The sequence below is a fragment of the Esox lucius genome, chromosome 7 (genome assembly GCF_011004845.1).
Source record: "Esox lucius isolate fEsoLuc1 chromosome 7, fEsoLuc1.pri, whole genome shotgun sequence".
NCBI classification, from domain to species: domain Eukaryota; kingdom Metazoa; phylum Chordata; class Actinopteri; order Esociformes; family Esocidae; genus Esox; species Esox lucius.
Genome location: NC_047575.1, coordinates 39,386,765 through 39,530,943, shown reverse-complemented (window position 1 = coordinate 39,530,943; position 144,179 = coordinate 39,386,765). Strand labels below are relative to the sequence as shown.

The 144,179-nt window shown below is 42.3% G+C and overlaps 2 protein-coding genes across 2 annotated transcripts; both read right to left on the bottom strand.

Moving 5' to 3' along the window:
- Positions 1-19,951: 19,951 nt before the first annotated feature.
- On the bottom strand, positions 19,952-50,381 carry LOC105011162 (periostin). The gene is made up of 22 exons (XM_010871000.4): positions 50,147-50,381; positions 48,408-48,506; positions 40,036-40,100; positions 39,603-39,760; positions 38,846-39,010; positions 38,327-38,473; positions 38,002-38,143; positions 36,319-36,531; positions 35,572-35,706; positions 35,066-35,214; positions 34,375-34,511; positions 33,985-34,115; positions 33,649-33,779; positions 29,537-29,639; positions 29,264-29,331; positions 28,872-28,917; positions 28,687-28,743; positions 26,409-26,831; positions 25,874-25,939; positions 22,511-22,597; positions 22,205-22,243; positions 19,952-21,162 (listed from the first exon to the last, which is right to left on the bottom strand). The coding sequence occupies exons 1-22, from the start codon at positions 50,290-50,292 to the stop codon at positions 21,047-21,049; spliced, it is 2,823 nt and encodes a 940-aa protein (XP_010869302.3). The 5' UTR covers positions 50,293-50,381; the 3' UTR covers positions 19,952-21,046.
- Positions 50,382-66,847: 16,466 nt separating this feature from the next.
- LOC105011169 (short transient receptor potential channel 4) lies at positions 66,848-112,545 on the bottom strand. The gene is made up of 17 exons (XM_013134654.4): positions 111,899-112,545; positions 101,374-101,589; positions 100,837-101,055; positions 89,775-89,915; positions 89,227-89,403; positions 88,773-88,973; positions 80,744-80,925; positions 80,424-80,578; positions 79,546-79,685; positions 78,073-78,216; positions 77,622-77,678; positions 77,392-77,513; positions 75,121-75,316; positions 73,547-73,741; positions 73,077-73,118; positions 71,177-71,266; positions 66,848-70,488 (listed from the first exon to the last, which is right to left on the bottom strand). The coding sequence occupies exons 2-17, from the start codon at positions 101,530-101,532 to the stop codon at positions 69,733-69,735; spliced, it is 2,976 nt and encodes a 991-aa protein (XP_012990108.2). The 5' UTR covers positions 101,533-101,589; positions 111,899-112,545; the 3' UTR covers positions 66,848-69,732.
- Positions 112,546-144,179: the final 31,634 nt, after the last annotated feature.

The following is a 144,179-nucleotide window of genomic DNA, read 5'->3' as shown; positions in this document are numbered from 1 at the left end:
TTGGCGGCGGAATGCCGATGACATGGCCCGCAGCGAGAGCCTTTGGCAGCCTGATTAAGTCCATGCTGAGGACTCATTTGCCCAGACATCATCTGTAACCGCCTCTTGAAGAGAGGAGCCAAACAAGAACACAAAGAGACAGCAGTGTGACTGATATTGTTTTTCAATGCAGTCTCTGTGTCTTAACAGAATGGAAAGTGTGCCATTTGTAGACACAGTACAGGATGTATCGGACTTTGCAATAGTCTTAGGCAAGGTCTACTTTCAGATGCCTAAGACTTTTGCACAGTTGTGTAGATCTGTTCTGTTTTATCTCTCCAAATATCATACTGTACATGCTTTTTCAGGTGAGGGGGGAAACAGAAGAGAGGATTTCTTATCTTAGTAGAGTTGAAGAGATCATCACTCACTGTGAAGAGCAACCTGCCAAGGTAATAATCGGCCCAGAGGGAGCCAGATGGCTGGCAAGGAAGCATGCTGATGTCCATACATGGCAGGTGATACATGACCCAGAAGGGAAAATGTACTGTATATATACCCAGTCATTTACTGAGTGCGTCAATTTGGATAGTTATGTTTGGTAAAATCTCTCTGTGGTCTTATTGGAGAACAAAAGTAACTTTGTTCGTAGCTTTGATGTGTAGCTGCTGGGACACTGCTGTCAGCTTTTGGCTATAATTGTTCCGTTTCCGCCTTGTAAAATAAAGTAAAAATTCCTGTGAGATGGTATGGCATAAGAAGGTGAATCTTGGCAGAATTGTAAATGGCACTGGTCTTAAAAACACACTTCCCTTCTCTTCTGGGATGGAATGTCCAATCAGCAAGTAACTTGGCATGTAGCATCTATGAACAAGATGCTCACAAGTTTATATTTCACTGAGTACAACATCTGAAAACCTGCTCACTACTGACCAATACATTTTCACATGTGGGGTCTAAGACATAAATGCCTATAAATGAGGAATTTTTTCACAATCAGAACAGCAAAAAATATATGTGAAGCCCGCCTTACTTCAAGGTATTCAAGTTTAAACCGCCCCACATAGAACAGAAATGTACTTTTTTACAGGCAGTGGGTTTGTATGCAATTCAGGGTCTGTCTAAATCTTGTTCTCCGGACATGAAATCTTGCAAATGCTACGATTCATTGTGAATATTCTACTCAGTTATTATGTCTGGAGTTTACATTCCACTGAAAACCTGCATGTTCACATTGGAATGCCTGCATAATTCACCAACAACAGCCTCTCGCCTGTCTGGAAACCCCAACTAGCTTTACTGCAGACTCACAAAGGCCCCTCAATCAACACATTGCCATCTTTAGCAACCAATAAATATTTTTGGTTCTACAGAAGTGTTTTATGGTCGGATAATATTTTTTGTGGCTAACAGTTTTATTTGTGACATTTTGAATACAGCACTTATATCAACACGTTACACATTTGATATTCCCTTAACAAAAAAACATGTTCCCCCAGACCTCCTGCCATGCATCATCTCATCCAGTTTTCATTCCCCCCAACCAGCAGGCCTTCATCCCCTGACGGCAGTGCCTGGAGCATGTACCCCTTCCTCAGGCCCCCTCCTTTGTGCCTGCCAAGGAAAAGTATGTTTACTTGGGAATGGTAATTATGTTATATTGAAAACAAGTGTCACAGGGGTTTCTCAGATTTTTGCCAACTTCAAACATTTGCATTTAGTAATATTTATTCCTGGCAAGTCAAGACATGTTGCAACATTTCTCTAACATATGTTAGTCGCATAGGAGTTTTTATATGCAAGGAATTTGGTGGGGCACAAACCATTTCAAAATATAGGATACATACCAGTAAAGCCACAAAACTCCCTCTTACTACTGATGTGTTTATTTAACAAATCAAGAAACAGCGTGGCTTCACAAAACACTTTTAACGACAGAGCGGCTTGCTTCTACCAGGTGTTGTACTACACATACAGGAGTGAGAGAGAAAGAGACCTTCTTGTGTAATTGCTCTCCTTCTCTCTCACACACATGTAAAATTACCACTGTCCCATTTACAAACCTAAATTAGGAATGCAGCCAAGCTCAGAACCAATGTGCCTACAGGGCCATAGGCGAACAGCAATGAGCTCAACACCACTGAAGGCCACAAAGAAGCGCAAAGACAACATTTTAGGGATACAGTTCCATTCTATGACAACAACATTAATAGCCAAGCATGGACACACTGACACCCGTCACCATCTATATCAATCGATCCAGCACAAAAATATGACCAACGCACAGACCTGCACCACAAAGGCAGGATGATAAAATATGCTTTCACTCACCATGGCTGAGGGCTCACTTGAAGAGAAGGGTGGCATGGCGGTTCTTCCTCTGGGCAAACTTTTCGATGACTTTGGGATTGAAGTCATTTAGCTGCTGAATCAGCTGGCTTTCGATGGACAACATGGCCAATGCATTGAGTCGCGGCTGTCCCATGGCATTGCGAGTGAAGGTTTTTACCCTCTTCAAGGTGGAAAAGTTCCTCTCTGACTCAGCTGGTGAGCATAGCAGTGAACTAACTGGGCATGTGGGTATGTCTCTTTCATTAGCATCTGTACCCCTCGGACATTTCCACTCATTACAGCCGCACCATCATAAGTCTGAGCGATCAGCTTTTCTCCCAGCTTCAGTGGTTCCAGCACACCCTTCATGCTATTAGAGAGGCCGAGTCCAGTTTTATCTTTGACTTCCACAAACTCCAAAAATCTTTCTGTCACTGTATTGTCAGGCAACATGTATCACAACACAACCACTATTTGTGATTTACAGGAGACATCAGTTGTCTCATCTGCCTGTATGGCAACAAATGATGTCTCATCCACTTGCTTGGCTATATCCTCCCTGTACACTTCATACATACAGTCTAACAGTTTGTTTTGTACAGTGCTAGATGTCCTTTTGAAGATGGGCTGAGCGTCATAGTTCCTCTGAAGTCTCGAATTGCCCTCACACATCGTCTTGAAAATGCATGTGAATATTCCAGGATTCAGACTCATCGTCGTGTTTATTAAATGTTATGATCCGACTGAGAACGTACCTGTTTGCCTCCACCTGTTTGTTATGCTGATCAATGGAGCGCCTGTATGCACTGTCAACTTGGGCTGCAACATTTACCCTTCCAAGTAAGCCCAATTTCACAGCATTGTCCAGATGACTCCCGCTGCTCTCATGTTTTACAATCCTCTCAGAAAGATGTTTCAAATCTTTGTAACCCGTCCTCGACCAAGTACCATCTCCACCAAATAGCAGACATGGAAAACAGAAGAGTGCATTCTTTTGTATGCTAACCGTTAGCCACTTTTTCTTCAAAAACCACTCCACGTTAAACCCGCGGTTACTTTTACCAGCAGTTTGAGTGATTACAATATCCCATGGCTGATGGGCACCAAATCGCTTTACTTCAAGTTTCTCCTCCATATTATGGGTTTCAAATCGGTGCTCGAGTATGAAATCCACTTTATTCATTTTCTCAAGTTATCTGGCGTTTGTGAAGCTAACAAGCAAGTTAAGACAATCTACTCTCCTTGCTCTTCTTACCGACTAATGTTGGCGACAGACAGACAGCCAATCAGCTGTCAGCCCCACTTGGCATCACATTTGTTTGATCTACATTCAATTTACTCACATTCTGAGCATGCATATTCATCTTTTCACACGTACAATGTAAATTATATTGTGAGAGAAGGGCTAGCCCCACATTCACGCTTAGCCTATGGCCTCCTATTGTGAACTCGAATCGGCAGAACGCAGTCTGAAGCAGCAAGGCAGGGACCAATGAACATAAAGTAAAATCCTAACACAAATGATATGCAATTTAGGAAGATGCTATATTCATAGATAATACATTATAGGAATAATCTTAGAGAAAAAATAAAGAAAAATGTTTTGTAGTTCTTTCTGTTGACAACAGGCTATGCCCCTGTGACCAGTTGCCCCTGGTCGTTTTTATGACAGACATAATTTTTCCACTTCAGGATTAATGATTCAAACATTAAACATAGAAATTGAATCATGCAGTTGACTGAACTGAACTTAATGAAGACCGCAATGGTGGCTTTGATGTCCAAAGTTGATTTTATGGAAAACATTTAATCATTTTGTTTTGATACATTCACACATACCAGTAATTTTATATGGTGTAATGGTTCTGTGAGTGGTAAAACATTTTTGGGGAAAAAACACCAACGTTTCTCATCTTTGACACAATTATATACAATTTGTGGTAACTGTTCAGGGTACAAAAGCCACATGCCAGGGCACAAAGACGATTGAGTGAAATTAGAGGATTTGGAGCTTACGTTAGCTGTTACACAAACGTAAACTGCCAAGTATCCTTTAACATCACAATCACATGCTAATAAGTACAACCTAAATAAACAAATGACATATACTCACCTAAAGGATTATTAGGAACACCTGTTCAATTTCTCATTAATGCAATTATCTAATCAACCAATCACATGGCAGTTGCTTCAATGCATTTACGGGTGTGGTCCTGGTCAAGACAATCTCCTGAACTCCAAACTGAATGTCAGAATGGGAAAGAAAGGTGATTTAAGCCATTTTGAGCGTGGCATGGTTTTTGGTGCCAGATGGGCCGGTCTGAGTATTTCACAATCTGCTCAGTTACTGGGATTTTCACACAGATTTTTACTGGGATTTTCACGCATTCTGTGCGAATTACGATGTACCTTTTAAGTTTAGTTTAAGACACTTAACACCCAAACGTACAAACAAAGAAACCAACTGCTGACCGCAATATTTTGACAGTAACAGGGGCACAAAGGCCATGGTGGCCGTAGGGTGTACAATGGGGGGCAACCTGGCCAGAGCGAGGCGCAACGATGGCCATGGAGGTCGTGGTAGTCGTGAAATTCCTACGCTGGTGATAACCATATCAAACATTGGGATAAGAGTATTTAGTTCATAATGTACTTCAATTCAAATTATATGTACACGTGTACAATGAGATGAACAGTTCTCCCTGCAGAACAGCTGTTGGACTATTCACATATGGTGAGTGCAACATCGAGCTGACTGATCTACAAATATTGACAAGCCTTTATTTCTAACGCATGGCGACTCAGATGACAGCCTGGACCCTCTCAATCCCAGCCACTGAGTCAGCTGTGGGGGGGAAGGGGGACGTCCAGAGAAGTGTGTGTTGAGGGAGTGCTGAAGGCTGTGGTGGCAGTGAACATGCTGCAGGGTTAGGCTGAGAGAAGAGTTGCTCTTTTATATCTCAGTAGCTGGAACTTGCACCCATCAAAACAAGTGACTCGTCTTTGTAAATTTGCTAAGTGCTTCTGTCAAGTGGTTTGCTTGACCTGGCTTCCTTGATTTATTCCCACACTTCAAAATTAGATTCATGAAGTACCAAGACAAATTACGACATACTTCCTCTTTCGCCCTCATTAATCTCTGTGCATTTGTGGTTGAGAGCATGCGGTTTTTTCTAATGTGGAAATAGTTCAAATGTGTATTCATTCGAGTAGCTTGTTATGTATTGCCTTTTTGACTGCTAAGAAAACACAATCCTTGTATTCTTGCTTCCAATCGTACCATCTAACATGCGGACCGGCTGACTTTTCTACAGGAAACATCTGTGTCTTTGGATTTATAACTGCCAGTTTGTTCTGATGTCTTCTTCTGAGGCTGGCTCCAAGTGCTAGTTGGAAAGAAGAGCTAGGATATGAAACGTCCGAGATGAACTGTGCTTTTGACTTCAGAGTATTTCTTGAACAATTCGATTTTAGCTTGATACGTTTGCGAGCTCATAAAACCTTGCTCACGGTTAGTCAAACAAAATTTTCCACATTGATGTGGTTGGAATTTAGAACCAGAAATGGAACCAGGTAAGCCTATTCCAGCTGGCTCACGAGTAGAAGTGATGAATGTTTTCACCCTCACTGGATTTGAACCTGGGTCTCCCACATAAGAGGCTTTTGCCACTGGCCATTAAAACAGCTTATTAGCCAGTAATAGTCATACTAGTATCTACTAACTTACTACTTGGAATAGTTGTTGTGCCTCAGATGGATAACCTTTTCAAACACTTGTTTCTCCAAGTCACCTGTTTACTTTTGCATGCACTTTAAATGAACAGTATTAATTTGTTTCAATATGCTGAGGGGGGCTGAGATGGGGTAGAGCCTGGCCCAACAAACTAGGGAAAAGGTCTATTATTTATAAATAGATTGCCAGCTGATCAAAACAAGGCCCAAAATCTGTTTAGGTACACAAATCAATTAGACTTCTGTAGATGTGGAATTGAATCACAAAGCTGGCCAAGTTACTCAATATGTCGGTTTTGGTAACCAAGACAATAATCATCTATAACGCAAAGTTTGTAGTGTGTAAATACATTTTGACATTTTACTTAATTTAGAAGACATTCTCATCTACAGCGACATACTTATTAGTACTTTCTTAGTGATTGCATACTGCTCCCCCTGGGGATATTGAGCCCACATCCCTAACATTGTAAATGCCTTGATCAACCATCTGAGCAAAACCGAATGAAGATGAACGTGTTAGACAAAGACAACACCTAGATACTAGATAAGTCACATCAACCAAATCACCTGAACTAAATCACCTCAATCAAATGACTGGAACCAAACCACATGAACCAAATCACCTGAACTAAATCACCTGAACCAAATCATATGAATTAAATAATCTGAATCAAGTCACCTGAAGCAAATCACCTCAATCCAATCACCCCAACTAAAACCATGAAGAAAATACACATTTCCCAAAGATGATTGATGGAGAGGCACTAACAGTATTTTGCTTTTTTTTTTTATTCATATCGGCTCTCTTCTTAATCACATTATATTGCTTCTTTCTCCAGTTTGGCTTTTACTTGCCTTCTACTTGCCAAAGCTGTCCTCCTCGTGATCATCATCATTATTGTCAACTTACTCCACTCCACTTGCTGTGATGTATAAAATGTTTTCCTACATCTGCAAATCATTTGCAACAGTCTAGTTGTTGGGCAGGCAGGGTAGCTTAGTGGTTTGAGCATCTGACCAGTTACGGAAAGGTTGATTTAATGCCGCGCTGATGAGGTGAAAAATCTATCACCCCACTTGCTTAGAGGTCATTGCTGTATATATGATATGCTGTATATATAGTATATATACCAACCCTGTTTCCAAAAAAATTTTAAATATAAAGAGAAACAGAATGCCATTATATGCAAATCATTTATCCCTATATTTAATTGAAAACAGTACAAATACAGCATAGTGAATGTTGAAACTGAGGTATTTTATTGTTTTTGGAAAAAATAAATGTGGTTTTTGAGCAATATGTTTCAAAAGTTGGGACAGGGGCATGTTTACCACTATGTTGCATCACCTCTTCTTTTAACAATACTTTGTAAGAGTTTGGCAACTCAGGAGACCACATGCTGTAGTTTTGAAAGTGAAATGTTTTCCCATTCTTGCTTGATGTAGGATTTTAGCTGCTCAACAGTTCGGGGCCTACTTTCTCGTATTTTCTGTTTCATAATGTTTTTAATGCAGTGCCGCCTGAGGGCCCGAAGATCACTGCCAACCAGGGCCAGCCCTAGGCACAAGCAATATAGGCATTTGTGTAGGGCCCGCGACCGCTAGGGGAGAAGGGGCCCCAAATAAAATGTTTCTTAGATTCTCTGAATCTTTTAATGATATTATGTACCATAGATCACCAAAATCTTTTTATGTTGAGATCTTAAATTGTTGCACTATTTGCCTGCACAATCTTTCAGTAAAGACGAGGAGTGGTGAACCCCTCCTCATCTTTACTTCTAAAAGACCCATTCTCTCTGTGATGCTCTTTTCATACCTAATCATGTTTCTAACTTCTTGTTAATTAACCAGATTAGTTGTGAGATTTATTTTTTTGCATTACGCAATGTTTCCAGTCTTTTGTTGCCCCGTCCCAGGTTTTTAAAAACATGTTACTGGCTTCAAATTCAAAGTGGGAATATCTTTTTCAAGAAACAATAGTATTTCTCAGTTTCACATTTTCTATTGAATAGAGTTTACAGGATTTGCACATCATTGCATTCTATCAATCAGTCAAATTTATTTATAAATCCCTTTTTACATCAGCATTCACATAGTGCTTTTAAAAAAAAACACCTAGACTGAAAACATTCTGTTTTTATTTAAATTTTACGCAGCGTCCAAACTTTTTGGGAAACAGGGTTGTATATGAACTGAGACAAAATTCACACAAAGTACGAGAAAGTTTAGTAATGCTCAAATTCTGCTTTACAGTAAATGTTGGCTGTATGTGGGGGGAAATGCCTTTTCTCATCCAATACAGTCATCTCTGGAGAAAGACATTTGCAACTGAATGTTTGGTGTGGCCACACATAATAGGGAACACATGTTAAGGTACTAAGATCTCACATTCTTCTATTACCTATAAATATGCCTTTAAAGCAAAACAATCTAATATAATTCATAAAGCCCTTTTTACATCAGCGGTTCTCACAAACTGCTTTAACAATTAAGTAAAAGTAACTTAACATTTAACGTACTATGTAATTGTCTTAATAAAACAATATAATAATGTATGCCTGATACCACACAATATTAGTCTTATTAGCTAAGTCTAGACTTATGCAATACGAATTACTGACCAACATGTGGACCTACAGCTTATAATGAACACAATGTAGCATACAGTGGATATACAAAGTCTACACACCCCTATTAAAATGCCAGGTTTTTGTGATGTAAAAGACATTATTTATCTTTGTCTCATTCTTTTACATCACAAGAACCTGGCATTTTAACAGGGGTGTGTAGACTTTTTATATCCACTGTACATACACAGGCTGCTAATTGCATTTTTTTTTTAAACATGGCAACCAGGGAATACTGATTAATCTGTGTTAGTGAACAGTTCTATTATTACAGATAACCATCCAAGTTTTTTGTTTTTGTTGCTATAATCACAGTCTGTTGTTAGAACCATTGATGTTTGGGACCGACAGAAATCAACATCTGGAATTCCATTTTCTCGGTTTGGCCTGATACCTGATGACGAGACACATTTAGAACAATACCTTTCCACAGTCCTTACCGAAATATAATTTTGTTCAGGGGACATCATTACAATAACAATCGCCAGAAAGCATTGCAAGGGTTTCATTTAACCTTCTCTTTTTGGTATTCTAATAAGATTGTTAGAGTTAGTGTAAAGACACAACATAGGTACACATCCATGTATCACAGTGATAACTCTGCGTAATATGATGTATTTTGCTTTTTTAAAATACATGACATTTGTAGAAGTCCTTTGCCAAAAAACCTGTATTTTCAAATGATATTTGTTATATTTTAGGGTAAATTATAATTTGTAATTGAACTGAGTTTTGCGGGATTAGGAAATATGGTAAGTGACATTTGACCCTGGCAGACTTGTGTCTGTGACATTCCTACAGGTTTTTCCAATAACACTTTTACATCTTGACAAGACAAATGGCTCTTTATGTGTCTTTAGCTGAAGGGCCCAGGGGTTCAAAGCTGCAGGAGTCTCTAGTTAAAACACTAGTTAATTACAGCAACAACAGATTAACAACAATCAAGCCCTTGGTTAGGGAGGAAGGGTCCGTCCTTAAATACAGCCCAGTTGCCCAACAAACGCTCCGCTGAGAAGAGTGACGTCGCATTGACACATGCAGAACTTCTAAAATGGCCAGTGTTCAAGGAGATCACGTTCAAGGAGATGACCAGAAAGGCTTGTTACTGCCCACCCTTGCTGTCTTGCCAGGTGGGCTCTCATTGAAACTGGGATGCCCTCCCTCCAATGCCATTCGAGGGCGGAGTTACTGGCTGTTGTTGTCTCTCTGTTGCGCACTTGTTCAAATGGGCTGTACTCTGCTGGCAATACACGGCCCACTTTCAGGGTGGTTGCAGTTGGTGGGTGTCCCTTTGGTTGATGCTTGGCAATGTAGGTGGATTGATTTCCAGCATGTTGGCCCCTGTATCGGGGGATTCCCTGGAGCAGATCTCTATCACCAGCATAGCCAGTGTGGTGAACTCTCAGCTCATTGGAGGATACTGTGTGTCATAATGTATTTTAGCACCTCCCCTTCTTCTATATTGTTGGAATGTATACGAACACACCAGTGGCCAACACATCAAGGATATATGGACTGTAGGTTGGAGAAATCCTGTATTGAATCACCTTACCGCCACAATTATCTACTTTATTGCTATAACACCTGTGATTATCTGAATTGAAGGACTGGATAAGTGAAGCCTTCCTGTATCATAATTATGGATTACAGAACAGGAAATAATGTTTTTCAACTTTTAATAATTCACTCTGTCTGAATGAGCTGTGTGTGTGCCTGCGGGTGTGTGTGTGCCTGCGGGTGTGTGTGTGTGCCTGTGTGTGTGTGTGTGTGTGTGTGTGTGTGTCATAATGATGTTTTAATGCTGCTGCAGTGTATTGATGTGAATTCACAAATGTCTACATGAGGCACACGCATTCCAATACTGTTGGAACTGAAGAAAAGCAGTTTAGAGTTTCAATCTGTCTACGTATTCATTTTTTATTTACACATTTTTGCTTCTCTCACTAATCACCAATTCGTTCTCATTTTGCCTCAGAGTCACTTGAGCAACAAGACCAGCGGGCTGACAGTAAGTCTTTCAGAGTCCCTCTCAACAATGCAAAAGAAATAACAATGCAAAATAAATAACAATGCAAAAGAAACAAAATGAAAGAATACACAAAAATGGCGCGGGTGAGTGTCTGAATGCACGTGTGTCCAGTTGAACAGTGCGGGTGGTCAGGCCAGGCCAAGTGTCAACAGTCCAATGGCAGATTGAAACTGATGGCCTCCTAGTACAAGACCCAAGGCTTCGGTTCCCCCGACTGTTTGGAGAAGACCCAGGGAGCCGGGCCCAATGTCTTCAGGGACTGCTGTCTGTCCTCTGTGCCTTCTGGATGACGCTAGTGGTCTCAACGGTCCATGGCTTTGTGGACCCAAACCTGCTGTCTGTCTCTACTGAGGCCCTGTTTATGTGGACTCTGCTCCCTCCATTGCTTCCTAGAGTCAACAGTCATTTCTTCTGTTTTGCTGACATTGAGAGGCAGGTTTTTATCCTGGCACCGCAGTGCCAGTTTGTAAACTGCCACCCTGTCAATCATTGTTTTTGCAGCCTGCAGACAGTTTGTTAAAAAGAAAATAATTATTGCGTCAGTCTAGTTTGGATCCCAGTCCTTTGAACATAGACAAATAATCCCATTGAAAGGTCCATTTCATATCACCACTAGTGGAGCGTTTTTCTGCTCAGTTTATTTGCGATTCAAAGTCACTCCCAGAAAAAAAAAAAAATGAATACCATGACTACAATGTAATTGCTGGCAAACTGGTGACTATTAAGCTTGTTTAGACAAAGTGCAATGACCATCATCTGGGCACAGCAGAGACAAATAGAAACAATCAGTCAGGAAATATATGGGGGTTTTGTCTGGTTTGTCCCAGTCAACCACACAAACTGTCTAATGCTGTGCTGGTCAGTCAGCGTCCTGGCGAGATGTCCGTTACACAAGCCTGGTTCAAGTTCAATATTCAATTTAACACACCGGATACAGCTTGTATCAGCTTGTCATAGTTACCTTCCAATTCTATCCCTTACACAGCACCTTTGGTCCCGCAGACCTCCACATGTGGTTTGTTGTTGAAGATGTTAGAGCGCCTCCAATGGCTGTTAAGGGTCATAGGTCACAAACCAGGCCACATTCTTTTTAAGATCCCAGATTCATCTATCATAAACTAAATTATTATTGGAGTAGATGGAATATCTGTGTGTTTGTGTGTGTGTGTGTTTTGCACCTCGATCGCCTCCACACAATCCATGATCTTAGTGTACAATTGTGCTCAAAAGTTTGCATACCCTTGGAGAATTGGTAATATACACTCACCTAAAGGATTATTAGGAACACCATACTAATAGTGTGTTTGACCCCCTTTCGCCTTCAGAACTGCCTTAATTCTACGTGGCATTGATTCAACAAGGTGCTGAAAGCATTCTTTAGAAATGTTGGCCCATATTGATAAGATAGCATCTTGCAGTTGATAGAGATTTGTGGGATGCACATCCAGGGCACGATGCTCCCGTTCCACTACATCCCAAAGATGCTCTATTGGGTTGAGATCTGGTGACTGTGGGGGCCATTTTAGTACAGTGAACTCATTGTCATGTTCAAGAAACCAATTTGAAATGATTCGAGCTTTGTGACATGGTGCATTATCCTGCTGGAAGTAGCCATCAGAGGATGGGTACATGGTGGTCATAAAGGGATGGACATGGTCAGAAACAATGCTCAGGTAGGCCATGGCATTTAAACGATGCCCAATTGGCACTAAGGTACCTAAAGTGTGCCAAGAAAACATCCCCCAAACCATTACACTACCACCACCAGCCTGCACAGTGGTAACAAGGCATGATGGATCCATGTTCTCATTCTGTTTACGCCAAATTCTGACTCTACCATCTGAATGTCTCAACCGAAATCGAGACTCATCAGACCAGGCAACATTCTTCCAGTCTTTAACTGTCCAATTTTGGTGAGCTCGTGCAAATTGTAGCCTCTTTTTCAGCTGCCCTATTTGTAGTGGAGATGAGTGGTACCCGGTGGGGTCTTCTGCTGTTGTAACCCATCCACCTCAAGGTTGTGCGTGTTGTGGGATCACAAATGCTTTGCTGCATACCTCGGTTGTAACGAGTGGTTATTTCAGTCAAAGTTGCTCTTCTATCAGCTTGAATCAGTCGGCCCATTCTCCTCTGACCTCTAGCATCAACAAGGCATTTTTGCCCACAGGACTGCCGCATACTGGATGTTTTTCCCTTTTCACACCATTCTTTGTAAACCCTAGAAATGGTTGTGCGTGAAAATCCCAGTAACTGAGCAGATTTTGAAATACTCAGACTGGCCCGTCTGGCACCAACAACCATGCCACGCTCAAAATTGTTTAAATCACCTTTCTTTCCCATTCTGACATTCAGTTTGGAGTTCAGGAGATTGTCTTGACCAGGACCACACCCCTAAATGCATTGAAGCAACTGCCATGTGATTGGGTGGTTAGATAATTGCATTAATGAGAAATTTAACAGGTGTTCCTAATAATCCTTTAGGTGAGTGTATGTACCATTTGTAAAGAAAACATGAGTGAGTAGGCAAAACACATTTCTTTTATTTCTTATGGAATACACATTCAACTGTAGGTCATAAAAGAATGGCACAATCATAAAACAAAACATGGCAACAAAGAAAAAAATGACTGACCCCTGTTCAAAAGTTTGCAAACCCTTAGTTCTTAATCCTGTGTATCGCCCCCTTTAGCATCAATGACAGCGTGCAGTCTTTTGCAATAGTTGTCTATGAGGCCCGATATTCTTGCAGGTGGTATAGCTCCAGGTCATGTAAAGTCTTTAGTCGTCTTGCTTCAACCTCACGTTTGAGATCTTCCCTTGGCTGGATAATATTGAGGTCAGGAAACTGTGATGGCCACCCCAGAACCTTCCCCTTTTTCTGCTGTAACCACTAGAGAGTGAACTTGGCCTTGTGCTTAGAGTCATTGTCGTGCTGGAAAGTTCAAGAGCGTCCAATACGCAGCTTTCGTGCAATAGAATGTATTTTCTGATAACATGCTGCATTCATCTTGCCATCATTTACCGCAAGATTCCCTGTACCTTTAGAGCTCACACATCCCCAAAACATCAATGAGCCTCCACAATGCTTCATAGTGGGGATGGTATTCTGTTCACTATAGACCTTGTTGACCCCTCTCCAAACATATCGCTTATGATTGTGACCATAAAGCTCTATTTTGGTGTGCCAGAAGCGTGTTAAGGTTTTGTCGGGCATATTGTAACCAGGCTCTTTTGTGGCTTTGGCGCATTAAAGGCTTCTTTCTGGCAACTCGACGAGGCAGCTAATTCTTTTCAAGTATCTTCGTATTGTGCTCCTTGAAACAACCACACTGTATTTTTCCAGAGCAGCCTGTATTTCTCCAGAGGCTACCTGTGGGGTTTTCTTTGTATCCTGAACAATACTTGTGGCAGTTTTGCCTGAAATCTTTCTTGGTCTACCTGACCTTGGCTTGGTTTCAAGAGATCCCCAAACTTTCTACTTCTTAATAAGTGATTGAACAGTACTGACTGGCATTTGCAAGGCTTTGGATATCTTTTTATGTCCTTTTCCTTTTTTATAATGTTCCATTACCTTATTATGCAGGGGTTTTGACAGTTATTTTCTGTTCCCCATGACTCAGTATCTAGCCTGCTCAGTGCATGCATGTGAGAGCTAACAAACTCATTGACTATTTATTCACAGACACTAACTGCAATTTAAAAAGCAACAGTTGTGGGAAATTCACCTTTAATTGCCATTTTCAACTGTGTGTGTGTGTGTCACCTTGTACGTCTGTAACAAGGCCAAACGTTCAAGGTTATGTAAACTTTTGATCAGGACCATTTGGGTGATTTCTGTTATTATTATGATTTAAAAAGGAACCAAACAACTATATGACTATCCTTAAATTAAAGGTCATATTTTCAAAATAAATGCCAAAACGTCACCATTTCTGACAGGTTATGCAAACGTATGAGCACATCTGTACGTTCCTCAGAAAACGTATGTGCACTTCCTGGATCTACTCACCATTACGGTAGCTACAAGCCATCGCTTCCTGGATCTACTCACCATTACGGTAGCTACATGCCATCGCTTCCTGGATCTAATCACCATTACGGTAGCTACAGGCTGTCGCTTTCTGGATCTAATCACCATTACGGCAGCTACAGGCCGTCACTTCCTGGATCTACTCACCATTACGGAAGCTACAGGCCATCGCTTCCTGGATCTACTCACCATTACGGTAGCTACAGGCCGACACTTCACACAAGAAGTCTTATTAGAAGGGTTAAAATTAAGAGACCACTGCAAATTGAACGCATCTGTTCCTCACTCAAAACTTACCTTTTCAACTTTTTTGGAAAGGAAAGAAAAAGGTGCAGTGATCTCTTAATTTTTTCTCAGGATTGAGCCTGGGTGGCTTATTGTAGTGATTCCACCGGGGACATTGGCTCAAGCACGTATCTGTTCATTTCTTGCAAACAAAACCTGTCTGAATGCCCTCTCTCTGAATCAGATGAGCCACTCCTAATGATAGATTTCATGCATTCCTAAATTAGCAGACACTCGTATCAAGAGCTTACAGAATTCCTGAAGTTGACTGTCACATCACATTCTGTTACCCATAGTTCCCTGTGCGTTTGTGCTAGCAACACCATTTACATGTGTCTGTCAGACTCTTGTCCATCTATGATAATCACTGGAATTTCATTGCAGGAATACCTTGTCTTAACATGTTTTGTCTGAGTTTATAGTGAAAGAAATATCTGTAATTTTCCAAACATTTCAAAACAGAGGAGAAATAGGTTACTTCATTTCAATGGGAAAGGCCAGAGAAACATGTTGATTCAAACCACCTGCAAATCATGTATTTGGGAACAAAACTAAATGTACGGAATCAGAAAAAACATTCTCTTGGAAAACACGTTTTCAAAGCCTCTTTTGAAATCATTCGTTTTCAGGTTACAGTGTATTTCCAAGCCATGTATGGGCAGAATGGGAGTAGCTTTCCATTATCACCGCCAACCCCTGAGGCATGAACACAGACTGTAGCAAAAAGGGAGTTTATCCATCTGTAAACTGAACAGTTTGGGGAAGAGGGCCTGCATTTGTCAATCATCAACTCAAGAGCTGAAAGTAAAAAAATTCAGACAGAAATGTAAGCTGACTACCCTGCACATTAATCCATTCATTCAATCATTTCTAATCAACAGTGCTGGAGTAGAGACCCAAACAAAATTATACTATTGTAAACTTAGTTGTGTAAAATATTGTATGAATACATATTTAACATATCAGTGAAATACATTATAAGATATTAGTATAGCTAGCTAGTTTCTGAATTTGGCAATCTTTATTTTAGTAGGCAACATTTAGCTGTCACATTCTTCTGGCCTCAAAACAGGATTTGTTACGACTGGTTAGTTTAACTAATTTGGCATAGGACTATCAGACAGATGCCATTTGGCAGTGAACAGTTTGGTTGATTGGTTGGTCGTAAATATTGACAATTTTCTATTGATTTCTTTGATTTGACATTATTTGGAGGTTATGTCGACACTCCCAACTGCTCTACTGTGTCACCTGGCAGCTGTACAGTAGCTGTGTGTGAGAGTGTGCACTTAAATGTATGTCATAAATTGCATGCTATTAATGACAATCTTTAGATACTAACCACGAGACATTAGGGGGGGAAATATTACACGTTATTCAAAAAATGAACAAAGTCATCAAGACACGTGAACAAAACACACGACAAACAGCAAGAACCGATGAGACACAAATACAAACCATCTGCTTGTGAAGTCATGGTTATTATGTTTCGATGACCTTCTGCCATTTCCCTCAAAGTCCTTGCATACTAATTGGTGTTTACTGTGCGTTCTGTTCACGTGTCTTGGTAAGTTTGTTCATTTTTAAACACAGCGTAATAGTCCCCCCCCCCCTTGTCTGATGATCGGTATAAGGCTCAACGCCATCTAATTGAATTATTATGAGACATGTTTTGGCCCAGTGATGTCGCGAGAGGATTCCAAGGCCATATGAAGTGTAGCTATTGACTAACATAGAGGATGTTGTTCCCCATGGACTGTGGCGCCTCGGAAGTCTGTCAGTTAGGACATTGTACTGGAAGGCTCGCGACGGCTTCTTGAATGTCGATGCGAAAACCTTGTCCTGAAGAGTCACCAAGTCTATCACTAGATATTTGAAGACATTTCTGTAATTGCTAACTCAGGGGCTAGGTCCTGTCTACTGTGGTTAGTTGTTTTTTAACTTTAACAGCATCTTATATGAAATCCTTATAGAAGTGTTTCTACCTCATCATTCGTGAATACACAATGAACCATTCATAAACAGATTTATTATATCCGTCAAGAAGGTTAATGTTTGCCAAATAATGCTTGCTAAATAGTGAGCTTATACAGTATCTCAAAAAAGTGAGTACACCCCTCACATTTTTGTAAATATTTGATTATATCTGTTCCTGTGACAACACTGAAGAAATGAAACTTTGCTACAATGTAAAGTAGTGATTGTACAGCTTGGATGACAGTGTAAATTTGCTGTCCCCTCAAAATAACTCAACACACAGCCATTAATGTCTAAACTGCGTGCAACAAAAGTGAGTACACCCCTAAGTGAAAATGTTCAAATTGGGCTCAGTGTCAATATTTTGTGTGGCCACCATCATTTTTCAGCACTGCTTTAACCCTCTTGGGCATGGAGTTCACCAGAGCTTCACAGGTTGCCACTGGAGTCCTATTCCACACCTCCATGACGACATCACGGAGCTGGTGGATGTTAGAGACCTTGCGCTCCTCCACCTTCCGTTTGAGGATTCCCCACAGATGCTCAATAGGGTTTAGGTCTGGAGACATGCTTGGCCAGTCCATCACCTTTATCCTCAGCTTCTTTAGCAAGGCTGCGGTCGTCTTGGAGGTGTGTTTGGGGTCGTTATCATGTTGGAATACTGCCCTGTGGCTCAGTCTCCGAAGGGAAGGGATCATGATCTGCTTCAGTATCTCACAGTACATGTTGGCATTCATGGTTCCCTCAATGAACTGTAGCTCCCCAGTGCCGGCAGCACTCATGCAGCCCCAGAACATGACACTCCCACCACCATGCTTGACTGTAGGCAAGACACACTTGTCTTTGTACTTCTCACCTATTTGCCGCCACACACGCTTGACACCATCTGAACCAAATAAGTTTATCTTAGTCTCATCAGACCACTGGACATGGTTCAAGTAATCCATGTCCTTAGTCTGCTTGTCTTCAGCAAACTGTTTGCGGGCTTTCTTGTGCATCATCTTTAGAAGAGGCTTCTTTCTGGCATGACAGCCATGCAGATCAATTTGATGCAGTATGCGGCGTATGGTCTGAGCAGTGACTGACCCCCCACCCCTTCCATCTCTGCAGCAATGCTGGCAGCACTCATACGTCTATTTCCCAAAGACAACCTCTGGATATGACGCTGAGGTTGGTGGGTGTCCCTTTGGTTGATGCCTGGCAATGTGGGTGGATTGATTTCCTGCCTGTTGGGCCCTGTCCGGGGCCTCCGCCGGGTAGGGCCACAGTGTCACCGGACCCCCCCATCTCAGTTCCAAGGTGTTACGCTGCTATATTATTGTGCTGGGGGATATCAGGAATGCACTACTAACTTTTTTTCAGTCTCCTCCAGTTTTAAATTTTAGGATGAGATGAGGTCCTGGTCCACACCTGCGGAGTACCTGGTTTGGGGGGCCCGTTGCTGTCCCTGTCCTTGTCCATCTGGTCATACTTTTGACCTAGTCTAAAATCAAATAGACTCTGGATTTAGCCCAGAGAAATTCATTTATTATTCCAATTGGACTCTTAATATCTCACCCGGCACAGCCAGAAGAGGACTGGTCACTTCTCTGAGCCTGGGTCCTCTCTAGGTTTCTTCCGAAAATTCGACCTTCTTAGGGAGTTTTTCCTAGCCACTGAAATTCAACACTACTGTTGTTTGCTCCTTGGGGTTTAAGGCCGGGTGTTTCTGTAAAGCACTTTGTGACAACTGCTGTTGTAAAAAGGGCTTTGTAAATACATTTGATTGATTTGATTGACTGAGCACGTGCACTCAATTTCTTTGGACGACCATGGCGAGGCCTGTTCTGAGTGGAACCTGTCCTGTTAAACTGCTGTATGGTCTTTGCCACCGTGCTGCAGCTCAGTTTCAGGGTCTTGGCAATCTTCTTATAGCCTAGGCCATCTTTATGTAGAGCAACAATATTTTTTTTCAGATCCTCATTGAGTTCTTTGCCATGAGGTGCCATGTGGAAATTCCAGTCGCCAGTATAAGTGGGTGTGAGAGCGATGACACTAAATTTAACACACCTGCTCCCCATTCACACCTAAGACCTTGTAACACTAACAAGTCACATGACACTGGGGAGGGAAAATTGTTAATTGGGCCCAATTTGGACATTTTAACATAGTGGTGTACTCACTTTTGTTGCCAGCGGTTTAGACAATAATTTTGAGGGGACAGCAAATGTACACTGTTATACAAGCTGTCACATGAAAAGATATACTCAAATATTTACAAAAATGTAAGGGGTGTGCTCATTTTTGTGAGATACTGTATTTACCTCTAGTGGTTAGCCCTTTACAAAGCCACATGCAAGTGCTAGTAAGATCATTGCCTACATCATGTATCATGTTGTAGTTTTCGCTTCTTATTCTTTCATCCCTGATTTTATCATTTCAAATAGTATCTATGACCACTTCTCCCCGTAGCAATACTCAGACAGATGCATAAAGATTGTTACGCCCATATACAAATGACTCATTTGCTAAATATGCAGTGATATACATACATTGCCATGCTTTTTTGAATCAGCATTTGCACAGTATAGATAATCACACTTCCAAGCAAAATTATTTATTATAAGAAAGTGTTTTGATGTTCCTTAAAACCTGGCTTAAGCTGAGGTAATATCTGAAAATTCTGAATAATGGGTATGGCCTTGGAATGTAAAGAATTATTAACTGGTTTTCATAGCATTTTTTGGTCAAAATTCAGGCCATTGGTGTGGGTAATGTACGTTGCGTGTAGATACAGAGACTGATCAAGTCTCATTGTATTTCATTGCGGGGTACAGATATGACCAACATGTTTTGTTTGAGAGAAGGAATATATTCACCCTAAACTAGAAGGTTTATTAAACATTTTATTTCCAAAACAATACAGAGGTAAAACCGTTTTGCTTGGGTTTGGTGGGCCTGTTAAATTAACATCAACAGTTCCAACATCAAAATATCTTTATTAAAATCCACAAACAAACCAACAATTATAAATCAAATGAATTGTAGAATAAAACTTTAGAAACTGGAAAAACTTAAAAAGAACAAAAATAAGAACAACAATGTGGTCGTTGTAAATTGTAAATACATTTCCACAAAGGTACAGCACCTTTACCAGAGAGAATAACTGAAAGATGCATCCATATTAAGGATAGTTCATTTCTTTAGGTTGGGATGCACATTACTGAATGCCAGCACCATAATAAAACGAGCCTAATGTATTCCCAAACAATCTTCAACAATGAGAAGAAAAAACAGCACAGAATGTATTCTTTCCAGAGTCAAAATATTATTTTGAACGTTCTCCCGATCTATACCACAGTAAAAGTTCAGAAAAGTTACTGAAGGTTGATTTCCTTGCATACACACACCTCCTGTACATTACTTACATGTAAAGTATTTGATTCTCTTCGCGTTCTTATACATGACATAACTCATGCAAGTCACCATTAGCCCATCTGTTTCACTTTGGATTTCATTGTTCATCAATCAACGCTGCCCAGTATGTATTTTTGCTTTTAAAAGAAATATAAAATATAATACCTTACTAACAAGTGATTGCCTGATTGTTGTAGATCTTCCTATTTCTTTCAGCCCATCAGTGTTCCATTACGGGAGAGCTGAGAGTGTTATTGTGTTGTTGCACATGTTGTTGTGCTCCTGGCCTAATGTCTATACTACAGCAACCAGATTTAAAGGGGGACACATTTTTTTCTCTTTTAAGCTTACTTGTATTCTAGTGAAGAGCTATTCAACTCCAGTCCTGGTGGTACAAAACAACTCCAGTCCTGGTGGTACAAAACACCTCCCATGTGTGCTTGTGAATAGTAGTTAATTGCGGTCACCTGTTGTCACATTTTTAAATAAGTTCCTGATTAGAGGGTTGTAAAGAAAAAATTGAGTGGAAGTGGCTTGGAGGTCCAGATTTGAATAACATGCATCTAAACGGTGACTTTTACTAGTTTTAACTGGTCTTCAGTGGCTTGGAATGGTCTGGACTAGCGTTAGCTGGTTTGGACTGGTAGGGACTGGTCTTTACTGGCTTGAATTGGTTTGGACTGGTCTGTGCTGGTTTGGATTGGTCAAAGCTGCACGAGGCCTTTGGTTGTTGTGGCGTCTCACCAGCCTTGTCTTCCTCCTCCTTACCCCAACTGCCGAAAAAAGAAAATGAATGAAACAGGAAAATAAATAAGTGAAAGACAGGTAGTAGGGAGTAAAAAAGAGTGAAGAGAGTGAAAGAAAGAATGACAGTACAACAGAAAAATGCAATGACGAAGGAGAGAGTGGAAACAGAGAGTGGTTGATAGAGAGTTTGAGAACAGGGAAGACAGACATACAATAAGAATCACAAGGAGGATTTCCAACCATAACAAATCACTGTTTGATCGCTGAATGGCTTATGTCTGCATATTTTCAGTGTGTGTATGTCTGTGTACTCAGGGTGGATGTTGACAGACAGAGAGCTTGAGAACAAGGAAAAATCACAGGGAGTTTCTCCAAAGATAACAAATCACTTTGATCAGATACTTATTGACTGATGAATGCATTTTTTCCTGCAGCGTTAGTGCTCATCATTTAACAGGCTGTTCTCCATCAGTGCTAAGTGGGGCTGTTGATGAATGCATTGATTTCTGGAACCCAAATTGCCGGGGACAAGGACACAAAGGACTTTTAAGCATGTGGCCATAATACACAAAATGGATCATCGACTTGTTTGTATAAACTTCCTTTTTGGTAGTTTAAACATCAGCACAAGACAAAAGCAGGGCAAAACTTTTTTTACTCCAGGCACACAGTCAGCTACTGTATTTTGGTGGAACTCAGCCAGACCAAGACTTATTAAGTTATTTTTCCATAATCATCAGAAACATTGACTGAAGGTACAGATAAGAGGTCAGCGTAGGCCCTAAACTGCTCAGCTGATAGAGCGTGGTATCTGTCAAACCAGCATTGTGGATTTGACTTCTCATGGGAAGCAGTGTGGGAATAAAAAGGTAAGTGCAAAAATGTTGTCATTCAAAATAAAGGGGTTCTTTTCTCTGGAACTACGCTTTGGCAGAAACTATAAATATTACACAAAATGTTGTTTTTACACCAAATGCTGTTTATCAAGACTGAGTCCTGCTCGTGGAACTACAATATTCCACCGCCCAACAGGCAGACGTGTGTGCCCGGTTAAGTCCTTTCAGTTACCTGGGGGTCTGTTGGCCTGGGCTCCTCTATGGCCCCCGGCTGCAGAGAGACATAACAAACCATGAGTCAGACGGAAAGCAGACTGAAGCACAACCTACACTGCGTGCAAATACCCAAGCTTTTAGACCCCGCACCCCAACTACATAAGCAGCTACGGAAAACATTTGGCATAACTCATTTTTTCACTTAGGATGCTTAAATTAGCCTATACTCATTAGGTTTAACGGAGAGCAAATAATATTCATGTAACTTGTACAAACTGTTTCTCCAAAAGGAATTTTGACTTAAGAGGTTCCAGGTTCTAACCTTGGATTAGTTTGGTGATCTTCTCCGACTCCTGGTCGATCAATTCTGTGTTGCCCTGGTAGGTGGTGATCCTAGAGAAATCCGGTCCTGTAGGTGGAAATTTGAGCAGTTACACACAAGATTGTGGACTCAACGGATCCACAGACGATGTCTCATAATGTAGAATACAGATGCCTGGAATCAGCCTCTAGCCCCTGCTTCTAAACTCTGTTAATAACCCCTTCGTGTTTGAAGATCTGAAAGACTCAGGTAGTCGTGGGCAAAATGGACACAACTCCACCACTCAATCCAACATGGAGGCTTTCGCCATTGTGGTTGCCCCGAATATTACTTCCTTCAGATCTGGAAACACTGCAGGGTTAGGGGCTATGGGTTGTCTCCAGACCAGGCAATGCAGAACTTAGGAGACGTCATAGAAATAAGAGGTTCATTTAAGGCGGGCCTACCCTCAATGATCTGAGGCTCGATGGACTTGGTGACCGTTGAGTATCCGGTTCCACCTTAAGAGCGGCAACGGAGAAGGGTGGAGTGTTGTAGCCATTTAACGACTTGACAACATAGACTGACAGACTGACTGACAGAGTGACGGACTGACAGACTAACAAACTGACAGACTGATACACTGATGGATTGACAGACTGACTGACTGACTAACAAACTGACAGACTGACAGAGTGAAGGACTGACAGACTGACAGACTGACTGACAGACTGATACACTGATGGATTGACAGACTGACTGACTAACTAACAAACTGACAGACTGACAGAGTCAAGGACTGACAGATTGACAGACTGACAGATTGACAGACAGACTAACAAACTGATTGACTGATGGACTGACAGATAGACTGACTGACAGAGTGACAACTGACTGACAGACTGACAGAGTGACGGACTGACAGACTGATACACTGATGGACTGACAGATAGACAGACTGACTGACAGACAGACTGACAGAGTGTCAGAGACTGCAAAAACGCAGGCAAACACACACACCAACTTGCAATGCAACAGAAGTGGACCAATCCAGTCACAATTTACACCAAACACCATAACCAATCAGTGCAAACAGAAGGACCGATATACTGAGGGACAGGCAGACAGATAGGCATAGAAACAAATAGACAGAGGGACAGGCAGACAGACAGATAGAGGGAAAGGCAGAAGGACAGACAGATGGACAGAAAGAGGCAAAGACAGACAGCCGCCCATAAACCTCCATGTTTCACATTAATCTTGGTTCGCTCTCAAACTGATGAAAAGAACATGCTCGACAGAATAATTAGGTGTTGGAAAATAGAGCTCAGACAAGTGATTTGGATTTTGGGCCATAACACCCCAAATGCATCTATTTCCTGTACACAATCAACCCAGGAAGGAGTTGTGATGGAGACTGGTCAAGTCACGGCCTAACACAGGGACAGGCCTGAGTTTAAAAACTCATATGCCCACTCTGAACCTTTAAAACTCACCCCAACCCACTCAACTATGATCTACAACTACGTCCAATGTTTGCAGAAATGGTCTTGGACCTATAAAGGTTTTAATGTCTGCCCCAGTAATAGATTTTGACAAACAAATCATACACTAAAAGACAATATGCAGCCCTGCAGTTCCTGATCTAACAAGAGGTCCATGGATACAAGCTTGGTGTGAGGGATCTGAATACTGAGGCTGAATGCTAAATGTCACCCCCACTCCCAGTCGTCCATTATTGTGGAGTAGCTTGGTTAGGGAATAGGGTGTGATTTGGGAAACACCTTAAACATTGTTGTATGTTAACCTGCCGGTAACGGTGAGCCAGCATCGTCTTAAGTGTTGTTGTGGTACGATCCCCAACACCGTAAAACACCATCACTTCTTTGAGAATATTTTGGCATAAACATGTATGGATGATTGGCATCCATTCATGAAAATTGCACAAACTAAAAATTACAGGGCTGTACGGTAACATTAAAAGTACACTTACTAAGGCGATGACCTGCACAACAAGAAATGCAGTTACACCCTGGCACACATTTTTTTGGATTCCAACATTAGTTTCAAAAGTCAAATGAACTTGAGAGAATATTCAGAATATACATAATTTGGATGGTCTAACCCTATCCTAAGCTGACATCAGTAGAGTTGCCATGAAATCCAATGGTTGTTTGTTTCCATCGTGAAAGAAATATCGACTTCATAGTCCAGAATGATCTTTCACATAAGAAATTCAGCACAGAACTCGCAGTCGCTTACGCTAGACAAAGAGTGTTCAATCTGTTCCAAAAAAAACACCAGCTAATCCATGTATTTGTAAGATTCACTAAAAGAAGCTAATTCAAATATCAAACATTTATCACAAATCCTTTCCGAGGTGAATCATTGAGGGCTACAACAAAGACCTCCAGGATGATGAAACTCATGAAGTCAAATTTCAGTTTAGTAATTGCATTTATTTTTGATGACTTTGAAATCATGTGAAACATACAGTATGTAGCTATTGATTTATTTTGTTTAAATGCAGTTTTCTTCAGGAATTTACTGTCATTTGAATCCCCAAAGTCGTCATCACATGCCCTTCTAAGAGCTCTAAGAGATAGATGACAGGGTATTGTTAACTGATTTGAAAGTAGCCCAACATCAAGCAAACATGAGGTTTTTAAAAACGAATCAATTTTTTCAGTCGATACGCTTTTAATGTGTCACAGACACAGACACAACACGATGGATGACATGCAACATACGTGACACCTAGAGTTGGTGCATGTATGTAAGCTCCATCACCAACAGACATTCACATGTTTAAAAGCTAAGACGATATTTGCTTCAATACAACGTCTTTGCATCGAAAACGTTGAAGTTCCCTTGCAGTCTTTTTGTAACAGATTTTGCAGTATTCACCGTATGCCTAATAAATCAATGGATTTCTGAATATAGTTTTACATAATACATTTCCCTCAGCCATCTTGTAACTGAGGATGCCCAATCAATCGTTTAGAACTTCTTATAGTGGAGAATTCTCTTAAGAAAACTGCACTAGGCCTTTAAACAACATACATTTATTCCTCATTTACTCAACTGTTTCCTATGTTGTGGGAAATTCCCGTACATAATACCAAAATATATTTAACACTTAAGTAAATGTGGGATATTTTAAATGTATATCAATATTGTTGGCATACACTGATGTCTATAGAATAATATTAATAATACAATACATTATCATGTCTTTACTAATATGTGGATGAGTATGAGTTAAAATTGACTGATATTTGACAGGTGTCATGATTGATTGATAAAAAAACATGAATCATTATTGAATTGTTCAAATACTACACGTGAACAATGACAATAAAATAATATTACATCTTTACTGACCTTCTACCAGAATCCTCTTAATTTCTTCATCAGTCTCTGCCCCTCCGTCTGAGAAACCACTGTGAGCTGAGGGGAGGAGAAAGAGGAACCGTTTGTCTTCTAGCGTAAGTTGGCAAGTGTGGGTACATTATACCTGTTCAGGTTTCACTTTCCTCAGTGTGAGGTCACATAGCCAGCAGAACGCTGTGTCGTCCTGCATTGAAATGCTGTCGGGATGGGAGGTACAGATGCAGCTGTAAGTGGCATTGGAGGGCCAGTAGGAGGCGCTCTTTTCCCGTCACAAGATCTAAAGTATCCTGAGCAGGGATAGGGGACATTGACCTGTGTATGGAGATGTTTGTGGGATCTCCTGACATGGTGTCACTAAAGATACCATGAAACGTCTCACAAAATGTGCACCTAGTCATCCCCAGCTTTCAACTGGTTCAAAATGATGCAAGGCTTACCATTTTTCAAAAATATGATTCCCAAAATGTTTGTTTGATCAAGCAAGTTAATCCAAAATACAGACCCACCATTTCGAAAACACACTTACTCTCAATTACTCTGGTGACCTTTGTGATGGAAGGCACTCCATCGATGACCCTGGTAACCTTGGTGATGCTTGGTTCACCCTCGATCAGCCTTGTCACCTTGTTGAAGGTCGGCTCACCCTCGATAACCCTGGTGACCTTGGTGACAGATGGTTCTCCCTCAATAACCCTGGTGACCTTGGTGATGGATGGTTCTCCCTCAATAACCCTGGTGACCTTGGTGATGGATGGTTCTCCCTCAATAACCCTGGTGACCTTGGTGATGGATGGTTCTCCCTCAATAACCCTGGTGACCTTGGTGATGGATGGTTCTCCCTCAATGACCCTGGTAACCTTGGTGATGGATGGTTCCCCTTCAATGACCCTGGTAACCTTGGTGATTGGCTGTCCTTCAATTATTCTGGTCACATGAGTGACATCAGGTCCTGGAGAGGAGGAAAGAAAATATAATTTTTATTGGTGTCATTATGAATCCACTTTGTCTTCAGGGCTGGCACCAATGCAAATATTCTATGCTAGTTATTCTTACTCTTGATTGAATAGAAATCTGAGAAATACAGTGGTTAAGAAACAGTCAGAGAACTCACTACTATCCAACTTTTGTAGTTTCTGCCTTCCAAGAACCACACAAACCAGTCAATATTATTAGTACTAAACTAAAATCAGATGTGAGCAACCAGACATTTGGAGTGAAGCATGTTAGTCATGCCCTGGCACCATAGATTCCGAGGCTCTCCACCCCTCTGAGGTTGTAACCTGGTGCCATAGTTAAAAATACTTCATCACCAGGTGGCTTTTATGCTAGAAAAATGGATCACACTGCTTATATACGAGAGAAATGGATTATACTGCTTATACACCAGAGAAACGGATTACACTGCTTATACAGTAGAGAAACAGATTACACTACTTAAACACTAGAGAAACAGATTGCACTGCTTATACACTAGAGAAACAGATTACACTGCTTATACACTAGAAAAACGGATTACACTGCTTATACAGTAGAGAAACAGATTACACTGCTTATACGTGGGTAGAGAAATGGATTACACTGCTTATACAGTAGAGAAACAGATTAATCTGCTTATACGTGGGTAGAGAAATGGATTACACTGCTTATACACGAGAGAAACAGATTAAACTGCTTATAGACTAACAGTAGAGAAAGAAATAACACTGCATATACACTAGAGAAATAGATTACACTGCTTAAACCCAGGAAAATAGAATTATAGCCGGAGTTTAATAACACTAATGAGCATCATAAAACAGTGAGTAATAGGATGGTGTCGGCCTGTGTTTCTTTGGGAGCTTCTGTGTCGGTGTGTTTCTGTGTGTACCGGTGGGTGCCAGTTAGACACTAATAATGGAGTAATATGGTGATGTAGCAGAAATGAGAAGTTCCTGCTGGAGTCTGCCAAAGAAAGCCTGTTCTGACTGGATGGAGAAGAAGAGAGGTTGACTGGCGTGTGTGTTACACTGAGTTAGTGGTCGGTGTGTGCGTGTCTCTATGTGTGCGCAATAATTCCTTCATTCTGGATTTGGAATACAGACATGCTGAAACCTAAAAAGCGTACTTAAGCATGGGCAAATTAGTTTAATTTGTCTATAATTTTCATTGCTTTCTCTGTAGAACCAGTATGTTGCTGAAAATCATGGATGAGGAAATGAGCACATATATAAAAGTAAAACAACACATAATTCACTAGCTAATACTAGCATTCCAACACAACTTCCGAGACTAAAAGTCTCATAGTCAGCTAGCTAACAGAATCTTAGAACGCAACTTCTAGATACCCTCAGACTTCAAAATAAATCCACATGGTAAGCGAACTAATGCAATTCTAGCATTTGAACACATCTTCCGGGTACTCCCAGAACAGTACTGGCTGAAGCCCCTTCCACATCCAGCAATGTCCCGGTGATGGCATCATTAACTCACTCACTAACTCGGAACCCCCATGAACAAGGGATATTAATGGGAATTACAACTGGGAAATAAGGAACAGTTAACTGGAACCTCCCTCCCTGTCGTTGCATGACATCACGGAGACATTACAGCAAATTCACAAAAGCAGAGACATACAACCAGTACTCACTGTTGTACCTGACTGATATTATTCTAAAAAAATGGAATAATCACTTTTAAGTACCCAAGCTGTTACACGAGAGACCCAAAACCCATTACAAAGATGACAGGTATCTGATTTTCATCAATGTTATTGGACTCCATACACTTGAAGGATGTAGGGGAGTCTGTGCTCCACATCTGTTTACCTGATTCTGAATGGGATTCTAGTGTAACGTGGGTTGTTGTCTTGGTGACTGTCCTCTCTGGCAAAAACAATAAAAAACACCAAGGTTTGCATTACATTACATTATAAAAAGTGCTTTCAAGATGACAATGATAATTGTATTGTTGACATTGATGATGGAGGTAACAGTGAAGATGAATAACTTACTCATGAAGGTCAGTGGTATTTCTCTGTAGGTGTATCCAGAAACATACTATAACACACAAACCAACAGAACATGAGAGGTTCTGATAAACATAATCCAGGTGCATCAAATCTAGAACGCTGATTGTTTAAAGGCTATGATATATGAGACTATAAACCACAGGTATGACAAATGTTTGTTCAAATTATGTTGATTCGTTGTTTATTTTAGCATCTCTGGTATTTGTGGTATATACTGTATGGCCAATATACCACAGCTAAGTGCTGTAATATATAGGCACGCTGTGGTGTTCTCCCTACAAACAGCTGTAAGCCATGGTATATTGTTCATATAGCACACCCCTCATTACTTACTGCTTCCACACACTGAGACACACACACATACAAACACACACCTTGATCTGGAGGTACTTGATAAGCCTCTTAAGCAGTGCCAGCAGGTCCTCACGACCTACAGGCAGGTCTGGGGAGGACAGAGACATTGTCAAAAACACACACACACACATCCACACAAACATACCAATACACACACACACATACACAGACAAACCCACACAAACATCCCAACACACATACACTAACACACACACACACACACACAAACATACCAACACACATACACAACCACACAAGCATACCAACACACACACACACACACAGGTCCTCACCCCCAGGGTAAAGTATGTTCTTCACCACGTGGATCACTCCGTTGGTGGCCATCAGATCAAAGTCTGGCACGTTCAGTGAGTTCACATGGATGGAGTTGTTCACCTGTAACACCGGGTGTCATATCAGTATTATAACAAGTATTAATGTCAGTTAGTTTAGTTGTGCACCTCTAACACCAGGTGTCATAACATAATAATAACAAGTATTAATGTCAGTTAATGTATAGGTGCCCCTGTAACGCCAGGTGTAATAACAGTGTTACAACTAGTATTAAGGTCCATTAATTTAGGTGTGCCCCTGGGGCAAATGCATAATTATTACACAAATCATGATTATAATACCATCACCCAATCCCAATAACTGCATTACAACAGAAGTGCATACAGTGGTTGCAGTTAATGACCTCTGCCATCAGAACTGCATCTCTGTGTGTTAACTGGAAGACACACAACGTTCGATCTTTATTGGCTGAGCTCTTTAGGAACCTGATTTCTTACCCAACCCATTGTGTCAACTGTCAACACTCATGGGAATTCCAGACTTCAGGGCTGCAGATCGAGTCCAGCCCTCGTTGATTAAGCTGTCCGCTTGGGAGATGTAATAGCTGCAACTGCCATCAGCGATCAAGGCACTTACAGATAATGACTGTATGACTGTACGATGATGGCAGAGGGTTTTTATTCATCTCCGTACAGGAACATCTGCCTTAGTACTCCGTTGATAGGACAATCTAAGTGTTAAAATGTGTGTGCGCGTGTTTGTGAATGTGTGTGTGTGTGGGTGTAAATAGGTGTGTGTGTGTGCAAGTGTGAAATTCGTCATAGTTTTAAAACGTGAACTGGGGGCTTGGAGGGCCGATACTGGGTCCCATTGTTTGAGGTTCTGGTTCTGGAACATTCCACGTCACCAGGGATACTAGTTTCCTGTAATTGAACTGTCTCTGTGTGGGTCTCTGGAGACAGACATGTCCAGTAAGAGCCAAAACAGACTCTCACCTTGTTTCTCTTACACATGCCATGCACACACACACACACTTTCACTGTTCTTCTCAGTGTGTGTTAGGTCATTCCTTACCCCGCTATCTGAACACATCCTCATTTAGACAATAGCCTGTGACCAAGAAAGCTATTCCTTATCAGGTCTTTCAGGGCTTGTGCCTGTGGAGTTTTGCCAAAATGAATGAATGCTGGCTTCCTGGCGATTACCTGATTTCTCTACTTTGGTCTCTCCACCCTTTTCCTTTCACTCTCCAGCACTTTTCCTAAAGTCTATCCTCCCTTCTCCCCTGGAACAGCTATCCTCTCTCTAATCTTCCTAACGTCTATCCTCCCTTCTCCCCTGGATCAGCTATCCTCTCTCTACTCTTCCTAACGTCTATCCTCCCTTCTCCCCTGGAACAGCTATCCTCTCTCTACTCTTCCTAACTTCTATCCTCCCTTCTCCCCTGGAACAGCTATCCTCTCTCTAATCTTCCTAACGTCTATCCTCCCTTCTCCCCTGGAACAGCTATCCTCTCTCTAATCTTCCTAACGTCTATCCTCCCTTCTCCCCTGGAACAGCTATCCTCTCTCTACTCTTCCTAACGTCTATCCTCCCTTCTCCCCTGGAACAGCTATCCTCTCTCTAATCTTCCTAACGTCTATCCTCCCTTCTCCCCTGGAACAGCTATCCTCTCTCTACTCTTCCTAACTTCTATCCTCCCCTCTCCCCTGGAACAGCTATCCTCTCTCTACTCTTCCTAACGTCTATCCTCCCTTCTCCCCTGGAACAGCTATCCTCTCTCTACTCTTCCTAACGTCTATCCTCCCTTCTCCCCTGGAACAGCTATCCTCTCTCTAATCTTCCTAACATCTATCCTCCCTTCTCCCCTGGAACAGCTATCCTCTCTCTACTCTTCCTAACGTCTATCCTCCCTTCTCCCCTGGAACAGCTATCCTCTCTCTAATCTTCCTAACGTCTATCCTCCCTTCTCCCCTGGAACAGCTATCCTGTCTCCACTAATCTTCCTTCTCTCTTACCCACCCTCCCCATCCATCCTCTCTCTCTCTCATTGCACAAATGCACTGTTAACTCTTCCCTCAACTCTACCTATTTTGCTCCGTATTTTGTTAGACCCGGTAGTAGGTACGAACTTCTGATTCTAGCTGCCGTCTGATTACGGCAGCTCCCAACAGGCACCAGAAATCAGACATGCATCCTCTGAGACATTTCTAAGATTGTCCAGATAAATAGAGACAGAAAAATTGCCATTTTTGTTGCTTATACAACGGGAGGGGAACTGGGGGTCTGGAGAAAATGATGAAGAGTCCCAAAATGTTTGACCTTATTGGGAACTATGGTAACTAGTTTTGCCACAGTAAACAAGACTTAACAAGAGTTCCTGTTTGAGAAAAGCCCTTTATCTGTAGCCCTGTCGCTTAGGAAGTGGAGGGAGTTTCTAAAAGGAAGTGTTCTCCTCGTGTTAATGACGTAATTGGAAAGGAATAGGAAATGTTCCCTACCAAGTTTCTGTCGGTTCTGCCTGCGGAACAGAAGAACACTATGCTTTGTCCACAGTAAATTTTTGGGAAAATTACCCTTATTAACTCTAGTAATATTTCTGTCGACATATCTAATTATGGATTGACCTACTCCACCAGTACTTTTTAATAGGAATGGTAAACCAGATTAAGTAAAATGAGGATATTCGATTAATGAATGCGAGAATGGAGGGATATATTTGTAAATATGAAGGCGTTAAACATCTGGTTAAATGCGTCCATAATACACATTTCATTGTAATCCAAGCTGGTTTGCCAGAAGGCTAATAATAAGAGGAAGGTGTTATTGTTATTAATTATTTAGTTGAATAATGACTGTGAAATATAGTCACATAAACAATTTACAGATTCAATACAACTCACTGTAGCTTTGCCACGAACATGGAAAAGGCAGTTGTTAAAAAGAAAGTGGAAGGAAGTGTCTGACACTGGTACAAATCCTACATTGCTGAATAATACTAGTGTAAACTGTAGTTTAATTTAAGCTCATTCTATTCAGGATAATTGGGAACAGTTCCTTGCTATTCTACATTAATAAATATACAAAACAACATCCAACATATCAATTTGTACACTGAAATATAAAATATTAGAAAAATTCTCAAAATATTGGGTATTGGAATGTCAGTTGAAATGATCAACATACAAAGATTTAAGAAAATTACAGTCTAACTGAAGGACTTATCGCAAAAAGAAATACTTGACTGGTGATGTATTGGGAAATTATTATTGGACACAAGTTGAACTGGTTTCTGCCCACTTGTGCTCGGAGGGCTGTGGCAATTCCCACCCCCGGCAAATCCCTTTGGGTCATGGACTGGGGCCTCGTCTGACCGATGTCTTGGATGGGTGGAGCTGGTTGCACCCACTGAAAGAACCGCAGTTTGTAATATAATGGCCAACTGTGTTGACTTTGTGTTGTCCTCGTGTTATATATGCATTGATATATTATTAAATAAAAAGTAAAACGAGTTACGTACACTAAGAGATTTAGAGGAGGCAGTGTAGAAACAAGCATGTTTCGAAAAGGCAGTGTAGAAACAGACATCGTTTGGAGAAGACAGTTCAGAAACTGACAATTTGGAGAAGATAGTGTAGAACCACATCATTTGAGGAGGAAGTGTAGAAACAGACATTGTACAGACAATGTAGAAAAACAGACATGGTACAGACAATGTAGAAAAACAGACATGGTACAGACAGTGTAGAAGCAGACATGGTACTGAGAGTGTAGAAGCAGACATTGTACAGAGAGTGTAGAAGCAGACATTGTACAGAGTGTAGAAGCAGACATTGTACAGAGAGTGTAGAAGCAGACATTGTACAGAGTGTAGAAGCAGACATTGTACAGAGTGTAGAAGCAGACATTGTACAGAGAGTGTAGAAGCAGACATTGTACAGAGAGTGTAGAAGCAGACATTGTACAGAGAGTGTTGAAGCAGACATTGTACAGAGTGTAGAAGCAGACATTGTACAGAGAGTGTTGAAGCAGACATTGTACAGAGAGTGTAGAAGCAGACATTGTACAGAGAGTGTAGAAGCAGACATTGTACAGAGAGTGTAATACGTACAGACAGCAATTGCAGGTTGTGACCCTGGATGGTCTTGAGCAGGTTGGTGACCCCTCCCTCCAGTCCCTGGTTGATAAACACTCCGTTGCTGAAGTGATAGAGCAGGATCGTCCGCAGGGCGTTCACGTCACCTGGTGATGAAATCACAACTGTGATGAAGAGGACCTGAAGGGGAGCTTCCTGTACTCATGTTGCCTGTCGTGTACTGCTCTCAAAGGTGAAAGTAATTCCCCCTCGGGCATCTTCTTTTTTTGCTTTCTACAGTCCAATGTTATGATTCACACTGGATGTCATGTGAGAGAACGGAAGATCGGCGTTTTTCGACAGATGACGTACTGGTGAGCAGGGCCAGGTCCTTGGGTGTAAGCCCTTGGAAAGCATCATTTGTGGGGGCAAACACGGTGTAAGACCCCTCCTGTTTCAAAAGCTCCAACAAATCGGCACTCTCCATCAGAGAAAGGAATATTCTACAGATAGGGAACACAGACAGACAGAGAATCAATACCAGGAAATACAATCAATGAATCAATCAATGCTGTATGTCAATCAACAAAAAGGTTTGATCCTATGAAGAGTAACATTTTACTTACATAATTCTATTAACCAATCAACAAACAAAAACCAACACATCAAGATAATACTAACAACTGTTAATATTTGGATCAGTACAAATTTAGGGAAAAAAAACATTGTTACAGATCTTCACAATAGTCTTTAAGTTATCACCTGAAGCGTCCGTCATTCTTGAGAACCTGGTACATGGTGGTCTTGGCTGGTTTAATGAGAGACTTCATTGGGTGAAGAGCTCCATTGCTGCCCTCTTTGCTGCCGCGCAACATGCAGGCATTCTCTATGCACACAGCCTACGGAAAAAGACGCGTCATTCAATGGATCAACAAGTCAATCAATCAAGTAATCAATCAATCAGCAAACACAACACATTATTCAATCAATTCCATTCATCCATCAGAGAGAGAGAGAGAGGGATGAAGACAGGAGGGTTGTTGGGATCAATTACATTAACCCTGGTCTTCCCAGTGAAGACACTGCCCATACAAGATGGAACTGGTTTGGCTTGGAAGCATCATCGGCAGTTGACATTACTGTGCTCCCCCACTATGCTGGTTATCCATGCTGGTTTAATAGCCTTTAGGTATTCATGAGATTTTACTGTCCAGCAGACTTCCCATGGGAACTTTTCAACTGTTAAAACTTAGTAATGTTATTGATGTTTCACTGTGGGAACTTACTTTTCTCTTGACTCTCGTCTTCTGTTCTCTTTGATTTGTTTTCTGTCTCATTCCCTTTCTGTTTTTCATTTTCTTTGTGTCTGTCACACATCCAAGTACATTTACATAAAGAGACACACGCATGCACACACACGCATGCACACACACGCACCCTCTCTCTTACTCACTGTGCGGTAAATGAAGGCTCGAACAACGTTCCCAGAGATGGTATTCAACCGCTGTCCATGGTAGAGGTCGCTCAGCGTGATTTTGGATAACAGGATGTGGTTCTCCAAAATCCTCTTCAGCTGACTCTGATCCATAGACAGCACCTCATCTGGAACACACACACACGTGCACACACACACACATATACATCTCAGGCTCTGGTCTACTGACATACATTTATGTGGAACAGAAGAGAAAAGTTTACACTAATGTAATGCTCCTCTGATCCTACAGCAAAAAAAATCCTTCAGGTAACACTAAAAATGAATTACTAACACAAAAGTTGAGTATTTACTTGGCTAAGGCTCTTGGACTAATCTCTCTTCCAAAAAATATATTTTATGAACTGTGTCAGTTGATTTAAGCCAATACATGTACTCACTGGGGAATGCACCTTTGATATAAGCCAATAGCGTGTACTCAATAGAGAAGGCATGGTTGTGAGGAGCCAATAGCGTGTACTCACTAGAAAAGGCATGGTTTTGAGGAGCCAATAGAGTGTACTCATTCGTTGACTTCATGGCAGCTGACAGGCCGAGCTCTGACATCAAGTCATTGTAGGTGCTCTGGGAATCACCAACCAACTCCATCACTTCCTTGGCTTGGAGAGGAATGACGCACAAACAGAAACATTAGGTAACAACAACAAAATATGTTTTGAGGGAATCCGGTTGACATGAGATAGTTTACCTCCTGTTCCTTAGCCATACAGACACTTGCTTGTTTACTTTGTGTCTTGTTTGAATAAATATATAAATATAAATTCAATAGCTGTAGTTATTAAAAATATATACTAATAAATAAACAACACATCATAACACTATACATTATACATAAAAAGCATCCCCACATTGCTAGAAATTTTATGATAGTGTAAAATTAACCCTTCCCTGTAAATATGATCAGCTGGAGAAAATGTTACGTATTCAGTCAGTTGAAAGTGAATTCAGAATATCAGGTGACAACGTCATTAGTTACCCCATATTAGAAATAATGGTATTCAATTAACAGAAACAAAAGTGATTTTCTGGACAGCCAGAAAATGACCTCTTGGGCCTGGTTCCTCTCTAGGTTTTTTAAGGGGTTTTCTAGACACTAGAGCTTTGGCTCTGCCATGCACGCTTCTGTTTTTTGATTGAGTTACACTCGGATGAGGCAAAACGTTCAATCTCTCAATCGCCGTGGCAACTGCCACGTCAAACTGGAATCTCACCCGAGTTCGGTATGAGGACCTTGTCGATGAGGTGGATCACTCCGTTGGTGGTGACGATGTCTTTCCTCAGCACCATCTTGAAACCGTTGACTGTCAGACTGTCTCCGTCGCATCCAATCTCCACGGTGCTGCCCTCAGCTGTCTCGTAAACGGTGCCTGCCATGATGGCCTCAGAGCACTGCACGCTGTTCAACAGGTGGTAGTTCACCAGGGCTGGGAGGGAACGAGGGAGGGAGTGGGAAAGAGGGAGCGTGGGGAGAGTGTCATTATCTATGACAACACAATCTACCGTTTTCTAAGTCGCTGGAGTAAAACCGGTGGGTGCCGTCCAATCTGTTTGAGGGTAACTGCCTTTGGGATGGGAGGAGACACAGAGTCTGTTACTTTCTCTTTCGTAAGATTTTCCAACACAAATGCAGTGCCCACTCGTGGTCCAGGACTTTCCCTCCAGAAACACATGGAGCCGTACCTCAAATGGCACCCTCTTCCCAATGTAGTGAACTACTTTTGACCACCCTATTCCCTATGTAGTGAACTACTTTTGACCACCCTATTCCCTATGTAGTGAACTACTTTTGACCACCCTATTCCCTATGTAGTGAACTACTTTTGACCACCCTATTCCCTATGTAGTGAACTACTTTTGACCACCCTATTCCCTATGTAGTGAACTACTTTTGACCACCCTATTCCCTATGTAGTGAACTACTTTTGACCACCCTATTCCCTATGTTGTGAACTACTTTTGACCACCCTATTCCCTATGTAGTGAACTACTTTTGACCACCCTATTCCCTTTGTAGTGTAGCATCAGAAATCCCAGAAAGCACAGCTTTTGACGTGCAGAAAAATACTTTATGTCCAAGACTTCAAGACTCCAGTCCATCTTGACTTTGGACAAGAAGTGCATGTGTCTGTCGTTAGCAAGTTTGCCAACTGTCTGAGAATCTAATGCTGACATTTTAATTGCATGCGTGCGTGTGTGTCAGTGATCCAGTAATCTGCTCCGGATAAAGACAGCTTCATAAACACTAACAGCTAACACTGGCTAACCAATGACTCAGCAAATAACACAGACTGGAGACAAGGGTACGATGAGGAGAGCATGTGTTAGTTGAGGATTCAATGGGGCAGCATATAGCCTAGCGGTTAAATCGTCTGAGCAGCAACTAAAACAAAAGATTTCTAGATCAAATCCCTGAGGTGGCTATGGGGAAAACGATTATCTTGCCCCTAGGCAAGGCAGTTCCTGCTCCCACATCATCACTGTAAATCAGAATGCAGTATCTCACAAAAGTGAGTACACCCCTCACATTTTTGCAAATATTTGATTATATCTTTTCATGTGACAACACTGAAGAAATGACACTTTGCTACAATGTGAAGTTGTGAGTGTACAGTGTAAATTTGGTGTGGACACAGTAATTCAACAGTTTCAAAACACAACACGGAAAACCAACCAACACTGTAGTCCTGAAAAGCCCTGTGGATGAACAGGTTGCATGGTTACTTGGCCAAATGTAATTTGTTCATTGTTATTTAAGGTTCAGTTTGATTAAATTTAAATTCATTGGCACCTGAATACACTCTGAATGACTGGCTATTGTTTTATCTGCCCATAGGGTGAGTGGTAATTGGTAATTTCGGTTTTCAGTATTCTGGCAATAGGGGATTGGTTATTACCAGCAATGATCGCCTTGTCTCCCATGATGCGTTCCAGGAAGCGGGACCCAAGCGCATCCATGGCCTCATTGGTGGGAGCAAACAGGGTGAAGTGTCCTGGCTGGCCCAGCTTATCCATCATACCTGAAGCCAATGCGACAGCCTGAGGAGGGGAAAGCAGGATTTGATTCCAGAGACTCTCCAGCACAGAGAGGCTGCAACACCAAGTGTTAGTTAGCAATAGGCGACACCCACTTAACCTCTTTAGGCACTGCATCACTGTGAATTGGGCATTTCTAAATTTGTCAATAGGATTTATGTCTTCACATTATGGTCAGGTACGTACACTGAAGGAGGTGAGTTCATCCTCAACTTCTAGAACGTCCTGGATGGTGTTGCCCACAGCGGTGATGACACGGTCAATGACGTGGACAACTCCATTGGTCGCCACCTGGTTCCCATAGATAATCCTGGCACAGTTCACCGTGACAATCTAAAAAAGGGAGAGAGGGGACTGGTTAATTGACTGACAGATTATTTCATTAGTTTATTATTCATCTGAAAATAAAACTATGAAGTGATTCATTTGAAGGAAATTAACCATTTCTGTGGTTTTGAAGTAGGGCAAAAACAACCTTTTTCATTTTCTGAACAATGAGGTGTAGGGGTTTGTGGGATCTAAGAGGGGTTACAGGTTCTATGACTAGGGCTTAAGGTTTTTTTAGGGGTTTACGTAAACCCTCAGAATTAGGGGTTTATGTGGTCCAATAGTTATTTTGTTTTCTAGGAGTAAAAGGTAGTCTGTGTCAGGAGTCTAGGGGCTCCGTGCTAATGCTAAGGTTCGAAGCTAGGTCCTGAAACACACCCCGTTGGAGTAGTGGTTGATGTATAGTCCCAGGTTGTTGTACATGGAGGTGACAGTCATGTCGTTCTTCAGGTCCTTGGTCAGCAGGCGGCGTTTGACCATGTGGTAGTGAAGGGCGTTGTACAGCTCGATGTTCACGTTGCTCACCAGACCACTGCGAACCTCCTGGACAGAGCAGGACGGATGAGGAAAGTGGCAGGGGTCTGGGACATTTCATCACACACACACACACACACACTCGCTCACACGCTCACACGCTCACTCACAAAAGCACCCAGAAACTTACCACACACTTACTTATTGCCAAGCAAAGATCTAACTGTCAAAATATCTTAATCAGAAACATGTGATTAAACAAGACAAATAATTCACTGACTAACTGATTGCTTTGACTAACTGACTGGCTGACTGACTGATTGCCCTGACTAACTGACTGGCTGACTGACTGATTGCCCTGACTAACTGACTGGCTGACTGACTGATTGCTTTGACTAACTGACTGGCTGACTGATTGCCCTGACTAACTGACTGGCTGACTGCCTGATTTCCCTGACTAATTTACTGGCTGACTGCCTGATTTCCCTGACTAATTTACTGGCTGACGGACTGATTATTTTGACTGACTGGATGACTGACTGATTTTTCTCTACTAACTGACTGGCTGACTGATTGTTTTGACCGACTGGGTGACTGACTGATTGCCTCTACTAACTGACTGGCTGGCTGACAGATTGAAGTACTGCCTGCAGTTACTCACAGGGTTCAGGAGTTCCCAGGCTTCGTCGCTCGGGGCGAACATGGTAAAGGAGCCCTTGCCTTCAATCTCCTCCCTCAGTTTGGAGATGTCAGAGTACTTCTGGGTCATATCAGCCTTCACCAGGCCCAGGGTGCCATAAACATGGTCTATAGGAGCCACTGGAAGAAACAGACGGGGTCGTAGTTAGGCTACAATATGAATAAGATCATCATTTGTTCTGGTTCATATTAGCCCACAGGGCTGCTTCCACATGGTTAATTGAAGCCATCGTGTGAGCAAGAGTGATATGATCCAATAGCCTCAGTGGTAGACTGTGGTGAACTGCCTTGGCGATGCTAACACATATTCCAAAGCCAATAAAGCCCTTTTTGAGTAATGATACCAGTGTGGAAGAATGTTCATGGTGAAAGCGTGGACTACGACCCGGACTCACCGGCGGGGCAGCCCTTCATGCCTTGCAGTTTCATGTAGCCGGGACAGCACTCATACAGAACCATCCTGCAGAGACACGACAATCAGATGAGTGGAAACAAAACCCCAAACAACACACATACAGTACACTGACAGGAGAAGAACACAGAGAAGGATGAGAAGAAGAAGGAGAAGGTGGAGAATGAGGAGGAGAAGAAGAAGAAAGAGGAGAACAAATGGAAGGCAAAGATGATGGAGGACAGGGAAGAGAAGAAGAAAGAATAGAAGCAAGAGGGGAAGAAGGAGAATAACAGTATTTTATATGGTTTGAACCACAGCATTTTAACCATTGGGAATAAATCACAGGGCTCATAACATTAACCAAGATCCTACTGAATGTGTCTTCCTATGCCTGTTTTCCCAAGTATACATTTGCTATTAATTAGAATGTGTCAAGTGTTTCATTTTTCCAAGGACATTCTTCAAGGACCACATCATCATTGTTTGTCCTCGAATAACGCAGTTATTATACAAATTATATGATTTCTGGAAACCATATCGGATTGCGTTCCAAACTATAACTGAACAAAGGTCGAACCAGTCAAGTAACAATACATCTCATCATTAAAATGCATCAAAGGCCCTCAGAAACTGAGTCACAACAGATAAATCCAAGTGACACTCAAGTTTGTTTGTAAACGATTAATTTATTACCATATACTTATTTATCCATTATTCTGCAAATTAACTGTAATAAATGGACTGTTTTAGATTAGGCCTGAATTAGCTTTAGACTGTTCACATAGGCCACAGATAGGAGAAGATCTAGGTCAGCATGCCCTGTTCTTAGAAGGGATTAGGGCCACAACCAAGGCACAGAGCCTCAAACCCGTGGATCCACGTAATAAAACTGAAATAACTGAGTCTGTATTGAGTCTCCTTTCACAATAAATTGCTAAAACGTTTTCCATCTTCCACATGTTCAATTATGTTATTGGGTACATTGTTCTTGTTGACTCCCTTGGATTGGCAGGGCTTCACACAGTCATGAGAGTCTGTTATGTATGTATTTACTCTTGTTTCTGTATGCAATATGTATCCATGTGTGTATATTAGTGTTTCTGTGTGTGTGTGTGGGCATGATTTATTGTATGTACCAACAGCAAGTAAGTTAACCTTCAAAGTTAACCATAAAACATTTCCAGTTATGGTAAGGGTTAGGCATTAGGGCTAAGTTAAATTTTGGTATGAAGGTTAGATTATTGAGGTTATGGATAGGGTTAGGTTAAGGTTAGATGTAGGATTAGCTAGGAAATATTGTATTTAGTTTTTTGCATTCCCCCAAAAGGTTAGTAATACTGGACGGTGTGTGTGTGTGTATGTTTGGGATTGATTGATGGAGTTAACAGGAAATCATTCCATGGTAATGTCGGCAATATACAGTATCTCACAAAAGTGAGTACACCCCTCACGTTTTGGTAAATATTTGATGATATCTTTTCACTGACGAAATGACACTTTGCTACAATGTAAAGTAATGAGTTTACAGCTTGTATAATGGACATTTTCACTTAGTGGTATACTCACTTTTGTTGCCAGCGGTTTAGACATTAATGGCTGTGTGTTGCGTTATTTTGAGGGGACAGCAAATGTCCACTGTTTTACAAGCTGTACACTCACTAATTTACATGGTAGTAAAGTGTAATTTCTTCAGTGTTGTCACATGAAAAGATATACTCAAATATTAGCAAAAATGTGAGGGGTGTACGCACTTTTGTGAGATACTGTATATATATATATTATGACTGGCAGGTATGATATCATATCCCCCCTGGCCTGGCATTTCCTGACAGCTTAATGGATGGTGTGTGTGTGTGCCTGTATGTGCACCGATGTGTGTGTGTAACAGAAGTCTGAATCAGAACCAATTATCTGTTGCATACTTTATCTACAGGGCGGCTAAATAAACACACTACACACAAAGAAAAAGCAGTTTGCTCTGTCTATTCCAAAACAGCACATTCTCCTTATTGAATCTCATAACAGTTACCAACCTCTCCATGCTGTTCTTAATTCGTTAAAATCGAGGAGAAACACAAACACACACATACTGTATGCACACACACACACACACACACACACAGCTCTGAAAAAGTGCTGGTGTGATGTTCCAACATCATCTCCAAATAAAACTCCCTGTGCCAAGCGGGCAACAGCAGAATTCCGCCAGTGCCTTGATGTTTGTATTACGCCATGCGGTCATGCATCTGTCATTTTAACTCGGATTGATGATTTAATCATGCAATGTGGTGCTCCATCTTAGGTGTCAGTTCAGCTATGCAAAACGGAAACCAAATTGGGCTATGGTTAGGAATAGGGTTTAAAAAGACAACTCGCTGGTTTAATGTAAGTGCTGAATCTGATAGGTTAGGGGTTAAGGTTTAGGAAAAAACAACATTGAAATGCAACAAATTAACTTCTGCCTGGCACAGGAGCACATCCCCACAATGCCCTTGGTTGCTGTATGGCTGGATGGTAAAAGACTCTCATGTCGTCCTTACTAGACGGCAGAGCTAATTTATGTCAGAATGTTTGGCAGCCATGGAACTGTCCTGTCGAATTTTATAAGAGAATGGTCTGTACTGGTCAATACACCCCAAATTAGTAGAGACTGGAGCTGCTCTACAAACCAACCTGAGTTGTTCTAATGTGTCCCAACTAAACACTGCCCGGTATCCATACAACACCTGAGTTCTTACAGAGGAAATGAAAGCCTTATGAACTCCCCATAAAACATCTGAACTGCTGAATAAAGGGTATGATTGACGAGGCAGAGTCCTAAGCGAAAAGCCCCATGAATGGGGAATCGCTAACAAGGCCGCATTGTAATCCGGTTTGTGGCTGTAAATGAAAACTAGCCAATGAATGCGGCACATTGTGGGATCTCACTGAAAAAGGAGAATGTTTACTTAAGAAAGTGCTGAAATTCAATATTTAGTTAATGTGTAATTCAGCTAATGATGTTAAATGCCAAGGAATATATAATCACTAACAGTGGCTGTCCACTGTGTGATATTAGGACTGATATTTCGTTGTTTTATTTTCAGAGGAAACTCACTATTTTCCCTGTAACTTTGCATGTTTAGTTTTAATCTCCAACTGAATTCAATTTCTGATTATGCCAAGACTCCAGGATGACGGCTTCACGAACACGTGTGATGTCTCTGCGGAAGCCTCAACAAGTCGCACCCCCAACAAAAAGCTAGCTATTGGTGACCCGTAACTCAGAAGTGAATAGAACATATTGCAATCTACTACACCTAGGGTGAATTTATTTGGCATATTTCTTGCAAAGAAAACTGTACAACAGCAAAAAACTGGAACAGAACTTTGGTTTCATTTGCAGAACATTCCATTTGCCATAGAAATCCATGCAGGGCGAATTAATTTCACCACATCACATTACACCAAACATTTCCCTGCCAGATTATTACAGCACTGTGGTTATGATGTTGGAAAATACTATATTTCCATTTGCTCAATCTCCCATTGCATATATCTATTCCTGGTAGATACTAACAGACCCCATTGAATATATCTATTCCTGGTAGATGCTAACAGACCCCATTGAATATATCTAGCCCTGGTGGGTTAATTTAGGTAGTCTGACCGGGTCTTACACAGATGCTTTGAAGCATGAATAAACCGTTAACTGTTCATAAAGCATAGGGTTGTTGAGCAGAAAATAAGACACAAGATCCATATTGTTACACGGATGCGGTTACTGAGGTCATTAACATGGTTGGTTTACGTCGTCATTAACCGCAACTAACGATAACAATAACTGCAACTAATGCGACCGCTTTCTATGACATTTTCTCTCTCTCTTTCTGTTTTTCTTTCTACCTTTTTCTTTCCCAACTTTCTGTTTAGATGTCTCAGTGTTGAGAAGAAAACATGATTTTAAACATAATGCACACCTACACCTCTCTCATTGCGTCCCAAAAATGCTACTCATTATAAACTAAAAGATACAGACTCCATCCTCACCTTGCAACACAAGCACACACACACACACGCACACACTCTTTTCTCATCTGTCATCATTACCACACACCCTCAATCTCCACAGCTGGCCAGACTTCCTCTACCAATGCTGAACAATGTTCTTTCTGTCAGAAACAGACAAAGAGAGAGAGAGAGAGAGACATTGAAAAGAAAATACTGAGAGAGATATCCACCTAAGAGTAGCTCCAGACCTCCATGGCCCCAGAGTCTGACTCAATCTTTCCCCAGAGCAGGCAGCTGCCGGCAGCCTGGGGTTTACCAGGGCCAGAGCCAGTGGTGTATGTAATGTAGCCCATGGGAATACCAGGGGAAACATGAGGTCATTCTCCAGCTACATACTACTCACCATTTAGTCTTAAATTCAGACAAAACGGGGGGGGGGGGGGGGGGGGGGCTACTTCAACAACCCCAAAAAACGAAAAGGTCTTCTGTTGGATCTGACGGTTCGGCAGTGCAATGACTAAAAAACACTTCTTTACCCTGTACATTCTTTTGACTGACAAATGCAAAATATTCACCAGCTTTTTTTAAATCTTTGTAACAGCTGTTCAACTTGAAACCTAAAGAGCATTGTACACAACCTTAACCGTGATTTTGTTACTTAAAGATTAGACTGTTGCATTGCTCTAAAACAAACTGTTACTTGTGCTAAATACAACTGCTAACATTTCGACAAGAACCATGCATTTCACATTTGATCAGTTTTAGCAGATCCAGAGCTTCATTACTAGACTTGATTTTCGGATTGTTCTGCTAACCTACATAACATTACATGAACACACTGTAACTAATCTCCCTGAATTAGTCATGCCATATATACTGTACCTATAATGTCATCGCAGCACAAGGCGCAGCCCTCCTTACTGTTTCTAGATGTTCTAAATGTACAGCTGGAGGCAAGGCTTTTTCTCATAATGCTCCACTGTGGACGGATCTGCCGACTTTTTGGAGAACCAGAATCAGTCTCAGCTGTTAAGTGTCTACTGAGAGCTTATCTTTTCAGCAGGGCTTATGATTTATTTTTTGCATTTCTTTTTCCTTTTACCAAGTACGTATGCTAAGAACTCATTCTTGTTAACAGGAACGACCTGGGAGCAAATAGGGTTAACTGAGATGCTCAGGAATAGAACAGCAGGGCGTGGTCTGTACCAGAGGTGAGAAGGTGAATTGGCAGGCTTCCCTCTCTCCACTGGAATAGTCTGCCACTGACCCTATTACAGTGGCTGAGTCACTGGCTTACTCACTCTCTCCCATGTTGTCTTTAAGAGGGAGCCTCATGTTTAGTCAGGTGTTTTGACATAATTGAGAACAGTGTGTTGACTTCCTTATGATAACTGTCCAATTTGGTTCTCCCTTGGGCTAACACAGCCTTGCCTCCATGTAGTTAGTTAGTGATCTGTTGAAGTGTTTTTTTTTTTATCTAGGCCCGGGCTTGACTCACTCTGGATTAACCGCCAGAAGCACAGGCCGAATGATGCCAGTCGTCTCTCTCTCTCCCTCTCTCTCATTTTTATCTTTCCTCCTTCATTACTCCCTTCCTCCCTTCCTCCCTTCATTCTTTCTTTCTCATCCTTTCTCTCTTTCCTTCATTCTCTCACTCCAGCCATGTTCTACAAACAAAGCTACTTGGGGCCCATGAGGGTTGACATGAATACTATAATATAATAACATACCAAAGGCTTCCATTGCATTGTTGGTTGAGTGGATAAGGATTAAGCTAAAATGAAGTGAAGTATGTGTTTGTGTGTGTGTGTGTATATGCGTGTGTGAGAGAAAAGGAATGTGTCCCTATGTTTGTGTATTTGTGTGTGTAGGAGTTTCCTGTGGGTTTACCGCCTCCCCCTTTAATAAGTCTGGCAAAGTCTTCGGGGAAGATGTTTTCCTTGATCTCATTCTCTTTATCTCTGGTCCCTCTCCTATTCTCCTTTATCTGTCTCTCTCAATCTGGTCTCTCCCTTGCAACTCTTTCCTTCTTCTACATTCTTTCTTTGTCAGTGGAACCCTTTGGCCCCACCTCAGCCCCGCCCCACCAGACTCCTCCTATCCATCCCTGCTCCATGCCTGCTCTCAACCCTCGCCTTGGAAAAGACAACATAAATACCATGAAGCCTGATCAGAGGAGCACTCTATCTATTGATCTTGTCCCAGGATGTCTGCATGTTCACAACATGAAGGCAGGGCCATGGCCATTGTAGGCCGCTACTGGGCAATAATGGGGAGATTTTCAATTTTTTTATCACAGCGTGTGAATTTGTTTGAACGTGGAAAACGTATTTGAACTTAAAAAGACGCTCCTGGGGTAGACAGTTCTGTAGGCACGTGCTGGGTTGAAGAGACAAGCCATTCTTCCCCTTCATGACTGGCTGGTTCTGAATGTTCTGTCCCATGTTATATGATCCAGCTACAATCCTGAATTGGCCCCAGAGATTATAGACCCCCAGTCAGAGACAGACAGAACAGGTGTGACAGAACATAATTTAACACACACACACACACATACATTCTCTGGGTGGGGGAGAGTTCAAATACAAGACTTGTTGTCATGAAGAAAGGCTAGCACAGACAGGAAAGGGATACTGGAGTGACTGTTGTTTGGTCAAACCAGATAGTGGGCTAGTTCATACTGGAGGGAGTGGAGTGTGTGCTAACATTCTTGCCTGAACGTTTGTGTGTATATGTATGTGTATGGGTTTGTTGTGGGTTTGCTGCCGCCCCATACATATCTGAAATCATAGAGAGAAAAGGAGAGGAGTTGAAAGGTGGGGGGATTGGAGAGTAGAGGAGACCAGAGGAGCATAGAGGAGTGTAAAAGAGAGTAGAGGAGAGGAGGGGAGAGTAATAGAGAGTAGAGGAGACCAGAGGAGCAAAGAGGAGTGTAAAAGAGAGTAGAGGAGACCAGAGGAGCATAGAGAAGTGTAAAAGAGAGTACAGGAGACCAGAGGAGCATAGAGGAGTGTAAAAGAGAGTAGAGGAGGGGAGGGGAGAGTAGTAGAGAGTACTGGAGGGTTGATTCAATGCATGAAAAAATCTCTCTCATGTATCTCTCACTCTCTCTCTCCGATTCTATTTCTCTTTTTCTCACTCTTTCCCTTCCTTTCTCCCTCTTTCCATCTCTCCCTTCCCCTCGCAGCTTTCTCTCTCTTTACCTCTGTCGGTGTCCTCCCTACATAAAGAAAGTCAGGCACATCCTGTTACCATGGAGAAAGGTCATACTATGACGCTTGGTGTGTGTGAAAGGAAGACATCTGATGCATTCACACACGCCACACACACCAGCGCCCCGGTCGAGCCTCACATGCCAACGGCAACACCCCGGTCGAGCCTCACATCCCAACAGCAGCGCCCCGGTTGAGCCTCATATCCCAACAGCAGCGCCCCGGTCGAGCCTCATCCCAACGGCAGCGCCCCGGTCGAGCCTCACATGTCAACGGCAGCGCCCCGGTCGAGCCTCATCCCAACGGCAGCGCCCCGGTCGAGCCTCACATGCCAACGGCAGCGCCCCGGTCGAGCCTCACATCCCAACGGCAGCACCCCGGTCAAGCCTCACATGCCAACGGCAGCGCCCCGGTTGAGCTTCACATCCCAACGGCAGCGCCCCGGTCGAGCCTCACATCCCAACGGCAGCGCCCCGGTTGAGCCTCATATCCCAACGGCAGCGCCCCCGTGGAGCCTCATCCCAACGGCAGCGCCCCCGTCGAGCCTCATCCCAACGGCAGCACCCCGGTCGAGCCTCACATGCCAAAGGCAGCGTCCCGGTCGAGTCTCACATACCTCACATACATGGAAATCTTGTATGTACATGATCTCTGTTGTACATGGTAGGTTGACATTGGATTCACACCAGAGGAAATGTGCCAGTGTTGAAACACTAGACTGGGTAAGACTCACACACAGATCAATGCTAAATGAATTCCAAAGCCAATCTGTCTGTAGAACCATTGCAGGAATCATGGGCCCCCTGAAAACATATATGCACTGGCCTTTATTGTGATGAACAGTTTTGCTCTTTGGTGTAAATGCAAATCCCAGCATAGTGCACAGTCTGTGACAAACATGGGTGTATATAAACATTTGTGTGTGTGTGTTTGAACCTGTGTGTGTGTGTGGGTGTGTGTGTGTGTGTGGCTGTATTTTAAGAAGGTTATAGAGGTTATATAGGTTATGGAGGTTATAGAGGTTATATAGGTTATATAGGTTATAGAGGTTATAGAAGATTATAGAGGTTATAGAGGTTATAGATGGTTATAGAGGATATATAGGTTATAGAGGTTATAGAGGTTATAGAAGGTTATAGAGGTTATATAGGTTATGGAGGTGGTGACTCACGCCTTTTTTCCACAGATGGAGCCTTTGTACCAGTTCCTGCAGGTACTGAAGTATTTCTTTTTAGTGCCCAACACCTGCTGCAGGGCGCACACATTGGGCCTGAGGGAGGGGGAGGGGGAGGGGAGGGGAGAAGGGGAGGGGGATGGGGAGGGGAGAGGGAGAGGGAGAGGGAGAGGGAGAGGGAGAGGGAGAGGGAGAGGGAGAGGGAGAGGGAGAGGGAGAGGGGGAGGGGAGAGGGGGAGGGGAGAGGGGGTTGAAAGGGGGACAGGAAAATAATGTAAGGAGAGGATGAAAAATTATTATATTATATTTCTTTAAATTAAAATAAATATATACATACATATATATGAAAAAATTTAAACAATTATGTATAATTATTTAAATTATTTTAAGCATATTGAACGCTGTTTCCTAACTCAAAACTTTATTTTCAACTTTTTTGGAAAGGAAAGAAAAAGGTGCAGTGGTCTCATCATTTTTTCCAGAGCTGAATATATTCCCATATTCTAAAATAAAACATTTAAGTCCAGCTAAAGGGCTGTAAAGAGTAGAAGGTTGAAGAGATGAATAAGTCTTTACAGCGTCAAGTTTTGACAATTTCTACCTTAAATACACTAGTCAGTTAACAACTGTGAATGCCCTTTTTGTATTTCATTTCTGTTTTGAATCGTTATTTGGGTCACAGGAACGCACTTGACCTTCCTATGACCCAACTCGAAGTGTGTGGAGATATAATAGAAAAATCACACATTCTGTTTCATTTTCAAGTAATAACATACTGTAATTATTGTAAACGATTAACATAAAAGTGTGATTACAGAGGCTGTATGCTTCAGAAATGATCTTACAATAAGTTAGTTGTCACAACACACTGTACCATAACAGGCAGTCAGGTGTTTTATTAGAATGGGCTAACGATACCCAACTGATGAATCACATTGTTGAAGGCATTTACGTCTGGACATGCACAGTCAAAGCTTAATTCCTTTATTTCTTCCCATCTTTCTGTCCCCATGTCCTTCTTCTACCTGGCCCAATACCCTCCATCTCCCTGACCCTCCATCACCCTGACCCTCCATCTCCCTGACCTTCCATCTCCCTGACCCTCCATCTCCCTGACCCTCCATTTCCCTGACCCTCCATCTCCCTGACCCTCCATTTCCTCCATCACACTGACCCTCCATCACCCTGACCCTCCATGTCCCTGACCCTCCATCACCCTGACCCTCCATCTCTCTGACCCTCCATCTCCCTGACCCTCCATGTCCCTGACCCTCCATCTCTCTGACCCTCCATCTCTCTGACCCTCCATCACCCTGACCCTCCATCACCCTGACCCTCCATGTCCTTGACCCTCCATGTCCCTGACCCTCCATCTCTCTGACCCTCCATCTCCCTGACCCTCCATGTCCCTGACCCTCCATCTCTCTGACCCTCCATCTCTCTGACCCTCCATCACCCTGACCCTCCATCACCCTGACCCTCCATGTCCTTGACCCTCCATGTCCTTGACCCTCCATCTCTCTGACCCTCCATCTTTCTGACCCTCCATTTCCTCCATCTCCCTGACCCTCCATGTCCTTGACCCTCCATCTCTCTGACCCTCCATCTTTCTGACCCTCCATTTCCTCCATCTCTCTGACCCTCCATCTTTCTGACCCTCCATTTCCTCCATCACCCTGGCCCTCCATCTCCCTGACCCTCCATCTCCCTGACCCTCCATGTTCCCTGCTCCTTACCCCTCCAGTCGTGCTCGTATCCGGCTGTGTGTCACTATCTTGTCGTAGGCTGAAGAATCCACTCTATCCACAGAACTGAGCGCAAAGAGCGCTAAAGCAGCTACAAACACCAGCTTCATCCTCAGGTAGTCTCTCACTCTCTCCATGGTTGGTTTGCAAACACACTCACACACACACACACACACACTTCCTCCTAAGTTACGCAGGAGAAATGGGAGCGCGCACAGGAGTGGAAGGTTATATAGGAGTAGCCTCCCTCATGCCCCACTTTGACCCAGCCCCTGTTTAACTCTGTCAGACTAGACACACATACACACACACACACACACACACCACACACCACACAAACACACCACACACACACACACACAAGTCTTTCTCTGGCTCTCTCTCTTTTACACTCATGCACACATGCAAACAGTCTTCTCTCCCCCCTTTCACACACGCACACACACACACACACACATTCACAAACACACACACACACACACACATTCACACACACACACCATAGACACACACGCACGGACGCCCATGTGGAAAAAAAAAAAAACATTTTCTTCATATATGAAGAATATTTCTTCCCCCACTCACTCTTTTATATGCACACACATTGTTTCTTGGTGGTAAAACAGAAGGATGGGTAAAAGAGAGAGTCAGAAAAAGTTAAAATTGATTGAAAAAGACAAAAAGAGAAGAGGGTGAGACAGAAAGGGAGAAGTTAAAAAGACTCATTTCCATTACAACCATCTACTCCTTGAGTGCCCTACACATCTCCACTCACCCCTTCCCACCCCCTCTCTCTGCTCCTCAACACTCCTCTTTCAGTTCCTTACTCCTCCCTCGCCGCCATCCCTCCTCCAAACAATGCTCATCCCCAATCCATAGGCTGTAAAAGCAAGACGATAGTGTGTAGTTCCATAGGCTGTAAAAGCAAGACGATAGTGTGTAGTTCCATAGGCTGTAAAAGCAAGACGATAGTGTGTAGTTCCATAGGCTGTAAAAACAAGACCACAGTGTCTTCGTTTTGAGAACAGGAAAACAGTCTCTTCAGATCCGTAGGTTTTATCAAGAGGAAAACAGTCTCTTTAGATTCATAGGTTTTACAAGAGCAAAACAGTCTCTTCAGATCCATAGGTTTTAACAAGAGGAAAATAGTCTCTTCAGATCCATAGGTTTTACAAGAGGAAATAGTCTCTTCAGATCCATAGGTTTTAACAACAGGAAGACATTATTTTTAGATCTATAGACATTAACAGGAAAAACCTTCTCTTTCAAACTAAAGACTTTAAAAACAGGAAAACAGTCTTTAGACAGGCTGTGAAAAGAGGAAATCTATCTGTTTGGATCCTTAGACTGTAATAAAGGAAACCAGTCTCTTCAGACAGACTTATTGTGTATCTCTAATAGATACAGAGTTCCCATAATGTCCTGGTCTAAAGTACTGTACTAGTGGTACCATTCAGTTGTAGTTATGTTAGTGTACTCCCAAGACGAGAGTCAAGCTGTACTGGACGCATCTGAGTCTTTGCAACCGGTACTGTTATAACATCAGTTCATAGCTGACCAGTACTGTAATAACATCTGTTCATAGCTGACCTGTACTGTTATAACATCAGTTCATAGCTGACCAGTACTGTTATAACATTGGTTCATACCTGACCAATAGTTATATAACATCTGTTCATAGCTGACCAGTACTGTTATAAAATCTGTTCATACCTGACAAGTACTGTATTAACATCTGTTAATAGGTGACCAGTACTGTTGTAACATCTGCTCATAGATGACCAGTACTGTTGTTGCATCTGATCATAGCAGATCAGTACTGATATAACATCTGTTCATAGCTGACCAGTACTCCCTGAACCTACTATTTACGAGGGATTTCTCAAGGTCAGCAGCATTTACACAGTAAGAGTAATTTTATTTTTGATACATGTTAGGCCCCAGAAATGTAATATAATAATCATATTACCTCATAATGTATCTGACTACAGATCTGAATTGAGGTTGAGGAGATTTTAGGGGTGATAATGAATGTCCCCCAAATCATTTTCTTCCTTTCACAGTCACCTCTTCATTCCTTTAATTTAAAAATTTAGTTTCAACAATGTTTAAAAGCATGCTTGAAATAGCCTACTAGCCACAAGAACAAAGAGAGGTTCATTCAGCCATCATGGTTCCACAGAGAAATATCGCCCTTGTCAAAAAACATACAAGCTCTCAAAGACACTGAGCTCTCAAGTGAGATACTACAGCACTGCTGCAAAACTGCAAGACTTTTGAGGATCGCTGAAAAGTTACAAAAATACTGACGTGTCATATTCAGCCAGCGGACCTGTTGGGGCAGGACCAGGTAGCCATCGGCAGAAAGGTAGCCGAGCACAGAGACAGAGTGGTGCCTCAGTAGGAGTCAGGCTAGTAGTTCACAGCTGCAAGCTGTAACTGCCCTGATGACAGTCAAGTATTGTGACAGTAGCCTAACACTTGCAGAAGAAGGTATGGACACATACACACACGACATGCACCTACTGAGACTGTTGGGATGTAAAAGCTGAAACGTTGATGATGTAGATCATTTTGTAAGTCTGGGTAGTCAGCCGCACTCTTAGTGTTTTTTCACACGTCGCCCCGACCTAACATTCAACCCAGTCCCCTTCAGTTAACCCCAATCCTTCCTCTTACCATCTCCTATGTCCTCAGTCCCCTTCAGTTAACCCCCATCCTTCATCCTCTTACCATCTCCTATGTCCTCAGTCCCCTTCAGTTAACCCCCATCCTTCATCCTCTTACCGTCTCCTATGTCCTCAGTCCCCTTCAGTTAACCCCCATCCTTCCTCTTACCGTCTCCTATGTCCTCAGTCCCCTTCAGTTAACCCCCATCCTTCATCCTCTTACCATCTCCTATGTCCTCAGTCCCCTTCAGTTAACCCCCATCCTTCATCCTCTTACCGTCTCCTATGTCCTCAGTCCCCTTCAGTTAACCCCCATCCTTCCTCTTACCGTCTCCTATGTCCTCAGTCCCCTTCAGTTAACCCCCATCCTTCATCCTCTTACTGTCTGTTATGTCCTCAGTCTCCTTCAGTTAACCCCCATCCTTCATCTTCTTACTGTCTGCTATGTCCTCAGTCTCCTTCAGTTAACCCCCATCCTTCCTCCTCTTACTGTCTGTTATGTCCTCAGTCTCCTTCAGTTAACCCCCATCCTTCATCCTCTTACTGTCTCCCATGTCCTCAGTCTCCTTCAGTTAACCCCCATCCTTCCTCCTCTTACTGTCTCCCATGTCCTCAGTCTCCTTCAGTTAACCCCCATCCTTCATCCTCTTACTGTCTCCCATGTCCTCAGTCTCCTTCAGTTAACCCCCATCCTTCATCTTCTTACTGTCTGCCATGTCCTCAGTCTCCTTCAGTTAACCCCCATCCTTCCTCCTCTCACCGTCTCCTATGTCCTCAATCCCTTTCTCTATATCCACTACTCGTTTGAGTCTGTCCTAGATAGATGTCTGTCCGCTGTTTCGATCTTGTCCTCTCTGAACTCTCTCTTCCCCCTCTAGTCTATTGATGCACCCCCCACCTCTCTATGCTAGGCCAGTGCCACGTGGAAACACTCCATCCAGGAGACCAAAGGCCTTCTGGCTGCCATGATACAAATCTGCACTTAAAATCTCATTTTTCTTTCCTTTCTCTATAGCAAGGCCATATGGTTGCTTAGTCTGTCAAGTTTTTTTCTCTAATGGGTCGGTCTCAGTGGTCAGGTATTCTGCCACTGTGTACTCATTCCATTCTGTCAATTTGTTATCTTTCTTCCTGATGAGTTGGTTGGGTGTGTTGCTCTCCAGAGGATGGAGTTTGGGTTTGTGAACAAAGCCCCAAAGCCAGCTGGCTTGGGAGGCTCTTCTATCTCACATTCAAGCTGCTTTTGTCTCAATCACTTTCAACCTGTTATTGTCTCTACTTCTCTGTCATGATCCATCATGTCTTCACTTTTTGTCTTACTAAATTAATGCTGGAGGCAAAAAAATGAAGTTTGCATGAGGGAGGAAAAGGGGACAACTGGAAAAGAGAACCAGAGAATTCCTCTGGTAACAGTAGAACAGTAGTGAATAGTGTGAGGAGAACTCCCTCTGGTGGCGAACTAATGCTAGTGCACTGTTGGCCTGTCTCATAAATGAGCATTACTGCACTTTGCAATGTGGCAAAACTTTTTTCCATGGGATAACACAACCAATGCATTATTATTGACCAAGTTCAAGTAGCCTCACTCTGTTACAGAAGGATGATTAGTTCAAGTTCAAGCTGCCAGTCTCTGTTTCAGAAGGATGATTAGTTCAAGTTCAAGTAGCCTGTCTCTGTTTCAGAAGGATGATTACATCTTGAGTCTAATAAATGTCACCCGGTTTTCCAAGGGATTCTTTGCCTGGAAACAAAAGACTGCCGGGCAGAGTATCATCTAACCCCAATTTTTCAAAGGTTATTCTGCCAACCGGAATGGATTCAAAATAGAGCCGAACATTCAAGTGATTGAGGCTTTTCCCACTTATTGGACAAATTGTTATAAAATGAACAAAATCAAAATACTATTATCCCTATTATAACGAAAGCAACCCCTTGTGTCTCAGATAAGGGTTTTGGAAGAAAAGCCATCATGACAGGGTCTGGGACATCTCATTGATGAAGCTCTGTATCTTTTAAGCATCTTATTCAACAGCTGACCAAGAAGCTGGAACTTGAATAGGTCTTGTTCTTCATCTCAAGATAGAACAGCTGTTGTTGCAAAACATAATTATTTTTGTAACTTTTTAAATTTACTTTGTTGCAGTAAGATCAGTTTGCGAAAAAGTTTCACCAGCCCTGCCTCTACCTGTTTGGTTCTGTTTCCTTCTATGGGGGATTTGTACTGGGTTCCCTTGCTCATTGCTAATGGGGATTTCTATTAATAATAACATGGTGATGTATTGATGGTAATATCGTATACACAATGATGTGATGGCAGTGAGTTACCCCAGAGGAACAGGATTAATGCCAAGACATTGCAATGTGGATCCAATGTGGAGTTTGGCTGTGGAGGTCTTTTGCAAATGGAAGTGGCTGAAACACCTACTAGCTTGTGAAAAAGGGCATAGGGGAGTACAGTTTTTTGGACAAAATAGCCCAGAACAAGGTGTAGTTGAAAAGACCTTAACATTAGTCCCAGGAAAAGGGGAAGCAAAATAGTCACATGACATCAAAGACCCACAACCATGTTTTGCAGCAAGTACCGGGAGCTTTGGTACAAACCCATTAATGTTGGCCAAAGAATATGAAAGCGTAGGTACTTGGATTGGAACCAGGGCCTTGGTTAGGATTACACAGCAATAGAACTCACTGTTACACCAGTAGTCGTTCTGAGAAACACAATTATAGTGTAGGTACTATTTTGATTTGAATCACTCAATGAAGCGTAAAAACGTATTCCACTTTGGAGAAATTACAAAATAATACAGCTCCAAATCTGTGTTGGTTTTAAACACCCTTTTCCCTCTTCTTTCCCCAAGGGCGCCCATCATTCTGGAGGTTACCACAGAAAACCTTTGAAATTATGTTTATATTTTCCCTTGAGATGTCAGTGTGTGTTTGACACAGACACAAACAGAGAACACGTGGCAGAAATGATGAAGAGAAGGAACGTGTCTTGAGGAGATCATCTTAACACTGTCCAGACATAAACTATCACATCCTTCAACTTGGTACATGGCTCCTTATTTGGTTGCCTGCATTGTTTGTATTGCCAGGCCTGTCTCAACCACATGCTCGTTCTGTTTACACATCTAATCTTAGGCTTTGTGACTGGAGCGTAATCCATTTAATCACGGACTGTGTCAAACGTCCGATGTAACGGGTCTTTGATATCTCAGCCAGGTTCTCCCCACCGTCCAGCAACAGGCAGCTGGCAGACACAAGGATCTCGGCGCTCTGCTCTGTTTCTGCTCCACCGCTCTTCAGTGAGAGATGGGAGTCGTTTCACCTGGTCAGACATGTTATGTACAGGCCTGGCTGTCTGGTGGATAGACGTCTGAGGTACGCAGTGGTATGATTGACAAGGGAGACAGAGAGAAAGACAGGGAGAGGAACGCTGGAGACACAGGGGATGAGATGGAATGTGGTAAAGACAGGGGCAATCTTAGAAAATGTGGATCTCTATAAGGTCCTGGGGTTTGTTCATTCACAGTTAATTCTACATAAATAGTTTTTTACAAGAACTACCTTTTTTTATATTCTTCTACCTACAACTCTGAATGTTCTACATACAAACCCGATTCCAAAAAATTTGGGACACCGTACAATTGTGAATAAAAACAGAATTCAATGATGAAGAAGTTTCAAATTTCAATATTTTATTCCGAATAGAACATAGATGACATATCAATTGTTCAAACTGAGAAAATGTATCACTTTAAGGGAAAAATAAGTTGATTTTAAATTTCATGGCATCAACACATCTCAAAAAAGTTGGGACAAGGCCATGTTTACCACTGTGTGGCATCCCCTCTTCTTTTTATAACAGACTGCAAACGTCTGGGGACTGAGGAGACAAGTTGCTCAAGTTTATGAATAGGAATGTTGCCCCATTCTTGTCTAATACAGGCTTCTAATTGTTCAACTGTCTTAGGTCTTCTTTGTCGCACCTTCCTCTTTATGATGCGCCAAATGTTTTCTATGGGTGAAAGATCTGGACTGCAGGCTGGCCATTTCAGTACCCGGATCCTTCTTCTATGCAGCCATGACATTGTAATTGATGCAGTATGTGGTCTGGCATTGTCATGTTGGAAAATGCAAGGTCTTCCCTGAAAGAGACGACGTCTGGATGGCCACATATGTTGTTCTAGAACTTGGATATAACTGTCAGCATTGATGGTGCCTTTCCAGATGTGTAGGCTGCCTATGCCCCACGCACTCATGCAACCCCATACCATCAGAGATGCAGGCTTCTGAACTGAGCGCTGATAACAACTTGGGTTGTCCTTGTCCTCTTTAGTCCGGATGACATGGCGTCCCAGTTTTCCAAAATGGACTTCAAATTTTGATTCGTCTGACCACAGAACACTTTTCCACTTTGCCACAGTATGTGATGCAGTGCCGTCTGAGGGCCCGAAGATCACAGGCATCCAGTATGGTTTTCCGGCTTTGACCCTTACGCACAGAGATTGTTCCAGATTCTCTGAATCTTTGGATGATATTATGCACTGTAGATGATGATAACTTCAAACTCTTTGCAATTTTTCTCTGAGAAACTCTTTCTGATATTGCTCCACTATTTTTCGCCGCAGCATTGGGGGAATTGGTGATCCTCTGCCCATCTTGACTTCTGAGAGACACTGCCCCTCTGAGAGGCTCTTTTTATACCCAATCATGTTGCTAATTTACATAATAAGTTGCAAATTGGTCCTCCAGCTGTTCCTTATCTGTACATTTAACTTTTCCGGCCTCTTATTGCTACCTGTCTCAACTTTTTTGGAATGTATAGCTCTCATGAAATCCAAAATGAGCCAATATTTGGCATGACATTACAAAATGTCTCACTTTCAACATTCGATATGTTATCTATATTCTATTGTGAATTAAATATACGTTTATGAGATTTGTAAATTATTCCATTCCTTTTTTACTCACAATTTGTACAGTGTCCCAACTTTTATGGAATCAGGTTGGTAAAAACATATATCAAGTAATTTGCGACCCCTCCAAGAATGAGCAAACCGATGTTTGGTCTACTTCTATAATTGGACCAATAACAGTCTGTCTAAAACTATATTTTCTATCTGAAGGAAGTTTAGTCTGAAATGCATCAGAAGGTGTTGAAGACAAAGTGTGTATGTAATGTGTGAAGAAAAAGTACATAGATAAAGTGTGGAGATAATGTTTGTAGATAATGTGTGGAAAACAATGATACAGATCAGCAGGTAATAACAATGTATACTCTTCTGTGTGTAAAATAACACTTAATTGTTGTTGTTTTTCATTTTGTCACATTTCCTTCCCGGTCCTGTCTAACATATATTGACAGTGAAACTCAAACAGACCCTGTCCCAAACATACTTGCTTGGAGTGCCCTCTTTTATTACATATTGCTGATGAAACTCAGAGGGTGACTTCCACAGTGTGGCTAGAGGTTTAGTAAACGCATTTGGATTTTGGGACACACTCTTAAACTGGAATGATGCAATTTATCATGTACATGAATGTAATAAAACAGGCATGGAATTCTTATTTACAAACATCTCCTATCAGTAAAGAAGAAATAAACATAGTCGACAATTGAACATTTAATGTAGGACATATCTAGTTTTGTATATGTCTCGTCTCTAAACCAGATGTGGAAAAATGCGAGTCATATCAGTAGACTCGCCTATCCCTTCATTATCCCTTCAGTAGGCTCAAATGGGATTGTACAATGCCTCATGGGAATCCACTTGGCAGACTGCTGGCAAGCGGAGCCAGCATTGGTGAAGATTCACTGGAGGGTCTAATTAGCCCCGTACAACCTCGCTCATCAAGGTGGAATGGAGGACTGAGGGATTCATTTGAGGTTTAGCGTTACCCTGCGTGATTAGAAGCCTGCTGACTTTCTGTTCTATCTCATCATTAATTGCACTCCTGTGATGTTCCTTTTCTAAATAAGTCCCTGATGAGAGGGTTGTAATGAAACAACCGAGTGGACCGGGCTTCAGGTTCCAGAGTTTGAGGGCCCTGAGTGGTCAACGGGGATTCGGAATTCTACCTTTCCGTGAATGGAGTCATGATATTGTTTGTTTTACTTAAATCAAGTTAGAAACTCATTTATGGAAAGAAAACGGGCAACATTATTTATTTTTTTATTTCAAGCACATTTTGTGACAATTGGAAGTTCCTTGCACAGTGATTCTATGTTCCACGTATTGATTATCTATTTTAAACCTGTATTTTCTTTGGTGTTTCCACCTAAATACTTTAAACCTGTATTTTCTTTGGTTGTTCAACTAAGCTGTTTTAAGTTGCAAATATGTGTGTTAACACTGAAGGAAAACATCAGCTGAATTACTAAAAAATCTGGTTGAGATTTAATTCACTGAGTTGTTTTCAACGCAATGCATGAAGAGTTAAGTTTAGGTTAGGTTTCAAATTATGTTTAGGTTAGGTTAAGGGTAGGGTTTAGTTTAGGTTTAAGGTTAGGGAACATGGATATTTGGTTTTCTGGTTGCTACCAGCATAGAAATACAAGACCGTCCATGTGCGTCTGTGTGGGTGACAGCTAGGCTAAAGAGGCTGCAGAGCTGTCATAATGACGTGACAGCTCAAACTGGATCACAGAAACCAAACTGGATCACAGACTGGATCACAGAAATCAAGAGGGACAAAGGAACATGAAAGCAAGTTCAGTAACATGACAAGCAGCTTTGATCGTGTGTATGTGTGATATGTACTTTAGGGTTGCAACGGAACTGCACAATTCAGTACGCCCCCTATGGTTCAGAGTTACAATAACGTAGTTTTTTTCCTATAATTTCCAAAACATGCTTATTGTGCTGTAGACTACACACTCGTTGTAGTTTCAGATTCACAGAACCAGACGCGTACCTTGTGAACAGGTAAGGCAGGCAAATGCTTGGGGCCCCAGGCCGTTAGGGGGCTCCTGAGGGCTGACTAACTTTACTCCACAGCAATGTCTCAAAATGTGCCATTACCGCAACCCTCACCCCCTTAAACAACCAATGGACGATTTGCAATGACATCTCAGTAGGAAACCTCCCTAATTGTGTCCCACAGGGTATCTGCAGGTTTCAGGAAGTTACATTTCAGACGTTTTAAGACTTTTGTAATGCAACACTCCATGCAAAATACAATACGTAAGGACACCAATTTGACTGATGTACCCACTGTTGTCAGAGCATTAAGCCTACTGCCAACAATAATGTTAGTGGCTGTACATCTTGGACCTGTCATCGGTAATATGACCAAACAAAACGGAGAAAAGCTGGGCATTTGTTGGAGGCATTTTGCAGTGTTTTTGTTGATTTTGTATTTCTGACACTATATGATTGAATTTGTACTTTCCCGTGGCATCAGTCTAATAGCCATTGTTCAGTATGTAGCTAGCTTAATTACCTAGCTCGGTACTAGCTAGCAATGTACCTCATAAACAACGGTGCTGGGAGAAAAGCAGCCAACTTTCACGAGTGTCTTGCTGGCATCTAACAATCTGACTGAAATTGTGGTTTCTCACTGGGCTCGACCAGAGCTAAAATGTGTTCAGAGAGATGCAAATTTGAAGAGGTTCCGCCGTTTTTCAAATCCCCTGTGTGGGAAAACGTTGGATTCAGCGTTCAATACGATGACGAGGGGTAAGAAGACCGTAAACACAGTACAGTCAGCATGCATTGCTTGGCACTGTCGGCGACTTGAGTGGAAACACCTCTAACACGATGACGTCATTCATACTGAAATTGTACCGTTACCATGACCCACAAACTACGGTACGTACTGTACCGTTTCATCCCTAATGTACTGTGATGTGTCTGTTTGTGTGTCATGTGCTTGTGTTATGTACGTGTGTGTGTTTTGTGTCTGTGTGTGTGTGTGTGTGTGTGTGTGCGCGCATTCAATGGCGGAGTGAGGAATTGGGATCATTGGGACTATTCCATTGGGCTGCAGGTCATTGGACCGGTGATGAGGCTTGGGCAAAGCAATTTTATCATATCATCTATTCTTGCTGCAGCGTGGAGTGGGCCACTGGCCTGGGGATTTGCTTTAGCGAGGCCCACCCTCCAAGTGCCGTTCGTACCTCACATGCTATCTCTCTTTCTCTTCCACACACAAGCACTGCCAGCTGGGCTGACACACCACCGCGTACCACACCAACTGACCTGGCCTGATGTAATTACAAGTTCACATTGGAGAGACAGACTGACTGATTACACTGATATCATGTTAGGAGATAAAAGGAGGGCATTGAATGACTCTTGGTGCAAATATCATCACATGGCTTGATTACCCCCAAACCCAAGAACTCTGCCTACTGCTTCCCTTGTCGGCACGTCTCTCTGCCAAATGTCCAAGTAAAGTATCAAGACGCTGGATTTCAAAATACACTTTAAGCATTTCTTATTAAGTTCACCTCCACCCCAAATAGCATCTATGAACTGTATGGCTTTTGCCACTGGCCGTTTTAAAAGATTATTAGCCATTCTTGAATGACATTGATAAAATAACGATCAATACAATTCACTATCCTGAACAAATCCTAATGCATAATTCGAATATCCACCAGAAATAGTTGCAATATAGCAGTAAACAGTTTCATTTTCGGCTCCCTATAAAGGAGCTACTGAAGGTTGTAGCCAGTGAAGTTTTTGTCTATCCAGAACAAATCCTAAAGCATAATGTGTTTTGACAGTGACAGGAGTGAAAAGCGGGACCTGTTTTTTCATAGCCTGCATTTCTATCCACTACACTATTTTACAAGGGTCAGTCAGTTCGCTCTTCTAGGCCTGATCCACAAAATTCCAAGAGAATGGTGCATAAATATAAACAGCTTCTAAAGTATTTCTCTCGACAAATGTCTTAAGCACTTTGTACTAAAATACAACAAATTCTCGGTAACACTGTATCTATATACATCACCAGTCAAATTTACTATTGTTATAAGTAAACAGTCCCAAAAGAATGGATAAATATGTCCAAACTTTTGACTAGTACTTTATTTATATATGAAGAATTTCTGGACAATTGCATATTTCAGATTACCTGATGTCTGAAAATTATGTAATTTGGCTAGATTAAGAGGTTTGGGTAGCCAGGCAGTTTATGGAACCACATCATCAACCAATATACAAAGTGCTTGGTTCACAAGTTTTTATTTGCAGATTGTATTTCAGCTAGAAACCTAAAAACCTATGAGCAGACTAGACTTTGATTATTACAGTTTTTACATGTATTTAATTAAGTGAAACAAATAAATACTTTGCTGTTGCTAATTGTTTCTAAGGATTTTAAGGATGAACCTTAAAAAAATGCAAACAGACCTGCAAAGAGATGTAAGCAATACTTACCAGCAGGGAACCGGACATTGTAACATCTGGTCATTAGTGCAGAATAGTGCAGAATGTAGGTCAGGAATAGACCTACTTGAATACCTTAATGCAGTGGTTATCAAATCTCTCCTGGGGACCCCTATTCCATTCATTAGATGTATTCCAGAGCTAGAGCACCTCTATCAACTTGTCAACCAATTGGCTTCTTGATTCAGGTAAGCTACTTCAGGGTAACAGCAACATTTTGAGATGGATGGGTATTCCCAGGAGTACCACTGACTTAATGCAGCATTCCTTTCATACAATTATAATTGGGGGAAAGTAGAATGTTGCACCTTGAGTTGTCTTCAAATGGCTGATTTGGTAGTGATAACTCTTTAATGTGAACTGATACGGTACAGTAAACGGTACAGTGACATAGAATTCTGACCTTGAATGCAAACTCTAACAAAACATTTGGAATAGTTTCATTTGAACTGGGAAAGGATCAGATTATGAGATGAATCCTTTAATATGTTGAATCATGACAATTCAAATAAATAAATAAATATTTGTGTTTAAAATCTGATGCCCCCCCCCCCCCCCCCTAAACGAGGGCTGTGCCCCAGCTTGACCACCTCAGTCAAAATGTTCTGGACACACCCCTGTTTACAGGCCCCCCCATTATAACTGCCTTTCAGCTTAAACATCAAAGTACAATATCTTGAAAAGCGTACGTGTGATACAGTGTTGGATCAAATACCTGCCCACCGTGCAGCTCTGAGTCCCACTCTGGCCCTGAATGTGTTGTTAGCGTAGCCATGCTCACCGGATAAGAGGGGCTACGTGTTTTATACAGTAGCCTGACGTAGCAGTTGTTGCACTTGGTACTTTAATCAAGAGGTCAATATAAGATGCTCATTGCCAATGGGGATTTCTGTTAATAAGAACACAGTGATGTATTGATGATAATATCATATGCACAACCATGTGACGGCAGTGAGTTACCCCAGAGGAACAGAACCTAACAAATGGCTGGGGAAGTCTTCTGCAAATGGTAGAGGCTGGCATGGGAACTTCCTGCAGTGTTCCAGATCTGTCAGACTGTTCCTTGTTGTTTTCTTCTTCATCAAGGTGATCCAGGTTTCCTATGGTCTACCAAGTAATTTGTCTTGGCTGAGCGAACCTGCGCTTTTCTGCCTCTCAATGTACCAACAGATGCCAAAAGTCAGATTCAAAGTGATGGAGCACAGAGCCAGAACAACAAAACGTGTTGCTTGGTCTCTACTGTACTGTAGGATACAGGTTTAATTTCCATGTCAGTGCAGATTTCGGATTGGCCTGGCTGTGGACACGCACTCAAAACTGTTAAGTGGCATTGCCAGTAAAATGGAACAATAATTGTTAAAGACAGTCATTCAAATAACTAACCAGAGTTGAGGATTACCGTACTTTGAAATGTTCAAAAACGGTCTATCCAGTAGATGGCAGTGCTCACAGTGATGTATTACATCATTCTGAATGATAACGTCTCCGTCCGAGGGGGTGTAGATGGATGGCTCCGGGAGATTACAGGTGACATGCTCCATGTCCACTAAATGCTTCGTCCTTTCACTTTCTGGTCAATCTGTATTTAGTTTTTATCGCTTTTAGTTCCATCACAGCTTGAACTGCAGGGAGAGAAAGAGTTCGAGGCAGAGCTATTAGTGATAATGGACAGAAATGTGTTAGGGTGTATTGAGAAAAAGGAGAGTGATGGGAGAGGAAGGGAATAAGTGAAAGAAAGAGAAAATAAGAGGAGAAAGGGGCGGAGGGGAGAGAGAGACAAAGAGAGAACGGGGGAGAGAGAAAGAAAGGGGAGAGACACAAGGGGGGGGGGGTAAGGGGGAGAGAGAGAGGTTGTGCCAACAGAGGCCCTCTGAAAGACAATCTATAAACATTCAGTGGATATGAAAAGTCTACACACCCCTGCTAAAATGCCAGGTTTTTTTGATGTAAAGGAATGAGACAAAGATGAATCATGTCAGAACTTTTTCCACTTTTAATGTGACCTATAATGTGAACAATTCAATTGAAAAACACATCCCCAGTTATAAGAGGGTGTGCACACTTATGCAACCAGGTAATTTTGAGTTTTTTTTGTTTGTTTGTTTTGTTTTCTCAAAGATTTCAATTTGCTTTTCAATTGAATTGTTCACGTTATAGGTCACATTAAAGGTGGAAAAAGTTCTGACATGGTTTATCTTTGTCTCATTCTTTTACATCACAAGAACCTGGCATTGTAACAGGGGTGTGAGGACTTTTTATATCCACTGTAGAATAGAGGCCAGGCCAACGATGCCTCAGGATGTCTTCCATTTAGAAACGGTTTCCCTGTTGCCATTTCACACATCCCCTCTCCTTTGGGTGAGAAAGTCGGATGTCTGACTGAATCAGGGAGAAGGAAAAAGAATGGAGAATACAATTTAGAGGACAGTTAAAGGAATACACATGGTTAAGCTGCTTATCTTGTAGTGATTACTACCCAATTCTATTGTATAGTGTATAAATGATTGAAAAAAATCTACATTAGTAGCTTTCAGTCATCAGTTGTACTTAATGTATATCATGTTGTTAGAATGTACAGTACTATTCCAGTACATTAGTAGCCTTCAGTCATCTGCAGTGCTTACTATGTAATATGACATATCATTTTGATGCTATCCTCAGCTAAGCTGTGGTACTGTAGAATTTGGTAGAATTCTACACACTGAATGGGCATTCAAATATTCATTTGCATATGACCCAGTTATTCCACTCTACCTGTATGAAAAAGTAAGTGTAGACAAAAGCTGCAATCCAAACGTGAAATAGACACCCACTCAGCCCAAAACCCTTAAACCTTCAGTGATGTTTTTCATGGGCACATCCGAGTGTTCTGGGTCTTGGCTAGCCCCAACACTAATTCTCTGAATATTGTACTTCTGTTTATTGAATTCGACACTGCTCAGCTACCGCAGTTAGCTGTGACTTCAGTTTGATTACATTTGTGGGTGATATGTTTCACACGTTACTATAGAGACACACACACACACAGAAACTATGCTCACCATGGTCAGTTTTTGTAGCTCTTGCCCAAAGTTGAACCATTTTCACTTTCAATTGTCCCCCTGAGACCTTGGGTCAAATTCAACACCTCCCACATGTCCTGGATCTTCTCAGTGGTCCCCAGCTGGCACTTCAATATAGACCTGCATGTCCTGGATCTTCTCCGCATGCCTGCCATATATTATATTTGGTAGGATGTAGAGGCATATATTGTCCTTTCTCCCTCCTATATTATATTTGGTAGGATGTAGAGGCATATATTGTCGTCACCCCCATATATTATGTTTGGTAGGATGTAGAGGCATATTTTGTCTTGTCACCCCCATATATTATATTTGGTAGGATGTAGAGGCATATTTTGTCTTGTCACCCCCATATATTATATTTGGTAGGATGTAGAGGCATATATTGTCGTCACCCCCATATATTATATTTGGTAGGATGTAGAGGCATATTCTGTCTTGTCACACCCATTATATTATATTTTGTAGGATGTAGAGGCATACATTGTTTTGTCACCCCCATATATTATATTTGGTAGGATGTAGAGGCATATTCTGTCTCGTCACACCCATATATTATATTTGGTAGGATGTAGAGGCATATATTGTCTTGTCACCCCCTTATATTATGTTTGGTAGGATATAGAGGCATATATTGTCTTGTCACCCCCCTATATTATATTTGGTAGGATGTAGAGGCATATATTGTCTTGTCACCCCCTTATATTATGTTTGGTAGGATGTAGAGGCATATATTGTCTTGTCACCCCCATATATTATATTTGGTAGGATGTAGAGGCATATATTGTCTTGTCACCCCCAGCATTCAAAGAATGGTGCATTCCCTCTCACGGACAACCGATCCTTCTTCACTACCGGAAGCTACCAGTGAGAAGGAGAAAGAGGTGACATGACACAGGTGACATACCCCTCCAAGGAAGAATTGCCAGATCAGCACAACACATGTAAAATGTACATTCTGCAAATCGCACACTAATAAATTGACTGTCATTCATGTGTCTTAAGAAGAACATACAGTTGTCTACTGGTAGTAAACACATAGTTGAATATAATTTTTGCTTATTTTGTCCATCATAGCAAATATAGACTAATGTGCTTTTTGTGAGAATAAACATGTTGTATTGTTAAAAGTGGTCTGTATAAATTCTCGATGAGTTATGAGTTTGTTATTAATTGAAAACCAACTGCTTGTGGGCAATATGTGAACTGGTACTGCTGTGTCAGGATTTATCATCATGGGTCTAATTTAACTCATTAACACAAAGGTTGCGGCAAAATTATTATGTAAACGCATGGTTTAACTAAAGGTTCTTTATCTGAAAACAATTGTCAAGCAGGCTTAAGAGCAGAAAAATAATCGATTAAGAACATTACCTTTTCTGAGTGTGGTAAAGAAATAAAATAGTTCAGCCTCTGAAAATAGATGCAATTTTCACACTTCATGTTGCCATGGTGACGAGAAGAGGGTGGGTACGGGTGTGTGTGTGCGTGTGCGCGTGTGTGTGTGTGTGTGTTTCTGTGTGCACATGCATTCAGAGACACCCCGTTGCATTTGCAAAGTGATTGTGACAAGCTCAGTGTTTATTCTTCATGTTACCTCATGTCTATAACAATGGTCTCTCTCAAGCTAACATGAAATCACAAGGTTCTTCCCCAACACTACTCCCTCCATCTGCAATTCTAACAGAGCGACCCAGGCGATAAAAAACATGAATAACAATGTACTGAAGATGTACTTTCATGTGTATATATTAACATTCTGTAGTAACTGCCTGTTTGCATGTTGGCCATATTACATTGGGGGAGTAGAATTCAGCAGTGGTGTACACATAAATTGTAGATGCTCAAAAATCAAAACGGATAGTGATGAAGACCTCGGCTAAGTGACTCGTCGTCAGAACTAGTCTGACTGATAGGCTGCTCATTATTGGAACTAGCTTTAGTAACATACGCTCAACCTGGCGGCCGCTTCTCTCAAGCCATGCATGTTTGGATGCCAGGCGTGTGCAAGGTTCATACAGCGAAGACCGGGATACGGGGCATCGTGCAAACTCCAGACGGACCAGTGACGGGCACAACCAACCCACCAACTAACCGGAACTGCAGTAACTCGGGATTGGGTTTATCTCAAACAAGAATTCAAAACTTCACTGCGCGTTAGGCTTTGGCTTAGTCGACACACACACACACACTTCTGTACCCAGTCCCCAGTCCCCAATTGCAATGCTGTACAGCTTTTGTGGGACAGCTGTGCGCACATTGCAGCTGAGCGGTCTCAATACCGGACTGCCTCTGGGCACAACGAGGCAGTTAATTCAAACGTGTTAATTGTGCAGTAGCTAGCAAGCTAGCCTACTGAAGAAACCTTACATTTAGTGTTGCAGGCCGCTAGCTCAGCCTGTCTTTTGGGAAATGACAGTGGCTGGCTCAGGCTAGCCTGGATTTCAATTGGCAAGTGCTTGTTTTCAGCATCAAATGCCAGAACCACTGCTCCACTCGCAACCACGCCCTGCAGTATTTTTCATTTGCTTAAACTAAAAGGTTTTGACGAAAACTACTCAGATTGTCCATTCCCATTGTCACTACATCTTAGTCACATGATCTGGTCGCATGGTCACTCCCACTAAGGCCAACTGAATGGTTGCTGTGCAATACTCTGGAATTCAATAATACGTTGATGACATGCGGGTAGTCTAGGTTCAGAACAAAGACAAAAAAACATAATAATAAAAATATATATATATATATATATACTAGCCAAAAGGGCACTTGGTGACTATAGGAGCAAAGGGCAGGTGCTTAGGCACAGGTAGATCTGTGCACGCGCCTGATGGTACAAGCCCACAAATTATGGTAATCCTACCAAGATCCGCAGGTGTTCCCTAACATTTCAGTTGGAAGATTCCAAAAAAAACTAAGGAATCAGGAGAGAATTAGCAGGAAAGTCCGGTATTCTCCAACGATTTTCCAGAAAACCTGGTAGTTTGTGCAGAAGTCCCCGGAATTGTCAGCAGTAATGAAATCAAATACTTTAGCCAGTAAATACAAGGCTTCCGACGTTTGCATAGAGAAAATACTACATATCTGTTGCATGACTCTTGACACACTTAGAGTGTTAAAAGAAACGGAGTAGAGTAAGGCAGAGAGAAAGGATCTACAGTATAACAGATTACATCTATTGCTCTGTTCATAACTGAGCCTAGAGACAGGGAAAGCAAGGGATGTGGTAGAGATCTAGAGAACATTAATCACTCGGAAATGGTAAAGTGAGCAAGAAAGAAATGAAAAAACTAAAGAAATATATATAAAAAAAAGAAGAAAGAGGGAAGGGAAGTAGGCCCAGGAGAGTGGGTGGTGGTGAATGGAAAGAGAAAGCTAGAGGAAAGAAAAGAATGATCCAATATTTCAAATGACAGAAATACAAAGAGATGGACAGACAGAAAGTAGAGAGAGGCAAGAGAGAAAATTGGCAAATAAGAGGCAGGAAATATCAGATGGAAAGGTACAAGAGGTGCTGAAAGAAGACAGAGAGGAAGTGCAAGAAGTATTATTGATGATAAGTCGAAGCAAAGGGCAGACTAAACTGGAAAAAGTAATTACCCCTTTTCGGGGAGCAGTAGACTTAATCCATGACATCATCAAAACATCAACATTCTAATTGACATCATCATTCCACATAACAGCATCATAACATCAATATTCGAAATTGCGTCATCACTCCAAATGACAACCCTGGTGTCACATAATCAATGACATCATAAGGACTTTGTCGGCCCATATGACATACTACCTAAAGCTTTCTCATTGGCCAGAGTCATTTATATTGAGTTAGTTTGGCCAATGTGAAAGAACTTTCAGAGAGCAACACTTTGTCCTTCATAGCTGTTACTAATCCATTATTCAAACCTATTGGTTGTGCTGTTAACTTCGGATAATTTTGAAAATGATCAAAAAATTAGTCTGCTAATTTCTTTGTTAAGTTTTGCTTGTGTGGTGCGGTGCATCATTTCATAGGGGATAGTTGAACGTGGCTAACACACTAAAACCTGGCCAAACTCTCTTAATACACGACTTTGGTCAGACTGTAAAGGACACACTAAAAATCCACATACAGGGGTGACTAGAGTGTCCTAAGTTGGTAGGTTTCAGTGTCAGAAAGTGTTGCAAGCTTCCCTGAGTCTCCAAAGACCACATGCTCCAGTGCTGATTATCCAAGTCTTGCTACATACAGGTACTGTATAGATCCATATAAGCGTATCCCATAGCAGCAGTTCATTCCTGTGGTGTCCCAACCTCAAGGCAAAAACCTCAGCAAGAAATCCAGTTCAAATGTCCTGATTAATGTCCTTATTAGCCTGTAAAGAGAACAGCACGATTGCCAGCCACGCTGTCCAGCAGTAGTTCTTCTCCCTTCGGTCTCGTCCGCTGTTCTATCTCAGAAACGTTGCCTACGTTTCTCCTTCAAGCACCTCGTCCGTGGACATCCTGGCCGACCCCCCGTTTTCTTCAGCATGCGACTCCTGGGGCAGTGAACTCTCATTTGCCTCCTCCTCCACCTTCTTTCCCACCTTTGCTGCTCTGTCACCGTCCTCCTTCCCTCCATCTTCACCAGCCATTTCCTCCTCCTCTCCGTCCTTCAACACCCCATCGTCCTCCTCACCCTCTGCCTCCCTCTTCCGAACCACCCCCTCCCCATTTGTCTCCCCCGACTCCTCGGACACAGAGTATATAATTCCGGCCCCTGTGGCTCCAGCTCCACTCCTCTGGCGCTTCTGAAACAGCCCGAAATCTGTGATGTCCCTGGGGAAGTCTTTCCTCTGGCCCGGCCTGTCCGAAGCCCTCGCAGAGCCAGAGGAACCACCATTGGAGGGCGAGGGGGCCAGGCCATTGGCCAGCCCCTGTCCCTCTTGGGCCCGAGGGGAGGAGGCTGTAGTGGCCCCACCCTGCTGGAGGATGGAGGCGGTTACACTAAAAAGTGTATTCTTGTGTTTCTTCAGCTGGCCAGCTGGTGGTGTTGGTGTAGGGTTGGAGGGGACCTTCAGTGGCCAGTCTGGATAGGCCAAGCCGGACGACCCTTCACCGCCAACCCCAGCCGCCCCAGGACCGCCCATGCCGACACCACCCAGACCAGCCAAACCGGGTTTACCGGTCTTCATCATCCCCATCACCTCGTAACGGAAACTGGAAATGTCCTGCTTCAGCTCCTAGAAAATACCAAGAAAATACAGAAATACCAAGGAGATCACAGAAGGCACCAATGGGAAGATAGAAATACCAAGGAGATCACATAAGCCACCAATGGGAAGACAGAAATACCAAGGAGATCACAGAAGGCACCAATGGGAACGGAAAACATTAGTGATGTACAAAGGTTTATTTTTTACTTTATGCAAGGTGATGAGATTCTGAGATGTCCTGCTGTTGGTCCCCATAAACGTAGCTGAGTGTGTCACCAGGTAAATCCTTAACTCCACAATGTTGTACTAATGGATTTGTCTACGCGTCTATATATACCAACTATTAGTTTCTGTTGGGCTGAACTAGCAAGGTTTCTGTGAGACAAGGGCTGATGTCTGGGGCCCAGGGCTTGGTCTTTGAACAAAAAATAAATAAAACATCTGTAGATTCTGAATGTTTTGAGCGATTAACAATTGGAAAATATAATTGGAAAGCTAAGTGTCTGTTTTCCTTTATCTCGCTCTGACACTGACAACAGCACACAAGAGTAGGAAGATAATGAGTTCCTCTAGAATTTCAGGATAAGCCAACACTTTATGTACTTACAGGATTCATGTTTTTTTTTTACAGAGGATGTTTTTTCGTGGAACATAGAATGCATATTTTTCTCATGAATTATGTTAAATTGTTAGGGGAGGATGAATTGTGCCTCACCTTAAAGTTGTCCTCGGTCAACCCTTCCTCTGTTTTGGCATCTCTTATCATGGCTGCTACATATCGCTTCACCAGGTTCCTCAACACTTCCTGGAATAGACAAGAACCATACAATGAACAACAACAAGATCAACAACAACAGAAATAAAACAAAAATTCTCATTCATACCATAGCCGTGCATAGGGGAAGTAATAAAACATAAGGTAAAACATAATAATCTACAGAAGTCAACAACTAGTCAACAACTTGTAAACAACAGTTAGTAAACAACCATGGAAAGGAAGAGAAGTCAACAACCAGTAAACAACATTAGACAACAACCAGTTAGCAACTAGTAAAAAAAATCACTGTAGACAACCACAATGGATCATTGGAATCAACAGGCAGTAAACAACAGTAACCAGTCATATTAAGCAATACTAGTCAACAACTAGTAAACAACTAAACAGTGACAAAACATTTACTCATACTCATTGGAACCAAATCCACCCTCACCAAAACTTTCACTCTTAGCATCGACAATGTTGTTCCTCCATCCCCACACGCACGTAACCTTGGTGTCATTCTGAACTCTACACTCTCCTGTGATCAGCACATTAAACCGACTTCATTATTCCATCTCTGCAACATCGCCAAACTCAGACCTTCCCTCTCCTGTCCTGCTGCTGAAACCCTAATACATGCATTCATAACCTCCCGTCTTGACCACTGCAACTCCCTACTCACCTGCATCAAATCTACATCCCTCCATAAGCTCCAAATGGTTCAAAACTCTTGAGTCCAAGCTCAAAGGCTTTGGTGACAGGGCATTCTCAAGGGTTGCTCATAGGTTCTGGAACTCTCTCCCCAAAACCCAACCGAGACTATCCCCATCTTCCAGCAACGCCTCAAGACTCATCTGTTCAAAACCGCCTATCCCTAGCCATGCCCAATCCCATTCTCTCAATTTTCTTTGTTTTCTCATGGTATTTTCTTTGTTTGTTTCTGTTCCATGATCATTTTGTAAAGTGTCTTTGGGTCCTTAAAATGCGCTATATAAATAAAATGCATTATTATTATTATTATTATTATTAAACGACAGTAGTCAACAACTAGTAAACAACAATAGACAACCATAGTAAGGAATAGGGAAGTCAAGGGTAGACAACAACTTAGAAACAATAGCTGCAAATATGTCAAATAGAAGTTCACAATAAAGGAGTGTCCAAATCATTCAGCAAACCATGGCACTTAGAATGACAGGGATGTGGGTTTGATTGCAGGCCTACATTATAGCTCATCTACATAAACACCATGCATTGTCCAGTAATAATGGTAAATACAGCTCATCATCTACATAAACACTGTTCATTATCCAGTAATAATGGTAAATACAGCTCATCATCTACATAAACACCGTTCATTATCCAGTAATAATGGTAAATACAGCTCATCATCTACATAAACACCATTCATTATCCAGTAATAATGGTAAATACAGCTCATCATCTACATAAATACCATGCATTATCCAGTAATAACGGTAAATACAGCTCATCATCTACATAAACACTAAGCATTGTCCAGTAATAATGGTAAATACAGCTCATCATATACATAAATGCGATTCATTATCCAGTAATAATGGCAAATACAGGTCATCATCTACATAAACACCATGCATTTCCCAGTAATAACTGTAAATATAGTTCACTACCTACATTAACACCATGAAAATCCCAGTAGCTGTTTACACAGGTCATCATTTATATTAACTCCACAAACGTCCCAGAATATTCACAGCATAGTAATACCTTTTTGTTGAAATAAATGATGTTAATTTAAATCAGGAAAATGTGATACTCAAACACCTCTCTGCTAAACCAATAGGGATAATGAGGCGGTCTCTGACATCATTACCTGGTATTGGTGGTTTCTTCTCACATTCTCTGCTGCTCGTGTCTATTAAGTAGAGAGGAATAAGGGAGAAAGAAAGACGGAGTGAGAGAGATGTGGAAATAGAAAACAAATGAGAGATAGAGGTGGAACAAGATGAATGAGAGAGGTAGAAAGAAATAAGGAGATGAAGGGATATCGAAAGAGGAAGAGAGAGGAGATTCAGAGGTACATAAAAAAATGAGCAAGTGCAGGAGTGAGGGTTGTGAAGTTTGAGAATGAGGGTGAGCTAGTGAGGTTGAACTACCTCATTAGGCTTTACCGGTTAGATTAAAGGTTAAGGTTAAAATTAGGCTTCATCGGTTAGGTTAATGGTTATGGTTAGGCATTAGGGCTAGGTGAAATTTAGGCATAAATGTTAGGTTGTTGAGAATAAGTTGAGGGTAGGATTGTGGTTAATGTACACATATGTCCACGCATGTGACACCACCCACCCCCAGGGTCCCGAAGCTCTCTGTGGGTTTGGAGCGATCCCTCCTGCAGAGGTTCCTCTTGATCCAGCACGCCAGGTACCATGCGGACTTGGGGCTGGGCACAATGTTGAAGGGAGAAGGCAGAGTTCCCCCCTCCTCAAAGTAACTCATCCAGAGTTTGGTCCGGGCAAACTTCCACTCGATGTCTGCATGGTCCTGCCGAGGTTGGAGGGAAGAGGAAATGCAGAAACCCTCTGAGTGGAAAGTGGCTGTTGAAAAACCTGCTTCTTTACCGTTTAAATGTCTAATAATCATATTTTGGTCCTAAGAGTTGATCATGCTTTTCAACATATGATAATTAGCAGACAGTTGCTCCAATAATGTGTCTGGTTTCATGGAAACCCACTACCCAGCTGTATGAATGCACCTTAGAATCTTAAGTACAAAATATTATGTTTTGCAGGTTGTTATAGGTCATTGGATAATATGAAAGAGGAACCGGGGTGAAATAACACAATGCTCCAGGGTACACCATGAACACACATTGAACTGCAGGCTACAAGAAATGAGCAAGACAGAAGACAGAAGACGGTGTGATCTCACGTATATAGAGAAGACAGAAGACAGAATACGCTGTGATCTCACGTATATAGAGAAGACAGAAGACAGAATATGGTGTGATTTCAATTATATAGAAAAGAGAGAAGACAGAATACAGTGTGATCTCACGTATTTATAGAGAAGACAGACGACAGAATACGCTGTGATTTCAATTATATAGAGAAGACAGAAGACAGAATACGGTTTGATCTCACATATATAGAGAAGACACTTTATGATGTTAAGTTGGTGTGTTAAGAGGGACTGAAGAACGAAGATGCTGCCTGGGATTTACACAACATATTTATGGGGGTAGAAAACAAGCAAAGGGACCAGGCAAGCCTTGTTCGGACTGCCCGCCATTACAAGGGATGATTGGTGTTGTCCTCAAGGATTCGAACCGGGGGCTCTTATGAGACAGGCTGTGTCTTTAACCATTATGACTTTTGCCACTGGCAGTTTTAACTGCTTATTGGCCAGTAATAGGCTTACTAATATATACTAACTAATTGGAATAATCATAAGAATTGAGCCGTTGCTAGTGAGACTGAATGAACTTTACACTGTCAAAGCTCAGTCACTCACTCAGTAAGAGGCATTCACTCTTCTCGACCGGCTCCACTTACATGTACTTAGAGCATGCAATCAGAGATTCTCATAGCATGTAATAAGAGCATTAAATAAGGGCATGTAATCCCAGTCCATACTAAGAGTATGTAATCAGTGCATGTAATTGGTGAATGCATTCTTCAGGAATGCACCTACAGCATGTAGTCAGAGCATTCGATCATTATGCTTAAGCCCATGAAATCAGACGTACTCTGAGTATGCCCTCAAAACATATAATCAGATAATGTAAACCAGAGCATGTACTCAATAGGACGGAGTTGTTTTGAGTATGAGATGAGAGAAGGCACCAAGAGCATGCACCGAGTGAATGCGACCATACCATGCGATCGATGGAATCAGATCATGTGACCGGAGCACACACTCACAGCGATGTGTTGGTAGGAGTTGTTCATCATGGCGATGAGCATGTTAAGCAGCACCACCAGGGAGATGATATTGTAGGTCCCAAACATGGTGGCACCAACAAACTCTGTGAACTGGTGGTCGGCGTTCACGTTGGTCACGTACAGACTGATCAGACCGAAGATGGACCAGAACAAAGACTGGAGAGTCTCAAACAACCTGGAGGAAGACAGAAGGACGGGGGCGGGGCGGACGAGACGAGACGAGAGAGTGAGGGCGAGACAAGTTAGGAAGAAAAAGGGGGATACCATCAAAACAACAGCGAGAACTTGAAGTGAAGTGTACCACTAATAGCTCAGACACTGGCAGTGGAGGGAATGTCCCAGAGCAAGTCATACTACATACAGTAGTATGTAGAAAGTCTACCTCAACACTTAGCATGTAAAAAGCCGCAACAGGTTGGCTGACTGACTGTCCTCTAGAGAGAGCCTATGGAATATGTTCCTGAGGAAAGACACCTTCACCATGAGTCTGCAACACACTCAGGTTTATGCAAGTAGAGGTGTACTAACCAGTGTCCTCGCAAGGCTGGTGTCGACAGTTACACTGGACAGACACTATTATCTGGATAGAAACCGTAGGCTATTATTTCTGTTCTACTGCCTTCTGACAATTGCTTTTATTTAAAGTGTTCCATGCCAGGAGTTTCCTATTAGTAGGGAATTAGATTTAGCTTGCGCCTGAGATACATTACTCACAATGAAACATTTATCAGAAGCCATTCATGCCACTTGGTGGTTTTACAACTGATCAGGATCATGAGTGCAAAGGTTTCTGAAGGTTTCTTATGTTATATAACAAAGGATCTGGGAAATGACTCGGCCCAGTTCAATAGAATTCCACAATCATCTGATCTACATTGTTAAAAGACTGAGATTTTTGAAAAACTGTCACAGTTGCACCACAATGGGTCCCTACAAATGGTGTTGTATTTCATGCATGTGTACATACACCGATCAGCCATAACAGTATGAGCACTGACAGGTGAAGTGAATAATTCTGACAATCTTGCTATTATGGCACCTGTCAGTGGGTGCGATATATTAGGTAGTAAGTTAATATTCTGTCATCAAAGTTGATGTGTTAGAAGCTGGAAAAATGGGCAAGTGTAAGGATCTGAGCAACTTTGACAAGGGCCAAATTGTCAGAGGATCTCCAAAACTGCAGCCCTTGTGGGGTGTTCCCAGTCTGCAGTGGTCAGTACCTATCAAAAGTTGTCCAAGGAAGGAAAAGCAGTGAACCAGCGACAGGGTCATGGGTGGCCAAGGCTCATTGATGCACGTGGGGAAAGAAAGGCTGGCCCATGTGGTCCGATCCAACAGACTAATTGACAAATTGCTGAAAAGGTTAATGCTGGTACTGATAGAAAGGTGTCAGAACACACAGTGCATCACAGGTTGTTGTTTATGGGCTGCATAGCCACAGACCAGTCAGGGTAGAAGGTGGCCTGGTCTGATGAATCACGTTTTATTTTACATCACGTGGATGGCCACGTGCGTGTGTGTCAATTACCTGTAGAACACATGGCACCAGGATGCACACTGGGAAGGAGGCAAGCCGGCGGAGGCAGAGTGATGCTTTGGGCAATGTTCTGCTGGGAAAGCTTTGGTCCTGCAATTCATGTGGATGTTACTTTGGCACGTACCACCTACCTGAGCATTGTTGCAGACCATGTGCACCCTTTCATGGCAACAGTATTCCCTGAAGGCATTGGCCTCTTTCAGCAGGATAATGTGCCCTGCCACAAAGCAAAAATGGTTCAGGAATGGTTTGAGGGGCACAACAACATCAAGGTGTTGACTTGGACTCCAAATCCAATCACGCATCTGTGGGATGTGCTGGACAAATAAGTCTGATCCATGGAGGCCCCATCTCACAACTTACAGTACTTAAAGAATCTGCTGCTAACATCATAGTGCCAGATACCACAGCACACCTTCAGAGGTCTAGCGGAGTCCATGCCTCGACGGGTCAGGGCTGTTTTGGCGACAAAAGGGGGATCTACACAATATTAGGCAGGTGGTCATAATGTTACGGCTGATCGGTGTGTGTGACCCATGTCATTTAAAGCACTAGCTTTCAAACCTGGCATTTCAAGGCTAACCTAGTAGTGATTCAATTTAAAGATTATGGACACACAAACAACATACACATCCATCTTAAATACAGGGTTCCTTATATTTGCAGAAGTCCCAGAATGTATCTTCAATGGAATACTTGCTGCTGTTACTCACGTGGAGAAAGCATTGTTCTGCTCCACACAGCGGATTCCCTTACACTTGGTTTTCTCCTCTGCGGCAGTAGTCTCATAGTAGAAGTAGAGCTGGTTCAGCCCATTGGCAAATGCCAGCAACACCTAGACAGACAGAGGCGGGGGGGGGGTAATGTTCGGGGGTCCCCACGAGGACCAGTAAAGCCTAAAATGTGTGGGTGCATGCGACGTGTTGATGTGTCTGTCACCCACCAGGCAGTAGATGAAGAGGAACTTCAGTATGTCGAGGAGCATGCGCCCCAGGGAGATCTGCAGAGGTCAACATTGTCAGTGTCCACCAACACACCATCAACATCACCAGCACGACAGTCATTAGGATGCCCTCACACACACCCTTATGGGGACCTGAAACCCAGAAGTCCACGTCCTAACCCTAATGTTAACTTTAACGTCCAAACCTTATCTTAATGCCAAAATGCCCAACCCTAAACCTAACCGATAATGCCTTATACCAAAGGTAACCCCAATTCTTATACAGTGCCCAAAGGTTTTACCCCTTGACATAACACTTAGGGACCTTCAGGGACAACTCATATATGTTTTTATCAGTACAAATTTGAACTTTGAACTTGCATTTTCAGGCCTGGATCACACACACACACACACACAAACACACACAAAAAAAACAATCCCGCATGCTAACCTGCAGTGGTCCCAGGTGGGAGTTGGCTGTGAACAGGGAGATAAGACGCAGGGAACTGAAGATGTTGGCGATGGCAAACACCGCCTCACCTACCAGGGTCGGGTGCCACATGTCCCACTGGTTCCTGGTCTTACAGCCACTGTACTGGAAAGACAGAGGGTGGAAGAAGGAAGAGAGGGAGATGGTGATACGGGAATGAGATGGAGAGAGGAAGAGAAGGAGGGAGGGGTGGGGGGGGAGAGGAGGAGAAGGAAGACAGATAAAGGATGGAACAAAGAGATCAGAGACAGGGAGGGAGAGTTTATTTTTCATGTAAATAGAATTTTAATTGAATGGTATTGAGAACAGTGGGAGTGAAAGGCGGTCGGTGATGTAATCCACTCTCCCTCTCTCTGAAATCTAAGCGGTCAGTACATGTGTTTATTTGGTTAAAACGTGCACTTGCTATAGGGTGGACAGAAGACATGCAAGTTATTTTGATCCAGCTGATTGGGTTGCATGACTAACCCAATATTATGTTGTCTTGTTGGAATTACTCTAACCCAAGGGGTCGGAAACTTTCATGACCGGAAGAGTCATTTTGACAACCGGGATGTCACAGCGCTTTAATGTGCTGATATCTAGCGCCACGAATGTCAGTCGGATCCAATTACTGTGAAATCTGACGCTCCGGGTCACAGAGCAGTAAAGTGGAAAGAGTTGCCAGGACAAGGGAATCCGGGAAAACGAGGGTGTTTTACAGATTTCTTAAAATTGTATTTGTTATCATCAAAGAAATGATTGCGCGTTTGAAAAAACGATCCACGTCAGGCCCCGCAAGTAATTAAATAATAAAAAAAAGATGACTTATTTTAATACAAACAGCTTGTTTGATTGACATTTAGAAATTGGTGATGTCATGAAACTAGTCAAAATTGTAGCATTCTATCCACTACAAACGTTTTATTTGGCTGAGAAACATAAACTGGGACTTTTGTTGGTTTTCACAAGTACGGCACCACAATCTTCTGTAACGTAGATCTATAACGTGACAGAACAGCCGAATGATGAGCAGACAACTCCCTACATTACCCCCGCGGCGGCAGGGTTTAGAGGCATAAAGAAATGTTTCTAGGGATTTGTATAGGCATCTCATTTCAAACTATGGAACAATCGCTGAAAAGACTGAGTGAAATAAAGAAAAAGCTTAATAAATGATTTATCTTTGAAGTTGAAATTGTAATATGTAAAATGAGGCGATGTATGATGAATCAGGCCAATTAGTGGTATATATGCAGTAGCTTAATGATGTAGGCAATTGTGTGTATGTGTGTGTGTGTGTATGTGTGTGTGTTTACTTTGGTGTAGGCCACTATCTTTAGTGATATGGTGTCTGAGTGTGTGTGTCTTTGTGTGTTTACCTTAGTGTGGGCCACTATCTTCAGTGATATGGTGTCTGAGTGTGTGTGTGTGTGTGTGTGTCTGTGTGTTTACCTTAGTATAGGCCACTATCTTCAGTGATATGGTGGCCAGGTACAGAGAGTTCATCACAAAGTCCATGAGGTTCCACCAGTCATGGATGTAGTCATGGAAACCTCCATCCCACATCTGCTTAATTTCTGTCCAGATAAAACCTGTAGAGATACAGAGAGACAGAGAGAGAGAGAGGGAGAAAGGTATAAAGGCAGAAAGTGAGTATTTGAAGTTTAATGTGAGAAAGTAGAACCATAACCATAACAGTTCCATGAAGGACCTAATAGCCCAGTGTAGTCTCAGGTCAAATGTAAGGCAATAGTAAAAGAGGTCCTATTAAATGCAATACTTTATGTTCTCTAAACTCTTGTTCTCATCAGAAAATACTCATGAGTACCCTTTTCAGGTAAGACACAAACATTCCGGCACGCACACAAACAAAAACACACACACCACTCACCCAGAACCCAGGGCAGTATAATCCTCCTTTCACCCAGAACCCAAGGTAGCATCATCTGCCACTCACCCAGAACCCAGGGTAGTATCATCCGCCACTCACCCAGAACCCACGGTAACATCATCCGCCACTCACCCAGAACCCAGGGTAGCATCATCATCCACCACTCACCCAGAACCCAGGGTAGTATCATCCGCCACTCACCCAGAACCAAGGGCAGTATCATCCACCACTCACCCAGAACCCAGGGTAACATCATCCACCACTCACCCAGAACCCAGGGTAACACCATCCACCATCCACCACTCACCCAGAACCCAGGGTAACACCATCCACCACTCACCCAGAACCCAGGGTAACACCATCCACCACTCACCCAGAACCCAGGGTAACACCATCCACCACTCACCCAGAACCCAGGGTAACATCATCCACCACTCACCCAGAACCCAGGGTAGTATCATCCACTCTACGGTGGTGGGTGCCGGGCCCTGCATGTCTGGCTCCGTGGTCACGATGTGCTGAGAGGCCAGCAGCAGCAGGAACAGGAAGGTGAGGTATGATGCCGTGTGGCAGATGAACTTGATGAAGGGCTTCCTGGATGAGGAGGAGGAAGATAAAAAAGAAAAGACGATGAAGAAGAAACATTACGTTACCATCCCCCGGTGTGTAATGGTTCAGCGGAAATTGAATGTGCGTTTCCTGTCCAGTTCTGATACGGCAACTGGCCCAGCCCGACTCGCTGGCCGCCAACGTACTTGCCTGATGAAGAGTCCATAGCGGCTCTTGGGCGCTATAAGGTAGCAGAGCGAGAAGACGGGGAAGAGAATGCTGATGAAGACACAGGTCAGGAACTTCCCTCCCCAGTGGCGACGCCTCCAGCCGGGGAACTCATCGTACCAACGAGACGCCAGCAGCTGCTGACAGTTTGGCTGGGCTACAAACTTTTCAGAGAAAGGAAGCAAGAGAGAGAGAGTGAATTTATTAGAACCAACCAAACCACTTCAAACAGTGTCCATTTTAGTTTTTGCTCATACATTAAACATCACCAGGCAGACCAATCCAGGCTGGCTTACAGTAGCAAACGCAGACGTCGTCATACTGGCCCCTATGGGAACACAACCCTTACCCATAATGCATCATGTTCTTCTCAGGTGAGCTACACAGGACCTGAACTAAAATCTAAAATAACCCAGGAAAATTATTTCAGGAACACGCAGGCTACGCTTCTCCCACCTTGCGGATAAAAGTGAAGAAAACATTACAGATGAATAAGCCAGTGAAGAGGCCAGGCAAGCTGTGTTCCTCTGCCGAGACCGTAGGTTTGTGAAACTGGAGCAGCGCCTCTCACCAGACGTTTCATAATTTGTTTGCATGCCCCTGAACTAGCTAACCACCAGTCAGATGTGCCAGCTCTAAAATAGATCAAACGCATGAAATTGCTGTGCGTACCCAGGAGAGGTTTGGGAACCAGTGAACTGTGATGTAATTGCTTTCCTCAGGGGAACCGTTGCTGTGTGAAGACGAGCTACTCCTCTCCTTTGGGATCTGAACGATAAGCAACACACTATCTCTTAAAACACACGTGCACCCGCATATAATATCTCTTGCTTATACAAAAATGTTTCCTGTCTCCCACAGTCAGAGAACAGTTTTGCAGGTATTTAGTAGATACTCATATCCAGAGCAACATACAATAGTGACTGCATACGTTTTCGTACTGTCCTCCCATGGGAACGGAAGCCACAAGCACGACATTACAAGCATCAAGCGCCTCCAAGCAAGCCACAGGGGACCTCTCCACTGGGGTTCTATACTTAGAGACCATTTTGTAACTTGTTCTATTCTTAGAGACCATTTTGTAATGTCTTCTAAACTTAGTGACCATTTTGGCATGTCTTCTATACTAGAGACCGTTTTTTCAATACCTAGAGACCATTTTGGCATGTCATCTATATTTAGAGTACATTTTGACATGTCTTCTATGCTTAGAGACCATTTTGGAATGTCTTCTCTACTTAGAGACCATTTTGGCATGTCGTCCATCCTCAGAGAACGTTTCACCAACAGCAGCAAAGGAAAGAGCTGCTCATTAGCCCAGTCTGAATACCAGCATTCAAATAGCATGGCTGATTTACATAAATGGGATATAAAGAGAATCGGTTCTATTATGTTCTGGTATATTATGTGCGCGTGTGTTTCCTTGTGTGTGTCTGTATTGGGTTACAGACTGAGAACACATACATTCTCCTGTCTTGTTCAGTTGAGCACAGGCACTATTTTAGAACACTTGATGTGGACACAGGAAAAAACAACAACACAGACAGGCGCGGACACACACATGCAAAAACACACACACACAAACACACAGTTGCAAACACAAACACACACACACAAGGACCAAGAAACATCCCGTTTGGAATGGTATGTGTGCGTGATTGTCCATCTCCTCATCACCAATGTAGACCTCTAAACATAGTTGCACATCGCCAACACCAGAACTGAAACCTACTACTACGTTGCCATGGGAACCTGGAGGAGATCCCTATTTGGGCTTTGTCCCAAATGGAACCCTTCTCCCTGGATAGTGCACTCCTTCCCATCGAGATCCTGCTCATAAGTAGGGAGCCACATGAGTACCCGGGCCCGTTTGTGATGTAACACTGGCGATATCAATGCCACGTTCTTCACTAATCCAGGGGCGAGGAGGGGAAAGGGGGAAGGGGAGGCATGGAGCGGGGGGCGGGGGGGTGAGCTGATTTTCAGCGTCAGATTCGCGCTGGGGTTGATAAAGAAATGCAGAGCAGCCTATTTTTAAACCTAAAAAAAAATATTTGATGCAATAACTAACAGGCCTAGCATAGACCCCTTTTATTTCACACCATTTCGGGAATTAAAGAAATTTCAGCCAAGTTTAACACAGTTTTATAATTGACTTTCAGCCAAGGAAAATCTGTAAAAGACCTTCCGCCCCCCCCCGTCGTCCTAAAGGGGGCACCTTAGAGCCAGTCTGAATTGATATGTATGGGATTTCATCTCAGCGTCTTCTAAGTGGAACTGACAGCCTTTCAGCGACTCTGAAATCTTATTAACATGTGGTCATACCCACCCCCAGGAATTACAAGACTTGATATACTTCCTTAAAAACTCTTCAGCAATATACTACGTAATGTATGGCCAGGCGTCTGGGTTCATAATAGAACCCAACAAATTACCGTGTCAGTCTTGTACACGTCTGGTCTGTAATTTTTTTAACTACAGCATAACTTGAAATGCTTAACAAAAGCACAAAATACTTCTGGACTTTGTTCTGGACTGCTTTTCTGAAAACATGTAAATACCACATTTGGGAAGATACCAGTTGTGATCTAGAAACCAAGAACATGTAGGCAGTATTTCCCTCAGACCACAAAAACAAAATCACCAGATAGATAGCTATGAACCAGAACGCGATCAGTTACATAACAAGCAAAAAGTTGAAAAACCCACTCAAACCTGTTCACTTGCCCTTCAGAAGACTGCCTCCCAATGGTGTCCATGGGTTTAATGCCAAATGCATTCAATAAACAACAAGAGGCACATTAGCCGTGTATAACAGCTGTTCACGTTCTGCAACTAGTTAGAAAAGAAAATGAAAGCACGCTAACCAAATTACACATGCATCTCCAGCTGTTGCAAAAAAAATGGTGGCTCTTTCAAATGACGTAAAACAAATAATAAAACAAATAAAATACCATTCTATGGTAATCTACTGAATACAGTGTTAAATCAAGAAATGTTACAGAAAAGCCTAAATGCACAGGCTCCCCAGGTAAAGCATGATCTCAGATTTCTTTAACGCATGCACATAAACACACACAAGCACTAATGTTATCTCACGTCTCATGTTAGTATTAATTTCTTGTACAGAGGGAGACACAGAAACATAAGGAAAGAGATAGAGAGAACAAAAGCTCAGCGTTAATCCTTTTCAAAGCCTGTGCTAACTAGATAAGGTCACTATATATATGTAGTGTGGCCTTCTGGCTTCTGATGCTATAAGCTATATTCTGATTCATTTTACTGCCTTCTGCTGGCTTCTAATGTATTCTGATGACTTATGCTGTCTTCTGATATCTTCTATTATCTTTTGATGCGATCTGCTGTCTTCAGTTGCATTGTGATGCCTTCTGCTGTCTTTTGTTGTCTTCTGATGTCTTCTGATTTCTTCTGATACGTTCTGCTGTCTTCTGATGCCGTCTGCTGTCTCCTATCTTTCATAATCAAGGACAATTTGTGACAGAATTCCTGAATTCCTGTATGTCATGTCACTAATTTTCATTAGAGCCATTTTTAAGAAATAAAACATGTATGCGAAGTGTAATTACGAATAAAATTAACTCAAACCCTTGTTTAACCAGTGGAAAATGCAGGACTTTTGCTAGACATTATTGGCTGAGATAATAAAGGGTCTGGACATGCTGACATACTGAGTTCTGATTGGTCTGCCAAGTACACCAACTTCTGTCTTAATACTTGTTTAATAGAATTGCAACACAGGGTTTTTCAAAAACCACACTGCTGCCCTGAGTTTAGCTGGTGTTATCAACAAATCTGAAGTTGTGTGATATTAATTTCTGAAGTACATTGATGCCATGACTCTGAACAACGATGAGGAAATCCCAGACTTTGGTACGGTTCAAAACGTTCAGGCAAAATTGAGGCATTTCATTGCAGTGCCAATGGTGGAGAGAAAACACTGGCTCGTCTTGGAAAACAACTGTCCACTGATAACATTTACAAGAAAAGGATAACCATGGCAGTGAAAATGAAATATGTATGGATTCTTGGAGCCTCACGTGTGAACGGTTGTGGAAAGATGCGTTGTAAACAAGGTCCACAGAATAAACCCAAACAACAAAGGACTTTGTATGTAATCAGAGGACAAACCTTCCTACATACGGGTAACTTGAATGTTAGCCAACTAGCTACAGATCATTCCTTTTCAAATTGTTGTCAAAGTCGTTTGTATTGCTAGTTATCCAGCTATAGCTACTGACTTTGCTGTTAGCTGGCAAGGTAACAACATTAACTTACCAGCTAGCTAACATTTCCTGGTTTCTAGCTTGTTCGTTGGGTAGCTTGCTTTTTTTCACAAAAGTGAGCAAGTCCCTTAGACTGATAATAAGCTACCTGATTGAGCGGTCATTCATCCAGGTGTGTGTAATTATGCCTAATCTATAACCCTATAAAGGCTAAGTGGCTGTCCACCTGCACTCAAACTATATGCACTTACATTGCTGCTACTATTTATTATGAAACCTGCTGCTAAGCTACTTTATCTTTCACGGTAATGTTTATACCTGATGTATCAAGTCCATGTGAAATAACTTAAATTTCATTTTATTTGGTTTGATATAGTATGTGTTTACTAGAGACCAACCAGACCAGTTTAGCACAAGGCCAGAGTGTCCCCATTTGAATACTTAAATAGCTGGGTGGGGTTAAGGCCTAAGAGGATGTGATCTACGCTAAATGGGCGTAAACAAAGAACAGCTCTCTGGCAAGTGTGAATCTTTCAAGCCTCTTTTCTGAGAACTAAGTAGTGTAGATTATCAACTTTTAAAGCAGCATATCTTTCCCATAACTTTATCAAACAGTATATTTATATGGACTGAATATGGACTTTTATAAAATGAATTAAAAAGCTCAAATTTTGCGATAGGACCCCGTTCAGGAATTCTGTCACATTTTGTCCTGTCTTCCATAATCAGAGACCATTTTGTTCTGTCTTCCATTATCAGAAACCATTATGTCATGTGTTCCATAATCAGAGACCATTTTGTAACTGAAAGCCCAACAAATTGAAAAATCGGCAGATTCTTCATGTTAATATTGGCCAATGCACCGGCTGTGACCCAAATCTCCCAGGGTACTTCAGGGAGAGGGGGATATGCAAAGAAAAAAACATTTCCAATTCAAACATTGAATACAGATGAATAGACCTTGAATAATACACCTCGAGATATACACCTTGAATAATACACCTTGAGTTATAAACCTTGAATAATACAACTTGAGTTATACACCTTGAATAATACACCCAGAATTCACTACACGATAATGGTGGCCAAAATAATTCACGGTAACAAAATTATCATGGTATCTATAGACAATTTAAAGTAAAAAAATGCTATCAGTCAAATTCATCTTCAGCTTTGGTTGATGTGTTTTTTTTCACTTTTTTGGCAAATTAATTCTACTCAAAGAGTGAGTGTATGGAGGTGGAGAGAGTCTGTAACCATAACTCTACAAATTTAAAAAATAAAAGCGTACAAATAGAACAATTACACTTAATGGATAGTGAAAAGGCAACCAGATGAACTGTTAAACAAAAAACCCACAAGGCCTAACATGGAAAGGAGATTTTCTAAAAATACACATTTCGCCTAGTGAATGGGCAACAAAAAGGCGTTAATTCAAACGCTGGGTTATAGGTCCAGACTTGTAGTTTGATCACATGCATGGATGGGGCAATAATTACCACATCCATCCTCCCCTCAATACGGTGCAGTCTTCCTGTCCCCTTTGCAGAAAAGCATCCCCGAAGAATGATGTTTCCACCTCCATGCTTCACGGTTGGGATGGTGTTCTTGGGGTTGTACTCATCCTTCTTCTTCCTCCAAACACAGCGAGTGGAGTTTATACCAAAAAGCTCAATTTCTGTCTCATCAGACCACATGACCTTCTCCCATTCCACCTCTGGATCATTCAGATGGTCATTGGCAAACTTCAGACGGGTCTGGACATGAGCTGGCTTGAGCAGGGGGACCTTGCGTGTGCTGCAGGATTTTAATCCATGACGGCGTAGTGTGTTACTAATGGTTTTCTTTGAGACTGTGGTCCCAGCTCTCTTCAGGTCATTGACCAGGTCATGCCATGTAGTTCTGGGCGGATCCTCACCTTCCTCATGATCATTGATGCCCCACGAGGTAAGAACTGTAGGTCCAGTTTCTTTGTTTAAGCACATGCATCGTTTCATATAAAAAAACTGAGAAGGGCTTTTGGAAAAATACAACTTTAGTTTTGCCTAGTAAATAAGATATTATCGTATGTGTATTATTAACATGAATAATATCCATTTTCATTTTTTAAATATCACATTTATCATCAATACCGGTATATTGTGACACCCCTACCTTGAATAATACACATTAAATAATACACCATGAATAATACGCCCTGAATAATACACATTAAATAATACACCTTGAATAAAACACATTGAATAATACACATTGAATAACATATTGAATAAAACACCTTGAATAATACACATTGAATAAAACACCTTGAATAATACACATTGAATAATGCACATTGAATAAAACACCTTGAATAATACGCCCTGAATAATACACATCAAATAATACACCTTGAATAAAACACATTGAATAATACACATTGAATAATACATATTGAATAAAACACCTTGAATAATACACATTGAATAAAACACCTTGAATAATACACATTGAATAAAACACCTTAAATAATACACATTGAATAATAACCCTTGAATTATACACATTGAATAAAACACCTTGAATAATACACATTGAATAATACACATTGAATAAAACACCTTGAATAATACACATTGAATAATACACATTGAATAATAACCCTTGAATAATACACATTGAATAAAACACCTTGAATAATACACACTGAGTTATAAAACTTGAATAATACATCTTCTGAAATAGGTCATGTATCAGCACTCACCTAAGACAAACAAATATGCATACACACACACACACATACATGAATGTACACACACACACATACATGAATGTACACACACACAAATGAACAGACTCAGATCAACAGCCTTTCAAGATTCTCAACAGGAGACTCAATGACTGTCATCCTCAGAGAGCAGAGAAATAGCACAGCTGGACACACACAAACACACACACACACACACACACACACACTCACACAAACATACACAGACACACACGGATACAATCCCACAATACAGTTTTTTTTAAAACAGGGCAGCAACACTCCTATTGGCTGTTATTCATCAGACCAATTAATATCAAGACACATCCCCAACTACAGCAGTGTTGTCAGTCCTCAACCACACCCCAAAATCCTTCCTTTGGCTCCAGGACCCAGAGAAACTCAGAGAAACGTACTAACTCTACTCATTCAGGGCTTGATGATCAGACGACAAGTTGAATTGGATGTGCTTGTAAGGGGAAATAAAATATAAATACTGCGGGAGTCCACGAGTTGGGAAACATTGACCAGTCGCTTGACCCAGACAGCTCTGCAGGCAGCCAACACCAGACAACCTGCCACCTCTGCCATTTAAACTTCCACAGAGATGAGTGGCCAAACCAGGGACAAAATAATTGCTCTGACAAATACAACAGAGGCCTTTTCAACAAACGTGAAGTGTGCACTCAACCCCAGGTGTCCCATTACAAAGAAGAAAATGCCTCTTCATTCACACAACGCTCTCAATCCCAGTCCCGGGACACTACAAAACGTTATCGATCAGGCAGGGAGTACATTATGGAAGTGACGGGAAAAAAAGAACAATTAAACGTATGAATATTGCATCAATAAATCTTGATCGGGCTGATGGGTAGAGAAAGAGGGCATGACAAAAGAAAGAGAGCGAGTGAGAGACCGACCCAATGAACAAGAGAGAGGAAGGAAACCTCACATAGACAGAAAGAACATGGAAGAGAGAGTGCTTGTGAAATAGTGTGTCACTGGTTGTTTGGTCTCCTACCGCTTTCTGGTTGTATTTAATGGCCAGTTTGAGTCTGGCCAGGTCATTATTTTCCTCATCCTCCAGAAGATTGATGTCATCTTTGTAGTTGAGGATCATCTCCAATTCTCTGGAGCTCCTGGTCTGATCCAGAAGGTCTTTAGCGAACTGTTTACACTGCTCTGATAACTCCTCATACTCTGACTTAAACTCGTTCTCCACCTGGAAAACAGTAGTTACCCATTTATTAACAGATTATAACCCTTGTTATGAACCCTGTGTGAACTGTCTTTACCAAATGAGGCAGCTCAACACACTGTGATACTCATTACCCCTCACACAATCGATAAACTAAGTGACGGTAAGCATATTAACCAATCTGCAATTAGTCTAACGACCTGTCAGTCAGCCAGCCAGCCAGCCAGCCAATCAGCAGACCAAGTGATCAATAAACCAACCAATCAGCCAGTGTCACCTTGCTGAGCTCCTCCAGCTCCCAGCTGAGTCTGAATGCTGTGAGGAAGGGGTCTTCGCTGGAGAGGGCGATGAGGGAGGGGCTGGACAGGGCGCGGTAGATGTTGAGACGAGAACGGGAGTGACGGAGACTGTCCACATCGGAGCTGGACACACACTCCACGCAGTTACAACGCACCTGGAGACACGGGAACAAAATAGACTTCAGGATCAACAGTCAGTTACAACGTCACCTTACGACACGGTTACAAGTTAGAACGGATAATCTGGAGAGGTTTAAATACAGTGCTGTATTACCATTTGTATGGTAATATTCACTTCACTTTACTAGTATTATGGTTACAGTACTGTATTAGTAGTAATCTTACTACATTAATATACAAGTATCATGGTTGCAGTACTGTATTATCAATAGTATTTTTGTACCAGTGGTATTATTACAATAGAGTACTACTGGTAATATTATATTCCTACACTAGTGTTATGGTTAAAGTAAAGTATTACTGGTAATATTACTATTCTGCTGTACTAGTGTCGTGGTTTATGTACCTCGTGGGGCTGGGGTATAGCCACTCCCTTTTGCACCAGCAGTTTGATGACCTCATAGTTGTTAGTGTGAGCTGCCAGGATGATGGGCGTGATGTCAGGGGTGAAGTCAGAGAATTGCTTGTCCAATAGGATGGGAGGAACCTGGAGACAGGGCAGGCCGAAAAAAAGCAAGGGTCTGAGTAAGGACATGCAACACATTCAATTAGCCTTGTAAGCCCAGTAGCATAACTGACGCCTGAGGAACCCCTCACCACTCATCCACTGCTTTGTGACATGACTGCCTGTGACTGGGGCTCAAATCGGAGCACACATCAATTTTCTGACATGAATAACTGCCATCGTCTGGTTCCCGAAGAGGGCAGTTTAGTTCTTTGCCTGGAGATCGGGGACCATTTGTCTTTTTTTTTGTTCTGTCTGGTAGTGTGGCAGGTCTAAAATCTTCTGTAAAATATGTAAAGTGTTCCCTCTCCTTTCTCTCATTTTTATCAATTCCCGTCCTGACCAAATCTCTACAACCAATCACTGCTTCTGTCATCTTGCTGAACCCAGAACAAAACTCTTGTTCGATTAAGTCCTGCGTTAAGAGATCGGAACCTCAAGCCCTCAATCTTTGAACATTATCAGCCAGTGTACGACCCCCCCCCCCGCCCCCCTCCCCCCCAACGTACCACCCGTAGAAGTGATGACTTGTCCTAAGCACCATAATAATGCTACATGTAAACTCACGCACAATGGTTTTTTTCCTTTACAGGTCTACGGAACCACCTATGTTTATATAGTTAGTGCACCAGAGATTACTGCCTCCACCTTCCTGCAGGAGTGGGACACAAAGCTCTCTCTGCAGTAAGTCAAGCAGAACTGACAGGGATTTGTACAACACAGAGTTGTTAGGTTGCCACTGGAGTTGCATGGGCACTACCGTCTCTCCATCGATCCGTGGAGCTCCGAGACCCTCAGGGTTTACAAAAGGGCCAAGCAGGCTGGAGGAATCAATCCCAGAACCTTGAGAGAGGCAGCTACTCTAAAACCAAACTAGCATCAGCTCTATTCACCCTGGTTGAAAGAGGTGAGCACGAATGGTAAGAGGGAACTATTTCAGGCCAGTTCCAGGTCGCACAGTGGCAGACATGCGATTGGGGATTCTTCTGAAATAGTTACCTGTTCCCAGTTGCACAGCGCCAGACACAAGAACTATCAGAGGTGCATTCAAAAGTTCACAAACGTTCGCTAACTTAAGCTAACATATTCCATTTGTATTGTGTTCATTTAATACTTTTGTCAAGTGTTAGACCTGACTATTCGCGAATGTTATCTAACATATTCTAGTTGCAATGCTGTTGTTTATTTTATTCCATCTAGTAGCAATACCAAACCAATTGCTGTTTAATCACTGTTACTAAAATGTCACAGTAATGAAGAAATAAACCTGTAGCTGTTTGATGTTCCATTTTAGAATGTTCCATTCAAATAGTTGACCTGAAATGGTTACTAAGCAACATGCTCACAACATGTTTACCTGACCCCAGGACGCAGTCCAGTGAATCTCCTATTCTTGTATACACCTCCCCCGACATTTCATACATGTCCTGTGTACAGGCTCACCCCATTGCATGGGTAACATACTGTGAGCGAGATGTGTGCTTATTCCAACCCACTGAAACACCTTTGCGCACGTCTGTTTGGATCCACAGTGGCTAGCCCCATAGCGACAGCTCGTCTTCCTGGGATACGACGGCCAACAAACAAGACGTTGCATGAGGATCAAATGTTAAAATTGAAATACAGATGTAACAGCCACAGCTCCCTAATGGCGACCAGGGTTCAGTCCTTGTCTACGACCTTCACCTTCACCTCACCTGTATCCCTGTAATTCCCACAGACAATAGAAGCATTGCGAACAACAAAAAAAACACTATATAAGTCTCCTCTAGGAAGGAGTGTGAGTCCTTTCTCCTATAACAAATGCATGCCACCTTAATGAAAATGTTCTACATGTAGAACTTACAAAAATACAAATTGGATGTGCATGTGTGACAGCGTGTGTGTGTTAATTTGAATATGAGTCTGTGCACGTGCCTGATGAGCAAACTGGGATTTTAAGTGTTTCTCTGCTCTTGATTTATTCAGACCCTTTTATCAGATCTCAGGGAGAGAGGGATGGTGAGGGAGAGTGTTGAGGGGGAGAGATTGGACATTTAATAACCAGATGAAGGCGGTTGTCTTTTACGTTTCGGTTAGGACTGGAGAAATATGGAAAGGTGACAGGAGGTGGGCTTCCTATAGAAGGCGATGAAGATTCTGAGACTTTCATTGAGCTGTTAGTTGTGGAAGCGGTGGCTGGGTGTCGCCTGTTGCTTAACAGAAGTGTTCAGGATGCAACAGTAATTCCCAACCTAGGGGTTACCATTTAAATATGGGGTCGCAAGAGGAACTCAGAAATACAAAATGCTCAGTAAACAGAATCAGTTACGTCTGTATCTGCAGTAGCCACTTGAAGTGTGTGTTTTAAACACTTCCTTCAAATGTGGCTCCCCATTTTATGGTTTATGCTGGAAAATATTGTTTATTTTTCTTCGTTTTTTTTATAATTTATTTGTTTCATATTGAAAATGGGTCACAAGAAAATTGGGAACCCCCAGGGTGAAAAGGTTAGGTGTAATAAATGAAGAAGTTGCAAAGGCATTTTTGTCAGCTGTGTTATTTCTGCTATTAGTACCCTCTGGAATCAGAGAACTAAATTAGCAACTTTTCATGAGCTAAAATGTTGTCACAAGGAAATGGATGCACAACGAGCCGTTAATGAAAAGGTAGGCCACTCACATCTCTGTGTTTTGCACCAGCACTGATTGTTGTATATGAATGGAGAGAGTGTGCGGTGAAGGAATGAAATTATGTTCATGTTAATTCATCTTGTTACTCATATTGAGGAGTGGAGACGAGATGCCTGCAATCGGCATTTTGTTGAAGACCATGACAGGCACAATGAAAGGGACAGTGAACAGGACTGTGAACAGGACAGTGAAAGGTACTGAACGGGACTGTAAACAGGACAGTGAAAGGGACTGTGAATGGGACTGTGAATGGGACTGTAAACAGGACAGTGAAAGGGACTGAACAGGACTGTAAACAGGACAGTGAAAGGGACTGAACGGGACTGTAAACAGGACAGTGAAAGGGACTGTGAATGGGACTGTGAATGGGACTGTAAACAGGACAGTGAAAGGGACTGAACAGGACTGTAAACAGGACAGTGAAAGGGACTGAACGGGACTGTGAACGGGACTGTAAACAGGACAGTGAAAGGGACTGTGAAAATGACTGAACGGGACTGTAAACAGGACAGTGAAAGGGACTGAATGGGACTTTAAACAGGACAGTGAAAGGGACTGTGAACAGGACTGTAAACAGGACAGTGAAAGGGACTGAACGGGGCTGTGAACAGGACAGTGAAAGGGACTGTGAATGGGACTGTGAATGGGACTGTAAACAGGACAGTGAAAGGGACTGTGAACGGGACTGTAAACAGGACAGTGAAAGCGACTGAACGGGACTGTGATCGGGACTGTAAACAGGACAGTGAAAGGGACTGTGAATGGGACTGTAAACAGGACAGTGAAAGGGACTGTGAACGGGACTGTAAACAGGACAGTGAAAGGGACTGTGAAAATGACTGAACGGGACTGTAAACAGGACAGTGAAAGGGACTGAATGGGACAGTGAATGGGACAGTGAACGGGACTGTAAACAGGACAGCGAAAGGGACTGAACGGGTCAGTGAACGGGACAGTGAAAGGGACTGAACGGGACAGTGAATGGGACAGGGAATGGGACTGTAAAAAGGAAAGTGAAAGGGACAGAACGGGTCAGTGAACGGGACAGTGAAAGGGACTGAACGGGACAGTGAACGGGACAGTGAACGGGACAGTGAACGGGACCGGGAATGGGACTGTAAACAGGACAGTGAAAATGACTGAATGGGACAGTGAATGGGACAGTGAACGGGACAGTGAATGGGACAGTGAATGGGACAGTGAACGGGACAGGGAATGGGACAGTGAATGGGACAGTGAACGGGACAGGGAATGGGACTGCATTGAGCGGAATATGAAAGGTGGGTTTGTCCTCTCGTCTTCTTGCTTCATCTGCAGTGGCGATCACGAATGAGATGCTTCTTAGGGGACAGAAAGGAGATGAACTGCCTGGAAGTTTAACATTTAAAAGAAAATAAAGGTGAGAGGCAGAACACAGCTTGTTTTGAAGATACATTTTGTGATGCCACTGACAGTGGAACAGTCAAAACTGTCATGTATGTGCCGATATGAGCAGTGTGTGGTCAAAACCAATTGCTTTCAAACTTAAAATATCATGGCTAACTGAGAAATTATAGTTATACACATATAAACAACACATTTGAAACCCAAAACAGGAGCTTTAATTGTTTGCAAGAAGGTAAGAAGGTAAGCCCATAACAATTGCAACACCAAGGGCCGGTTTCGCAGACACAGATTAAGCCTAGTCTAGGACTAAATACACAAGCTCAGTAGAAAACTCCATTGAGCTTGTTCTTTAATCCTAGACTAGTCTTAACCTGTGTCTGCGAAACAGACCCCAAGAGTTTACTTCTTTTGACCAAACCCATAAGAAATAGTGTTCTGACCAAACCCATAGGCAACAGAGTGTTTTGAAAAAACCCAATGGAAATAGAGTGTTTTGAACAAATCCATAGGAAATAGAGTGTTTTGAACAAACCCATAGGAAATAGTGTTCTGACCAAACCCATAGGAAATAGTGTTTTGACCAGAGACTGTAGGGAATAGAATCTACAACATAACTGTATAATCGGTTACAACCTGAAAAAATGTAATCTACATGCAATGCAATATGTATAGAATACTGTAAAATACTGAGACAAAATCTTGATAGATCTGGGCTGCCCCTCAACAGGCTACCCTCTACCCACTGTCTTCCCAGCGCATCACTTTGGACCAAGGCCCACAGGGAACCGTATTCAATTTGAGACGCAGTCCTGCAGTTGGTCTTCGGAACAGACGCCTGGGGTCCAAATCGTCCCCACTAGGCTGCTCTTCCCTCACAACAGAGGCAGGCCATCAGAAGTGATGCGGAGGACACATCGCTCAGACAGCCTGCTGAGCAACAGGACTTACATGGCCAATTTTAGCCGAATCCTGAAATGAATCGGTGAAATAATAAATCCCCCTGCAGACGACAACAGGAGCAGAGGGTAGCCCACTCTTCCGTTATCTCCTCTCTCCCTCTCTGTCTCTCTCCCCCTTGCTCTTTAGACTCCCTCTCTTTTTCTCCTCTCTCTCCCTTTATCTCCTCTCTCTCTGCCTCTTTCCCCCTCAATCTTTGCCTTCCTCTATTTGATCCTCTCTCTTCCTATTCTCTATTTCCCTCTATTTATCTGTGTGTGTCTCTCTCTTTCCCTGCTCACACTCTCTCTTTCTCGTTCACTCTATCTCTGCGTCTCCCTCCTCCTCCCTGAACTCTCTCTTTTTTCTCCCTGACACTATCACTGTCTTTTTCTCTCTCTCCGTGTCTTCTCTCCCTGCCTGTCTGTCTCTCTCCATGTCTTCTCTCCCTGCCTGTCTGTCTCTCTCCGTGTCTTCTCTCCCTGCCTGTCTGTCTCTCTCCGTGTCTTCTCGCCCTGCCTGTCTGTCTCTCCGTGTCTTCTCTCATTGTACTCTGTCTCTCTCTCCATGTCTTCTTACCCCACCTGTCTGTCTCTCTCTCTATGTCTTCTCACCCCACCTGTCTGTCTCTCTCTCTATGTCTTCTCACCCCACCTGTCTGTCTCTCTCTCTCCATGTCTTCTCTCCCTGTACTCTGAGGTCTCATCCAGCTGTGTGCCAGGGAAACAGCTGCTGTGTGACTGAGCACAACAGTCCGCTTCCGTGTCCCAAATTGCACCCTATCAAGTGCACTACATTTAACCAGATGCTGGTCTGAATTTATGCTCCGTTCAGGAAATAGGGCCTTGCGTGGGGGCAGAGTGGCTGGGTGGTGTACTGGACCATTAGGGTGGAGAAGCAGCTCCTCCCACCCTGCCTGGCCTCTTTAAATCTATGTGGGTGCATCCGCTGGCAATCTTTCTGTCACACACACACACGCACACACACACACTCATGCACACACTCATACACACACACACACGCTCATACACAAACACACGCACACACACACACACGCACACACACACACACACACACACTTCTCCCTGTCTGTCCCTCTGGCTCACTCACTTTGTTTTGCTTTTCTTACTGTCTCATAACAGAGCCTAGAGAACAGGCCCTAACAAGGGGACCACACTAAACACTATACACTCTATAGTCATCATCCTCTCTTAACATCATCCTAATTATAAACCGCATCATCCACTCCAGCCATTACTTGTCACCATCCTCTGAATGAGACATCATCCTCCTTCCCTTTGTGGTTACTAATTTGCTTTATCTGCACAATGTCAATTTTTTTTTCTTCTTTCTCTTGGTTTGCCTCTCTCCATCTGCCCCATCCCCCTCTCACCCACCTCCTCTTCATCTCTCTGCCCCAAGTCATCTCTCCTCTCTGGCTCTCTCTTCAGCTCTCTGCATCTCTTTCCTCTCTGTCTCCTTCTTTCATCTCATATCTCTCTGCCCCAAGTCATCTCTCCTCTCTGTCTTTCTCCTTTGTCTCCCTTATCTCTAGTCATTTCTCTTTCTCCGCTCTGTCTCTTTCATCTCTCCTCTTCGTCTCTCTGCCCCTAGTCATTTCTCTCTTTGTCTCTCCTCTTCTTCTCTCTGCCCCTAGTCATTTCTCTCTTTGTCTCTCCTCTTCGTCTCTCTGCCCCTAGTCATTTCTCTCTTTGTCTCTCCTCTTCGTCTCTCTGCCCCTAGTCACCTCTCCCCTCTCCGTCTCCCTCTCATTCTATTTCCAGCCAACTCTTTGTCTCTTTCTCCCTCCTTTCATTCTTTGCTCCTGTCCCTCATTCCTCGTTCTTTTTATCTTTTTTACATCCTTTTTCCTCACTGCTTGGAGACAATCATCACCCCTTTACCAGTGAGTCAATTTCTCTCTGTATTTAGCTCTGGAGCATCTGTGTATTCACATCTAAACAGCATAACAGCTATGTCCCTTGCTCACTGTGTGGCATAGAGGAAGAAGAAAAGAAAGAAAACAACATGGGAACCAGCGTCCCGCTGTGACCCTGAATGAAAAGCTGGAGGATGATGTGGGTGTACAAGAGGATCATTAGCATAATGTATTTCTGTGTGTGTGTGTGTGTGTGTGTGTGTGTGTGTGTGTGCGCTTCAGCATTAGCATATTGTATTGGTGGGTATTTTTGTTTTGATTAATTAATACCCATGCAAACACCGGTGGACCCAGAGCAGGTGTGACTAAAGTAGGAATGGAGAGAGGGAGGGAGAGAGTGCCATGGGGGAGAGAGTGCCATGGGGGAGAGAGTTGGCAGGGCCATAGAGATGGAGAGATGGAGAGATGGAGAGATGGAGAGAAAATTATGCGCATTTTCACAGGTACACCAATATGAGGTTATTGCTCAAAAGACTAATTAGTGTAATAAAAATAATTGGGATGTTGTTGAAAACAAAGCAATCCCTGGCCTACAGGAGCAATCCCTGGTCTATAGGAGGAATCACTGGCCTATAGGAGCAATTCCTGGCCTACAGGAGCAATCACTGGCCTATAAGAGGAATCCCTGGCCTATAGGAGCAATCCCTGGCCTATAGGAGGTATCCCTGGCTTATATGAGGAATCCCTGGCCTATAGGAGCAATCCCTGGCCTATAGGAGGTATCCCTGGCTTATATGAGGAATCCCTGGCCTATAGGAGGAATACCTGGCCTATAGGAGGAATACCTGGCCTATAGGAGGAATCCCTGGGCTTCAGCTTAGTCTACGGTGCCAAACCCAGGTTATAAACATACATACACAGAACACTTTGCACACTGAACACTACTCTGGTTCCCGCTGCAGGCCTTAAGCCCCTGACTCATTCCCAGACATCTCCACCTCAACGTGTATCGTGTCAAACTTGGCCTTGTGTCAGGAGACACAGTGTCAGGAGAAATGCCCTGTGCATTACCCACTGGCTTCATCTGCTTGATCTACCAGCCAATCCTATCCCACAACACCTACGCCCACAGCCAATCATCTCCCACAACAACTACCCCCACAGACCTCTTTGACAACTCTCTTAACTTCAGCGGCTGAACCAGCTGACTTGATAATGCTCTAACCCGGGGCAGAAGGCTGTTTTATTCAATAAAAATGTTTCATTGTGAAGTCATCTGAAAATGTTCATTGTGTTTCTACTTTAGCATGTGGCCTTGTTGAAGGACCACTGTGCTCAAGTAGCCTGTTAGCTTTCACTTTATTCTCATATTTTGACCCGTATGCAAACTGCACAACAGTTATATGCTACCAACTCAATTCTAAAATTAGAAACTCTGACTTGGTATAGAGACAACGACTAACATGTATATCAAATAATTATTACAAAACATTTAATGTTTTCACTTCGTCCATGCTACCTTTTTCCTTTTCTTCTCTAGCCTCTGTTAAAGTTCTTCCGCTGATCTCAGGGAAGCTTTACTCCTCCCTCCTCCACCCGCCTCCCCCTCCCATTCCTCCGTCCTCCTTCTCTGGGTCTGATTATGTCAACCGGTCCCCCACACAAAGTTCACCGGTCCCCCACACACAAAACAGTTTTTCCCTGCTGAGCCACTGCCACTTTCCACCCTGTAGAACCTCTCCTACTCCTGTCCCTCATCAACTCATCCCTGGGAATAGGTTGTGTCGCCTCTGACTTCAAGCATGACTAAGTTGCTAAATTAACCAACACTTGACCCAAGTGCCGGCCCAAACCTTTTGGGGGCCCTAAGCAAATTTAGATTTCGGGGCACCCTTTCCCTCATTGGCCCGGGGCCCTAAGCAACCGCTTATGCCTAGGGTCAACTCTGCTTGACCCCTCTGACCCTTTAAAAAACTGGAGTCCAATGTCCTTCTGTTCTAAAATGCCAGAGTGTTGTTTTTTCTGACAGACTGCAGTTGCCTCACTGAGAAGTAACCAGGCCTCAGTATGTGTCACTCTACTGTTCTGCTTCATGTCAGAGAGGCTCTTCTCACTGCCCAAGCTGACTCTTTCTCTCCTCTGATCTCATCTTCCTAGACCTGTCCGCTACGTTCAACACTGTGAACCATCAGATCTTTTCTCTAAGACCCTCTCAGACTCTGCACAGTCTTATTTTATATTTACATTTCTGTCGGTTGGCAGACTCCCTTTTCCAGAGTTAGTAATTCCTCTTAAGATAGCTAGGTGTGACAATCACACAGACCAGCAATTGTAAGAAGATTTGACAAAATAAATGAGCTATCAACAAAATCAGTGATAGAAAGAAGAAAAAAAGAAAAGTGCATGATTTTTTTAGAAAAAGTACATGGTCAGGGACTCTTTCCGTGTATTGTTTTTTTAATTTATTTTATAGTGGGACTTGGGAGCAATTGGAAAAGTTCAAACGGTACATTCATTCCAGTTTATGCACTATCCGTTTATCAGTTGAATACAATATGGATACTGTCTCTTATTTGGACATTCTGGTATACAAAGATTTCAGACCTTGGTGAATTGCAAGAAAACTATTTATATTTTTTATTATTCTAGTTATCGCCTGTGTTCTCAAATATAAACTCTTGATAACAGCTGGTTGCTTAGATTTAGAGAAATATGTAATATTGATGAAGAGTTTGATGAAAAAGCTCAAATTTTATGATATTGTTTTTTAAGTAATATTTATTATAATAAGAATTGCACCCTCAGAGCATGAAATGTCACATGGGAAAGCATACTGACACCTGAACCAGCTCTCCCTAATGAACAACATAGCGTTTGTGGCAACCTATCGACCAGGTGGTTAAATCTGCAATTAAAAAGCGTTGCCGTGTGTTAAAATATTAAACTGCAATGCTATGATCAAAGGAAATGTCTTTCTTCAACTACACACAGGAAGGAAAGAAACACACGTCGGTGACCCGATTTCCTGTAAAACAAGGTTTGTATGTAGACAGTATGGGCTAAAACAACAACTGTAAAGCAGGATCGAAATGTCAAGTCTATAAAAATGAGTGGATGCCGCAGTGTTTTCCATACGCTGATGAAGGCTGTCGTCGAAACACATCCGTTTGCTGTGACTTCTGCTGCCAATAATGGGTCGATGGATTTTGAAACTGTGTGGTTGATTAACCTGGCTCGTTTAAAATGTACACACCTACTTGCCTTACGTGGCTATGAATGTAAATGCAGATTGTATCTGTTTTCGAACTGGCCATCAAAAGATTTTTACTACAAACTTTTCAGTTGAGCTTAACTTTTCCTTTGTTCTGACATCCAACCAGAGACGTGCACTTATAAATGTATGTCCCCATCTGGGTGTCAGAAAAGGGAGGAAAAGAGTTGTCATCCGTGGAGCAATAGTAGAAGAGGCTGTGTGAGGATGTCACTCACATTTCTACCCGATTTCAAGCCTTTTATGAATGTGGCTTCGGTGTTGTTTGAAATATCTTATTCCAGTGGTTCCCAATCAGGGGTACTAGGACCCCTGGGGGTACTTGACCTCTCCATATGAGGTACTTGAAAACACACAACACCATAGACTTACTAGTGAAATTAACATGAAGGGGTACTTCAGGGTTACTCCAAGCAGAGCTAAATTCTGTCGGTGGCACGGGAACTAAAAAAATGGAACAAGTTATCCCATGTTTTGTTTGGCCCGAGAAACCAACAAATCTGTTGTAATTTGTATATATATGGCTGAGGGGAACGTGTACTTGAGTCTGAATCCCAACCGACTGTGTGAACGAGGCTTAGGTAAATAAACTCTTGGAGATTTCCCAACGCATGTGTCAACACTTACTGCTCCAAACACAACTGCTCTCCCAACCTCAATCTCATACCTCGATGAATTCAGACATGGCTGCTATTACCACAGGCTCACTAGCGGGCGCGCGCACACACAAACACGCACACACACACACCGGCCCCTCACCTGCATGCCGCCGCTGGACTTCTTGTGGTTGAGCAGCAGCTCCACAGCCCCCACCACCTCTTTCCGGATGGCGTGCAGGAGGGCGTCGCCCACGTAGACGTTGTAGCTGAGCAGCAGCTCGATGATCTCCAAGTTCTCGTTCTCGATGGCGATCAGGAGAGCCGTGCGGCCCAGCGGGTCGATACAGTTGATGTTGATCTTAAAGTAGATCTCAGCCTCCTGGGAACGCACAGCGCCAGGGTTTTAGGGAGATCCTGACCCCTAGGACGGCGTTAGCCAGACAAATCAGCTGTGAACTGTCGTTCATTAAACCGGAAGGCTGCCTGTGCGTACGGCGGGAGTGTTTTAACAAGTCGTTTCACACCCCAAACGAAAAAACTCTATCTGTTAATCGAATGCACTGACCGTCTGTTCGCCTGAACGTCTGTGCAGGCACACACACACACACACTTACAGTCTGCCGCCCCACACCCTCTCACGCCCCCCCACACACTAACTGACCCCATTGCTGGAAGACACGCACACATCCATCCATACCTCCAGAGCCTGTTTCACACTGGCATAGTCGCCTTTCTCCACGGTGGTGAGGTAGGCCTTCTCCAGGGGAGACAGCTCCGACTCTGACCGGACGATTCGCAGCGGTATGCGGTCCCGGTACGACGAGCTGTCTGTCCTCCTGTAGTACAACTGAGACATGGCGGCTCTCCTTGGCCGCTACAGCCGTGGCTTCACAGGCTGGGAGGAAGACGGGGGCTGCGGAGGAGATTTCAAGGAGGCGCAGAATTAGGAGATGGTCCAAGGAGGTGGAGAATAAGGAGGGTGTGAGTTATGGGAAACTCACACCCTACGGGGCATGTCTGAGAAGCTATGGGTAAAAGAAGTTGAGAGGGAGGGTGGCTTTATAAGTTGTGTTGCATATTGGCAATGAACAAAAGGAAAACTAGAGGATGGGAAAAAGAACGAGAATGGGAAAGACAGAGAAGCCAAACAACAAAACCAATCGCATTTCGGAAAGTTTTTTGGTGTGTAATGTTTAGCCTAACATTTCAGATTTTTTTTACATTTGTTTAACTTTTTATGAATTATTTAAATTGTATCTTTTTTTTCTTTTTTATTAATCCACTCCACCTGTTTTGGCAATTTAAACAAACTTTCCCCATGCTAATTAAGCCCATAAAGTATAAATGAAAATGAATGAAGATATAAATGTGTATTTACAGAGTGTTTTCTTGTATGTTGGGGGAGAGAAAGGAAGAGAGACATTTGAGACAGAGAGAGGAAACATCTTCCATATTTGTTCGGAGAAGCAGTGTGTGACAACCACAGCAGGACTGGTGACCTGTTGCCACGGCAAAAGGGCAACTAGCACAAACAATACTGTGAGCATAACGCATGTATTTATTTATTTATTTACCTTGCCCATCTCACTGGTAAATATTTGCACATTTTACATTGCTGTACATAGCCCAAAATACAGTGCTCAAAATGCCTTTATTCTATTATACTGTGTGTAATATCTACTTAAAATATTACATCCGTTTATTGTATTTTATCCTGCTGTAAAACCTTTTGGAATTTATACAAAAATAAATATTATTATTAAAATTATTTCCCAGGTGCTTTAGGAATATAAACAAATATTTATGATGCCAACAAAGCCCTTAAGTTGAATTGAAATTGAAAAACAGACAGAGAGTGAGAGGGGGAAGAAGAAACAGAGGGAGAGAGGGAGAGAGGGAGAGAGGGAGAGAGGGAGAGAGTAGCAATCTTCACAATAACATTGAAGATGTTGACTAAAATAGATGATTTCATGTCTCTTTACATCGAACATATTAGAAAATTCTATAACATTGTATTAAAAGCAAAGAAACTGCTAAAGTGCTTTGGTAGACTGTCACGTTTTTTTGTTAAGTAGCTGTCATGGTCAATTCATCCAGGGATTTTGCAGTGTTTGCCATTACTATCATTAATATAGTAATGGCTTCTTTTCATTTCTGCGTTTTGTTCTTATTGATGTTGGATCTCTTAAATTGCCAATCTAAGAGTACCGATCCAAGTAGGTCTTTAAGCATTTGGGGTTATTATTGTGCTGAAAGATAAAGTTTTTGCTTGTCAGCTGTGTCCCCAATGGTACATCATGATGAATCGGTTTCTATTATTAAGCATCCATAATTGTAACTATTTTGAGCAGATCCCCAACACTGTGGGCTGAAATGCAGCCCCCTGACCATGCCAGATCCACCACAATATCTCAGACAGGCATCCACCTACATCATGCCTACTCTCTTTTGAAATACTGCCATCTTTGTGAACCAAAAATATCAGATTTCTGCAATTGGTAGTCCCACCTTTGTATTCTGCATACTGCAATCTCTTCTGCTTGTTGCCTCTCTGCATGAAAGGTCTCTTAGCTGCAATGTGCTCTACGAGGAAGTGTGTTGTAAGATTTTTCATGGTCTGGTAGACTGGTGCCATATGACTCTGCCAGATGCTGAGCAAGCACTTAATTGGATTTCCTTCGATCTTCTACTGTATTTTGCAAACGGAGTATTTCGTCATCTTGCCAGAAGAAAGCCTCAAACTGTTTGACCATAGAATCCGGCTCCAACGAAGTTACAGAAACTCCAAGCAATGACAGTTGTGTATTGATAAGGTTCTCTGTGATTGAAAACATTGCAGATGCAAAAAGATGACATTTACAAAGCACGCTAGCCTCACACAAAATAACAGGACATATTGTAAGCACCTTTCAGAGGGTAATATATCCATTCCTCTGTAATCTTTGACAGAAAGCCTCTACGATCAGGAATACGTAAATGTCAGCGCCTGGAGTTTGTAACATATAATTGCAACTTTGATTGGAACCTTTCTCAACCATCATTATTCACGATCCGTTCAGGATGTTCAGTAATGGAAGTCTGCGGTCATTTATAACCAACGGAGAGCACATCAGGTATTCCATCTGTAGAGGGGATCTGTCACTCCAACACGTTCTCATCCACTCAGAGAACATTAAGATATTAACGTATTTGCGTCTAGAGAAACCTGGATTACATAAAATAGATTACTTAGCATTGGCACCGTTTTGGCTGCTGGTCTGAGACACAGTTCAGGTATTATTACATATTGGCGGGGTATCCTCAATGGATCCTCAAAATACGTCTTGGAATTTCCTAAAACAGATTTAAGGTAAGTGGGAAACTGGACTGCTCAGGAAAAGTCATGTTAGGTTGTTTAATCTGAGGTTATGTTTACAGTCAAGTCTTATTTCAGCAGTTAGGCACATTGATAACTCATGTACAGTGGGGAGAACAAGTATTTGATACACTGCAGATTTTGCAGGTTTTCCTACTTAAAAAGCATGTAGAAGTCTGCAATTCTATCATAGGTACTCTTCAACTGTGAGAGACGGAATCTAAAACAAAAATCCAGAAAATCACATTGTATGATTTTTATTTTTTTTATTTGCATTATATTGCATGACATAAGTATTTGATCACCTACCAACCAGTGAGAATTCCGGCTCTCACAGACCTGTTTGTTTTTCATTAAGAAGCCCTCCTGTTCTCCACTCATTACCTGTATTTACTGCACCTGTTTGAACTTGTTACCTGTATAAAAGACACCTGTCCACACACTCAATCAAACAGACTCCAACCTCTCCACAATGGCCAAGACCAGAGAGCTGTGTAAGGACATAAGGGATAAAATTGTAGACCTGCACAAGGCTGGGATGGGCTACAGGACAATAGGCAAGCAGCTTGGTGAGAAGGCAACAACTGTTGGCGCAATTATTAGAAAATGGAAGAAATTCAAGATGATGTTCAATCTCCCTCGGTCTGGGGCTCCATGCAAGATCTCACCTCGTGGGGCATCAATGATCATGAGGAAGGTGAGGGATCAGCCCAGAACTACACAGCAGGACCTGGTCAATGACCTGAAGAGAGCTGGGACCACAGTCTCCAAGATAACCATTAGTAACACACTATGCCGTCATGGATTAAAATCCTGCAGCGCACGCAAGGTGCCCCTGCTCAAGCCAGCGCATGTCCAGGCCCGTCGGAAGTTTGCCAATGACCATCTGGATGATCCAGAGGAGGAATGGGAGATGGTCATGTGGTCTGATGAGACAGGAATTGAGGTTTTTGGTCTAAACTCCACTCGCCGTGTTTGGAGGAAGAAGGATGAGTACAACCCCAAGAACACCATCCCAACCGTGAAGCATGGAGGTGGAAACATAATTGTTTGGGGATATTTTCTGCAAAGGGGACAGGACGACTGCACCTTATTGAGGGGAGGATGGATGGGGCCATGTATCGCGATATCTTGGCCAACAATCTCCTTCCCTCAGTAATAGCATTGAAGATGGGTCATGGCTGGGTCTTCCAGCATGACAACGACCTGAAACACATCTTAGGAGGGAGCTGAAAGTCTGTATTGCCCAGCAACCGCCCCGAAACCTGAAGGATCTGGAGAAGGTCTGTATGGAGGAGTGGGCCAAAATCCCTGCTGCAGTGTGTGCAAACCTGGTCAAGAACTACAGGAAACGTATGATCTCTGTAATTGCAAACAAAGGTTTCTGTACCAAATATTAAGTTATGCTTTTCTGATGTATCAAATACTTTGTCATGCAATACAATGCAAATTAACTACAAAAAAGTCATACAATGTGATTTTCTGGATTTTTGTTTTAGATCCCGTCACTCACAGTTGAAGATTCCCATATGATAAAAATTACAGACTTCTACATGCTTTGTAAGTGGGAAAACCTGCAAAATCGGCAGTGTATCAAATACGTGTTCTCCCCACTGTATGTGTTCATAGGGCTTCCACTTAAAATAAGGTTATATTATATGTTTAGAGCTTAGATATTTAAAGGTAATAGTTGGGATGCTCTACAAAATACTCTAGCAACCAACACTTGGTTTCCCCGCAGACATAAAAAATTATCAGAATTATTTGACACCGGACACTCTTTGTTGTCACTGCCGAAGCCGATAGAAGCGGTCAATCTTCTATTACTAGACTTCAAATTTACTCAAGGAAACATTTTCAGCACATGAACACCTGAAAAGAAGATCAAAACGAGTAGAAAATGTGCCAAGCACTAAAATGAACATCTCTAAGGATACAATAATTTTGGAATGCTGAGCGCTCAATTGGCTGAGTTCGCTGTCAGTCCCTGTAGGCGGTTTGCACAGCCCAAGCGGACTCGTATGCCTTCTGTTGTCATTCTTCTAGAACCACCCACTGCCTTCAATATTGTGAATCAGAAGATCCTCTCCTAACTGACGATGTCGAGACAATCTGTGATTGCTCCGGGGGCTCTCACTACTCGTTCCCTCATGATCAGTACTGTCATTCAGATGAGACACAACAGTTTTTTATCTACCCCAAAATGGCAACAAACACCTGCCAGGTACAAGAAAGTATCTATGCTTGATGTCGACCCACCGACAGAAGCGACACTTCAACAAGAGTGAGCTGCTCTTTTCCCAGCTGAAGACCTTCCTATCACAGTTGACAATGCGTTGTCCCTTTCCTTAAGTGCAAAGTACTTTGGTGTAATCCTGGACCACACCCTGTCATTGACTACAAACGTCATAGTGACGTCGAGTGTCCGGTCTTTTGTCATCTCCAGTCTGGACTAGTGAAATTCACTGTTGGTGTGGCTCTCAGCTTGCCCTATGGTAACTGAACTTTCAGGAACATATGGATGAAAAAAGACAATAGCCATTCAAACATTTTTGCAAAGAGATCAGAGAGCATGATTTAATGACTGCAATTAGAAAATGGCACTGGTGCCCATATATTTGTCTGCAAGTGTATAAATATATAGAGGCTAATCAATACAGCAGTGGTCCAAGTCTCACCTCAGAAAGCCTTGGAGGCATTTTCACCATATTGCTTATTCTACCATATCCATTATTTTCGTCTCCACCATTGCTATGAAGTCAGGGTCAGTTTGAAGAATACTTTTTTATTTTCCCAAACAAGGTGCATAACCTAGAAAGTGGGAGCAAAAATTGCTTCTTCAATATAAAAAAAAAGAAAGAAGAAATGGTGTGGAAGGTGAACTCATATGCCTTTGTGAATCAGTGAAAACAAGCTAAACAAGCATGATGCAACAAAAACAATTTACCCGTGGGTTGATTTATGTCCTTAATCGAATATGTAAACCCAGAGCTTGATAGATTTTGCGGAACCTCTCATTAGTTGTCACTGACAACAAATCCACAAACCCCGCCTACTTCTACAGTGTTTCATTTTAAAATATGATTTTAAACCTAACGCGGACCCAAATCCTTAACTAAAGAGGAGAAGGCTGTTACACTTCGGTCTAATGGCACCACTCTCATCTCAGGTCAAACACTTCGTAAGCCCCAGCAGGCTGAAGGGCCTTGACCAAAAATATTAGCTTCTGAGGTTTAACAACCTACACATTCTTCAAAGAGTTACCCCTTATCAGCCTCTGCTTAGTCGTGAGTGCAAGAAAAAGATGGGAGCATCGGCTTTCAGTGATACAGTATCTTCAACGTAACTTGAATACCAGACGTATTTAGAAAGGGAACCACTGCCCTATTGCATGGCCTCCCCATGGTCAGACATAGCCAAACTGTACCTCCAGGATCACATCATTCTAACTTTTCCCTTGGAGGTCTGGAGATATCTGTATTAGCCAAGCACTTTGATGGCAAACGTTTTGGGGGATTTTATAAGAACTCTCCCACACAAGCACATCAGTGATATTTTAGTTACTAGTTTCAGACCGGGCAGGATGCATTGTGTAGGGTTGTGTAATTCAACCACCTAGCTATTTTTAAATGAATGCAGCGACCATAAAGCAATCAGGATCAGACATCTAATCACTAAAATGTCAAAGTTTCCATTCATCTATTTGCCTGTACAGTAATCTGCCACAACAATATCCTCTAAAGTAAACTGCAACAATGTTATCGTGTACACTATTCTGCCACAACAATATCCTCTAAAGTAAACTGCAACAATGTTATCGTGTACACTATTCTGCCGCAACAATATCCTGTACAGTAAACTGCAACAATGTTGTGTACAGTAATCTACAACAACAATAATCTGTAATCTGTAACAACATTAGCCTGTACAGCAATCTGCAGAAATGTTAGCCAGTACAGTAATCTGCAAATGTGCAGTAATTTGTTTAAAGTTTGATCCTTATCAATTTTCACACTAATACACAGACCAAGACTATCCTTTTGGGGACATAATATTTAACCCTAAAATGTATGTTCCCCTTTCTCTAGCCCTACATTTAACCCTCATCCTAATCTCATCTAACCATAATTCTGACCTATTTATTTTATTTTATGGGGAGACCAGGGTCTCTCTTAGTTGAGAACTGTATTAGAGCAATGGAAACTCACAAAATAAAAAGACTTAAAACCGATCCATATTAGGAATAACAATCCCATTTTCCCGTAAAACAGTTTCTTAACAGATGTTTGAACTGGGTTATAGCCACCAGGGCCAGTAACTTAAGGTCTTTCTCCAGAACATTCTATGAGTGGGAAACATTGGGTATCTGTGAGGTCTTCCCGTCACTCCCGGTCCGATTCCTCCCTGCCACACTCTGCACCTGCCACCAGTCCACTTCCCAGCAGCATTTGTTTGGAAAGATAGTTAGGAGAGATAGTTAGGATATTTCTGCAGAACAGTCAAATAAACAAATACCAACCAAAGTCTGGCCCTTTGGCAAGTCTAGAATCCCAGCCAACAAAACTGAATAAAAGACAGTGGGGTGTGCAGAAGCTTGCAAAAAGAATAAAACGCAATGCAGCATGATAGACTAAGAGTTCTCAAAACAGTTGCTGAAGCATGCATATATAGTACATCACCATAATCTAGCACTGGGGTAAATTAGGTAAGAGCCAGCATGAGCTGAGCTCCAGCACATACGGTCAAAATAAGACCTAGGGGGAGATGAGCTCCAGTATATTTACAGTATATTAACATGTTAAACTGGTACTATTTTCACTGGTATGTTCTGACCTCTAACTCTGTGATCAGGTTATAGGTTGTTTCTATAAAATAAACCCATTTTAACCTTCCGTTTTTGCACAAATTCCATAAATCTTTACTGTACATTGTGGAATTCGTTGACAACAAAATGACATAACAATGGTCCATGGAAACCAAAATCTCCAACCGATTGAGGACTGGATTCAAACCAAAAATCTAAGAAAAACAATTGAAATCACAGGCCGTTCCAACTTGAATTTCATCAGGGCAACTCATAACGTGACTCAGTACTGTGTATGGCCCCACATGCCTGTATGCACTTCTGACAACATCTGGGCATGCTCCTGATGAGACGGTGGATGGTGTCCTGTTGGATCTCCTCCCAGACCTGGATCAGGGCATCAGTGAGCACCTGGACAGTCTGTGGTGCTACTTGGCAGTGTCAGATGCACTGATACATAACGTCCCAGAGGTTCTCAATTGGATTCAAGTCTGGGGAATGTGAGAGCCAGTCAATGGCATCAATGCCTTTATAATTCAGTAACTGCTTACACACTCTGGCCACCTGAGGCCGGGCATTGTCATGCCGCAGGGGGAACCCAGGACCCAATGCCCAGCGTAAGTTCTAATGATGGGTCTAAGGATTTCATCCCAATACCTAACTGCAGTCAGGGTACCGTTGGCTAGCACATGGAGGTCTGTGCGACACTCCAAGGGTATTCCTCCAAAGACCATCACTGACCCACTGCCAAACCAGTCATGCTGGATGATGTTGCAGTCAGTATAACATTCACCACGGCATCTCCAGACTCTTGGAGAAACTCTTGTGAACCTCCTCTTATCTGTGAAGAGAACAGGGCGCTAGTGGCGGACCTGCCAATTGTGGTGTTCTCTGGCCAGTGCCAATCAAGCTGCTCGATGATGGGTTGTGAGCACAGGTCCCACTAGAGGACGTCGGGCCCTCATGGAGTTTGGTCAGAGACATGCACACCATTAACATACTGGAGGCCATTTTGTAGGGCTATGCTGGTGCTCCTCCTCTTCCTCCTCGCACAAAGGAGCAGATACTGGTCCTGCTGTTGGGTTGATGCCCTTCTACGGCCCTGTCCAGCTCTCCTCTTGTAATGGCCCATCTCCTGGTATCTCCTCCATACTCTTGAGACTGTACTGGGAGACACAGCAAACCTTCTCGCGACAGCACTTATGGATGTGTCAACCTGAATGGGCTGCAGGTACCACCTCATGTCAAGGACACCAGCAATATAGAAGACACTGGTAAAACTAGAGAAGAATCAGTCAGGAAGCTTAAGGAGAGAGCAATAGTCTGTGGCCACCACCTGCAAAACAATTCCCCTTTTGGGGGTTGTCTTACTGTTGCCTCTCCAGTGCACCTGTTTTTACTTTCATTTACACAAAAACAGGTGACATTGATTCATAATTGCTTATGCTTCCTAGCTGGACAGATTGATATCCCTGAAGTTCAATTGGCCTGGTGTAATACTGTAATGATTTCGTGTTCCCTTATTTTTTGAGCAGTGTATTTTGTTTTACTTGCCCGTAATACTAACCCTAAATCTGCATGGGAATTGTGTAAACATTTTATATTAGTGTGCAAGTGCTGAAATGCTTGTGCTTGGGATGGAGCAGCTGCGTACTGTACTGTGTCAACAGCATATAAGTCAATTTCCTTTTCTCACAGAGGTACAGATGTCATATATAACATCTAGGCAAAGGACCAAAAATCTAACCCTGGGGAACTCCTTAGTGAACTGCAATACATTTAGATTCATAGCCACCTGTTACAACAGCCTGAGTTCTATCGCTAAAGTCGTTTTGAAACCACAAGACAGTATGCATTGACACTCCTAAGGAAGAGATTAACAAAAAAATATTGATTCACTGTTTTAAACACCTTTAACAGGTCAAAAAAGAGAGCAACACAACCTTATTAGTAATCCAATTATGCTATGGCAAGATGATTTGCCCCCAATGTAGCTGCAGTAAAAATACTAACCCTAACCTTAGCAACAACAACCTGACATTTAAGCAAAAAGTTAACCTAGGCATAATCTCCCTTCCCTAAACCTTACCGTAATGCCTAAACCTGAAGGTAACCCCAATTCAAAAATGATGCCGAACAGCATGTTTTTCACCCCTGAGAAAGAAATTGAATTTCCCCAAGTGTGGCCTGACCCAGACACACAAATACTGAGTTATTTTGATTAGAAGGATTGGATCTTTTTTTATATTGTTATTTAACCAAATAAGTGAACTAAGATTTGTTATTTCTTCATGGCAGTCTGGGATGTTTCAAGGATATGACCAGTTAAACCAAGTGACCCTATTAGAATAACCAATAACACATTAATAATTGGCATTTGAAGCCTATTTGATGTTGTGTAACCCCAAACGCAATCATTAATTGGCAAATGTCAGTGAGGCCTAAGCCAAAGACAAGCTGTCTTTGTAACTGACACAACAGCAACAAGGGATATGAAACCTTTACCATCTACAGAGCTACAGTTAACCATTCGAGGAACCATAGATATTGAATTTGATTAAAAAACGCTCCAAATAACCGCCAAAACGGGATTTGAAAGAGCAACCCAGCAGTTGAGGTACAGCGTTCACCGTGGCATGTGCTGTAAAGGTTAAGACCTCCCCATTCGTCAGTCGCATGATTACACCTGTAGAAGGCTGCAAACAGGTAAGCTAGAGTGACCCACATAATTCTGATTGGATGATCTAGACTGCTCAAAGAAAGCTTCAGATTCAAGAATATTGTATGTGGATGTATGACAAAATTACATTGAATTAGCAATTTCTTAAATTTAAGGATTGCGTTTCATCCAGTTAGTAACATTTAAATTAGAACCGTTTAACGATTTGCCAGCGCTAAATTAAAGGCCTATTGAAACGTTGATTTGTAAATTTGATTCCTATTAAAACATTCCGGAATGCGCCAGTGCGCTGTCCTCTCCATCAGTTATTTCTTCATCCAAAAATGATCTGCAAAACATTATTTTGACAGTGTGCGAAGTAAATAAAACATGCTATAACTCACATGCTGCCTTGGATTTCGAGGATATGACCATTGAACTCGAAGATTAAGGTGCGCATTTCCTTTCTAGGTTATTCCATGTTAATGGAATTCAACAACAGGTTTAAAAAACAAAAGTATCCATTCTTTTTTTAATGGTTGTATTCCGTGGCCAAAAGCCTAGGTGTGTATGCTGAATTAAAAACGCAGCCGATAACCATTATTTTTCATCTTCGAGTCGTAGAAGGTAAATTCTGTTGTTTTATCTCCAGAGTAGACTACTTTATTTCATTATTTCGTTGGAGTAGAGGGTATCCCCGAACACAACAGTTTTCTTCGCGATCTCCTCTCTCTCACTCTTTCACTCTCTCTCTCCTTCTCCCTCTCTCTCTCCTTCTCTCTATCTATATATCTTTCTGTCTGTATAGCTCTCCCCCTTCCCCAGAAAGAGATTGGCGAGGTAGCGCAGAATAATAAAGGACCCACTCAACACAGTATCGAAAGAGAGTCAAGCGAGCGCAGCGCGCAGATACAGACGGCGAAGTTTATTTCTTGCATGTAAAAAAAAAAAATATATTCTCAACATCAAATTGTTTGCCTCTCCGGTGGTGTTATCTTATCTCCGGTTTCCGTCTGTTTATTCACCCGCCCCTCTGCACCTGTTTTGGAGTCTAATAGCACGATGTCCTGAAACCCTGGTATGCACTCCGCTCTGGATGCGCACTGGTGCAGTCGTTGCGAACCGCGAACACATTGTGGCTTCGCGTCTGGACACGGCACACAGCCGCGCGAAGAAGACGCTCGTGCACACGTCGTTTATCTTTCAATCAATAATGACCTCATCTAATGGCAATGAAGGGACAGTTTGACTGGACAATAAAGGTCTGCATTGCACTCAACTCAAAGAAATGCGGAATTTGCAGGCTATTGCATATTTTGTGTGTGTTTGTGTGTGTGTGTGTGTGTGTGGGGGGGGGGGGGGGGGGTCCACTGGTCAACGCTGCCGCCTCCAGTGCACTTTTACCTCTGCATTATGGGAAACAATCTGGGTCCCTGCTCCATCAGCAAAAACTCTCACCATAAATTGTCTGAAAATACTATATCCATTAAAATGTACCTCGATATTCATGTACATTATGTTTCATATATATATATATATATATATATATATATATATATATATATATATATATATATATATATATATATATATAACCTATTACACTGATACCCCAAAACTGAGAAATGGATACATTCATTGTCAGTGTTATCACATGACTCTTGCCATGTGATAACAACAGGTTAACCCTGATAATATTTTCTCTTATGTGTGGCAAAAATAAATAATGTAATAATCAGATTGGCACGCTCTCACTTAGCCATGCTTCTGGTCTGACCCATGCTTCTGGTCATGGCTAAATCCCCAGAGTAAGCTTGCATGAATAAACCAGCGCCAAGCATCAATAATACAGCAGTTTTAAAAATAAAAACCCAACTGAGTGACCAAACACTTACCACCAAGGTTTTCTAAGAGTTTGGGTGAACAATTCCTCTGATAGTGACAGCTAGTAGAATAAACCTTTGAAAAAAAGGAAGAAACAAAAACAAATTACAAATCAATCTCATTTAAAAAAAAAAAAATGACAGTCATACTGTATATAAAATCTGAAAGATTTCCAAAACATTATGTCAGGCCTGTCTACTCAATGAAGACTTTCACTATTATCATGTTTATTTTCAGGGAACAGTGAATCAAATGTTATGCTTCAGTGCTTTGTCACATGAATATTACCTCCTCCGTTTGGAATAAACTCTCTGTCTCTTCATAGAAAATGTATGAGGCCTTCCCGATGAATATGTTTACCAACAGGTTTACTTCACCTTCCCTGTGTCCGGGTTACACGAAGGCCACATTAAAACTTCAAACCTTTGTTTCTTTCTCTGTTGATTTCTGATTTCCTCACTGCCCCTTCCTCTCTTGTTCTCTGTCTCTAACTCTCCTTGTCTATCCCTTCATGCCTTTCCCACTTTGTCTCTTCCTCTCCCTTCCTCTGCCTCTCTTTTTCTCTCTTGACTAGTGAGCTGCAGATAGGCGATTGAACCAGTCTGACTAGTAGGAGAATGAGGGGGCGTTCAGACAGGAGAAGGGAGATTGCTGCAGGAGAGAGAGCAAGAAATAGAGAGGAAAGAGAGTTCCTGTCCCTCCTCTACGTTGAATAGCACTTGATCAAATGCTTGGAGATCTAATTGGGTTCTCTGGCGCGTACACACACACACACACACTCACTCACTCATTCACTCTCTCACTGGTTCACTGATTCACTCACTTTTAATTCAATTTGAAATTAAAGGGATCTTTTGGCTTTGGGAGACATTTGATTTCTTCTCTCTCACACCTCTGTGACAGATCCAGTGCGTGACTGATCTGAATTGGGTTATGTCTCGTTTTTAGAATTGCAGGGAAGTGTAGCCCCTCTCGTGTCTCTCATGTGAACTACAAACTGAGAGACTGACAAAACACACACAGGCACTTTCTGTAAATCGTTTTCCATCCACCGCTCCCCTCTCTCAGCCCCTCCCTCTTTCTCCCTCTTTCTCTCTCTTGAATGATTGCCAGAACCCCATTTTTCATTTCTTCTGTGAGTGTTTTGAGCTATAGTCGGACACAGTTTGATACGGGGTGATTTGACACACATTGTTAGAGGCTGATATGACAGTGTGTTTGAGGCTGCTGTGACACAGTATTAGAGTCTGCTGTGAAACAGAGTTAGATGCTGTTGAGACACAGTTTTAGAAGCTGATATCACAGTGTGTTAGCTGTGACACTGCTAGAGGCTAAAATGGCATGGCGATTTAGAGCCTGATATGACAGTGGATTTGAGTCTGATATGACAGTGTGTTAGAGGCTGATATGACTGTATTAGAGGCTGATATGACCTTGTTAGAGGCTGATATGACAGTGTGTTAGAGGCTGATATGACCTTGATAGAGGCTGATATGACTATGTTAGAAGCTGATATGACAGTGTGTTAGAGGCTGATATGACTATGTTAGAGGCTGATATGACCTTGTTAGAGGCTGATATGACTATGTTAGAGACTGATATGACAGTGTGTTAGAGGCTGATATGACTGTATTAGAGGCTGATATGACCTTGTTAGAGGCTGATATGACAGTGTGTTAGAGGCTGATATGACCTTGATAGAGGCTGATATGACAGTGTGTTAGAGGCTGATATGACCTTGTTAGAGGCTGATATGACTATGTTAGAGGCTGATATGACAGTGTGTTAGATGCTGATATGGCCTTGTTAGAGCCTGATATGACACAGTGGATTTGAGTCTGATATGACAGTGTGTTAGAGGCTGATATGACTGTATTAGAGGCTGATATGACCTTGTTAGAGGCTGATATGACAGTGTGTTAGATGCTGATATGACCTTGTTAGAGGCTGATATGACAGTGTGTTAGATGCTGATATGACAGTGTGTTAGATGCTGATATGACCTTGTTAGAGGCTGATATGACTATGTTAGAGGCTGATATGACAGTGTGTTAGAGGCTGATATGACTGTATTAGAGGCTGATATGACCTTGTTAGAGGCTGATATGACTATGTTAGAGGCTGATATGACAGTGTGTTAGATGCTGATATGACTGTGTTAGAGGCTGATATGACAGTGTGTTAGATGCTGATATGACTGTGTTAGAGGCTGATATGACACAGTGATAGTAGGGCTGTGGCAATTTTTACATAATTGCCTGATCACGATTATTTGAGCCAGGTGTTATTATTTTACACCGATAAACTTCTATTCTAAGTTTAAACATTGTAATAAGCTGATTTTCCTTCATACTGTACAAATATGCTATGCTAAAAGCTTGATACACATCTTACCTGCTTTTATGATGCTATCACGCCCACAAGTGAAGCGCACTGGGGGATGCTAGCATTGGCTATCTGAAATTTCGCAAACTGTGTGAATGTACCCAAGATACAACAAATAGGCAAATTATTGGATGTGCTCCAGAAAAGTGCACCACAATCACCACACATCTGAAGATCCATCTCCGGATCAACATGTGTCCTTACTACACTGCTTAAAAACATTAAGGGAACACGTAATTATCACAGTAAAACACAAAGTCAATTATGCTTCAGGGATATCAATCTGTCCAGTTAGGAAGCATAAGCGATTGTGAATCAAGGTCAACTGTTTTGGTGCAAATAAACATGACAACAGGTGCACTGGAGAGGCAACAGCAGGACAACCTCCAAAAAGGGAATGGTTTTGCAGGTGGTGGCCACTGACAAATGCCCTCTCCTTATCCTTCCAGAATAATTATTCTCCAGTTTTGCGTTGTGTTAGTGTCTTTGTCACTACTGGTGCCATGAGGCGGTACGTGCAGCCCATTGAGATTGCACAGGTAATCCATCTCCCCCGGGATGGCACATCCATGAATGATATCACAAGAAGGTTTGCGGTGTCTCCCAGGGCAGTCTCAAGAGCATGGAGGAGATACCAGGAGACGGGCCATACAAGAGGAGAGCTGGACAGGACTGTAAAAGGGCATGAACCCAGCAGCAGGACCGGTATTTGCTCCTTTATTCAAGAAGGGAGAGGATGAGCACTGCCAGAGCCCTACAAAATGACCTCCAGCGGGTTACTGGTGTGCATGTTTTGGACCAAACTGTCAGAGGGTGGCATGAGGGCCCGACGTCCTCTAGTGGGACCTAGCTGGTAGCAGGTTCACACTGAGCACACGTGACAGACGTCAAAGAGTCTGGAGACACCGTGGTGAACGTTATGCTGCCTGCAAACATCATCCAGCATGACCGGTTTGGTGGTGGGTCAGTGATGGTCTGTGGAGGAATATCCTTGGAGGGTTTCACAGAGCTCCACGTGCTAGCCATTAGCACCCCGACTGCGGGATGAAATCCTCAGACCCATAGCCAGACCTTACGTTGGTGCAGTTCACCCTGGGTTCCTCCTGCTGCAGGACAATGTCTCACGTCAATGTGCGAATATGTGTAGGCAGTTCGTGGAGGATGGAGGCAACCATCCGGTGTCTCATCAGGGAGCATGTCCCGACATTGTCAGGAGTACATACAGGCACGTGGGGGCCGTACACACTACTGAGTCACATTATGAGTTGTCGTGATAAAATTCAACACCCTGTGATTTCAACTGTTTACTTTGATTTTCGATGTGAGTTTGAATCCAGCCCACAGTCGGTTGGTGATTTTGTTTTCCATTGACCGTTGTCTTGTCATTTTGTTCTCAATACAATGTACAGTAAAGATTTTGATCTTTAATGTATTTTGTTCATCGAGACCCAATGTGTGATTTAAGTGTTCCCATTATTATTATTTCTTTGAGCACTGTATATCATTACACTTAGAATATAATAATGGCATATAATTAATTGTTTAATTGTTAGCAATTATTTGTGTGACAAAAAAGAATTGAGACAAAATCTTTCTGAAACTTTAAGGTACGTATTTATCCCTTAGAAGGATCCATGTAATTTGATTAGATCAGACAGTTAAACCATATTCCATGGCAATAGCGTTTTATCCCTCTGCCGGGACAGTTCCTCAGCGAGTCCGATTAAGGCCACACACTGGATGACGCCGACTCAGCCCTCTGAACTGTTCCGAGCAGCAACCCTGCAGCTTGTCAATTCTCAACCCACACTTGTTAATTCATTTTGACAGATTCATGTAATTGATAAGAGATGCCAGACAGGACTTTAAATCCTCTGTGTTCAGTAATCAGCATATGGTTTCCAGTTTCTATGGTCCCCTTATTTCCCAGAACTCGCTGGTTGTGCCCAACCTGTTATCAGCAGACATATCCGTATTGAAGTGAAGAATTGCCAGCGACCTTGAGAGACTTTCGCGACGACGCTGTATATATTGTGATTATCTCTTTTCTTTTTGTCGTAATTGTGATCCTGTATTTTGTCTTTGATTTAATCTTTCATTTTGTCATTGCTTCTTCTTTGGATGAGCAAGAGCTGTAAAAAAAGAGTCTTGGAAATAAAAGTGCTTAAAAATAATTATCTTGTTATAAAAATGCAAAACAAGCTATATGAAAGAAGACATACAGGAACTTGGTTTAAGCTACTGAAAAGTAGTGCAGAAATTGTTTAACTGTTGAATAAAAGAAAATCTAGGTAATACACAGACAAACATCACTTTTCTAACTCAGTTAATTGTGTGTTTTTTCATTGTAGATGTGTTCCATTGTAAGAGTCCTAATGCCCTGACAGGGTTTAAAATCAGTGGTCATTTAATTATTTCTGTATATAGATATAAAATCATATAGATTTTTACTGAATTTTTTAACCCCTTTCCACCAACGATTGTTCAAATCCCTCCTGATAGTAGAAGGGAAACTCATCTCATTTCCCACTTGTGGCACCCACTTGGTTTGTGGACCGTGTCCAATTGGATCAGGACAGTCAACACTCATCAGCTATGAGATGACAAGGTCAGGGTGGAATATGACAATTAAGAATGAGTGGGGCGATTGTCTGGCCATGACGAAAAAAGGGGCCCAGCTGGTAGTATGGTTAACACTCCTCATACCGTAAGTGTTTCGGTATCTTCTCCTACCACAGTCAGGACTTTGGTTTAACATGGCATCCCGATTTGGCAGGGGTGGGTATGGGTCAATTATTTCGGAGGTCTCAGTAATAGAAGGGCAGCTGATGGTGCAACTGTCACCAATTCTATCAGATATTTTCACATCAGATCTTTTTCATGGCTGATCTCATTAGTGGAGAGAACAAATCTGAATTAGGCTGCCTGTCTAAAAGCAAAGGTTACATAAAAAATCTAGGGTACATAGCATGTAACATCACAGCATTTATAGCTAGTTACAAAATGTTTAACCGTTTAACCCTTTAGCACTGGTAATTAAGCTAATTAGCTAAACAGTATTTTTTTCCCCATATGAATGAGAGACTAGGCAATCAACAATAGCTGTGCCTTCATTGAAACCTCTGAATTTTTTCACACTGAAAAGATTGGATGTGAAAATTCTGATTGGACTGTTCAAAAACTGTATACATGCAGCCTTTGTGGTGAAGTAGCCCTTGTAGTTCACACACACATTTAAAAACAAATAACTATTAAAATTGTTACTAAAATTGAGCTCCCCGTGTAAAAGGTGCCAGAGTTGCACGACAACTTGTCATCTAGAGTTGCTGTGGTGATGCTATCTCACTACTAACATCTGTATCTATTGCCATGACAACCCATTGTCATTACTTTAATAATGCACTTGTTTTAATCAGGTCCCTGTGACGGTTGAGCTAGAGAGTCGTTGAGGATTCAACTCTGAGATATTGTTAGGCATAACTCCAGTCTTTCAGAGGGGTACTCGATAAAGCCCAATGCATGACACGGCGAGGTAACTATCGTTTTTTTGTTCCAAACTTTCCGTCATCATCATGAGGGCCTTTACAGTGATGCGTGCACACGTGAGTTGTCGGAGCAACAAATCTACGCTTCATTTGTTAGCCGGGATGTCTTTCAACTGTACTGGCGTAACCTGGTATTTGAATGTTGCAAGCATCGTTCAATTGTCTTGAGACATCCGAGAGAGTAACTGTTAGTTTGTTCCCTCCTGTTTTATTTTATGCCACCATTTGAGGACCTCTTGCGAGCTCTTGTTGGTTCATTCTACAGCTTTGACTTCTCTCCCAATGTAAGTTTGTTTTGTTTTACCTACATTTTGAGTTGATTTACCATGGATTACCATAGAATCACTATCATGCTGTATGTCAGTTTGGCAATAAATGTCACCTTTGACTGTGAGGCATTTAGATGACATTGGCCACATATCAGCACACAGTTGATACAGAACATACTTTTCAGAGGACTGTTTTAACTTGTCAGCTCCACTTATACTACCATTGACCAAAAAGCTCAGAACGCATTTTTTACTTCAAATGAACACCAAAAAACTACTTTTTGTTATAATAAAATTTTACGATATAGACCATTTTGCCTGCGGTGGTTGTATAGTGTATATTGATGAAAAATACAGCACACAGCATATTGAATCCAGTGGGCAATGAAATGAATGATTGAGATGAGAGAAACAAACTCGACTGTGCACTTGAGAAGACACAAACAATCTCCATTGTGCAATTTATATAAGACAAACAATCTCCACTGTACTATTGAGATGACAAACAAACTTCACAGTGCAATTGTTATAAGACAAACAATCTCCACAGTGCAATTGAGATGACACAAACAAACTCCACAGTGCAATTGAAATGAAACAAACTCCACTGGGCGATTGAAATGAAACAAACTTCACTGGGCGATTGCGATGAAACAATCACACTCCACTGTCTGATTGAAATGAGACAAACAAACTCCACTGTGCAATTGAAATGAAACAAACTAGGACTTCCAACCACTGGTGTAAACTCAAACATATAAAAATGTTTTAACTATACAGACTGAAGGCTGAGTATGAACTGCTGTACTTAACAAGAACACAATGCACACCAGGTTATTACTCCAAAAATTTTCAAAATAGTTTATTAGGACTGGACAATAGAAGAGGACAGAAAATAGGTAGATTTTATATTATTTATATCTGTAACCTCTTTGTGTTCTTACTTTCTGATGAGACAACATTGTAATTCTTCGTAGCCCATGGTGACCGTGTTTAAATTTCAGCGGACTTAAATTTTTTTTTTATATTTAACCTTTATTTATACAGAGAAATCAGTCTGAGACCAAGGCCTCTTTTAAAGCTGAGCCCTGTGTAAAGCGAATACAAAAATACAAATTACAGATAACAATTACATTTAACAGCTAAATGTTCATTTATCATTGATATAAAATGACTAATAGAAATCTGAATACTCACGCAATTCTCAAGCAAGCTTTAAATTGTTCGGCAATTCATTCCATGAAAGAGGAGCATGGTACTCAAAAGCAGTTTCCTTCAGTTCTGAAAGAGCCCAAGGAATCTCTAAGACCAACCAATCTTGGAAACGAGTTCTATAAGTGTCAGTTCTCCATGTTATTTTATAGGTAAGATAGCTCGGCAGTTTATGCATTATAGCCCTATATATAAACAACAACCATTGTCTGGTCCACCTGGAAACCAGGGATTCCCAGCCAACTGATACATGCATATACAGCAGATCACTATAATCAAGCACTGACATAAGAGTAGCTTTGACAATATCAATTATATTTTGGTAAGACAGACACGATTTGTTTCTATAAAAAACACCAATATTTTTTTTTTGCTTCTTTACGAATTCATTTATGTGAGTTTTGAACTTGTCTCTGTTGACTTCTCTCTTTGTGCATTGTGTACATGGAGAACCATATAATGTTTGTTAAATGGTTCTTCCACAGCTCTAAATGTTCTTTAGATCCTTTACAGTAGGTGTGGTGTTGGTGACGAGCTATGTAAAGGTTCTTGAAATGTATGGTAGTCCTTCACAGCACACAACATATTGGCCAGTGTTCAATATTGGTCACTTGTTTAACATTTGTCTAAACCATGTTACGTTGTCGATTCAATTCTTCAACACTCTAAAGAGTTGAATTACCACTCACTATTTTAAAGTTAGACCAAAACCATAGTCATCATAATTATACTTCCCAGCACGCTTTTGCATGTGTATTTGAAGATGTGTTTGTATTAATTTGTCCGATTTCGTATACCACCATAAATACCATAGCTCTTTTAGACCCCTTCACTTTCTCCACATTTTTATGTGTTATTGAAATATTTTTTATTATTTCATATTTTTTGTCAGTAATCTACACACCATAAACCATCAGTAAAAAGCACGTTTTGTTGTTGTTTCAGACCCTTTGTTCAGCATTTATAGAAGCGCTTTTGACAATAATCACAGCCTCTTGGGTATGCCTCAACCAACTTTGCAAACCTGGATTTGGGCAGTTTGTTACGTTCTTCCTTGCAGATCATCTTAAGCACTGTCAGATTGGATGGGGAGTGTTGGTGTTCTTCGGTGTCCCTACAGATGTTCAGTGGAGTTCAAATCCAGGCTTTAGCTGGGCTGCTTATTCACAGACTTATCCTGAAGCCACTCCAGGTTTGACGAGGCTGCATGCTTTGGGTTGTTGTCCTGCTGAACTATGAATTCCTGAGGTCTTCTGCACTCTTTTTCACACTTTTTCACACTCACTTTCTTCCTTCCTTGATAAGTTTCACTGCTGCTGAGAATTAAGGATCCCCATAGCATGACGGTCCAGTCACAATTCTTCACTGTAGGGATGGTACTGTACAAGCCAGGTGATGAGTTATAGTTTGTTTTCGTTAAACACTGCGCTTGGCATTTACTCCTAAACGTTAGATTTTTACTTCTTAACGTTTGGAAAACAATATATTTTTCCTCATGCTATCAGGTTCCTTCAAGCTGGATGTCGAATGCCTTTAACGTATGAGTGGCTTCCATCTAACAATTCTACCTTAAATGCCTGATTGATTAAGTGCTGCAGAGATGGTTGTAATTCTAGTGGTTATTGCATTTTGCAGGTGAACATAAATTAAAAAGGATGGAAATCACCACTTTGGCAAGAAAAATTACACATAACATTGCAAGCCAGCATAATGTGTCACAATGCCCTTATGTGGCAAGTAAACTGAGATTCAGGCTGCTGCATCATTTATTGTGCTGTCTTCAATAATACAATTGTTTTGATAACAAATTCACTTAGGATCTCACATGATCAAGACCAAAGGACTGAGTGACTGAATGCAACAACCATGTAATTAGCAAACACTGTCAAGAGTGCTACTGGAAATGTCATTCGAAAGGCACCCTGGAAAACCAAGGAAATGAGGCTTCAAAACCCTAAAGAAAAGTTCAGACTGACATTACGTATCAGTTTTACCTTTAATTGGAGAACATTCCCAACTATTATTTTACTGCTCTCAGCATTAGGTTCTGCTCCCCTGGGGTAACTCACTGCCATCACATGATCGTGTATATACGATACTACTAATACTACAATATCAACACCATAATATCACTAATAGCAATCCCCGCAGGTAATGAGCAATGCACGCAGTGCTGAACCAGGCTGGTTTGCACCCACAAGCTAGTGAGGCCAGTGCATATCAGAACTGATGAGTAACCTGACAATGAAATAGTCAGTAGGAAATCTAATACTGAGATAGGAGCGATCCCCAACATTAGCTGGTTTCCTGTCTGAACTGGCTGTGCTAATTTACATTTCAGTTCTGAATGTTGTAAGTATTTTATGTTGTTTTCTGTAAGTTTTCAATCAATGGTTTCCCCTTTTGCATTGCTCTAAGTAACCTTTTTCGCCATGTCTTTTTAGAGGTTTGGTCATCCCTCAAGTTGGAGACAGCTGCAACAGCTATGCCATCCGTAGACAGTCCAGTCACAGGAGTGAGTATTCAGGACAACAGCTATGACGTCCGTTAACAGCCCAGTCACAGGAGTGAGTATTCAGGACAACAGCTATGCCGTCCTTTAATAGCCCATTCACAGGAGTGAGTATTCAGGACAACAGCTATGCCGTCCTTTAATAGCCCATTCACAGGAGTGAGTATTCAGGACAACAGCTATGCCGTCCTTTAATAGCCCATTCACAGGAGTGAGTATTCAGGACAACAGCTATGCACTCTGTTAACAGCCCAGTCACAGGAGTGAGTATTCAGTATTCACTTCTTCCAACACTTTGAGTCTGTTACAGCATCCAAGAGTTCCACTGACCTATTCACCTCTTCCTTGGCTATTATGATCATCGTATCTGGATCTTTGACATGCCGTCTTTAATGATGTAATAGGATCTCCATGGGAACGACAGTTCTGTAGAGGCAGTCCCGACAGGCCTGTTCCTACTCACTAATGTGACTAGTGAATCAAAGACATGACAAACACTGTGCGGACCTAGTTTCTGGAGTATGCAGTCTATTATTTGTCTTTTTTTATTAGCATCTGTTGGGCGCTCATTTGAAGGCACAGCTTTGAGGCGGTAACACAGGGGACTGGTTTGAGAAACTGCTGTGTGCGTGTCCACAAGCCAGTGTGCAGTTTCACTTCTAAGAGAAACTAATGGCTAACTGCTTGTATGTTTGACTGGGGACTTGGTTCAGGGTGTGTCGTTGCAGTCGGGGACTTATGGTCCTGGGTGTGTCGTAGCAGTGGGGGACTTATGGTCCAGGGTGTGTCGTTGCAGTGGTGGACTTATGGTCCTGGGTGTGTCGTTGCAGTGGGGGACTTATGGTTCAGGGTGTGTCGTAGCAGTGGGGAACTTATGGTCCAGGGTGTGTCGTAGCAGTGGGGACTTATGGTCCAGGGTGTGTCGTAGCAGTGGGGGACTTATGGTCCAGGGTGTGTTGTATCAGTGGGGGACTTATGGTCCAGGGTGTGTCGTAGCAGTGGGGGACTTATGGTCCAGGGTGTGTTGTAGCAGTGGGAACTTATGGTCCAGGGTGTGTCGTAGCAGTGGGGACTTATGGTCCAGGGTGTGTCATAGCAGTGGGGAACTTATGGTCCAGGGTGTGTCGTAGCAGTGGGGACTTATGGTTCAGGGTGTGTCGTAGCAGTGGGGACTTATGGTCCAGGGTGTGTCGTAGCAGTGGGGACTTATGGTCCAGGGTGTGTCGTAGCAGTGGGGACTTATGGTCCAGGGTGTGTCGTAGCAGTGAGGACTTATGGTCCAGGGTGTGTCGTAGCAGTGGGGACTTATGGTCCAGGGTGTGTCGTAGCAGTGGGGACTTATGGTCCAGGGTGTGTCGTAGCAGTGGGGACTTATGGTCCAGGGTGTGTCGTAGCAGTGAGGACTTATGGTCCAGGGTGTGTCGTAGCAGTGGGGACTTATGGTCCAGGGTGTGTCGTAGCAGTGGGGACTTATGGTCCAGGTTGTGTCGTAGCAGTGGGGACTTATGGTCCAGGGTGTGTCGTAGCAGTGGGGACTTATGGTCCAGGTTGTGTCGTAGCAGTGGGGACTTATGGTCCAGGGTGTGTCGTAGCAGTGGAATTGTCAACTGTTGCTGCTGTTCTTGTCATGCTGAAGGGGGAAAGGAGGACCCAGGAGGCAGCTGAGGTGGGTATGGCCACCTGGGGCAGGTGTGGCCACCAGGGGTGGGTGTGGCCAACGGGGGTTGGGTGTGGCCAACAGGTGGAAGGTGTGTCCAACGGGGGGAGTTTCATCAACAGTGTCCCAAGGCAACATTGTCTCTCTGTCACAGTTTAAATCCCTTACTCTCTCTCCCAGTTGGAGATTTTGGGATCACTTCACTTTCTCCACGAGTCCCTAGAGAGCCCAGGAGAAGCCACTCAACTCATACTGCCCATGTCTGGACTTGCAAAGAGCACCCTTGAACCTTTGGTCAGACGCAGTGCATTGTAAACAGAGTGGTGTGCCTGTCAGTAGTATCTAGGGTATGAGTATACATCTGTTCTGTAATCTGGATATTTAACATGAAATGAAGTCTTTGATGACATGCAGGGAAAGCAATAACATATCTTAATAATCAGAGGAGTGCCCCAGGTTTTTAAATGTTATTTGATTCATGTCCAGTAAGTTTCCTTTCCATTATGGACATTTGTGTTGTTCTCCTCCAGTATTTTTAATTAAACAAACACTTTCTCAATTTAATGAACACGGCTTTCTGCCGACGTTGTCGACCCGTCTATGACATACAGCAGGCTGGAAGAGGTGATGCATTTTAAACACGGGAATGTTACTACTTGATGATGAAAAACAGACAGAAGTACTCAACAACTTCAGAGCAGTATCAACAATAAGATTCACTGACGTAAATGTGTAAACCGAATATGCGCAGTGTTAGTGTCTGTATGTACAAACGAGTGTGTGTGTGTGTGTCTGCTTTTACAGATGAGTCTGTGTTTGTCTGTTTGTACAGACGAGTGTGTGAGTGACTCTTTGTACAGACGAGTGTGTGAGTGACACTTTGAACAGACGAGTGTGTGTGTGACTGTTTGTACAGACGAGTGTGTGAGTGACACTTTGTACAGACGAGTGTGTGTGTGACTGTTTGTACAGACGAGTGTGTGAGTGACACTTTGTACAGACGAGTGTGTGTGTGACACTTTGTACAGACGAGTGTGTGAGTGACACTTTGTACAGACGAGTGTGTGTGTGACTGTTTGTACAGACGAGTGTGTGAGTGACACTTTGTACAGACGAGTTTGTGTGTGACTGTTTGTACAGACGAGTGTGTGAGTGACACTTTGTACAGACGAGTGTGTGTGTGACTGTTTGTACAGACGAGTTTGTGTGTGACTGTTTGTACAGACGAGTTTGTGTGTGACTGTTTGTACAGACGAGTGTGTGAGTGACACTTTGTACAGACGAGTGTGTGTGTGACTGTTTGTACAGACGAGTTTGTGTGTGACTGTTTGTACAGACGAGTTTGTGTGTGACTGTTTGTACAGACGAGTGTGTGAGTGACACTTTGTACAGACGAGTGTGTGTGTGACTGTTTGTACAGACGAGTTTGTGTGTGACTGTTTGTACAGACGAGTGTGTGTGTGACTGTTTGTACAGACGAGTGTGTGTGTGACTGTTTGTACAGACGAGTGTGTGTGTGACACTTTGCGAGTCCTCCTCAGCTCACCTGGTAAAAGTGAGAATCTTGCGACGCCCCCCACATGGAAAACTCATGCAAAACATGTATGCACACGTATGTGGGGGGGTTTCTCAGCATTAATTTACATATGTGCCCTGAATATGTTCATGAAATATATAACTTGTGCTTCTTACAATATCATAATACAATGCATGTTATACATTTTAACATTTTCTGTTAAAATAATGACAAATATGAATATGCAGTACTTTAAGCATTTCTCATCAACACATAATGGAATTAACCTTGAAGACATTATTTTCCAGAGAATTTCCTTATTATAATGAGTTTAACTAATTAGCGTTGCCAAAATGTGGAGCAAACCAGCATAGCCAACAGTCTAGGACTTATTGCATTATATTAATTACTGTGAAAAGGAAATTATTATCTTTTACAAACAAGAGCCGTATTGTACAGTACTGTATGTATTTACCATCATTTCTATTAAATACATTGCAAATGCAAGCAAAGAAATAATGTGGTTAGAGTCAGTCATCTTAATTTAATAAGGACCTTTATTCACAGTATCATACAACTTCCATCGTGACACAATGTCATGATAAATGTTTAGTAAATACACCAAAGTTTAGATTTTTGTCACTGTTAAGCAGCATATAGCAACCTTTTCCGTATCAATATAATGAACCACTTTTTGTGGTTTACATAAAAAAAATTACTCATTATGAAAACAATATGCATACATTTTTACACAGTATCATGAATGCCATTCCTCTCTGTAAAATTACTTCAAAGACACGACTAGATAACATAAACACATGACAGGAAACAATACAAATATGGAAATATATCGGTTAGATGTAAATGCTAAATGCATATTGCCAACTGTTATTTTTTATTTATGTAAATATATTTACATGTATTTAAGACATATTAAAACAAATTTGAAATTGGCCCAATTCAAATATGTAAGTACAGTGGGGAGAATTAGTATTTCATAGACTGCTGATTTTGCAGGTCTTCCCACTTACAAAGCATGTAGAGCTCTGTAATTTTTAAAATCCAGAAAATCATATTGTATGATTTTTAAATAATTAATTTGCATTTTATTGCATGACATAAGTATTTGATACATCAGAAAAACAGAACTATTTGGTACAGAAACCTTTGTTTGCAATTACAGAGATCATACGTTTCCTGTAGTTCTTGACCAGGTTTGCACACACTGCAGCAAGGATTTTGGCCCACTCCTCCATATAGACCTTCTCCAGATCCTTCAGGTTTCGGGGCTGTCGCTGGGCAATACGGACTTTCAGCTCCCTCCAAAGATTTTCTATTGAGTTCAGGTCTGGCTAGGCCACTCCAGGACCTTGAGATGCTTCTTACGGAGCCACTCCTTAGTTGCCCTGGCTGTGTGTTTCGGGTCGTTGTCATGCTGGAAGACCCAGCCACGACCCATCTTCAATGCTCTTACTGAGGGACGGAGGTTGTTGACAAAGATCTCGCGATACATGGCCCCATCCATCCTTCCCTCAATACGGTGTAGTCGTCCTGTCCCCTTTGCAGAAAAGCATCCCCGAAGAATGATGTTTCCACCTCCATGCTTCACGGTTGGGATGGTGTTCTTGGGGTTGTACTCATCCTTCTTCTTCCTCCAAATAAGGCAAGTGGAGTTTAGACCAAAGGGCTATACATGACCATCTCCCATTCCTCCTCTGGATCATCAAGATGGTCATTGGCAAACTTCAGACGGGCCTGGACATGCACTGGCTTGAGCAGGGGGACCTTGCGTGCGCTGCAGAATTTTAATCCATGACGGCGTAGTGTGTTACTAATGTTTTTCTTTGAGACTGTGGTCCCAGCTCTCTTCAGGTCATTGACCAGGTCCTGCCATGTAGTTCTGGGCTGATCCCTCACCTTCCTCATGATAATTGATGCCCAACGAGGTGAGATCTTCCTTGGAGCCCCAGACCGAGGGAGATTGACTGTCATCTTGAACTTCTTACATTTTCTAATAATTGCAACAGTTGTTGCCTTCTCACCAAGCTGCTTGCCTATTGTTCTGTAGCCCATCCCAGCCTTGTGCAGGTCTACAATTTTATCCCTTATGTTCTTACACAGCTGTCTGGTCTTGGCCATTGTGGAGAGGTTGGAGTCTGTTGGATTGAGTGTGTGGACAGGTGTCTTTTATACAGGTAACGAGTTCAAACAGGTGCAGTTAATACAGGTAATGAATGGAGAACAGGAGGGCTTTTTAAAGATAAACTAACAGGTCTGTGTGAGCCGGAATTCTTACTGGTTGGTAGGTGATCAAATACTTCTGTCATGTAATAAAATGCTAATTAATTATTTTAAAATCATACAATGTGATTTTCTGGATTTTTGTTTTAGTCTCTCACAGTTGAAGTGTACCTACGATATAAATTACAGACTTGTAAATCTTGAGTGAGGAACATAAGCAATTCAATTTGCTGTGGTCTCTCTCCGGAGCTATATATAAGCATATTTATAAAAATAATACATATATATATATGGCATATAGGACCCCAAGGAGAAGTTAAGGCTTGGAAGTTGTTCTGGTTAAGAGCATCATCAGCTGTTGAATGGCTTGCAGGTAAAATGACGATCCACTCTACAATGTGTCCCGATGATTGGTTATGGTCACCATCCGACCAACAGTCAGCCAATGAACAGAACAATGCTCAGGTAAAAGGGTACAGGCTTTTATCAGCACTGGTTTTGGATAGATGTCCTGCTGAATGTTGATATTCAGTGAGCAGCATTCTCAAATATGTGGGTTGCTGATAAGTGTAATCTGTCCAAAATCGGTCCAAATCTGTCCAAAATAAGCCCAGTGCATTTTTTTGGGCTTAAGCAAATCTTAATTTGTCACCCACCAGGGAAACAACGTGAGCATCTCATTATAATATACAGATCTCCGTCGACAGCTTCTACATTCATTCAAAAGCGTGGATATTTTTCTTCCGCAAAGACTCCATAAAGGTTTGTTGAATGTTGTCAGTAAAGGTCATATTGAACACCCTCCGGCTAAGATGGCTTTGACCTTTTGCTCTGGTGAGAGTTCTGTTTGTGTCCGCAGAACAGTCTGCAGTAAATCATCTTCAGTGTAGAGGCTGTGTTGGTGTCTGCTTGACAAGGTTTATTTCTGCAGACCATTTGGGGGTTGTGAGGTTTGTGTTGCTCCACAGGCACACTGCCAAATGAGATGACATTGCCTTCCAGCAGATTTATAATTCCTAAAAGGGCAATTTAAATAGTAACGAAGGATCTCCCAAACCTCAGTTTAAAAAGCTGAGGTAGTGACACAATCTAATATTTTGGGTTTGACATAAAAAGATGACATAAAAGATCTAGACAATGGGATTACATCATTAAGACAACATGGGTTTAGACCCTGCAGATTTTGAGGATTTGGGGTTGGTAATCTGATCATAGATCCCTGCATAAGGGCTACTTGTGCCTGATGTGGCACAGAGAATGTGTGGATAATTGGATGCTAAAACATCACAGAGTCTAAGAAGGTTGTTTTCCCTCTTTGCGTGGTATCCAGGTCACTTCTACCCACATCCTGCTCCTTCAGTAGATAAAGGACACACAGTCTTAACCCTAAACTGATGTCCGTAACATGGGATGCTGAGTCCCTCACTGCTGCTGTGGTGCTCTCTAACCCTCTCTAACCCTCAAACCTCCAAACCCTCAAACCTCCAAACCCTCAAATCTCCAAACCTCCAAACCCTCAAACCTCCAAACCCTCAAATCTCCAAACCTCCAAACCCTCAAACCTCCAAATCCTCTAACCCTCAAACCCTCAAACCTCCAAATCCTCTAACCCTCTAACCCTCTCTAACCCTCTCTAACCCTCTAACCCTCTCTAACCCTCTAACCCTCTCTAACCCTCTCTAACCCTCTCTAACCCTCTCTAACCCTCTAACCCTCTCTAACCCTCTAACCCTCTCTAACCCTCTAACCCTCTCTAACCCTCTAACCCTCTCTAGGCCTCTAACCCTCTCTAACCCTCTAACCCTCTCTAGGCCTCTAACCCTCTCTAACCCTCTCTAACCCTCTAACCATCTCTAACCCTCTCTAACCCTCTCTAACCCTCTAACCCTCTCTAACCCTCTCTAACCCTCTAACCCTCTCTAACCCTCTCTAACCCTCTCTAACCCTCTAACCCTCTCTAACCCTCTAACCCTCTCTAGGCCTCTAACCCTCTCTAACCCTCTAACCCTCTCTCACCCTCTCTAACCCTCTCTAACCCTCTAACCCTCTCTAACCATCTAACCCTCTCTAACTCTCTCTAGGCCTCTAACCCTCTCTAACCCTCTCTTACCCTCTTTAGGCCTCTAACCCTCTCTAGCCTTCTTTCATCCTCTTCCTTGTCTTCTTTCTGGACTGCTCTCCCACACTTTCACTTGCTCTTCTCTTTCTCATTCTCTCTCACCCTCTGTCTTGTCTTCTCTCTGTCATCCATCTCGTTCTCACTCATGCCTGTCTCACCCTCACTCTCTCTGTTGCTCTCTTTCTGCCTACCTGTCTGTCGCCCTGTTTAGATGTCTGTTTGTAGGAGTGACTGTTGTGAGTGTGTTAATCTGACAGAATGTCTGACTGTCTGTCGGAACAACTGTATGTATGTCTGTCTGAATGACTGAAAATCAGTGCTTGGTGTAGATGCTGTTTCACTTTGTGGATTTAAATAGAACATTCTATGTTTGTTTCCAAAAAGACAGTTTTAAAGAAACACATGTCATCTACCAGCTCCAATATTTTTCAGGATCTATTTATATCCCAAAACAAAGGCCTGTGGTCCGGTTTTGCTAAATAATATCTTACTAATATTTAAACTTTTCTCTGTGAGAAAGCTGACAATGAAGCATGGAGAAGAACAGCTGTGGTCTGTCATGAAAAAATTTCCCCCAAAAAAGGCAGAAGTTTTCAACCCACCATGTCCAGAACACAATTTTACTGTCTTTACTAGCTTAACTTTATTTATTGAGCTACCGTACCGTAACTGTCTCCAGACAGTAAAGCCAAAAGTCTATAGTCTACATAAATGTCTGCAGTCAGACATAGGGCTTCAGTATAACATTTTATTAGCTTTTTAGACAAACAGGAACTTCAAAGCTGAAATGCAGCAAATGCTCCTACAAAGTGACGAGATGCAGGAGGGTTCCCTGACGACAGGAAGGAGGGTTCCTATGTAGAGTAGTCATTTTGCATGGTCAACCATCTCAGATCTGAGTTAACACACCTTTTCTTTAAGTCACCACTGCCAGAGGCTCAGAGCAACTTAGATAAGAACAACACCCACATACACACACACACACACACATTTAGTTACATGCCTTGTCTCATACACAGCCAATTAAATTTTTCCATGAAAAGCATGACATTAAAGATTTTATGCAGATCCCTTTGCAAAAAGAGTATTTTGGATTAAAGTGCTCCTTAGTACAACCCAATGCCACCGTGAAGAAGAACCCCTCAGGAACCTGCGTTTTTCTAAGAGACTATATCTGACCTGACACAACCGGGACTGCTTTATATTCCATGTTGTACTCCAAGCCCACAAACACGTGTTTCATTTTCAAAGTGTCTGAAAAATCGGTTCCGTGAGGTTTGACTGCGCCACTGCACTTGACTAGCTCTTTACACCCCATTACACAACATTCCCTCTGTAGCGCACTCCGTTTAGCCCAGGCCTCACAGGCTCCGGGTCAAACTGCGCCCTAGGGAATAGGGCGCCACCTGGGACCCTTGAGACCTGGCGCCTGCTTGAGCACAGCCGCTATGAAGAAGCGTCTCGTTGTTGCGGTAATGAATGAGGAGAGAAGGGTTGCAGGTTCCAGACACGGAGCGTTGGTAGTAATCATTAGGAGGTTCCGAGTGAGGGCCAGGCAGGAGGCAGAGTCAAAACGGCAGGCAAAAGGTCCAAAACGGTAAGTCGAAAAACGAGAGGCGACGGCACAAAGGCTAAGGCTGAGTGTGGTCAAAAATGCAAGGCAGAAGTTTGAATCCTATGGCTAGGGTGAAAATAAGAACTCACAAGGCTGGAGCGACATGGAACACAGAGTATTTAAACACCAGGAATACTAGGAATACTCTAAACAAAGGCTCAGTATGTTGGCTTAAGTCAAACAAGGACTCACACAGCAACTACTTCTTCTTCTTCTGTTGGGTTTAATGGCGGTTGGCATCCAACGTTATTGGTGCATTACCTCCACCTACTGTAAAGGAGTGTGGGTCAGCTCCAGAGAGGACCTAAATATACACAAAGGAACTACAAAACAGAACTGAGCTATAAAGGACACTAGATTAGGGCAAGTGGGCAGAAACACAGATGTAGCTCATTAAGAATAATACAGGGGAAAGGCTACGTTCAAGACAACTACAAAACACTGACAAAAAGTCACAAAAAACGAAAAGAAAACAATATCAATCAAATGAGAAAAACTGACAAAAAATAACAAAGAAACTAAAACAACTCTGAACTAGAATATAACGGAAACAGATCAGAAGCAAAAATAAACATAGGCAGACCCAGATCTCACCGTCGCCCGTTTCTACCGTGGTGATGTACAGCCATCAACAATTTTCTCAGTCGTTCACGGCGGGCTGCGGTAATTCCTAATTAATCTGTAAAGCAATTGTTATAATGTAAAGGGGACGCAGCTGTAAATTATTTGATGTTTACCTATGAAAGCTATTGCCAGAAATGTTTTTAAATAAACCCCTTGCCAATAGAATGAGAGGAGTGAAAAATACTGGCTATTGTCAAAAATGTCACAAGCAGTTTTCAAGAATGACGTTTTCAGAATGAAAGTAACATATAGCTGTCATTTATTTTAAATGCACCTATTAATTAAATAAAGAAATTAAACAGAAATCAGGTCGGTTTTTTTCTTTTTTTCTATTTAATACAAATGAAATCCAACAAAACAAACATAGAATAAAGATATAAAATATCTGCAGACACCCAGAAAAAAAATCACCAAACCTCGAAAATGCATATCATTTTCGAGTGGGAAGTTTAGTTTTTCTAGCTGAGCGTGGAAAACATCAGACATTTGCTTTTCTTAACAGTGCAGCTTGTCAATGGGGTCTCAGCCAAGACAGCTTTCTTTAAAGGAAACACCAACTCTCTCTTCAGTGTTGTGTCCCTATGATATCTTTCTTAGGCTTTGAGTTCATTCAGATACAGAGACCACTATTTTACCCATCATACACTGAGGCCCTGCCCTCCAAGGTTGACTGGTGTAAGGGCTGTGATCAAGTTCATGTTGAGAGACAGTTGAAATCCAAGAAATGAGGAAAATAAGTCGACAACAGATGTGAATAGAGCACCACCACTTAGCTGACAATTAATTTCTTCAAGCCGACTACCCAGTATTTCAACAGAAAAAATTTAGATCCAAAGTGCTGTACCTAAGTTTCCACAGTCCTGATGGTCCCTTCTTCATTCATCTATTTGTGCCACTGATCTGTTTATTGGCTCCGTATTCCTCACACCTGCTGTATATGTCAGAGTAAAAGTGCATGAGAAACAGCACTACAGCAAGTCAAAACCCACTGGGGCTTGTCATGGTCTCTGAACCATCAAATTGGTTTCCACCAGGACACATGCTCAAATTTGGACAGATATCCCTGGTCGGCGTGACCAGGTGCTAGAGACAGTGCCTGCAGCTCAGACATCCCACTTCCACGGTTAAAATGAAATGCTCTGAATTGCCAACTGAGCTGCCACCAACTTAAAGGAATTGAAAGCTTGACTTGTTGAGATGTTTTGATGTGTTGACATTTTTCATAGTTGTTCAAAGAGCTGGACGAAATGACCTAAAATCATGATTAATTGAACATTTGACCTCAATTACAATTAATAAAAGGACTATTAAGTATATATATATTATTAATTTTTTTTTTTGCCCTCATAGCTCACTGACAAGGTTTGTACTGTAAATATGCTCAACTATTAAAGGTGGGATATTTTGTTCTAATGAGAGTGCATATCTTATCTTTGTGATTTTAAAATAATTCAAAGAAACACACACAGATGAACTATTTATAGTTACTGAATATTTAGAATAATTGAAATACATACATACATACATCTTCTTCCGCTTCATCGCAGAGATGCCCAGACTTCCCTCTCCCCAGACACTTCCTCCAGCTCTTCCGGGGGGACACTGAGGCGTTCCCAGGCCAGCTGTGAGACATAGTCCCTCCAGCGTGTCCTAGGTCTTCCCGGGGTTTCCTCCCGGTGGGACGGGACCGGAACCGGAACACCTTCTCAGTGGCTCTACTCTGAGCTCCTCCCGGGTGACCGAGCTTCTCACCCTATCTCTAAGGGATCGCCCAGCCACCCTGCGGAGAAAGCTCATTTCGGCCGCCTGTATCCGGGATCTTGTCCTTTCGGTCATGACCCAAAGCTCATGGCCATAGGTGAGAGTAGGAAAGTAGATTGACCGGTAAATCGAGAGCTTCGCCTTGCGGCTCAGCTCTTTCTTCACCACGACAGATCGATACATCGACCGCATTACTGCAGAAGCTGCACCGATCCGTCTGTCAATCTCCCGTTCCATCCTTCCCTCACTCGTGAACAAGACCCCTAGATACTTAAACTCCTCCACTTGAGGCAGGCACTCTCCACCAACCTGAAGTGGGCAAGCCACCCTTTTCCGACTGAGGACCATGGCCTCGGATTTGGAGGTACTGATTCTCATACCCAATGCTTCACACTCGGCTGCAAACCGTCCCAGTGAAATAATTGCTTGAAATGAAAATGTCTCATGAAAAAGTCACATTTAGTTTTAATGCTTTGTGGAAGAACTTGTGGCTGGGTGATTGTCAGTCTTTTTTTTTGTTGCCATGCACTGTTCTTATTCGGTAGTGTGATTGTGCTCTAAGTGTTGAAACAGATTGGTGGTATTATCTTTGGTCACTGAAACTGTTTCTCTGCAGTGTTTACATCTGACTTAATTTAGTTCGGAGTCGCCTTAACTGAAGCCAGAATTGTGTCCAAACGACACTGTGTTTTTCTTTGGGACAAGTTGTCAGGTGACTCAGTATTTGAGTTCTCCTCCATGTTGCATCCATGCCACTGACTGGATGGGATGGAGTCACGTGACTACACACATGTTTTTTTCTGAATTTCTAAAACGCTAAACCCATTATAAGAACCAAATTCTCCGTAAACCCATTTCTTGTACTCTTTTGGCAAAATCAAAAAAAAATTCATGTAGTTAGACACCATTTCCACTCTAAACAAAATCTCACTCACTAAATCACATTTCGCACTGTGATGCACAAGTTAAACACAACCACAACACAGTTGTCATCGTATACACACATTGACTCAAAATAGTTCACACTAATGATGTGATCTATCCAGTTGTTCAGAATATAAGTCAGTTCACTGTACACAGCTGGCACAGGTCTGAGGCAGAGGAAGAGTACATGTCAGAGGTGGTGGATGAGGAGGAAGAGTATGTATTGGAGGTGGTGGACAAGAAGGAAGGGTATGTGTCAGAGGTGGTGGACAAGGAGGAAGAGTATGTGTCAGAGGTGGTGGACAAGGAGGAAGAGTATGTATTGGAGGTGGTGGACAAGGAGGAAGAGTATGTGTCAGAGGTGGTGGACAAGGAGGAAGAGTATGTGTCAGAGGTGGTGGATGAGGAGGAAGAGTATGTGTCAGAGGTGGTGGATGAGGAGGAAGAGTATGTGTCAGAGGTGGTGGATGAGGAGGAAGAGTATGTAAGAGGTGGTGGACGAGGACTCAGCACACTCCTCTGTCCAGACGTCATTCTTTGGCAGAATGAATCTCTCACTGACTTTGATTTTGCAGTTACACAACATTTGTGAGTTTATGGAAATGTGCTTTTCATTTAGTTTTCTTTGATCGTTGGGCTTTTGCAGTGGACTACTGAATTTTTATGCCACTGCTGAATAAACAGACATTCAATACTGTATTACTTGCAGTACTTACAGTATTCAATATATTCACTGAACTAAGTTAGGATTATTATACTTTTTTATTGCACAATGTGTATACTACTTATAGTTTAAAAAAATCTGTAACTACATGCCCTGGGTGCTCTGTTCTGTGTATTTTTTTATGTAGTGGCTAATGAATGCTCTGTAATTTTCATATATTGACTGGCTCTGTGATTGATCTGAAAGCATTGTTTGATGTTGAGAACAGATTAAATGGTTTTGAGGTGAGTGTTTGATTTTGACAGAATAGTAAGGGGTTTTGTGAATGTAGTTTGAAGATTTGGATTTGTGTTTAAAGTTTTGAGGAAATGGGTGAAGGTTTCAAGAAATGTGCCTTAGCAATTGTGAAAAATAACAGGATAGGGAAAAGTATCAAAAGGATTAAAAAACTAAATAATGGATATAGAAAAATTATGTCGGTTAGTGGTTCCGAATTTCGGTTTCAATTACTTTTCAATTAATCGTACAGCCCTAGTTTGTGGGAGCCCTTTCAAAACATATTGAAAACTAGAGAACATTCAGTTCACTCTTTTAGGTACATTTTGGTAACCGAATGTGCATGAATATATTTATTTATTAGGTTACTGATTGGTTAGTTTCTACCCTCACCTGGTGGTGTAGGTGTGAACTGGAAACCAATTTATAGGAAAACCCAAAAACCCACAGACACTGCCCTCCGTGGAACTGTTTGGACACCCCTGCACCAGATGGTGTATCCTCATACCACCCCCCAAAAAGGATATTGGGGAATTAATATACTTTTGGTCAATGCATGTATTTCCACGTATGTTACATGGAGAAAAAAATTCAATCTGACCATGTACAAATGTAGCCATCTGTATGTGTTGCATCTGAAAACTAAGTTTCCAATTCAGTATAAACAGTTTTTTAGCAAAAATAAGGTTGTGAGCCAAAACAGGCATATCTTTTATGGGAAGGGAGCCAGCTCACTGAAAAACACATCTCTCATCCCTTTTGAAAAGAGAAGTTTGGTTTGTTGAGTTGTACTTGGTGCCAAATTAGATTTGTTCTTTCAAGGTTAACATGGATACACACATCTGATCATTTGACAATTCAAACCCACGTCGGCATTTTTTTAATCATGGTGTTCAGTCCACCAGCAGCAATTAGATATTCCACAGTAAACACAGCATCACACTATATTAACCTCTATTGTTAAATTTAAATGTGCAAATGGGTCATCTTAAAACTGAATGACATTTTGACTTATGGTTTTTGTATCGCATAATTATTTTCCTTTACACCTCAGTGCCAACAAACTGATAAAACAGTATTATATACAAAATATTGATGTATTTCAGTTTTTTAAGTATTTATTGGACGGCACTAAACCAAAGAAAGTAAACCTAATGGGACAAAACTAGCCTGGCTACTCTAATAAATACAGGGGGTGGTGGGCCCAGGTCTCACCTAGTGTGTACAGACAAGCACAACACCCCCCCCGGGTGTGTTCCCCTTCCCCCAGGGAACCAATTAAAAAGGTAACACGCTGCTGCCCTCTGGTAGACGCTACCGGTGCATTGGGGCATGCACCTCCAGACTCACGTGTGGACCTGACGGTCAGGGTCTGTGGACCAGGTGGGCCTGAGGGACAGAATCTGTTGACCAGGTGGGCTTGACAGGCAGGATCTGTGGACCAGGTGGGCCTGTTGCAGGGGACGCTGGAAGCAAGGCGGAGGGCTGCCTGAGCCTATTATTAAAAGGAGGACTTCAGGGTGCTGTTGTTTTACAACAAAAAAAAAGTAACTGTAATCCGTTACGTTACCAACCAAAATACTGTAATTGGATTACAGATACTTTTGAAAATGTTTTGGATTACTTTTGGATTACTTAAATTGAAAAAATAATAGGTGCGTGAAATAATTATGACACGTTGTATGTTTGAGTTTATTATTTGATGTTATATAAACATCTATATTTGAACCAAAATATGAATAGCGTGCCTAAGTTGTGTGTGTGATCATCATGTGCGCAAACTTGGACGGGCACAACCAGTTTAGTGACGGAGGAAGCGCCAGTTTAAATTTCTCTGGTTTTGGTTGGTTGGACGGCTGGTAAAAACAGAGTATATCTTCGATAATATTAAATGTAATTTAGTTCTACTCGACACATAATTCTCAGAACAATGATAGGCCTACCTGGTGTTATATCTTTTTCAAGTTTCAAGGTTTATTTGTGAAATGCACAGAACAACACAGCCAGGACGAGTTGCACCGAAGAACTTTCACAGGAATTGTAATAGATTAGGCAACTATTTGTTAGCTAGCTGTAACATGGCGCTGCCTTCAAGATAGCCAGGACTCGATTTTGCAGATTTAGTTTAGGCGCGAAAAGCTACGGATACCTCAATTTTTATATACAACCATGTAAATACCCTTTTCGAGCAATTAAAAACATGAATAAAACACAAATAACATATTAGGCTTAAGCATCATTAGATTTTGGGTTATGTTCAGATAAAAAGTCAGATTCTGGAAGATCAAGGTTTATTGGATTAATTGGAATGACTGAATCTGACACACCTTTAGAGTGTAACGTAGAGATGTAGCCCAATCATATTGAAGTAAAAAGCAATGGTTTAGACACCCATTTTCAAAGGTACTGTAGCCTACACAACCTATAAGGTAAAATCAGAATTCCGTTTTTGGACAGCTATGTACATTCTAACATTGATTGATCCCGCAGAATGTGTTCTGTTGGTTATAGGCTATTCCTATTTGTTTTCCAATGCCTCTTAATATGAAAGTAATCCGATTACATGACTGAGTTTGAGTAATCAAAAAGATACCTTAATGATTACGAATGTGGACTGGTAACTTGTAACTGTTACAGATTACATTTAAAAAGAAACCTACCCAACCCTGGGTGAGTGGAAGTTTACATATTCCACGGAGGAACAAGACGATAAATGGCATCTTCACCACAGTGGTATCCTCTGTCGTAGTATGCTTGTGTATTATCCTCACATGTCAGCTAGCATAGAGACCATCGGGGGCTTTTCACGTGGATGTCTATCTTCTCTGCCAACCTTGTTGATATTGCTCATTTCAGGGTGGGTTCAAGCAGTGCCGCACATGTACATTTTCTTTCATCCCGCCGACTTGGATTTGCCCCCAGTTTTTCAGAGGAAGTGGTGAAACTCCTTCCACTGGTCAGCAAGTGACTTGTTTGACACAGATATGTTGCTCACAGACCTCCACTACAAACTGCCTAAGCGGACAAGATGTCTGCTGACTCTGCCAGCTCGTCCACGTTTCTGCTCATGCTCTGCTTCATGTTGCTCAGCTTTGGACAGTCTGGCACGCAGCAGGCTTGACCGCTCTCTGTCTCGAAACAACGCTGGTCAGTGTTGGGTAGGATTATGGAAAGCTGGTTCTTCGGCAACCTTGTCCCTGGTTGTGTGCTGGCCGTCAGGAATGCTGAGAACACATGCCAGACATGCATTACTGACTGATAACAGTCTCTGAAACTCCTCTGAGCCTTTGAAATATTTAACTAATTCCTGTCCCACATTAACCCTTAATGGTAACTGGCAAGTTATTTCTGTCTGAGACCAACCTGCCTATAGAGCATCCCTTTTTTTCCCAGTTCACCTCAGCTAAAGAGTAGACATTCACTTGAGTGAACACCTGAGCTAAACCGAAAGTCCTTGCTCCCTTGATGAACTTCCTCACACCATCTGTGTATGCAAATGAAGCTGTCCCTGAACACTGTCATTCCTTTGCAGGAGGCACCAATAAGCTTGTAGAAAACAAAGTACTGGCTCTTTTTCAAGAATGTTGCTGGCCTGAGTTTGGGCAGCACTACCATCCAGAACAATAAAAGTCTCATAGTAAAATCATCCCAACAGAATGGTCAGGTGAACATTATGACTGGACCTTGTTACCTTGGACATTAATTTATCTTGTTGAAGTTACTCTTTGATATTATCATGTACCCTGCACAAAGCCAAGTCACCAGTTTTTCAAATGAACAAAATCACCCAGTTTTGGAGGCAAGTTATAACTCCAACGTTGCAGAAATACCTTCCTGTAGGTTTTAACTCCAGTGTTTCTCTTGGAGAGATACCCTCCTGTAGGTTTTAACTCCAGTGTTTCTCTTGGAGAGATACCCTCCTGTAGGTTTTAACTCCAGTGTTTCTCTTGGAGAGATACCCTCCTGTAGGTTTTAACTCCAGAGTTTCTCTTGGAGAGATACCCTCCTGTAGGTTTTAACTCCAGTGTTTCTCTTGGAGAGATACCCTCCTGTAGGTTTTAACTCCAGCGTTCCTCTTGGAGAGATACCCTCCTGTAGGTTATAACTCCAGTGGCAAGACATAACAATTCAATATGTCCTCAGTCTCTTTCCCATTTGCTTCAGAAGAGCAGAAAATCTGACCAATCTAGATGAGAGAAATAATGTCCTAGGAGAGTGAAAGTAGAAAAATGTGTCCTGACCATCATAGATTGCCCCTTGAATTTCATCAAATACAGCATTTTGCTCTGTACTCTCTATCGATCCTTACATATTCAGAAAGTAATAAAAATCCTATGACTCTTTCACATCAATTTCTTTTGATCAGCCAAAGCTGCCCCCTAATGACCTCCAGATAACACAGTAACACCTGTGCCTGAGAAAATCTGTATTGCCTTCCCATCACTGAAAGTACCCTGACTGACCAGGAGTCTGTACTTCTACCTCACACCCCGAGCCCCTGCCAATTAATTTTCTGGGTCCCTTGTTGATGAACAACACACTGAGCTTTTTCATTCTTTTTTCATTACTTCAAAAGGCCTTAGCACCCCCGTTTCACCATTAACATTAGAGCCCACGCTTAGTAACTCCTTACTGAAATGTGAGTGGAAAACCACCAGAACACACAGATAAAACAGAAGAATGAAACACTGTAATGCCTCGTGACAATTACAACTGTATTTAGCTTTTGCCTTGGCTTCATCATCTTTTCCAATCCTTTTCACCAATGTAGCAGGAGTAATGTTTTCTCCAGCCCAAACGCTTTTTTTTTCTCAGACAACTTATTTAACTGCGCAGATCGCAGATGAACTCACTAATTCTAATAAATCTTCATCAAACAATCTCTGCGAGTTTCGATGGACATTCCTAAGCTCAGATCTAGGAACCTGGTAACCTCTTTTGCTGTATACCACATGTCATCACCAACTGGCCTTGATTTGACACACACCCATCAACCCGTCTGTCTGTTAGTCCTGACACCTTCAGTCATCTGAAGGACATGACCTGTTTCAATATTGTCTGTGTACCAACGAGATGGATTTTTTTTATCTAACTTGGAAACTTCCCAAAGCTCCAGAGCTTGTGCTCTAGCAGTCAGCTGGGAATGTATATTGGCACATTTGAAATCGTATTCGGCGAAGAGCAGCATTAGTTAAACAAACAACTCATTAAGAAGAACACCATGCTTAACCATCCAACTGACAGTACTTTCCTAAAACCCACAACCGCTTTGCTCATCCGTGGCGCATTAAACATTATCATAGCTTTCCTTCTCTCCCCCGGACAGAAAACTCCTACATAGTAAGTACTACATAGAAGATTCTGCCATGCCTCAGAGATTTCGACCATGTGTTGGACGCAATCCCCAAGAAACTCTGGGAGAACCAACCAAAAGAAACTTAAACTAAATGTACAATTAAACTAAATGTATAAAGACTGCATCAAGCAAAAAGGGAAAAATAAACATATTTTCTACAAAAACTATACAATTTTATAAATTAAAATAAATAAGATGGTCTTCTGACCCACTGAGCACTAATACGGTTCAAATGCCAGCATGCTCGAGAGCGTGAAAGAAAGAGAAGAGATTAAAGCAAGCGTGTGAAACAGGTGTTTCTAGAAACATGGATGACAAACCAGGTATACATAGCCTGTGGAGAGGTGCAACATGACTCATCCAAGTAATGAGAGAGCACAGAGGGAGGACAGTGAGAAGAAGCAGAGGTTAAGAAGGAGATAAAAAATATATAATAAGAGAAATGCAAGTTAGATATGAGAAAATTACTCAGAACAAGAGACAGAGAGAGCGAAACAAAGTGTCTCCACCGTTCACATCCTGTCACTCCCAATAGAACAACGGACCACCAACACAGCCACGACAGGATGACAGAGAGAGAAACAGAGCATTGACGACAGAGGGAAAACCTGTTGCCACGGCTACTGTTCCCTGTAGGCATCCAGTGCAGTGCTTGTGTGTTCATGTGTGTGGATGCAGATGCTTACATGCGTGTGTGTGTCTTCAGCACCAAGCTGCACCATGTTGACAGGGATTTGACGCGAGCCTCTGGGCCTCAGGTGAGCCAGGTGTTGCCCCAGACTGACCCAGCCATCAGGGAGGCGGGCTGTCTGGAGCGCTGCGGCCCAGGAACACCCCCTGGGGGTTCTGACTCAGCCATGGGAGGGGGGGTGCAGGTGCACCCTCTTATAAACGTATTCTCTGGCACACTGTCACCAGGAAATCCCCTGGAGCCTCTCAGAGACCCAAACAGAGGTGGGAGAAAAGAGCTGTTGACAGGATTGGCGAGTCGGCTCTGAAGTGACTGTGCCTGCCGTCTTTATTCTGAAGTGACAGTGCGTGCCGTCTTTATTCTGAAGTGACAGTGCGGGCCGTCTTTATTCTGAAGTGACTGTGCCTGCCGTCTTTATTCTGAAGTGGCTGTGCCTGCCGTCTTTATTCTGAAGTGACAGTGCGTGCCGTCTTTATTCTGAAGTGACTGTGCGTGCCGTCTTTATTCTGAAGTGACTGTGCCTGCCGTCTTTATTCTGAAGTGACTGTGCGTGCCGTCTTTATTCTGAAGTGACTGTGCGTGCCGTCTTTATTCTGAAGTGACTGTGCCTGCCGTCTTTATTCTGAAGTGACAGTGCGTGCCGTCTTTATTCTGAAGTGACTGTGCCTGCCGTCTTTATTCTGAAGTGGCGGTGCGTGCCGTCTTTATTCTGAAGTGACAGTGCGTGCCGTCTTTATTCTGAAGTGACAGTGCGTGCCGTCTTTATTCTGAAGTGACTGTGCCTGTCGTCTTTATTCTGAAGTGGCGGTGCCTGCCGTCTTTATTCTGAAGTGGCGGTGCGTGCCGTTTTTATTCTGAAGTGGCGGTGCGTGCAGTCTTTATGTCGACCTCTGTTTCCTGGCTGGGCTTGGAGTGTGCTGTCATTCGTTGGTGACATTTTGGAGGATGGCTGCTGTGTGTGTGTTTATACACTCAGCTAAAGGATTATTAGGAATACCATACTAATACTGTGTTTGACCCCTTCGCCTTCAGAACTGCCTTAATTCTACGTGGCATTGATTCAACAAGGCCCCTATTGATTGGATAGCATACCTCGGTTGTAACGAGTGGTTATTTCAGTCAAAGTTGCTCTTCTATCAGCTTGAATCAGTCGGCCTATTCTCCTCCGCCCACAGGACTGCCGCATACTGGATGTTTTTCCCTTTTCACACCATTCTTTGTAAACCCTAGAAATGGTTGTGCGTGAAAATCCCAGTAACTGAGCAGATTTTGAAATACTCAGACTGGCCCGTCTGGCACCAACAACCATGCCACGCTCAAAATTGTTTAAATCACCTTTCTTTCCCATTCTGACATTCAGTTTGGAGTTCAGGAGATTGTCTTGACCAGGACCACACCCCTAAATGCACTGAAGCAACTGCCATGTGATTGGTT

Coding starts and splice junctions, on each gene's coding strand:
- LOC105011162 (XM_010871000.4), bottom strand. CDS start 50,292: ATGGAGAGAGTGAGAGACTACCTGAGGATGAAGCTGGTGTTTGTAGCT. Junction 36,532..38,001: donor AGACAAGGCGATCATTGCTG/GTAATAACCAAT, acceptor GTTCCCTCCCAG/CCCTGGTGAACTACCACCTG. Junction 34,116..34,374: donor AAGAATGACGGACGCTTCAG/GTGATAACTTAA, acceptor CCCTATCTGTAG/AATATTCCTTTCTCTGATGG.
- LOC105011169 (XM_013134654.4), bottom strand. CDS start 101,532: ATGTCTCAGTTGTACTACAGGAGGACAGACAGCTCGTCGTACCGGGAC. Junction 78,217..79,545: donor AGATAGTGGCCTATACTAAG/GTAAACACACAG, acceptor CTGTCTTTCCAG/TACAGTGGCTGTAAGACCAG. Junction 75,317..77,391: donor CAGAACAATGCTTTCTCCAC/GTGAGTAACAGC, acceptor GTCTTCCTCCAG/GTTGTTTGAGACTCTCCAGT.